The sequence below is a fragment of the Ranitomeya variabilis genome, chromosome 7 (genome assembly GCF_051348905.1).
Source record: "Ranitomeya variabilis isolate aRanVar5 chromosome 7, aRanVar5.hap1, whole genome shotgun sequence".
In the NCBI taxonomy this organism is placed as follows: domain Eukaryota; kingdom Metazoa; phylum Chordata; class Amphibia; order Anura; family Dendrobatidae; genus Ranitomeya; species Ranitomeya variabilis.
Genome location: NC_135238.1, coordinates 235,137,568 through 235,281,746, shown reverse-complemented (window position 1 = coordinate 235,281,746; position 144,179 = coordinate 235,137,568). Strand labels below are relative to the sequence as shown.

Genomic DNA, 144,179 nt, shown 5'->3' with positions numbered 1-144,179 from the left:
ATGTAACTTCTCTGTCCAAAAGTGATGGTCTGTGATGAGTCATCAAGATAAGACCGTGAGGACATCGGATACCATAGAATGACTCAGCAACACTCAATGTCAAGGAGCAGCTGCAAAAGCAATAGGATTTTAAAATAAGAAAGGGTATACTGGGTAAACTTCAGGATTTTACATAAAAATTTCACATAGTGATGAGAAAATCTGCTAATTGTCTCTTCAGAGAGGAAGAGGACTAGAACTCTAGCGCCACCTACAGGATGTAGCAATCCTAAAAGTCATTGTCGACCCTTTAACGAGCCTTGTCACATGACTTAGGATAAAAAACAAATGCAGAATCTCAGTTTGCAGACACTATGTTTCAGGGTACTGCCCTTCATCAGTGCAAAGTGTGAGGTCTGGTTTGGCTGGGTGAGAGGCGTCTGACCAGGATCCAAGAGGTAACGTGTGTCCTTGCTGAGAGTGACATGTCAAGCCTGCCATGCCAAGGTGAGGAGACTTTTAAACCCTAATGCTCCTCTCCTTCTCTGAAGAGACAATTTGCATATTTCCCACAGGAGCATTACAGCTTACCATTCTCCTCATCTCGGCATGCTTGACATGTTACTTTCTGCAAGGAGAAAAGTTACCCCTTGGATCCCGAGAAAATCTGCTAAAACTCAAGTTTGGCAGTGCCAGTAAATTTGTCCCAAAAATATGATTTACATTGTGCATATTAGATACAAATTGGATCTATATTATTCTGCTCTGAAGTTCAGCGTATAAAAAGTAGAAGCAAAAACATCACTGGCCCTCATTTGTCCTGAAGTGCAGCACCACTCCGGGCCGGTCGGCTTCTTCAGTCTGATCACCAGTCCAGTCTTAACTGGGCCACCTTTAGCATCTTCCAGCACCCATCATCTTCAGCATGTCCTCCACTGGCTACTTTGATATGCAAAAAATGTGGCACAGTCAGTGAAGATGGCCCAATGACGACCTCACCAGTTATTGGACATCCTCTTACCAGTCCATTTGAAACCAAGAAAACAGGGGCCACCATTTTGACCATAGACCATGTGGTCAAAGACAAATGCGAGGCTCATAGCAGAAGAGAATAGACCTTCCTTCCCGCCTACATTGCTCCATTCCAGCCTCTGGTCTCAATCTGGAGACCTTGTGGGCAACGCCATGAAGAAGCCTTAATAAGGGATCATCACACCAGTCCTACTCCTGGGATTATGGTGAGGGAAAATAATGTACAGTAACCAGACCCCTCTAGGCTTCATTCCAGGTTACTAACAGGTTGCTGTTACATTGATTTGGTGGTGCCACCAGTGGTGCGGCCATTAATTTTATACTTTTTCTAATGTTAACTAGGGTTAGGGTTAGGAATAGGGTTAATGGTAAGACACAGGTTAGGGTTAGGACTCGGGATGGGGTTAAGAGTAGGGTTAAGAATATGGTTAGGGCTAGGATTCAGGTTAGGGTTAGAGGGGTAGGGTTAGGGCTTAGGATAATGCTTGCATTAGGGAGCAGTTAGACTTAGGACTAGAGAAATAAAATAGTTACAAAAGGAAATACTAAAATGTTATTAAAAAAGTAAAAAAAATGATGAAATGCATAAAGTGTTATGTCAGTCAGTCCACGGCTTAAGGGGGGGACTAATACTTGCTTCGCTCAGGTGCTGTGAAACCAACCTGCGCCTCTGTCTCTACTGGACCAAACAGCAAAGACTTTTTTCGACAAGTTAGTAATGACGGCCATAAGAAGGTCATACGGGATATGTTCAAGGTAATTGTGTTCCTGCAATATGTCTGGAGGATCACAGATGCCAGAGGCTTATGAGTTTAATTGCTGCAAGTTCATTAACTTTTCCTAGAAATAATTATAAATCTAAGATCAGTCCAAGCATCTCGGGTCGGAGAACATTTTATTGGCGACTTGGAAGCCATTATGCATTTTGATTATTTCGTTGAAAAAAGAAAGGGATTCTAATATCAGGGCAGGTTGATGGGATCTTGAGATTCCTCAGAATGTGTCATCTGCAGGTCAATGGTCTCCGGCTGTAACTCCCAACATATTGGGTAGCAGATACTAAATGATTCCATGGGTCGACTTGAAGAACTCTTGTCCGGTGGTCACGTCAATAGTTTGTGACCACTCGAAGGTGATCGCGCGACACCTCCTACCCACCAGCATCCTCAGCAACTCTTCTGATTAGTATGCAGAAGTTATCCTGAACCTTTGACCTGCTGACATGGCTGCCCAACCAGGGTCCTGCATCTCTAGTTGCCCATGTTGTGCCCATATGGACTGTTGTCACCATGCTTCACATAGACACTTTGGGGCACACAAATCTGCATTATTGTGAATGCACAGATGTCCCACAAACCAAACTGTACCCTGTAGCCTAAGTGAAGCCTCCTGGTACATCTCCGTGTCCACACAAGGACTCATCAGACAAGGAATGTTGGATCAATAACTCAATCAGTTTCTACCCGTGTGATACATCGATTCCAAATGTTTCCAGAGTGGAGTTTTGCACGATGGAAAATATCACCATTCTGCCCGGAGGGTTAAATTAGACACAGACATGACTTCTTACGTTATTTTCTGCAAGCTATGGGCTCTCAACCCAAACGTCAACTCCAAATCAAAAGCAGCTAGTGATAAAAATAGAAGAGGCGGGAAACCTGCAGTTGTAGCGTCCGCCGAGCGCTCAGTTATAATCTGTCGTCTCCTTCACAGTCTGAGATTGGCAAGAAGAGCGACTCAAGAAAGTCCGAAAACTGCAACTGCTCCACACGTGTGGACGGAGGGAGAACGTCAGCGCTCAATGTCTGCAGCCTCCTATTAATGAGGCAGAATTCCTGCAATGTTCTCTAAGCTTCATAATCAGCAACATCAAGTGGAAAAGTAACTGCGGAATCAGATGTATCAACCCAGAAATAATCCATGGAGCATAGAAGAGCGGATGTAGCAGAGAACAATCATCATGCTACATCACTATCACTGGTCCATGTCACCATGTACAGAAAGATGTATAATTATAGCAGCTGCCCAGGTTATACCAGCTGTACATATATAATTATATACAGGAGATACCCAGGTTATACCAGATGTACATATATGATTATATACAGGAGATACCCAGGTTATACCAGATATACATATATGATTATATACAGGAGGTGCCCAGGTTATACCAGCTGTACATATATAATTATATACAGGAGATACCCAGGTTATACCAGATGTACATATATGATTATATACAGGAGATACCCAGGTTATACCAGATATACATATATGATTATATACAGGAGGTGCCCAGGTTATACCAGCTGTACATATATAATTATATACAGGAGATACCCAGGTTATACTAGCTGAACATATATAATTATATACAGGAGATGCCCAGGTTATACCAGCTGTACATATATAATTATATACAGGAGATGCCCAGGTTATACCAGCTGTACATATATAATTATATACAGGAGATACCCAGGTTATACCAGCTGTACATATATAATTATATACAGGAGATGCCCAGGTTATACCAGCTGTACATATATAATTATAAACAGGAGATGCCCAGGTTATACCGGCTGTACATATATAATTATATACAGGAGATGCCCAGGTTATACCGGCTGTACATATATAATTATATACAGGAGATACCCAGGTTATACCGGCTGTACATATATAATTATATACAGGAGATGCCCAGGTTATACCGGCTGTACATATATAATTATATACAGGAGATGCCCAGGTTATACCGGCTGTACATATATAATTACATACAGGAAATGCCCAGGTTATACCGGCTGCACATATATAATTATATACAGGAGATGCCCAGGTTATACCAGCTGTACATATATAATTATATACAGGAGATGTCCAGGTTATACCGGCTGTACATATATAATTATATACAGGAGATGCCCAGGTTATACCAGCTGTACATATATAATTATATCCAGGAGATGCCCAGGTTATACCAGCTGTACATATATAATTATATACAGGAGATGCCCAACGGTATACCAGCTGTACATATATAATTATATACAGGACATGCCCAGGTTATACCAGCTATACATATACAGGAGATGCCCAGGGTATACCGGCTGTACATATATAATTATATACAGGAGATACCCAGGTTATACCAGCTGTACATATATAATTATATACAGGAGATGCCCAGGTTATACCAGCTGTACATATATAATTATATACAGGAGATGCCCAGGGTATACCAGCTGTACATATATAATTATATACAGGAGATACCCAGGTTATACCAGCTGTACATATATAATTATATACAGGAGATGCCCAGGTTATACCAGCTGTACTTATATAATTATATACAGGAGATGCCCAGGTTATACCAGCTGTACATATATAATTATATACAGGAGATGCCCAGGTTATACCAGCTGTACATATATAATTATATACAGGAGACACCCAGGTTATACCAGCTGTACATGTATAATTACATATAGAATATACCCAGGTTATACCAGCTGTACATTTATAATTATATACAGGTATTTTCTAGGTGAGTAGATAATCATGGGACTGACACACATAATGAGCCGGGAGAGATCAGTTCAGGTCGTTGTGGCAGGTACTCAGGTGCAGTGGAAATACTCAAATAGTAAGACACAGGGAGAATGGAGAAGGCGACATGTGAGCCCTCGGGTGACTGCAGATTTGTGGTGGGGGTCTCCCTCCAGGACAGGGGTATTAATATTAAATGGAGAGAGGATGGAAGTGACTCTGTAGATGTGTATTCAGACGGTGAGTGTGTGACCAGACGTTTATGACTCCACAGTGACTAGCAAGGGATGTCTCTTCCTGCTGCAGCTACTGGATGAAGTCCAGCTCTGAGGCACAAACTTCTGCTGAATAGATGATATAAGTGTATACAGACATTTCTGTGCACTCGCAGGTTGTGATAATTGGACAGAGATGTTTGTAATCAGAATATTTTAATAGTAAAGAGAGTTGCGATCTCCAGCGATCAGCTGCGACCTGCGGGAAAACCTGACAGTAAGTGTTACATTTCCCTGCAGCACCTCCACAGGAGAAAGAAAGCATTACACAGTGCACAAAGAGATCAACCGATCCTGTGCGTCATGCAGGGCAGGACAGGTCCTCCAGGTACAGGGGCTTCTCAAAAAATTAGAATATTATTATTATTATACATTTTTAAAGCGCCATTTATTTCATGGCGGTTTACATGTGAAAAGGGGAAAATATAGACAAATACAATAAACATGAGCAATAAACAAGGGACACAGGTACAGAAGGAGGGAGGACCCTGCCCGCGAGGGCTCACAGTCTGCAGGGGATGGGTGAGGATACACTAGGAGGGGGTAGAGCTGGTCGTGCGGTGGTTCAGTAGGTTGAGGATCACTGCAGGCTGTAGGCTTTTCATCGATAAGTGAATTTATTTCAATTCTTCAATACAAAAAGTGAATCTCCTATATTCTATAGAGTCATGTTGTAGCGCCCCCACTGCCGCAGGGCCGAGGGGTACCCGGTACCGGGCCTCTGAGTCTCTGCTCTGGGGTTGTCACGGTGGCTAGACCTGGTCCGTGACCCTGCTGAGGGGCGTACAGTAATAGATGTGGATGGTGGTAGTGGTGCGGTGTAGTGCCGGTCGCAGTTAATAACGAGGACACCAGGTTGCAGTCTCTTTACCTCTTTACTGAAGGCTTCTGGGTCCTCAGTCCGGAATACGGTTAACCGGGCTGCGCAAGTCCGGCCGGTCCAATGGCACCTCCAGAGTTCCCGTTGCAGGTGGAAATCTGTGCCTACCTTCTAGCGCTTGTGTGTTGTGGTCCTCCCCTGCTGTGCTTACGGGATAGTCCCCACAACTGTTGTGTCTGTTCCTCGTGTTCCCTCACAACAACTCAATTCTGATGTTCTTCTTATTCTCGTCCCCCAGATCTTATGGTAGGACGCACCCGTATGACGGGAAGGCTCGGAGCTCTTCCGGGACCCTAGAGTCGCCCCTCTCCAAAGGTTGCCCCCTATGTCTGCGTAGGTGATGTACGTGAGACAGCCAGCCTATAGTGTTGTGAACTCTGTTTCCGGGCTCCCTCCTGTGGTCATGAGTGGTACTGTGTGAGTTCTCTCTTTGGGCTCCTCCTGGTGGCTCTTTTTGTTATTTTGCAGGTTTCTGGCAGGATCAGCTGTCTCGTCATCTGCTAGTTAGGTTTCCTATTTAATCGACCTGGTCCTTCATTCCTTGCCTGTTGCCGTTGTGTTCAGTGCTATTCTGATTGCTCCTGTCTACATCCGTTGTCAGTCTCTCCAAGAGAAGCTAAGTTCTGTTTGCTTATTTTTGCTCATCTGTGTTCAAGATGTTTCCTAGTATATGATGAGTTTTTTGTCCAGCTTGCTAATATGTGATTTCCCTGCTTGCTGGTGCTCTGGGGTGCTGAGTTGCTCCCCCCACATCGTTGGTTGGTGTGGGGGTTCTCGCATTCTCTGCGTGGATATTTTTGCATGGGGTTTTTTACTGACCGCACAGATCCCTTGCTATTTTCTGCTATCTAGCGTTAGCGGGCCTCATTTGCTTAACCTGTTTCATCTCTGCGTTTTTCTTTTCCTCTTAACTCACCGTTGTTATTTGTGGGGGGCTTCTATATCTCTGGGGGATTTCTCTGAGGCAAGTGAGGTCTTGCTTTCTCTTTAGGGGTGGTCAGTTTCTCAGGCCGTGAAGAGACGTCTAGGATTTCGGGAAACGTTCCACGGCTGCCTATAGTGTGTGCGGTTGGGATCAGGTTTGCGGTTGGTCCAGTTGCCACATCCCCAGAGCTCGTCCTATTATTTTCTACTTGGCTGGTTAGATTTGTGGTCCTAAGCCACTAGGATCATAACACTATAGCTCTCTGTCCTGCCGTTGGTTTGAAGTAATGCCTAGAGCTCTGTACTTCCTCGGCGTTCCGGCCACCGGTTATTTACGCCTCAGTAGGATGTTGCCTCGGTCTAACAGCACGACTCCTACTGGTATTTCTCCCTGTTGCGTTGATCTCGTTTCTCACTCAGCACAATAAATCTCGCTTCTTGTCCTTTCTTAGGGCACCGCCGCTATGAAGTGCAAGCGGTCCCGTAGCTTTCTCTCTGATTGCCAGGCCTCGGTCAGGATCCCACCCCTGACAGGGACCCTACCGAATCTTCCCCTACAACACCCTCTGCCACAAGGTGTTGCCTGGTTCCAACCCAGTCAGCGTTCTCTCTAACTTCCTGCCTAACCCCCAGTTTTACCAGACTGTGAGGAGTGGCCTAATGAATAGTACCCTTAGCTCCCCCTGGAGGCCAGACTGTGAAATGTATTGGTGTATGTGATACCTGGTCAGATGAACTCCTTCAGTGCCATCAGACGTACCATAGCCCCCCTTAGCGGCGGAGCCATAGTACTGCAACGACCAGGACTCTGGGGCGCTGCACTCCCCCCGGTTAAATCCAGTACTCCTGGACTGGGAAGAAAACAACAATACATGTCAGCAAAAAGACATACAATTTTGAAAATGCAAGTACAAGTAAACTTTTTAACAGAGCTTCCCTTTATGGGAGGTGAGGACACTTGAACGTTACAAACATGGTTAAATACTTTTGAATAACTTTTACTATAAATAACTTTTCTTACCCAACCGGGTATTCTACTAAGTGCAAAATTTTTGAACACTAATCCAACTTTGCCTTTAAGGACGTACCTGCTGAATCCACTAAAGACCTTCTTATAATCACATTATAAGGTTATTGAACATTTTTACATTCTCCTACTTTAAGTCTGCAGGACCGCCTGTCCTAACTGCTCCAGACCTACTGCCTCTCCTTTCTGTTACAGGACCGCCCCTTTCCGCCCGGGCCTACTGTCCTTCCACTACTATACACAGTATAGAACATATCATTTTTCTTTCAGTTTAAGATCACTGAGCCATCTCTGTATGGCTCCTAGGAGGACTCACTAACTTACCCCGTACAGGTTCACTTTCTGTCCTCATTCTCTAACACATTATCAAACGTTTCTTACAATCAACTAGTTGGCTACATATAACTTCTTCATACATATAACTTCTTCATATTAGCATCATTACTTTTTCTTTCAAGACATTATTGCCATCTAACTTTCTTAAGGCAACGCTGTACATAAGTGCAAGATGTGAACATCCCCTTTAAGAGGGGACCAAGTCTCTATGAGGTAGTGCAACTTCTCAAGCTGCAAGTCCGTATGCAGCGAGGACTCCAGTGCAAGTTCCAAGAACCGTATCTTCGCAAAGAGTCCGTCTTTTATATAAAACCAGTAGAGAGCACCTTTAAGAAGGTGCAAACTATATACAAGGAGTTTGTATCATGCATTGTTCATGATTCAGCAGTTCTTGATAACTTGTGTAAATGTAGAAAACAAACAAAAACAATAGGGATCCCGGGTCAACAAAGGGATCCCTTTAAGAGTAACCCTAGACGGGTTTTAGCAGCAAAATAGCAGAGAAAAACAATGAACTATGTACATTCATTAAAGCATCTTTGCTTACTCTGATGGTAGCTGTGCAGGGGGTGGTCTTCTTCCAGGCCTCACCCGGCCAACGGGTCGCCTTGGTGTAGCAAGGGCCGGTCCTGGTTCCAGCAGCGACAGGACCCCTCTGCGGGATGCCCTCCTTGCTTGTGGGCGAGCGCGACCCAGAGGCACGCGGTGGACCCGGACCTCCTGAGGTTCCGCGGGGACGGGCTCCGGCACCTTCCCTGCAGAAGTCTCGTCCTCCGGCATTCTGGCAGCAGCCTGGAGGGCGACGCACCGCTGGACGCCTCGAGCTATCCAGCCAGCTTCGCCAGCTTCCCTCCTCCACCCGGTGTAGGTCACTGCATTGCCAGGCTCCAGATCGGAATCGTACCTTCCCCCGCAGGGCTCCACTTCTTCCCGATCCACACGGACCTGCAGTGGCTCCCCGATCTCCTGGATAACTCCCCTTCCTTTCCGGGAGTTAAAGGATATTACTACACCCCAGTGTGACGGTGGAACCTCCTCAACGCTCCTCAGATCGACCTGGGCTGCCGGTTGGGGCCTGTTCCGCCACGCTGTCATCAGGCGCTGCAGGTGCTCCGCCTCCGGCAGGATCCTCAGGCTCTGTGCCTGCAGCTCACACTCCGCCGCGGCCGGGATAAAAGAAGCGGGGGACACCGGAGACAGGCGGACCTCCGTAGGTTGGCCCAGCCGAGCGATCACACGGGCATCGGCTTCCAGGCGCGGTAGGCTACCTGCCGGGCCTCGGCTGCAGCCACACACTCCTCGGACATAGGCCATGGGGGTCGGCCTATCGGTAGCTCCGCAAGGGTCAGTTCCCGCAACGATGGCGTGTCCGGGGCTGTGTCGGGTTGTGCAACCTCGTGCTGAGTTGGGTCATTCGCACGCGGTGCTTCCGGCGTCGCCATTTTTGCTTCCTCTCTGGTGTCCTCTTCCCGCGGTCTCTTTCGTGGGCGGCCCCGTCTCCATGGTCTCCATCCTCCAAAGAGAATGAGGAGGCGGACCTCGGCTGTTGACGGACACGTCCTCAGGACACAGAAATATTTAGACTGGGCGGCCATTGTCGTTCGCGCTCTCCAGCTTGTCTACGCCCACTCCACGCCCTTCTCCTTCTCCTGCGCTCTCCTCAGCGCTATAATGGCGGCAGATTTTGGCGGCAAGTGGCACAGCACAGTCTTTGCAATAAGTCACAGTCCAAGTATAATAAATCACAGTTCCAAGGCACACATGACCTGATTCTTCAGGCTTAAGTAGATCCTGTTCGTGACGCCAAGTTGTAGCGCTCCTACTGCCGCAGGGCCGAGGGGTACCCGGTACCGGGCCTCTGAGTCTCTGCTCTGGGGTTGTCACGGTGGCTAGACCCGGTCCGTGACCCTGCTGAGGGGTGTACAGTTATAGATGTGGATGGTGGTAGTGGTGCGGTGTAGTGCCGGTCGCAGTTAATAACGAAGACACAGGGGTGCAGTCTCTTTACCTCTTTACTGAAGGCTTCTGGGTCCTCAGTCCGGAATACGGTTAACCGGGCTGCGCAAGTCCGGCCGGTCCGATGGCACCTCCAGAGTTCCCGTTGCAGGTGGAAATCTGTGCCTTCCTTCTAGCGCTTGTGTGTTGTGGTCCTCCCCTGCTGTGCTTACGGGATAGTCCCCACAACTGTTGTGTCTGTTCCTCGTGTTCCCTCACAACAACTCAATTCTGATGTTCTTCTTATTCTCGTCCCCCAGATCTTATGGTAGGACGCACCCGTATGACGGGAAGGCTCGGAGCTCTTCCGGGACCCTAGAGTCGCCCCTCTCCAAAGGTTGCCCCCTATGTCTGCGTAGGTGAGACAGCCAGCCTATAGCTCTCTGTCCTGCCGTTGGTTTGAAGTAATGCCTAGAGCTCTGTACTTCCTCGGCGTTCCGGCCACCGGTTATTTACGCCTCAGTAGGATGTTGCCTCGGTCTAACAGCACGACTCCTACTGGTATTTCTCCCTGTTGCGTTGATCTCGTTTCTCACTCAGCACAATAAATCTCGCTTCTTGTCCTTTCTTAGGGCACCGCCGCTATGAAGTGCAGGCGTGGTCCCGTAGCTTTCTCTCTGATTGCCAGGCCTCTGTCAGGATCCCACCCCTGACAGGGACCCTACCGAATCTTCCCCTACAACACCCTCTGCCACAAGGTGTTGCCTGGTTCCAACCCAGTCAGCGTTCTCTCTAACTTCCTGCCTAACCCCCAGTTTTACCAGACTGTGAGGAGTGGCCTAATGAATAGTATCCTTATCTCCCCCTGGAGGCCAGACTGTGAAATGTATTGGTGTATGTGATACCTGGTCAGATGAACTCCTTCAGTGCCATCAGACGTACCATAGCCCCCCTTAGCGGCGGAGCCACAGTACTGCAATGACCAGGACTCTGGGGCGCTGCACTTACACACAGAGTGATCTATTTCAAGTGTTTATTTCTGTTAATGTTGATGATTATGGCTTACAGCCAATGAAAACCCAAAAGTCATTATCTCAGTAAATTATAATAATTAACAAAACACCTGTAAAGGCTCCTAAGTGTTTATAAAGGTCCCTTAGTCTGTTTCAGTAGCTCCACAATCATGGGGAAGACTGCTGACCTGACAGATGTCTAGAAGGCGTCACTGACACACTCCACAAGGAGGGGAAGCCACAGAAGGTCATTGCTAAAGAAGCCGCTGTTCACAGAGTGCTGTATCCAAGAATATTAATGGAAAGTGGAGTGGAAGGAAAAAGTGTGGTAGAAAAAGGTGCACAAGCAACCGGGATAACCGCAGCCTGGAAAGGATTGTTGAGAAAAGGCCATTCAATAATGTGGGGGAGATTCACAAGGAGTGGACTGCTGCTGGAGTCATTGCTTCACCACACACAGACGTATCCAGGACATGGGCTACAAGTGTCACATTCCTTGTGTCAGCCACTCATGACCAATAGACAACACCAGAAGCGTCTTACCTGGGCCAAGGAGAAAAGAACCGGACTGTGGTCAGTGGTCCAAGGTGTTGTGTTCAGAGGAAAGTAAATTTCGCATTTCATTTGGAAATCAAGGTCCCAGAGTCTGGAGGAAGAGTGGAGAGGCCACAATCCAAGCTGCTGGAGGTCTGCTGTGAAGTCTCCACAATCAGTGATGGTTTGGGAGCCATGTCATCTGCTGGTGTAGGTCCACTGTGTTTTATCAAGACCAAAGTCAGCGCAGCCGTCTACCAGGACATTGTAGAGCACTTCATGCTTCCCTCTGCCGACAAGCTTTTTGGAGATGGAAATGTCATTCTCCAGCAGGACTTGGCCCCTGTCCACACTGCCAAAAGTCCCAATACCTGGTATAAAAACAACAGTATCACTGGGCTTGATTGGCAGCAAACTCGCCTGACATTAAGGTTATGTTTCCACGTTCAGTATTTGCTGCGGATGGGACACTGCATACAGCCGCAGCATCCAATACACAGCATCCAGATGTTACAGCATAGTGGAGGGAATTTTAAGAAACCCCATCTTCACTATGTGTGCAGGGACGCCTCCGACTTCCCTGCATAACCGGACATGCGGCACGTCTTTATAGACCCCAGCATGTCAATTTATCTTGCGGAGACGCACAGTCTCCGCAAGATAAATATCACCGTCCTATGTATATGGTTCAATGAACACATGCAGAATCACCGAGCATACAAAAGCCGGCAGCGCTTTGGAAGGAGCTGCGTCCAAATCGCTGCCAATATGGACCGTGGAAACACACCCTAACCCCATAGAGAATCTATGGAGTATTGTCAAGAGGAAGATGAGAGACACCAGACCCAACAATGCAGACGAGCTGAAGGCTGCTATCAAAGCAACCTGGGCTTCCATAACCCCTCAGCAGTGCCACATGCTGATCTTGCGACAGAAAAAAGAATCCTCCTCCAAGATAGAGCTGCCGGCGCTTGCGTATTTGCATCTATCAGCGATTGCCGAAAGCGGCGCCATCTTGGAAGAGGAACATTTTTCCTCTAGCAAGATGGCAGTGCCGAGCCTGCACAGTAGCAGCTATCGCCAAGCACCGATTTTGTTCTTTCACACTTTTAAGCACATGCCATTATTCTGACCATGCCCGGGAACACTGGGAACATTTTTACTATTTTATTTTGTTTGCTGTCACCCTTTTCATGTGTGTTTGTCACTAGGACTTTTCAGGGTGCTGTTTCGGTATGAGTCCTCTCCTGACCGGTCCCAGGGGTGGAGTCTGGGATCATCTGCTCCCACCGGCAAACCCCAGTCTCTTCTCCTTCGGGAGCCACTTCATGCTGGACTTCTTGTTCCACAGGTTTGGTGGCCCAGGTGGACTATGGTGGACAAATGAAAGGTTCATTGGGGGTCCTCCTACTTTGGGAGTGGGCTGCGGTAGACCGCTTCGTAGTGTACATTTTTGTAACATCCTCACGTTGGGTAGAGAGTATGATCTCAGGCTTTCAGTAACAAGAAGAACAAGTGTTGGTACCAGAAATGAGTTTAGTTCCTTGTGGAAAAAGTCTAGGTCACTTTATCAGCCCTCACCCATGTATGACCCCAGTCTTCTCTTCTTCATGATCTCTAAGATTCAATGAAACCTTCAACAATTGGAAATGTTTCCTGTAAATGTAACTTACAGTTCATAGGTTATTGTCAAGTCCTGTCCCTCAGTGACCTGAAGACTGAAGGGTTCATTTCCCAACCTCAGTTCTGTCCCCGAAACCTTAACTCTTGTGCATCTGTCACGTTTCCTTGGAATAAAGCCTCCTGAAGACCTTCTCCAGCTGTGTTATGTGCAACCTGTCTGCTCGGTTAATTGAGGAGTCAGGAAAAAAATGAGAACATCTCTATCTCATCACTGATCTCGCAGACTTTGCCTTCAAAAGAATTCTGGAACTCTGGTAAAGCGCTGTCTTGTGTCTCATCTCTGGAGCCGGCAATGATTATTATATTTTTAATTACAGTGGAACCAATTCGTCCGTGCAGAATTATATAACTCGGAGAACAAGTTTGTTCTTGTGTAAGAGCATTCTAAGCCAGATTTTGCAAATTTACCCCCCTCTCCTCACACACCACCACCTTCCTTTCCGCCATTCGCTGGATTAGAGAAAGGAAAATGATCCTATATATGGAAAAATGTCATGGAAAACAAGAAAAGTGGCCTTTTTTATTCTTGTTTTTACAGTAGCATTTTTTTCCCTTCTGTGCAATAGATTTTGCCTTTTTATTTGATATATATATATGTATATACTGTATATGTATTTGATATTTCTATTTTAGTTTTAATATTTGCCATTAGATTTTTTTTTATAGTTTTATGTTTCCGATGCATAATTTATTTTTTTTTATCTTGGTACTCTTAGTTTTTGTTCTTTTTTTTCATTCAATACTTGTATTTATTCTTACTTTTTATTGTTTTTATTTTTATTGAATATTTATCTTCATTTTTTGAGCTTTTTCTATTTATATATATATATATATATATATATATATATATATATTGTATATATACAGTATATGTATATACTTTATTTTTAGGATTCCTCTGTATTTTTTGCTGCCATTTTCACTTTTTTGTATATATTACAAATATTAATTTTTAAGATTTTTTAAATTGGAATAGCCACTCCAGTTGGGTGGGTTGAATATTCCTTTATTACAACCATTCTTTTACATGCACTACGCTGACCTGCTAAACCTAAAGATATTCCTGCTTTGTAAAAACATTCTGCAGATTGGGAATGCATAGCATGCCTGCACTGTGCGGTATGTCAAAATTAAAGGGCAAACCTATGCAAGCCTGTATAACCATATTTATAACAATTACGGGACTATTTCTCACTCGCATGCTTCACACATTTCTGACTGTTTCAGGAATAATAGATGTTATTCACTCCCTGGTGACTGGTGCGGTGTTTCCCCCTCACATGGTTTCGATTTATTTGCCTGAAACCACCATCCTATAACTTTCCCTTTGATATTGAGGCCTACTTGAGGCTCGGTATATTTTAGAAGGTACCTCCCAGGTTGGAGACACTGGCAAATCTGAAGACCTAAATTGCTCACTTTTGACCTCACGACCATTTTAACCCAGAATTTGTTACACATTCTGTCCCTTAGCGGCGGTCATTTAACTTTACAAATACTTTGGTCATATGTTATGACTTACATTATGGGCTTCCTGCTTAAAGGGAATGTGTCAGCAGGATTTCACCTCCCAAACTATGTATATGTGCATGTAGCTCTTTCGTAGACAAGTACAGCGATATCTTTACATGACCGGCCCGTTCTTCCGTTACTGAGAAATCAGCGTTTCAATTGACATGCAAATGAAGCTGAAGAGCTATGGTAGATCTGATGCATCTGTCACTCCAGCTCTATTCTCCGCCCAGTGCCGCCTCCTCCTGCCTGCCTGACTGCCCCATTACCTGAAGTCACACCCTAAAGGGCTGTCAGTCAAGCAGGAAGAGGCAGCGCTGGGCAGAGGATAGAGCTGGAGTGACAGAGGCTTTAGATCTACCATAGCTCTTCATCCTCATTTACATATCAATTCAAACCCTGATTTCTTAGTAATGGAGGAACGGACCGGCTTACATGGCCATATTGCTGGTATTTTCCGTGAACATTTAGTTTGGGGAAGTAAAATTCTGCTGACACATTCCCTTTAATGAAGTTTTTCACCACTGAATATATGTTTTAATCTCTCTGCAGCCAATATTCAGTCTCGTGAACTCCCACAAATATGTTTTCCTCTATGTTGCAGCGTCACTGCCCCTTTCTCGTGGCAGCTCTGTGCTCCTTAATTTTGGAATAAGCCATTTGCTTTCCCAGCCGTCACTGACTACAATGGCTGCAATGCTTTGCCAACCTGCAGAATACATCTCCTAACAATGGATCCAAGCAGCCCACCCATGTAAGATATAAACGATGAGCGACGCGATTGTAACACACGATGAGCAAATGATGTCACCCAAATGTCTATACATAACAGGAACCCAGAATGAAATGGTTGAATAACGATCGCTACATTGTATCCTCGAAGATCGGGCACTGTTCACACAGACAGATAACCTGAAGTGTAGGTGCAACCAGCGATCAAATTCCCAAAGTATTTGTTCCGAATACACAAATTCCGACAGTTTAGTACAAACATTTCTGCCGATACAGCACAAAGAATATGTAATTGAATCAGTAAAAAATTTCCAAAAATCAACAGTAGTAAACCCCACAGCTCCTGCCTGGATCGTACTGCAAGTCCCAGCAAATACACCAGACCACTGTTCCCAACTCCAGCCCTCAAGAGCCACCATTAGATCATGTCTTCAGGATTTCCTTAGTATTGTCCAGGTGATAACTCCATCTTGCATTACTAAGGAAATCCTGAAAACTTCACCAGTCGGTGGCTCTTGACGACTGGAGTTGGGCAACACTGCACCAGACTATTGCTCTAGATCCATGGGGATTAAAGGGTAAAGTCCAGGCCAACTAAGAGCTGTCGGTCTGCCACGCACATCGCCCAGTGACAGACTGCAAGATTGATGGAGATGAGAAGTAGACGCTACCCTCACGTCAAACACACTCGGACTTCCACTATGTCCCAACCAGATTGAATTTTTGTGAATTTGCATCACACAAACATTGACATGGATTTGTAACTGTGTGATAACAACAGCAAACACCCAGGACCGGCCAGTATTGGAAATTCTGAAACCTGTTCATAAACCGGCCACCAATAGGCTACTGGCTTTTTTCTAAAGATCATCGGTTATCACAGAAGATCGTCTTTTTTGTCCATTAAAGGGATTTAGATGAAACATTGACCATCAATGTCACACATCAATGGTTGGGTCCTCCAGAACACGGGAGCCAATGGTTCTTAGGTGGTTTTTGCCATAGGTCCTGCGGCGCCCAACATTGAAATGCCTTGACCATTTTATCATTAAATCCATTTTCCACTCACTGCAGTAGAAACAATCCAACTTACCCACAAAGGAAACAATTCTAAACAATTCCATGCACTGGAACAATACCATCCACCTGCAAAGAAGAATTTTCCATCAAGTTAGAAACAAAAGTTTTTTGGCTCAAAAATAGTTTCTTATTCAGTCACCCATGGTTGTTAATACTTTACATGTTCATAGAGATGATATTATCATCGTACATTTCATATAATGAGAGTAGAATTATTACACTGTCCTCATGGGACTGAAGAATACAAGATCTTGGAAAGCTAAACGTTTAAACGCCATGACATGGCCAACCTGGAATTTGGGTTTCCTGCCCACATCTTGCATTGATAAATAGCCAGATTCAGAAAACCCAGCTCTGTTTGAACTCAGCCCTACTTTGCTTCGACAGTCAAGACGGCAATAAAATTGTTGGACTCTGGTTAAAAAGATTCATTTTAGCACTTTCTCAAAGAAAAACATTTTTACTTCCTCTATTATAAGGTACTAAATATCCCCATCATTTACCATCTTGTGGGCACCGGGAACATAGAAAGCCAAGCGGGTCTTATGCATGGCACAAAAACAGATGGTTTCAAGTTTCGGTTATCAGGATGTAGGGCCGAAAGTGCCAGAGGATATGTATCCTGAGCCCAGGAAAAAGAGTTTATTGAAAAATATTTTACCTTTTATTAAAGTTGAGCAGACAGGATATAGGAACTGTAAAGTCTCCAGCAAAACAGAACATTACTGGCACTCGATTCCGCGGCTAAATTATGGCTTTCTACTTTGGAGAGGTGACAGGTTCCAAGAAATGTCTTTTACAGGAGCGATGGGCATAACGAAAGAAAATAAAGTCAAGTTCTTGAAACCTCTGCAAAACAAAGTGAAATCCTGATCCCATCCACAGTTGCCGGATTTATGGAATCTATCGATTACGAGTGGTTCTGCACCTGCCTGACTATAGTAACACATTTCTACATGTCGGTAGATCCTTTCTCTTGGGTTTTTCCATCCAATAATTTACGGCCAAGATCCCGATAGAGTTTCTGTTGAGCGATTCTATGAAACAAGACTTGAATTATTGGCCGGAGAAACATCCCTTCTCACGTAATAAGATTATTCTGGAAGCAGCATCAAATCCTTCTCAAACTTTCTGTAGGATTCAGTGATTCTACACTTACATCAATTTTGTTTAAGTAGTGAAAAAAAATTGCCTTATTCCGACAACAGTAACGTCTTCATTTTCATCTTCTCCGAGATCTTACTTTTTGCACAGAGAGCCGGAGTTCTTATTGATACCACTTTGCAGTACGCACAAAGTTTTGATCACTTCTTATTGCATATTCTGGTAAATGGTTATGGTGAGTGACAGACTTCAGTTCTGGGGGTTCAAATGTTTAGGCTTAGATTTCAGTCGGCAATACCAAATAGTGAAATATGTTACTTTATTTTATCGGGGGGAAAAAAGGGGGGAATTCAAACTTTAATACTTTTTTCTTAAAGTTTTTAAAACTTTTTGACTTTATTTTTCAGTCCTTTTTGGTGTTTTAACCTGTAATATTCTGATCTCTTTTACTATATACTGCAATACATACAGTCTCCTATGAAGGAGCACCATCTTGGCATCGACAGCAGTCTTCAGCAGGTTCCTTTCTGGAATGGTCGGCCATCAGCACCTGCCATTGCAGGAGGGGGAAAAAGGCGGACAGATGGGCACATAGAATGGCACCCGTTTCCAGACCTCTCACTCGAAGTGCCCACTCTCAGAGACTGGGAGCAGCATTTACAGGGTTAACAGCTCCACTTACTGCTGGTAGAAGCAGATGCCGACTGTGTAACACAGATCCCGAACCTGCGTCATAAACAAGGACTTGACATAGGACTTTCCAGTGTATCCAACTTTGGGAAGGGATTAAGACTCAAAAAAATCTTACAAAAAATAGTCTGAACAGTGAGATAAACATCTTCACCACTAGAGATGAGCAAATAACTGTAATTGAATTTATGTTGAATTTTTGTTGAGATTCACCAGACCCAGTAATTTTGATTAATTCCCTATTTTACACATTGCAAAATATTGCATCAATCAGAGAATCCTCACATGACCTTGCATCGCAACTCATGGTATAGCACAGCCAATCTGGAGGAACTATCATAGCCTGTATAAAAGCCAAGGTAGGGAATGCAGCAGTTACTTTATCGTGAATCTGGATAGTAAAACAACATCACAGCTCAGCAACAGCAGTAGGGAGGAAAAGCCATAAATCTCTGACTAAATTGCACAAATAGGCTTCAGTTAAGTGTTTACGCTGAATTTTGGGTTGTGCCTCAATTGACTTTGCATTTAATTTTTTGGGAACAATTTGGTGAATCTGGCAACTTAAAATGTAAGAAATTGTAATCATCTGTACAGACCACAAAAATTGAAAAAAACTGCAATTTTTTTTTTTTTTAAGAAAAGACAAACCCTTCTACATTTTCTTCTGCACTATTTCAGATTAACTTATCAGTAAAGGTAATAAGCTGTGAATTCATTTCTATTTCTAAGAGGAAAGTGGAATCTGCAGTTGTCGGACGCCTTTGTCTTCTCAAACACCAGCAGTGAATTGGGATGACACCATGCTGATGATGCCATAGAAAATTTAGGGTACAAGGACTTCATAAAAAATGGTCTCCACTCATGACTTCCCTCTAGAAGCCAAATAGGAGAGCCGCTCTGTACAAGTGACTGGTTCTCATGGACACGAGATATTATTGCCTTTGAATTGCCATTCAGCCTAATGTCCACCATGAAATATCACACTATATTATTTCTGGAGAAGAGGAAATGCCTGGCCGGGTCATGGACGATCGGCTGATTGCTCCAGGTCACATTTTGGAAGGGGCTATCTCTGATGATCACTAAAATCAGAGATATCCTTGGTGGCACGCTCAATGGAAAATGCAAAAACATCTTTATTTCATGATCAGTAACAGCACACGATGTCATTTCTAGACTCTAAATGATTTCCATCAAACAGCTGCTGAAACCTCAGGAACAGGAATAAGACAAGCTCCAAGAACCCCATGTGTTGACATGTTTTTCTTTGAGATCTGAATTTCCTGGAAAGGATAAAAAAAAATAAAAAAAACAAGTTGGAGAAATGTTAAGCTTTACTTACTGACCCATATGGCAATCAAGCGTTGCCCCAGAAATGTCTAATTAAATTAGAAATTTGGCCGAAAAACCTAAAAACCCAACTCAGGAATGTCGATCACTCTCTGCAGGTGCCAACAAAAGCCTTAACTCTACAAGGTCCAGAACCTGGATTTCAGTGCACAATAAGTAACACCACACGTTCACAAGGAGACTGGAGAACTTTACTGCAACTTTGTAACATTTGCAATAGACGATGTTCTGAAAGAGCAGTTAGTACAAATACCAGTTGGATGGATGGCCAGGATGACTCGCGGGATTCATTTGTGTGGCTCTAAGCCCTCTTATGCCATGGACAAAAGTGTCCAGGAGTCAGTACAGTCCTAGATCTCCAGCTCTGTCCTGAAACATCACAAATCCATGGAAGAGGCGACACATAGAGGAAACCAGTAGTGGTGGCCACATCCAAGTAGAGGACAGTTGAGGAAGTGTCCGTGGTGCTGGGTGTCTGGAGGCATCTTCAAGTCTCTTTATTTCAATACAAGGGATGTTTCTGGTTTACAGATGAGTAAACCAGAATTTTGAGCAATTTGCTCAGCAGGTTAGAGATTTTCAGATCGAATTGCAGAACTCTGGGTCCATTGACTAGGTCAATAGTCTTGGCCACTGGACAGAAGGCTCGTGAACCTCTCACCTTCCGGGATCTAGATGAAGCTTTTGAATAGCCAGCTGGAACACATGACACATAGATGTTAAACCAATTCAACCATTCAAAAGCTGCTCCCGGGATCTCGAAAAGGTACGAGACTACCGACCAAGGTCATGTAAACCAATGCGCTCATCTCTGTTTTCCTTCCCAGCAGATTTGATTTCCACCCAATTTTTTCAATGCAAATCAAGTTTACCTTCTGAATAGAGCGAACCTGCACAAATCGAGTTCAAACGAGACCGTGATTTATGCAATTTGTAGAGGTGCTGTGGCATAGCTGCATTTCTCACAAGTGATCGGACAATCGCATGTGCAAGTCCTCTAAGGTGGCTAACAAGATCGGGAGAAAGTAAAAGAAAAGTTTAAAAAAATATAAAAAAAATAAAAAAAATAAAAGTTCGAATCACTCCCTTTTCCCGCCATTGAAATTAACAATATAAAAAAAAGCAAAAAATTCACAGATTTCGTGTCGGTGCGTTCAGAAAAGTCCGATCTATCAAAATATAAAAACAAATAACTCAGTTGGTAAAAACCGTAAACGTAAAAGATACAAGAACGACAAAATTACATTTTTTAGAAATACCCTAGTTTAGGGAAAGAGGGAAAAAAAGAGACAAGTGCGGCGCTTCCTCTGAGCGTAATACGTCTTTACTAGGGTTGAGCGAAACGGATTGGTCATTTTCATAAGTCGCCGACTTTTGGCAAAGTCGGCGTCTCATGAAACCCGACCCGATCCCTGTGTGGGGTCGGCCATGCGGTACGCAATCTTGGCGCCAAAGTCGCGTTTCGCCATTTTTTTCAGCCAATGAAGGAGTGTGGGCAGAGTGATGACATAGGAGTTAGGGGCTTGCACGGCTATCATCATTTTATCGCTTGTGCGCAGTAGGGATTCGCAATGTGTAACACGAGATTTTCTGTGCTGGGACGGAGGACGGAGGGGGGAGAGAGAGAGAGAGAGAGAGAGAAAAAAAAAATTCCCCATTGACGTGCATAGGGTTTCGTGTTCCGGCCGATCCTCAACTTTTCGCAGTAATCGGCCGATTTCACCCGATTCGACTTTTCAAAAAGTCGGGTTTCGCGAAACATGACTCGACCCTAAAAAAGTCAAAGGCTCAACCCTAGTCTTTACCAACAGTAAAAAAAAAAAATTACATTTTTACACTTTTGTAAGAAGGGATCAAAAAGTCATATATATCCCAAAATAGTACTAATAAAAACACACAGCTCCATCGGATAAGAAATAAAATGTTATGGGTCTAGGAAAATGGCAACACAACTCCCAAAAATGTTTTTAAAAAAACTTCTGATTTTTTTTTACCACAAAAAATTTTTTAAAAAAATAGACATGTTTGGTATCGCTGAAATCGTATTGATGAGGAGAATCATATTGCATGGTCATTTTCACCACAAAATGTACACCGGAAAAAGAATTCTCAAAAACAATGTCAGAATTGTGGGATTTTTCACAATTTCACCGCACTTGGAATTTGTTTCCCACTTTCAAGTTCCTTTATGTGGTTAAATTAATGGTGTCTTTCAAACGTACAACCTGTCCCGCAAAAAACAACCTCTAATATGTCTATGTGGAAAAATGTAAACTCAAAAATGGAAATTGGCTGCAGCGTGAAGGGGTTAAAAACTCAGTAAAAAGATGCAGTGTGCACATACTCTTAGGGTCTGTACAGAATTTTTGAAAAGTGTTTTGCAGTGGATCTGATCCTGAAAAAACACCTGAAAAAAATCCTAAAAAACGCTTGGAAGGCTCTTTTTATTTACTTGACTATAAAACCTCTTTGCTATTCAGATGTTCAGTCTTTTCCGTGTTTATTTTCACTTCAGATTTTGAAAAATACCTGGTGGCAAAAAAAAGAGAATGCATGTTATTTTTTGTGAAATGGCTCCTGATTAAAGATTATCCAAACCAGAAGACTACCCTAATCAGATGGCTACAGGAAAAAATCACTTACGTAAAAATAAACTACTAAAAATGTAAAAAAAAATGTTGAAAAACTGCAACTTCAAAACATGTAAAATTGCTCCAAAATTTTCCAATGAAGAAGCATTTCCTGGTGAAATTTATTTTAAAAAACCCGTCAGTTTTGAAACCTCAAAAGATCTCTGTGAGCACTAGCGTGAAGAGTTTGGGTCTAAATTCCTAAACATGGAAATTCTGACACAAATCTCAAGATACAATTCCATGGACCTGAATACACAAGAAGTGTCCAGAAAAGAAAAAACGTCCATAATTAGATTTTTATGTTTACTGCTTATCAAAAATAGGTATAATTTCTTGGAAATTATAAAGATGTAGCCAGGATGGACACTTGTCATCAGTTCTTCATCTGAGTCGTGATAATTGCTGGCAGAGATTTCCATTGTTGGCCGGTTCTGTTCAGGAGGAATCCATTGTTGGCCGGTTCTGTTCAGGAGGAATCCATTGTTGGCCGGTTCTGTTCAGGAGGAATCCATTGTTGGCCGGTTCTGTTCAGGAGGAATCCATTGTTGGCCGGTTCTGTTCAGGAGGAATCCATTGTTGGCCGGTTCTGTTCAGGAGGAATCCATTGTTGGCCGGTTCTGTTCAGGAGGAATCCATTGTTGGCCGGTTCTGTTCAGGAGGAATCCATTGTTGGCGGTTCTGTTCAGGAGGAATCCATTGTTGGCCGGTTCTGTTCAGGAGGAATCCATTGTTGGCCGGTTCTGTTCAGGAGGAATCCATTGTTGGCTGCTTCTGTTCAGGAGGAATCCATTGTTGGCCGGTTCTGTTCAGGAGGAATCCATTGTTGGCCGGTTCTGTTCAGAAGGAATCCAATGTTGGCCGCTTTTGTTCAGGAGGAATCCATTGTTGGCCGGTTCTGTTCAGGAGGAATCCATTGTTGGCTGCTTCTGTTCAGGAAGAATCCATTGTTGGCTGGTTCTGCTCAGGAGGAATCCATTGTTGGCCGGTTCTGTTCATGTGGAATCCATTGTTGGCTGCTTCTGTTCAGGATGAATCCATTGTTGGCCGGTTCTGTTCAGGAGGAATCCATTGTTGGCCGGTTCTGTTCAGGAAGAATCCATTGTTGGCCGCTTCTGTTCAGGAGGAATCCATTGTTGGCCGGTTCTATTCAGGAGGAATCCATTGTTGGCTGCTTCTGTTCAGGAGGAATCCATTTTTGGCTGGTTCTGTTCAGGAGGAATCCATTGTTGGCCGGTTCTGTTCAGGAGGAATCCATTGTTGGCTGGTTCTGTTCAGGAGGAATCCATTGTTGGCCGGTTCTGTTCAGAAGGAATCCATTGTTGGCCGGTTCTGTTCAGGAGGAATCCATTGTTGGCCGGTTCTGTTCAGGAGGAATCCATTGTTGGCCAGTTCTGTTCAGGAGGAATCCATTGTTAGCTGGTTCTGTTCAGGAGGAATCCATTGTTGGCCGGTTCTGTTCAGGAGGAATCCATTGTTGGCCGGTTCTGTTCAGGAGGAATCCATTGTTGGCCAGTTCTGTTCAAGAGGAATCCATTGTTGGCTTGTTCTGTTCAGGAGGAATCCATTGTTGGCCGGTTCTGTTCAGGAGGAATCCATTGTTGGCCGGTTCTGTTCAGGAGGAATCCATTGTTGGCCGGTTCTGTTCAAGAGGAATCCATTGTTGGCTTGTTCTGTTCAGGAGGAATCCATTGTTGGCCAGTTCTGTTCAAGAGGAATCCATTGTTGGCTTGTTCTGTTCAGGAGGAATCCATTGTTGGCCAGTTCTGTTCAAGAGGAATCCATTGTTGGCCGGTTCTGTTCAAGAGGAATCCATTGTTGGCTTGTTCTGTTCAGGAGGAATCCATTGTTGGCTTGTTCTGTTCAGGAGGAATCCATTGTTGGCCGGTTCTGTTCAAGAGGAATCCATTGTTGGCTTGTTCTGTTCAGGAGGAATCCATTGTTGGCCAGTTCTGTTCAAGAGGAATCCATTGTTGGCTTGTTCTGTTCAGGAGGAATCCATTGTTGGCTGGTTCTGTTCAGGAGGAATCCATTGTTGGCCGGTTCTGTTCAGGAGGAATCCATTGTTGGCCAGTTCTGTTCAGGAGGAATCCATTGTTGGCCAGTTCTGTTCAGGAGGAATCCATTGTTGGCTTGTTCTGTTCAGGAGGAATCCATTGTTGGCTGGTTCTGTTCAGGAGGAATCCATTGTTGGCCGGTTCTGTTCAGGAGGAATCCATTGTTGGCCAGTTCTGTTCAGAAGGAATCCATTGTTGACCAGTTCTGTTCAGGAGGAATCCATTGTTGGCCAGTTCTGTTCAGGAGGAATCCATTGTTGGCCGGTTCTGTTCAGGAGGAATCCATTGTTGGCCAGTTCTGTTCAGGAGGAATCCATTGTTGGCCGGTTCTGTTCAGGAGGAATCCATTGTTGGCTGGTTCTGTTCAGGAGGAATCCATTGTTGGCCGGTTCTGTTCAGGAGGAATCCATTGTTGGCCGGTTCTGTTCAGGAGGAATCCATTGTTGGCCAGTTCTGTTCAGAAGGAATCCATTGTTGACCAGTTCTGTTCAGGAGGAATCCATTGTTGGCCAGTTCTGTTCAGGAGGAATCCATTGTTGGCCAGTTCTGTTCAGGAGGAATCCATTGTTGGCCGGTTCTGTTCAGGAGGAATCCATTGTTGGCCGGTTCTGTTCAGGAGGAATCCATTGTTGGCCGGTTCTGTTCAGGAGGAATCCATTGTTGGCCAGTTCTGTTCAGAAGGAATCCATTGTTGACCAGTTCTGTTCAGGAGGAATCCATTGTTGGCCAGTTCTGTTCAGGAGGAATCCATTGTTGGCCAGTTCTGTTCAGGAGGAATCCATTGTTGGCCGGTTCTGTTCAGGAGGAATCCATTGTTGGCCAGTTCTGTTCAGGAGGAATCCATTGTTGGCCGGTTCTGTTCAGGAGGAATCCATTGTTGGCCGGTTCTGTTCAGGAGGAATCCATTGTTGGCTGCTTCTGTTCAGGAAGAATCCATTGTTGGCTGGTTCTGCTCAGGAGGAATCCATTGTTGGCCGGTTCTGTTCATGTGGAATCCATTGTTGGCTGCTTCTGTTCAGGATGAATCCATTGTTGGCCGGTTCTGTTCAGGAGGAATCCATTGTTGGCCGGTTCTGTTCAGGAAGAATCCATTGTTGGCCGCTTCTGTTCAGGAGGAATCCATTGTTGGCCGGTTCTATTCAGGAGGAATCCATTGTTGGCTGCTTCTGTTCAGGAGGAATCCATTTTTGGCTGGTTCTGTTCAGGAGGAATCCATTGTTGGCCGGTTCTGTTCAGGAGGAATCCATTGTTGGCTGGTTCTGTTCAGGAGGAATCCATTGTTGGCCGGTTCTGTTCAGAAGGAATCCATTGTTGGCCGGTTCTGTTCAGGAGGAATCCATTGTTGGCCGGTTCTGTTCAGGAGGAATCCATTGTTGGCCAGTTCTGTTCAGGAGGAATCCATTGTTAGCTGGTTCTGTTCAGGAGGAATCCATTGTTGGCCGGTTCTGTTCAGGAGGAATCCATTGTTGGCCGGTTCTGTTCAGGAGGAATCCATTGTTGGCCAGTTCTGTTCAAGAGGAATCCATTGTTGGCTTGTTCTGTTCAGGAGGAATCCATTGTTGGCCGGTTCTGTTCAGGAGGAATCCATTGTTGGCTGGTTCTGTTCAGGAGGAATCCATTGTTGGCCGGTTCTGTTCAAGAGGAATCCATTGTTGGCTTGTTCTGTTCAGGAGGAATCCATTGTTGGCCAGTTCTGTTCAAGAGGAATCCATTGTTGGCTTGTTCTGTTCAGGAGGAATCCATTGTTGGCCAGTTCTGTTCAAGAGGAATCCATTGTTGGCCGGTTCTGTTCAAGAGGAATCCATTGTTGGCTTGTTCTGTTCAGGAGGAATCCATTGTTGGCTTGTTCTGTTCAGGAGGAATCCATTGTTGGCCGGTTCTGTTCAAGAGGAATCCATTGTTGGCTTGTTCTGTTCAGGAGGAATCCATTGTTGGCCAGTTCTGTTCAAGAGGAATCCATTGTTGGCTTGTTCTGTTCAGGAGGAATCCATTGTTGGCTGGTTCTGTTCAGGAGGAATCCATTGTTGGCCGGTTCTGTTCAGGAGGAATCCATTGTTGGCCAGTTCTGTTCAGGAGGAATCCATTGTTGGCCAGTTCTGTTCAGGAGGAATCCATTGTTGGCTTGTTCTGTTCAGGAGGAATCCATTGTTGGCTGGTTCTGTTCAGGAGGAATCCATTGTTGGCCGGTTCTGTTCAGGAGGAATCCATTGTTGGCCAGTTCTGTTCAGAAGGAATCCATTGTTGACCAGTTCTGTTCAGGAGGAATCCATTGTTGGCCAGTTCTGTTCAGGAGGAATCCATTGTTGGCCGGTTCTGTTCAGGAGGAATACATTGTTGGCCAGTTCTGTTCAGGAGGAATCCATTGTTGGCCGGTTCTGTTCAGGAGGAATCCATTGTTGGCTGGTTCTGTTTAGGAGGAATCCATTGTTGGCCGGTTCTGTTCAGGAGGAATCCATTGTTGGCCGGTTCTGTTCAGGAGGAATCCATTGTTGGCCAGTTCTGTTCAGAAGGAATCCATTGTTGACCAGTTCTGTTCAGGAGGAATCCATTGTTGGCCAGTTCTGTTCAGGAGGAATCCATTGTTGGCCAGTTCTGTTCAGGAGGAATCCATTGTTGGCCGGTTCTGTTCAGGAGGAATCCATTGTTGGCCGGTTCTGTTCAGGAGGAATCCATTGTTGGCCGGTTCTGTTCAGGAGGAATCCATTGTTGGCCAGTTCTGTTCAGAAGGAATCCATTGTTGACCAGTTCTGTTCAGGAGGAATCCATTGTTGGCCAGTTCTGTTCAGGAGGAATCCATTGTTGGCCAGTTCTGTTCAGGAGGAATCCATTGTTGGCCGGTTCTGTTCAGGAGGAATCCATTGTTGGCCAGTTCTGTTCAGGAGGAATCCATTGTTGGCCGGTTCTGTTCAGGAGGAATCCATTGTTGGCCGGTTCTGCTCAGGAGGAATCCATTGTTGGCCTCTGTGTTACAGAATTATAAGTAATTACAATACAACAAATACACAAGCACCTTAGCGCTGCGAGTAACACCGGCAACTCTGGCGACAGGAGCGCAACAAGGGACTGTACTTTATTGTATCCGCAAGGTTAACATTGTGGATGTCTACAACCTAAATAACCATCTCAGCCAAGAAAAGATGAAGTCTAAATCACAGGATGTGAAACTATCAATCAAGTATAGAAAGAGGTAAAGAAATTATATATCATATTATAACATACAGGACATACCCAGGTTATACCAACTGTACAAAATTATATACAGGAGATGCCCAGGTTATACCATCTGTACATATATAATTATACAAAGGAGATACCCAGGTTATAGCAGCTGTACATATATAATTATATATAGGAGATACCCAGGTTATACCAGCTGTACATATATAATTATATACAGGAGATGCCCAGGTTATACCAGCTGTACATATATAGTTATATACAGGAGATGCCCAGGTTATACCAGCTGTACATATAAAATTATATACAGGAGATGCCCAGGTTATACCAGCTGTACATATATAATTATACAAAGCAGATACCCAGGTTATACCAGCTGTACATATATAATTATATAGATGAGATACCCAGGTTATACCAGCTGTACATATATAATTATATACAGGAGACGCCCAGGTTATACCAGCTGTACATATATAATTATACAAAGGAGATACCCAGGTTATACCAGCTGTACATATATAATTATATACAGGAGATACCCAGGTTATACCAGCTGTACATATATAATTATACACAGGACATGCCCAGGTTATACCGGCTGTACATGGATAATTATATACAGAAGACACCCAGGTTATACCATCTGTAAATATATAATTATTTACAGGAGATACCCAGGTTATACCAGCTGTACATATATAATTATATACAGGAGATGCCCAGGTTATACCAGCTGTACATATATGATTATATATACATGAGATACCCAGGTTATACCGACTGTACATATATAATTATATACAGGAGATACCCAGGTTATACCAGCTGTACATATATAATTATATATAGGAGATGCCCAGGTTATACCAGCTGTACATTTTTCCTTCATTGGTAGTTGCAGCACTTGTGAAGTCCATGTTGCCATCTTCCCGGGTTCATGCTTTGGTCGGCGACTGTAACATTGTATCACTGCGGCCGCACTGTCGCCCCATGTGTTTGCTGTTAGTTCTTCCGCCGTCAGTAGAAGAAGAGTTAATGGCGTTTGGCATTGTTGCCTCGGTTCTGTCATCTCTTGTTTATTTCAGAGCCGCTCGGGGTTTCGAGCCCAGATGTACAGATGTCAGGCTCCTCTTGATTTGGACTCGCGGAGATAAATCCGGTTTGTGGTAAAAACGAAGAGATTAAATTAATGCCTTGTTTACACTTTGCAGAAATGGGTTCAGGCTGAAGACGTCGTGTGGACTTTTTATAGCCTCTGAGTTTATAGAGGAATCTGCTCCTATTTAAATAAATAATGAGAAAATCTCGACTATTTCTAAGGAGATTTATCATTTCGTATCTCTGGAAGCGGAGAGCTGTAATCCGAGCATGAAAAGGGGATGGTTGAAAGGGATTCAGCTAAAATGTGCACAACTCAGCGATGGCCACAGTGGCCCCATAACACAGCCGAAATTCATCCATAAGGTTCACCACTACAACAATATGACAGACAGAACAACAGTGCAACAGTACAACAGTGTATCAATACAGTGCAACAGTGCAACAGTGTATCAATACAGTGCAACAGTGCAACAGTGTATCAATACAGTGCAACAGTACAGCAGTTCCAAAGCACAACAGTACATCAGTATAACAGTACAACAGTTATCAGTACAATACAATGGTGCAACAGTGCATCAGTACAACAATACGACAGTGTAACAGTACATCAGTACAACAGCACCTCTGTAACAGTATAACAGTAGAACAGTACCTCCGTAACAGTACAACAGTACCTCCGTAACAGTAGAACAGTACCTCTGTAACAGTACAACAGTGCCTCCGTAACAGTACAACAGTACATCAGTACCTCCGTAACAGTACAACAGTACCTCCGTAACAGTACATCAGTACCTCCGTAACGGTACAACAGTACCTCCGTAACAGTACAACAGTACAACAGTACCTCCGTAACAGTACAACAGTACCTCCGTAACAGTACAACAGTACCTCCGTAACAGTACAACAGTGCCTCCGTAACAGAACAACAGTGCCTCCATAACAGTACAACAGTACATCAGTACCTCCGTAACAGTACAACAGTACCTCCGTAACAGTACAACAGTACCTCCGTAACAGTACAACAGTACAACAGTACCTCCGTAACAGTAGAACAGCACCTCTGTAACAGTACAACAGTGCCTCCGTAACAGTACATCAGTACCTCCGTAACAGTACCTCTGTAACAGTACAACAGTACCTCCATAACAGTACAACAGTACCTCCGTAACAGTACAACAGTACAACAGTACCTCCATAACAGTACAACAGTACAACAGTACCTCCATAACAGTAGAACAGCACCTCTGTAACAGTATAACAGTACAACAGTACCTCCATAACAGTACAACAGTACCTCCGTAACAGTACCTCTGTAACAGTAGAACAGCACCTCCGTAACAGTATAACAGTACAACAGTGCCTCCGTAACAGTACAACAGTACATCAGTACCTCCGTAACAGTACAACAGTACCTCCGTAACAGTACATCAGTACCTCCATAACAGTACAACAGTACAACAGTACCTCCGTAACAGTACAACAGTACCTCCGTAACAGTACAACAGTACCTCCGTAACAGTACATCAGTACCTCCGTAACAGTACAACAGTACAACAGTACCTCCGTAACAGTACAACAGTACCTCCGTAACAGTACAACAGTGCCTCCGTAACAGTAGAACAGTACCTGCATAACAGTACAACAGTGCCTCCGTAACAGAACAACAGTGCCTCCGTAACAGTACAACAGTACATCAGTACCTCCGTAACAGTACAACAGTACCTCCGTAACAGTACAACAGTACCTCCGTAACAGTACAACAGTACCTCCGTAACAGTACAACAGTACAACAGTGCCTCCGTAACAGTACATCAGTACCTCCGTAACAGTACCTCTGTAACAGTACAACAGTACCTCCATAACAGTAGAACAGCACCTCTGTAACAGTATAACAGTACAACAGTACCTCCATAACAGTACAACAGTACCTCCGTAACAGTACAAGAGTACAACAGTACCTCCGTAACAGTACAACAGTGACTTGCAAAACTGAACCATGGAAAAGAAGTCTCAAGGGAGTTAGAACTGCTGGTGATGAATAGTCCATAAATCGACTCAGTGGTTAGCACTGTACTATATATAGGGCAGCACGGTGGCTCAGTGGTTAGCTGTTGCTTTTCCTCCCTGGGGCTCTGGCAGGGCCCGTGCAGGAGGGAGACCTGCTGACGCCAGCACCTAGTACATCTGGATGTGCGTCCAGTTGAAGTGTATTGCAGTGCAGGGTCCCTATGGCGACAATACATCCAATCAGAGGCCGGCAGCTGATGTCGGCATGGCAGTGACATCATCCAGTGTCGCTGCTGATACACTGAAGTCAGATGCCGGCTACTGAAGAAGACGCCGCGGGGCGGGAAAGTGGAGGGAGGTTAGAAGAGTCATTTATTTTTATTAATGCTTTGGAAAACAAAATGGGAATTATAACAGGAAGGGGCCCAGGATGGGAGTCATTATCCCAAAATGGGGTTTAGGATGGGGTCCAGAACGGAGTTTAGGGTGGGATGGAGGTCATTATACATAAAGAAGCCCAGGATGGATGATATTGTTATAGGGTGGAGGAGATTATACAAGGAAGGGGCCCAGGATGGGGGTAATTATAATAGGAAAATGTCAAGGATAGAGGAAATTGTTAAAGGATGCTGGACATTATATCACTAAGGGGCCCAGGATAGGGTATATTATACCAGAATGGGGTCAAGGGTGGAGGACATTATAACAGGATGGAGGACATTATTACAGTAAGGAGCCCACAATAGAGGACATTATTACAGTAAGGGGCCCACAATAGAGGACATTATTACAGTAAGGGGCCCACAATAGAGGACATTATTACAGTAAGGGGCCCACAATAGAGGATATTATTGCAGTAAGGGGCCCACAATAGAGGACATTATTACAGTAAGGGGCCCACAATAGAGGACATTATTACAGTAAGGGGCCCACAATAGAGGACATTATTACAGTAAGGGGCCCACAATAGAGGACATTATTTTCGCTGGAAAAAAACCATCATGTGCACAAAATTGCGGAATTCATTCTAAATGATGGGATGCATATTGTATGCTTTTTTTTGCGGTTTTATAGCGTTTTTATTGCAAAAAAAAACAACAGAAAAAAACGCGATAAATCAGCAACGTGTGCACACAGCCTTAGGAGAGTGGAATGTTGAGCCCTTCGGCAGAAGCGGCCATATTCATTGCTATACAGCCTTCCTGGCCATTTAGAGGCCAATGTTGCATACAGGGGTGCTCCCGATCAGCCCTTCCTTCCTGCAGCGAGGGTTAATGTGCAGAAGGCTCCTAGACCATCGGACACATTGGACAGGAATGCTTTTGATTTCATTTCCTAATGAGCGGATATCCCACATTAAAGTAAGAACACTGGTAAGTCTTAATGAAAAAAAGCGAGCATCTTGGACAACGTTTGCAGTTATATTAAGCATCTGCTCACAAATTGCAGTTGATGGATCTTGCCCATTAGCTTTTTGGATAGAGCCCAAGATAAATGCCTATCAACATGCGGGATTAGACAAGGTTAATTAATGACAAACTGTTTTATTTACATATTTCATCTCCAAACTGAAGTCCAAGAACTTTTTCATTACTTTATTTGATGTTTTCCATGCATCATCGACACATAAAATATTAGCGGCGGACAGGACATAAAAAGAAAATGCACAAAATGGAAACCGCTACTTAAAGGGGCCTGGGGTCATATACTTGCCAACCGTTCAGGAGGGTCCACTAGAAGGGCGCTCCCTGTGGTGGTGAAGGGGATTACAGGAATGGAGAGAAGCTTGCACATTGGTCAGGAGTCTTTATATAAGGAGTAGTCTGGTTTGATTTCTATATTGAGATGGATCTGGTCTAGGATCTGAATTAAGAGTCTCTTGGGACCCCCTTAATCATCATTCTCCCTGAGAAGAGGATGCTCGTTACAGCCCTATCCAATAATGTAACACCGTAGTCCTGGTGATCAGTGGGGGTTTCTGTGGTGGGGGGTATGAGAAACCCTTTAAGGGTCTGGGATTTGTATTTGTACAGATGATGTGGGGTCTGCATTTTTCTAGAAGGCTCGGAGATCTGTATTTGTTAGGTGGTCCAGTTTGAGGTTTGCATTTATTTCAGGGGTCTGAATCAAATTTAGGGGTATGTGGACTTTATTTATTTATGGCCTGGGTGCATATGCAATTTAGGATGTAATTGGAGGGGCTGAGCTTACTCTCTATGTTTCCAATGCTGGACTGTAGGGACCATGTCTCTTTGAGTCTATACTTTACTGTATCATTACTATGTCATTTACTTTGACCCAGATACATATTTGGATAGACCCGGGTACATATTTGGATTGACCCGGATACATATTTGGATTGACCCGGATACATATTTGGATAGACCTGGATACATATTTGGATTGACCCGGATACATATTTGGATAGACCCAGATACATATTTAGATTGACCCGGATACATATTTGTATTGACCCAGATACATATTGCATAGACCCGGATACATATTTGGATAGACCCGGATACATATTTGGATTGACCCGGATACATATTTGGATTGACCCGGATACATATTTGGATAGACCTGGATACATATTTGGATTGACCCGGATACATATTTGGATAGACCCGGATACATATTTGGATAGACCCGGATACATATTTGGATAGACCCGGATACATATTTGGATAGACCGGGATACATATTTGGATAGACCCGGATACATATTTGGATTGACCCAGATACATATTTGGATTGACCCGGATACATATTTGTATTGACCCGGATACATATTTGGATAGACCCGGATACATATTTGGATAGACCCGGATACATATTTTGATAGACCCAGATACATATTTGGATAGACCCGGATACATATTTGGATTGACCCGGATACATATTTGGATTGACCCGGATACATATTTGGATAGACCCGGATACATATTTGGATTGACCCGGATACATATTTGGATAGACCCGGGTACATATTTGGATTGACCCGGATACATATTTGGATTGACCCGGATACATATTTGGATAGACCCGGATACATATTTGGATAGACCTGGATACATATTTGTATTGACTCGGATACATATTTGGATAGACCCGGATACATATTTGGATAGACTCGGATACATATTTGTATTGACCCGGATACATATTTGGATAGACCCGGATACATATTTGGATAGACCCGGATACATATTTGGATAGACCCGGATACATATTTGGATTGACCCAGATACATATTTGGATAGACCCGGATACATATTTGGATAGACCCGGATACATATTTGGATAGACCCGGATACATATTTGGATAGACCCGGATACATATTTGGATAGACCTGGATACATATTTGTATTGACTCGGATACATATTTGGATAGACCCGGATACATATTTGGATAGACTCGGATACATATTTGTATTGACCCGGATACATATTTGGATAGACCCGGATACATATTTGGATAGACCCGGATACATATTTGGATTGACCCGGATACATATTTGGATTGACCCGGATACATATTTGGATAGACCTGGATACATATTTGGATTGACCCGGATACATATTTGGATAGACCCAGATACATATTTAGATTGACCCGGATACATATTTGTATTGACCCAGATACATATTGCATAGACCCGGATACATATTTGGATAGACCCGGATACATATTTGGATTGACCCGGATACATATTTGGATTGACCCGGATACATATTTGGATAGACCTGGATACATATTTGGATTGACCCGGATACATATTTGGATAGACCCGGATACATATTTGGATAGACCCGGATACATATTTGGATAGACCCGGATACATATTTGGATAGACCGGGATACATATTTGGATAGACCCGGATACATATTTGGATTGACCCAGATACATATTTGGATTGACCCGGATACATATTTGTATTGACCCGGATACATATTTGGATAGACCCGGATACATATTTGGATAGACCCGGATACATATTTTGATAGACCCAGATACATATTTGGATAGACCCGGATACATATTTGGATTGACCCGGATACATATTTGGATTGACCCGGATACATATTTGGATAGACCCGGATACATATTTGGATTGACCCGGATACATATTTGGATAGACCCGGGTACATATTTGGATTGACCCGGATACATATTTGGATTGACCCGGATACATATTTGGATAGACCCGGATACATATTTGGATAGACCTGGATACATATTTGTATTGACTCGGATACATATTTGGATAGACCCGGATACATATTTGGATAGACTCGGATACATATTTGTATTGACCCGGATACATATTTGGATAGACCCGGATACATATTTGGATAGACCCGGATACATATTTGGATAGACCCGGATACATATTTGGATAGACCCGGATACATATTTGGATTGACCCAGATACATATTTGGATAGACCCGGATACATATTTGGATAGACCCGGATACATATTTGGATAGACCCGGATACATATTTGGATAGACCCGGATACATATTTGGATAGACCTGGATACATATTTGTATTGACTCGGATACATATTTGGATAGACCCGGATACATATTTGGATAGACTCGGATACATATTTGTATTGACCCGGATACATATTTGGATAGACCCGGATACATATTTGGATAGACCCGGATACATATTTGGATTGACCCGGATACATATTTGGATTGACCCGGATACATATTTGGATAGACCTGGATACATATTTGGATAGACCCAGATACATATTTAGATTGACCCGGATACATATTTGGATTGACCCGGATACATATTTGGATAGACCCAGATACATATTTAGATTGACCCGGATACATATTTGTATTGACCCAGATACATATTGCATAGACCCGGATACATATTTGGATAGACCCGGATACATATTTGGATTGACCCGGATACATATTTGGATTGACCCGGATACATATTTGGATAGACCTGGATACATATTTGGATTGACCCGGATACATATTTGGATAGACCCGGATACATATTTGGATAGACCCGGATACATATTTGGATAGACCCGGATACATATTTGGATAGACCGGGATACATATTTGGATAGACCCGGATACATATTTGGATTGACCCAGATACATATTTGGATTGACCCGGATACATATTTGGATAGACCCGGATACATATTTGGATAGACCCGGATACATATTTTGATAGACCCAGATACATATTTGGATAGACCCGGATACATATTTGGATTGACCCGGATACATATTTGGATTGACCCGGATACATATTTGGATAGACCCGGATACATATTTGGATTGACCCGGATACATATTTGGATAGACCCGGGTACATATTTGGATTGACCCGGATACATATTTGGATTGACCCGGATACATATTTGGATAGACCCGGATACATATTTGGATAGACCCGGATACATATTTGGATAGACCTGGATACATATTTGGATAGACCCGGATACATATTTTGATAGACCCAGATACATATTTGGATAGACCCGGATACATATTTGGATTGACCCGGATACATATTTGGATTGACCCGGATACATATTTGGATAGACCCGGATACATATTTGGATTGACCCGGATACATATTTGGATAGACCCGGGTACATATTTGGATTGACCCGGATACATATTTGGATTGACCCGGATACATATTTGGATAGACCCGGATACATATTTGGATAGACCCGGATACATATTTGGATAGACCTGGATACATATTTGGATTGACCCGGATACATATTTGTATTGACTCGGATACATATTTGGATAGACCCGGATACATATTTGGATAGACTCGGATACATATTTGTATTGACCCGGATACATATTTGGATAGACCCGGATACATATTTGGATAGACCCGGATACATATTTGGATAGACCCGGATACATATTTGGATAGACCCGGATACATATTTGGATTGACCCAGATACATATTTGGATAGACCCGGATACATATTTGGATAGACCCGGATACATATTTGGATAGACCCGGATACATATTTGGATAGACCCGGATACATATTTGGATAGACCTGGATACATATTTGTATTGACTCGGATACATATTTGGATAGACCCGGATACATATTTGGATAGACTCGGATACATATTTGTATTGACCCGGATACATATTTGGATAGACCCGGATACATATTTGGATAGACCCGGATACATATTTGGATAGACCCGGATACATATTGCATAGACCCGGATACATATTTGGATAGACCCGGATACATATTGCATAGACCCGGATACATATTTGGATAGACCCGGATACATATTTGGATTGACCCAGATACATATTTGGATAGACCCGGATACATATTTGGATAGACCCGGATACATATTTGGATAGACCCGGATACATATTTGGATAGACCCGGATACATATTTGGATAGACCTGGATACATATTTGTATTGACTCGGATACATATTTGGATAGACCCGGATACATATTTGGATAGACTCGGATACATATTTGTATTGACCCGGATACATATTGCATAGACCCGGATACATATTTGGATAGACCCGGATACATATTTGGATAGACCCGGATACATATTTGGATTGACCCGGATACATATTGCATAGACCCGGATACATATTTGGATAGACCCGGATACATATTTGGATTGACCCAGATACATATTTGGATAGACCCGGATACATATTTGGATAGACCCGGATACATATTTGGATAGACCCGGATACATATTTGGATAGACCCGGATACATATTTGGATAGACCTGGATACATATTTGTATTGACTCGGATACATATTTGGATAGACCCGGATACATATTTGGATAGACTCGGATACATATTTGTATTGACCCGGATACATATTGCATAGACCCGGATACATATTTGGATAGACCCGGATACATATTTGGATTGACCCGGATACATATTTGGATAGACCCGGATACATATTTGGATAGACCCGGATACATATTTGGATAGACCCGGATACATATTGGATAGACCGGGATACATATTTGGATTGACCCGGATACATATTGGATAGACCCGGATACATATTTGGATTGACCCGGATACATATTTGCATTGACCCGGATACATATTTGGATAGACCCGGATACATATTGCATAGACCCGGATACATATTTGGATTGACCCGGATACATATTTGGATAGACCCGGATACATATTGCATAGACCCGGATACATATTTGGATAGACCCGGATACATATTGGATAGACCCGGATACATATTTGGATTGACCCGAATACATATTTGGATTGACCCGGATACATATTTGCATTGACCCGGATACATATTTGGATTGACCCGGATACATATTTGCATTGACCCGGATACATATTTGGATAGACCCGGATACATATTGGATAGACCCGGATACATATTTGGATTGACCCGGATACATATTTGCATTGACCCGGATACATATTTGGATAGACCCGGATACATATTGGATAGACCCGGATACATATTTGGATTGACCCGGATACATATTTGCATTGACCCGGATACATATTTGGATAGACCCGGATACATATTTGCATTGACCCGGATACATATTTGGATTGACCCGGATACATATTTGGATTGACCCGGATACATATTTGCATTGACCCGGATACATATTTGGATAGACCCGGATACATATTGGATAGACCCGGATACATATTTGGATAGACCCGGATACATATTTGGATTGACCCGGATACATATTTGCATTGACCCGGATACATATTTGGATAGACCCGGATACATATTTGCATTGACCCGGATACATATTTGGATAGACCCGGATACATATTTGGATAGACCCGGATACATATTTGCATTGACCCGGATACATATTTGGATTGACCCGGATACATATTTGCATTGACCCGGATACATATTTGGATAGACCCGGATACATATTGCATAGACCCGGATACATATTTGGATAGACCCGGATACATATTTGGATAGACCCGGATACATATTTGCATTGACCCGGATACATATTTGGATTGACCCGGATACATATTTGCATTGACCCGGATACATATTTGGATAGACCCGGATACATATTGCATAGACCCGGATACATATTTGGATAGACCCGGATACATATTTGGATTGACCCGGATACATATTTGGATTGACCCGGATACATATTTGGATTGACCCGGATACATATTGCATAGACCCGGATACATATTTGGATTGACCCGGATACATATTTGGATTGACCCGGATACATATTTGGATAGACCCGGATACATATTTGGATTGACCCGGATACATATTGCATAGACCCGGATACATATTTGGATTGACCCGGATACATATTGCATAGACCCGGATACATATTTGCATTGACCCGGATACATATTTGGATTGACCCGGATACATATTTGGATAGACCCGGATACATATTTGGATAGACCCGGATACATATTTGGATTGACCAGGATACATATTTGGATAGACCCGGATACATATTTGGATTGACCCGAATACATATTGCATAGACCCGGATACATATTTGCATTGACCCGGATACATATTTGGATAGACCCGGATACATATTTGCATTGACCCGGATACATATTTGGATAGACCCGGATACATATTTGGATAGACCCGGATACATATTTGGATAGACCCGGATACATATTTGCATTGACCCGGATACATATTTGGATTGACCCGGATACATATTTGCATTGACCCGGATACATATTTGGATAGACCCGGATACATATTGCATAGACCCGGATACATATTTGGATAGACCCGGATACATATTTGGATTGACCCGGATACATATTTGGATTGACCCGGATACATATTGCATAGACCCGGATACATATTTGGATAGACCCGGATACATATTTGGATAGACCCGGATACATATTTGGATTGACCCGGATACATATTTGGATTGACCCGGATACATATTTGGATTGACCCGGATACATATTGCATAGACCCGGATACATATTTGGATTGACCCGGATACATATTTGGATTGACCCGGATACATATTTGGATAGACCCGGATACATATTTGGATTGACCCGGATACATATTGCATAGACCCGGATACATATTTGGATTGACCCGGATACATATTGCATAGACCCGGATACATATTTGCATTGACCCGGATACATATTTGGATTGACCCGGATACATATTTGGATAGACCCGGATACATATTTGGATAGACCCGGATACATATTTGGATTGACCCGGATACATATTTGGATTGACCCGGATACATATTGCATAGACCCGGATACATATTTGGATTGACCCGGATACATATTTGGATGGACCCGGATACATATTTGGATTGACCCGGATACATATTTGGATTGACCCGGATACATATTTGGATTGACCCGGATACATATTGCATAGACCCGGATACATATTTGGATTGACCCGGATACATATTTGGATTGACCCGGATACATATTGCATAGACCCGGATACATATTTGGATTGACCCGGATACATATTTGGATTGACCCGGATACATATTTGGATAGACCCGGATACATATTTGGATAGACCCGGATACATATTTGGATAGACCCGGATACATATTGCATAGACCCGGATACATATTGCATAGACCCGGATACATATTTGGATAGACCCGGATACATATTTGGATAGACCCGGATACATATTGCATAGACCCGGATACATATTGCATAGACCCGGATACATATTTGGATAGACCCGGATACATATTTGGATAGACCCGGATACATATTGCATAGACCCGGATACATATTTGGATAGACCCGGATACATATTTGGATTGACCCGGATACATATTTGGATTGACCCGGATACATATTGCATAGACCCGGATACATATTGCATAGACCCGGATACATATTTGGATAGACCCGGATACATATTTGGATGGACCCGGATACATATTTGGATTGACCCGGATACATATTTGGATTGACCCGGATACATATTTGGATAGACCCGGATACATATTGCATAGACCCGGATACATATTTGGATAGACCCGGATACATATTTGGATGGACCCGGATACATATTTGGATTGACCCGGATACATATTGCATAGACCCGGATACATATTTGGATTGACCCGGATACATATTTGGATTGACCCGGATACATATTGCATAGACCCGGATACATATTTGGATTGACCCGGATACATATTTGGATAGACCCGGATACATATTTGGATAGACCCGGATACATATTGCATAGACCCAGATACATATTTGCATAGACCCGGATACATATTGCATAGACCCGGATACATATTTGGATAGACCCGGATACATATTTGGATTGACCCGGATACATATTTGGATAGACCCGGATACATATTTGGATTGACCCGGATACATATTTGGATAGACCCGGATACATATTGCATAGACCCGGATACATATTTGGATAGACCCGGATACATATTTGGATAGACCCGGATACATATTTGGATAGACCCGGATACATATTGCATAGACCCGGATACATATTTGGATTGACCCGGATACATATTGCATAGACCCAGATACATATTTGGATAGACCCGGATGCATATTTGGATAGACCCAGATACATATTTGGATAGACCCGGATACAAATTTGGATAGACCCGGATACATATTTGGATAGACCCGGATACATATTTGGATAGACCCGGATACATATTTGGATTGACCCGGATACATATTTGGATTGACCCGGATACATATTGCATAGACCCGGATACATATTTGGATAGACCCGGATACATATTTGGATTGACCCGGATACATATTTGGATTGACCCGGATACATATTGCATAGACCCGGATACATATTTGGATAGACCCGGATACATATTTGGATTGACCCGGATACATATTTGGATTGACCCGGATACATATTGCATAGACCCGGATACATATTTGGATGGACCCGGATACATATTTGGATTGACCCGGATACATATTTGGATTGACCCGGATACATATTTGGATTGACCCGGATACATATTGCATAGACCCGGATACATATTTGGATTGACCCGGATACATATTTGGATTGACCCGGATACATATTGCATAGACCCGGATACATATTTGGATTGACCCGGATACATATTTGGATTGACCCGGATACATATTTGGATAGACCCGGATACATATTTGGATAGACCCGGATACATATTGCATAGCCCCGGATACATATTTGGATAGACCCGGATACATATTTGGATAGACCCGGATACATATTGCATAGACCCGGATACATATTTGGATAGACCCGGATACATATTTGGATAGACCCGGATACATATTTGCATTGACCCGGATACATATTTGGATTGACCCGGATACATATTTGCATTGACCCGGATACATATTTGGATAGACCCGGATACATATTGCATAGACCCGGATACATATTTGGATAGACCCGGATACATATTTGGATTGACCCGGATACATATTTGGATTGACCCGGATACATATTTGGATTGACCCGGATACATATTGCATAGACCCGGATACATATTTGGATTGACCCGGATACATATTTGGATTGACCCGGATACATATTTGGATAGACCCGGATACATATTTGGATTGACCCGGATACATATTGCATAGACCCGGATACATATTTGGATTGACCCGGATACATATTGCATAGACCCGGATACATATTTGCATTGACCCGGATACATATTTGGATTGACCCGGATACATATTTGGATAGACCCGGATACATATTTGGATAGACCCGGATACATATTTGGATTGACCAGGATACATATTTGGATAGACCCGGATACATATTTGGATTGACCCGAATACATATTGCATAGACCCGGATACATATTTGCATTGACCCGGATACATATTTGGATAGACCCGGATACATATTTGCATTGACCCGGATACATATTTGGATAGACCCGGATACATATTTGGATAGACCCGGATACATATTTGGATAGACCCGGATACATATTTGCATTGACCCGGATACATATTTGGATTGACCCGGATACATATTTGCATTGACCCGGATACATATTTGGATAGACCCGGATACATATTGCATAGACCCGGATACATATTTGGATAGACCCGGATACATATTTGGATTGACCCGGATACATATTTGGATTGACCCGGATACATATTGCATAGACCCGGATACATATTTGGATAGACCCGGATACATATTTGGATAGACCCGGATACATATTTGGATTGACCCGGATACATATTTGGATTGACCCGGATACATATTTGGATTGACCCGGATACATATTGCATAGACCCGGATACATATTTGGATTGACCCGGATACATATTTGGATTGACCCGGATACATATTTGGATAGACCCGGATACATATTTGGATTGACCCGGATACATATTGCATAGACCCGGATACATATTTGGATTGACCCGGATACATATTGCATAGACCCGGATACATATTTGCATTGACCCGGATACATATTTGGATTGACCCGGATACATATTTGGATAGACCCGGATACATATTTGGATAGACCCGGATACATATTTGGATTGACCCGGATACATATTTGGATTGACCCGGATACATATTGCATAGACCCGGATACATATTTGGATTGACCCGGATACATATTTGGATGGACCCGGATACATATTTGGATTGACCCGGATACATATTTGGATTGACCCGGATACATATTTGGATTGACCCGGATACATATTGCATAGACCCGGATACATATTTGGATTGACCCGGATACATATTTGGATTGACCCGGATACATATTGCATAGACCCGGATACATATTTGGATTGACCCGGATACATATTTGGATTGACCCGGATACATATTTGGATTGACCCGGATACATATTGCATAGACCCAGATACATATTTGGATTGACCCGGATACATATTTGGATTGACCCGGATACATATTTGGATAGACCCGGATACATATTTGGATAGACCCGGATACATATTTGGATAGACCCGGATACATATTGCATAGACCCGGATACATATTGCATAGACCCGGATACATATTTGGATAGACCCGGATACATATTTGGATAGACCCGGATACATATTGCATAGACCCGGATACATATTGCATAGACCCGGATACATATTTGGATAGACCCGGATACATATTTGGATAGACCCGGATACATATTGCATAGACCCGGATACATATTTGGATAGACCCGGATACATATTTGGATTGACCCGGATACATATTTGGATTGACCCGGATACATATTGCATAGACCCGGATACATATTGCATAGACCCGGATACATATTTGGATAGACCCGGATACATATTTGGATGGACCCGGATACATATTTGGATTGACCCGGATACATATTTGGATTGACCCGGATACATATTTGGATAGACCCGGATACATATTGCATAGACCCGGATACATATTTGGATAGACCCGGATACATATTTGGATGGACCCGGATACATATTTGGATTGACCCGGATACATATTGCATAGACCCGGATACATATTTGGATTGACCCGGATACATATTTGGATTGACCCGGATACATATTGCATAGACCCGGATACATATTTGGATTGACCCGGATACATATTTGGATAGACCCGGATACATATTTGGATAGACCCGGATACATATTGCATAGACCCAGATACATATTTGCATAGACCCGGATACATATTGCATAGACCCGGATACATATTTGGATAGACCCGGATACATATTTGGATTGACCCGGATACATATTTGGATAGACCCGGATACATATTTGGATTGACCCGGATACATATTTGGATAGACCCGGATACATATTGCATAGACCCGGATACATATTTGGATAGACCCGGATACATATTTGGATAGACCCGGATACATATTTGGATAGACCCGGATACATATTGCATAGACCCGGATACATATTTGGATTGACCCGGATACATATTGCATAGACCCAGATACATATTTGGATAGACCCGGATGCATATTTGGATAGACCCAGATACATATTTGGATAGACCCGGATACAAATTTGGATAGACCCGGATACATATTTGGATAGACCCGGATACATATTTGGATTGACCCGGATACATATTTGGATTGACCCGGATACATATTGCATAGACCCGGATACATATTTGGATAGACCCGGATACATATTTGGATTGACCCGGATACATATTTGGATTGACCCGGATACATATTGCATAGACCCGGATACATATTTGGATAGACCCGGATACATATTTGGATTGACCCGGATACATATTTGGATTGACCCGGATACATATTGCATAGACCCGGATACATATTTGGATGGACCCGGATACATATTTGGATTGACCCGGATACATATTTGGATTGACCCGGATACATATTTGGATTGACCCGGATACATATTGCATAGACCCGGATACATATTTGGATTGACCCGGATACATATTTGGATTGACCCGGATACATATTGCATAGACCCGGATACATATTTGGATTGACCCGGATACATATTTGGATTGACCCGGATACATATTTGGATAGACCCGGATACATATTTGGATAGACCCGGATACATATTGCATAGCCCCGGATACATATTTGGATAGACCCGGATACATATTTGGATAGACCCGGATACATATTGCATAGACCCGGATACATATTTGGATAGACCCGGATACATATTTGGATTGACCCGGATACATATTTGGATAGACCCGGATACATATTTGGATTGACCCGGATACATATTTGGATAGACCCGGATACATATTTGGATAGACCCGGATACATATTGCATAGACCCGGATACATATTTGGATAGACCCGGATACATATTTGGATAGATCCGGATACATATTTGGATAGACCCGGATACATATTGCATAGACCCGGATACATATTTGGATTGACCCGGATACATATTTGGATAGACCCAGATACATATTTGGATAGACCCGGATACATATTTGGATAGACCCGGATGCATATTTGGATAGACCCAGATACATATTTGGATAGACCCGGATACATATTTGGATAGACCCGGATGCATATTTGGATAGACCCAGATACATATTTGGATAGACCCGGATACATATTTGGATAGACCCGGATACATATTTGGATAGACCCGGATACATATTTGGATAGACCCGGATACATATTTGGATAGACCCGGATACATATTTGGATAGACCCGGATACATATTTGGATAGACCCGGATACATATTTAGATAGACCCGGATACATATTTGGATAGACCCGGATACATATTTGGATAGATCCGGATACATATTTGGATAGATCCGGATACATATTTGGATAGACCCGGATACATATTTGGATAGACCCGGATACATATTTGGATAGATCCGGATACATATTTGGATAGACCCGGATACATATTTGGATTGACCCAGATACATATTGCATAGACCCGGATACATATTTGGATAGATCCGGATACATATTTGGATAGACCCCCTCTTCCTTCTCTATGCCTAGAATTTTGGACATCTTACACATATATATATATCCTCTTGTCTTAGTGATTGAGACCCTTGCTGTCCCCCTGGGATCCCAAGTACCTGAGTTCGGGATATGGCCCCCTTTTTGGGCCCCTTTGTCCACTAGATCCTTGTATGTATTTTACCAATAAAATATTTGACATTGTCCTTACCTTCTTTCTTTATTGTTTCTATCATTTGGGTTAAATGTATACATCACATCCCTTTTGTGGTCCACACGGAGTCCTGGTTCCATCCCGTTCTTCTTTTTCACAATTTTTTTTTCATATCTTCTCAGTAATAACTTTGCATTATCTTCACGAACCTGTCTCCACAATATTGTCGCTGGACATCGGCCATGGGAGTTTTTCGCATACTTGGCGGGTAGACCATACATACCTGGAAATTGCCCATTTTTGCTTTCCTTGGTGGCAAGCATAAGTTATTGATTCATGATAATTACACTATGATCTGTAGACATATTATCTTTATGATCATCATGCATCCACAATATGCTCCATTTCTCGCATAACATCTGACCTTGCACGGTATATGTACACACGTTTCGCCATCTAGTTCATCACAGATACTGGGGTGTTGTTACATTTCAGGTGGTTTTAAATGTTTTTATCATGTTTGTATGTGTTTTGGAGTTAATACATTTGTGTTTTCGACTTTACCGTATATTAGGTGTCCACATTTTATATGCAATGATCTTTCCTCTCCCCTCCTTTTCGATATACCTTACTGATTCACTGCCCTAATATATTTCTTAGAAACATTAAAACTTTTGGTGAGTAAACGTGTGCAGAGGTAGCAGTGGCCCCCGAAGCCTGAGACTCCCCAAATCTTCATCCTTTTCACTGATTTGGACTGAAGTCTGAATACAACATTCTCTAAATCTCCGAAACCTTTTATTATGGAGACGATGTCATCGCTCTGAGGAAATCGAATTGGCCTCAAATTTCACTAAAATTTCAGAAAGGTGAAATCCAATTATTTTTTGCTATTCGATTTGTGTGAATCCAGCAAGATGACCGGCTGTTATTGTTCTGGATTCCAAATTTTGGGAAGGGGATACAAAGGAAACCTGAGTTCTTTTTGGAATCCTGGGGAAATCTTACTAGGGGCGACCATCAATTATAATTCTTCACAGTAGAAGGGAGGTAACGGTTTACAGGCACACAGCTATGACACAGTTCTGAGCTAAAGTTGATCACAGGAGTTTTATTCATCAACATATATGAAAGTCTCTTTACAGATAACTTCTCTTCACACACAGTCTCTTAATCTAAGCAGAACTTTACCTTTCTCATGCAGTGAGGTGGGGGATGAGTCCGGTGCTGTAGCTCTCTCACATCTATCTAAAGGTAATAAACATGCTCCTGGCTGTCCTGATCGCTGCTATGATTACAACAATCACTTCTCATGAAGAACTGGTCTATATAGCTTTCCTGATTTCTCTAACACACACCATACTCTTGGATGCCCAGGACACAATAACAACTTTCCCAGTATCCCCTGGGGCAGAGCTAACCTCTCCCTGTCTGCTATAACTATTTTAGCCCCTATGGCTAATGGATCATTCTAAATCAACAGTGCAGCTTCTATCTGTCAGAAAAAGAACCGGGAAGGGGGTATAAAAGGAAAGGTAATACTAAAATGGCAGTCACCTGTCTTTGTCGATCCAGTCAATGATGCCCTCTTCTCTTGGATGTATATCGGCTCATCCAGGGAAGCTTTGACAATAAAAGATGACTTTGCGAGCCTATGTCGGACTTATTTCTGCTATATGCGTCTGGCCGCCCAGCAGTTGTGCTGCGGATTGCAGGCTGTTGTGGGTTTTTTTAGCATCTCATGACAATTTATTTCATTTACAATGTAATACATTGAAATTCTCAGACAGTGATGGGTGGTCACATCTCTACAAGGCGTTCGGACACACTAAGGGCCCCAGTGTCAGACCCCTAAAGCCCCCGTCCTGCGCTGCATATACAGATTATCTCATCTCTGTGTAAAAGGAGAGGATCTAAGTGTAAAGAGTAAAAGCCGCCACATGTGATTCGCGTTTGTATCATGGACTGTGCGTGTTGTGACAATATGGCTAATCCGGACGCGGGATGTAAACATTTTCTTCCTCTTTTTGTTGTTTCATCTATCAAAATACTTTGACGCTTTAAATAACATTTAATGTATGTTTGTTACAATCTTTCACCGCCGTGAGTACAGCAAATAAGCAAAGTTGTTACAGTATGTTCTGAAGTCGTGCCTCTTGTGCGGAGCGGGCACGTCAGCGCGAATGCGTTACGTAATGCTAAATCTTATGGAGAAGGCTCCGCAGTTAACCCTATCTTCCCCATAAAGTGATAGGCGACTTGTGAGCTACTGGGAGGTATTAGGGGCTCTAACATAAGTCAGACCTCAAGTTTTGTCTTGTATCTCTAAAACAATAACTGAAAAAAGAAAGATCCCTGTGAGTCTTACAGCAATACTACAGCAGTCGTCCAGCATGAAAGTGTCCATTAGACCCTTAAAGTCACTTATCGGTGCTACAAATTCCAGCAATTCCTTCATCCGGCAAGTGAATTCAGACCTTATTAGAAGGATCCCTTCATAATTTGCTCATCATGAAGTGCCTCCCTGCTGGGACACACAATGATTCACTTCTAAAAGTAAAGAAACCTGGCTGTAAGTTTTCAACTTTACCACAGCACCCCCACAGGAAAAGTGAAGTATTACACAGTGGCCATCCAAATCCAATGGGTTGACTGTGAAATTTAGAACAGAGAGAGAGGCACAGTCTAACCCCTCTCCACTCTGGCAAAAAAGTTGGTGATCTATTCACCTAGAGATGAATACATGGAAATACCCTTTACAATGGCCAAGGAAGTTAAAAAAATGTATGTGAGATCATTGATGATTGGCTAGTCAGTATAATTCCCATTGTATTGGATTTTTATTTGCAGAGGATGTGGGGAGTATTTCTGTTCACAGTCCGACATCTTCTTCTATGATTTTCTTTTTCCTCCTGCTATAATTATGGCAGAAACATAAAAATGTGTCATACAGAAGACTGACGAAAGTGCTGCTTGGTTCTCTCACTGCAGCAATGAACCTTTTTCCTTCTCTCTACAAATCACAATGTGACGTGATTCTTATGGTCTCATCCCAGAGCCAAAATAGCTGGTCTGTGACATCACAGTGTGAAAGGTCCTGGATGGGCAGTAGTGAAGCTTCTCTTATTTCAGAAAATGTATAAATGGAGGAATCAAAGGATCTCAGGTACATTAACTAGATAGAAATAAGAGATTGCAAGAAGAATTTAGCAACATAAATGTCAAGCAGCGATGAACAAATCTGCTGAACTTCAAATTCAGAATTTCAACCAAATTTGGCCAGGAAATTAAATGTATTAAATATGAATAGATTGTGTCTTATTATAATTGACCGCAGAGCTGAAAGCAAAGAAACCACCAGGCCACCAGTTCTAAAGAGTCAGCTCAGTCAATGAACCAAGATACAATGTTTATCCAGGGATTTACAAGCACCCAAAAATATCTGCGTCCGGGACCCGATTATAAAGTTATCCAACCGTTTAAAGAACCTCGGCCAGAAGAAAACAGCGAATTCTTTCCACATTGGCTGTTTAGAGGCCATTATGCTCATCAATAACACATTTCACGGATGTGTTATTCATGAATTGTTTGCCACAATTTGTAAGTTTAGATCCACAGAATCGAAAATACATAATGGAAAATAGTTTTAATTGTCCGCCTCTTACAGCCTAGAAAGCGGAGCCAAAAATATGCTTGTGTATATGTCTCCACGTATAAATATAAATATACAACACATATCTCCAAAGTTCAAAGAGCTGAAAATAAAGTGGCCAGGGGCGATGAACGCCAATTTGACTTTAAACAGGGAAACTCTTACTCCTTGTAAAAGCAATCAGATGTGAACTCGGTTTCTAAACAAATTGGGAACATTTAAAGATGGTCAGTAAATTTCCGCGACGCTGTAAACTGAAGCCAGGTGGACTGAACGGTCATTGTGAGCTACGACATGCAAAGATGATGGAGCCGAGAAGGAAGACATGAAGGGGTGGAATGGGGGTTGGGTAGACGATAGAATGTGGGACAGAACGAGCACGAGACTCGATACTATGTTGCAACTGAGGCGCGTTCTGCCTTGTTCCATCTTACCAAAACTTTAATGTCTAAAACAGATCCCCGGGACTGATCAGGAACGCCCCAATAGATGCCACCAAACTCCCACTGTTGGGTTTGCTTAGACCTTTTTGTAGATTAGATTGCAGGATTGTCCCAGTAATATCAAGGTTATGGATGAGGATGATGTCCTCCGTCATCACACAGGACGAATCTGCCAAAATTCCACCCAGGTAGATTCGCTCAGTTCAGAGAAGAACAGTCGATGTGCACTGGATAAATTCACTGCAAATCCAATCTACTAACGATGGGTTAATACAATAATAAACTCTTGTAATCACCCTTCCTGCTCCTGAACCCCATTGAGCATCTCTGGAGAGACCTGAAAATGGCGTCCACCAACGTTCATCATCCAACCTGACAGAACTGGAGAGGATCTGCAAGGAAGAACGGCCGAGGATCCCAAAATCCAGGGGTGAAAAGCTTGTTCCATCATTCCCAAGAAGACTCATGGCTGTACGAGCTCAAAAGGGGCTTCTCCCCAATACTGAGCAAAGTGGCTGAAGACTTATGACCACGTGAGATTTCAGTTTTTCTTTTTTAATAAATTTGCAAAAATTTCTACATTTGTTTTTTTTTCAGTCAAGATGGGGTGCACAGTGTACATTAATGAGAAAAAAATGAACTTTTTTGGATTTACCAAATGGCTGCAATGAAACAAAGAGTGAAAAATGTAAAGGGGTCTGAATACTTTCCGTACCCACTGTACATCTGTGTCTTGGTATCTTAAGAGACTACAAGCTTCTCTACCACATAAGAAGACATAAGGAGGGTGTTGTTCCTAATTTTGCATTGATCGCCCTAATTTCGGTGATGCCCAATTTAAAATTGTCTTCAGTGTTGGCCGCTTTCTTTTCCACGACCAGTGACTCCAGTTTAGCTTTTTTGTGTTTAGACGTGGACTGTTGTCTTTTTCTTCCCATTATCTACACCTCTAAAATAAACATCTCATTAATGCACACAAAAAAGAATTGCAGGATAGACGGACATGATGGGGATATATGTGACCCTGAGCTAGTCCTGTACTAGTTCTGCTCCATAAGACCTGAGTAATACCCGACTGCAAGACCCATGGACCCTCTGGGTCTACAAAATTGACTTTGGGCCAAACCATGAGATGAAATCAAAGAGGACACATAGATATATTCTTCTACACATCCAATCATCAGGTCGTTAATACTCATAGTGCCAGGATTGAAGGTGGAAAATCTCTAGATTTGCCCCCTTCTCAATGCAGCCGCCTTAGGTACTTGCCAACAAGGATGATTAAGGCCTGTAGGAAGAACCAAGGCAATAATGGGAAGAGCATTATGTGAGCTTCCTGAGCTTCCAGGCCAATGTCCTTATCCCGAGAACCAAAGACTGAGAGAAAATGTCAGATTTCCCATGGCTGCAGACATCAATGAGGTCAGTATTAACTGCTCATCTACCACCAATTTTGGAAATATTTCATCCCAATGCTTTGCACGGTCATGTACTCGAAATGTTCCCCATAAGGACAAGTCGATGTCATTTTTATTTGGACCTTATAAGCACGCTGTGGGCCCTTCCACTTTGCTCCCATAGAGATATTGTTTCAGCTTTCTTGGCAATTTGCAATGGAAAAGTTTTTTCACAAAGTTTAAATTTATTCATCATATCTGCAATTTTATACTTGAGAGACTCGTTTCCCCCCCGAGCTCTTCACTGAATGATTTGAAGACCTTTCCCCAAGTGCATTTACCACTATAAAAACCGCTCTAATGGAACAACTGACAAAATAAACTTAGAAGTGAGGATCTGGGGGATCGCAAGTGTGTTTGGTTAGTATAATAATCTCACATCAAATGCTCTATGATCTCTATCGTACTCCGCGGGATGAATATTCTCAGGTTACTGAGCTGAGCCGCTCCGAGTACGAACCTCATTCATTCTGGTCTGTGCCAGATCATTCTGGGGAAAAGATCCACTGTTACATAAATTTAAAGACATCGGACACAAGAAAATATATTTTCTGTATTTCAGGGATTAAAGAGTAACTAAAGTTCTCTTTTATTTTTAATAATTTTGTCCAACATAAAAAGTTCTGAAACTTTTACATATCATTGCCTTTGTTCTTCAGGACATAATCTAAGACCCTTTTTGGCCAGTACCTAAGGCGGCAGTATTAGGAGGGGGGAGTGACAATACTGAAAATGTATCTAGATAATGAGTCTAAAAATGGATAACACTATTGGAAGGCCTAATGACTGCCATGATGGTTCCCGCTTTTCTCATAAGGCAATCATACAAAGAAGTGAAAGAAGACTGAAGATTTGCATAAAATGGGTTTTCCTAGGCGGTTAAAAGATTTTGTAGACAAAAAATGGTGGAGATTATATTTCACTATATGGGATTGAAGCGTTGGTGGATTTTCCAAAGTGTAAAGTTCCAGTTGTTGCCCAGTTACAAAGTCTCAGGGCATGCTGGTAGTTGTAGTTTTCCAACAGCTGAAGGGTCGATAGTTGGATATTACTGGAGTAGATCACTGGTGTATGACTGTGCAATTCTACGTGGACTTTGTCCAATTTAATTGCTGATATTAAGATTATGTTTTTTTCTCTTCCTTCTCGTAATGTGAAATTTTGATCTTTCCAATGTTTACATTATTTTACTTCTGGATGATGTCAACTGTGATTATGTAGACAAATGTAGGAGCAAAAGATGCAAAGTCATCGGATTTCCACCCTCGTGCAGCAATGTGCTTGTATTATCATGATTAATGGGATCACCAGTCACATGGAAATTCTGTTCCAAATGTTGAGTTCAGAGGTTTCAGCCTTTTTTTGGGAGTTTGTAAATATCCTTAGAGAAATGTTATCTTTTGGATGAGAAAATAAAAACTAGTTTTGGAGTCTGAAGAATCGAAAAGAAATCATAAAAAAACCCTCCTACTTTGAAGTTTATAATAGAACATGAGATTAGGGACCCGAGTTTCACACTGAAGATATTGTGTAAAAAGGCACAATCCTCAATAATCGAATCTTAAAGTGCAACAGTACACAAATCATTAATACATCATCTACCGAAGAAGCGAATTACAAAAAAAGAAAATGATGCAGTAAAGTCTAAACTTATTTAAAAGGATAAGGTAAAAAATAACTGCAATAATACTGCCCCTATGTACAAGAATATAACTACTATAATACTGCTCCTATGTACAAGAATATAACTACTATAACACTGCTCCTATGTACAAGAATATAACTACTATAATACTGCCCCTATGTGCAAGAATATAACTACTATAATACTACTCCTATGTACAAGAATATAACTACTATAATACTGCCCCTATGTGCAAGAATATAACTACTATAATACTGCTCCTATGTACAAGAATATAACTACTATGATACTGCCCCTATGTACAAGAATATAACTACTATAATACTGCCCTCAATATACAAGAATATGACTACTATAATACTGCCCCCTATGTACAAGAATATAACTACTATAATACTGCCCCCATGTCAAAGAATATAACTACTATAATACTGCCCCTATGTACAAGAATATAACTACTATAATACTGCCCCTATGTACAAGAATATAACTACTATAATACTGCCCCTATGTACAAGAATATAACTACTATAATACTGCTCCTATGTACAAGAATATAACTACTATAACACTGCCCCTATGTACAAGAATATAACTACTATAAAACTGCCCCTATGTGCAAGAATATAACTACTATAATACTGCTCCTATGTACAAGAATATAACTACTATGATACTGCCCCTATGTACAAGAATATAACTACTATAATACTGCCCTCAATATACAAGAATATGACTACCATAATACTGCCCCCTATGTACAAGAATATAACTACTATAATACTGCCCCCATGTCAAAGAATATAACTACTATAATACTGCCCTCTATGTACAAGAATATAACTACTATAATACTGCCCCTATGTACAAGAATATAACTACTATAATACTGCCCCTATGTACAAGAATATAACTACTATAATACTGCCCCCTATGTACAAGAATATAACTACTATAATACTGCCCCTATGTACAAGAATATAACTACTATAATACATAATACTGCCCTCAATATACAAGAATATAACTACTATAATACTGCCCCTATGTACAAGAATATAACTACTATAATACTGCCCCTATTTACAAGAATATATCTACTATAATACTGCCCCATGTACAAGAATATAACTACTATAATACTGCCCCTATGTACAAGAATATAACTACTATAATACTGCCCCTATGTACAAGAATATAACTACTATAATACTGCCTCTATGTACAAGAATATAACTACTATAATACTGCCCCTATGTACAAGGATATAACTACTATAATAATGCTCCTATGTGCAAGAATATAACTGCTATAATACTGCTCCCTATGTACAAGTGTATAACTGCTATAATACTGCTCCTATGTACAAGAATATAACTACTATAATACTGCCCCATGTACAAGAATATAACTACTATAATACTGCCCCTATGTACAAGAATATAACGACTATAATACTGCCCCTATGTACAAGAATATAACGACTATAATACTGTCCCTATTTACAAGAATATAACTACTATAATACTGCCCCTATGTACAAGAATATAACGACTATAATACTGCCCCTATGTACAAGAATATAACTACTATAATACTGTCCCTATTTACAAGAATATAACTGCTATAATACTGCTCCTATGTACAAGAATATAACTACTATAATACTGCCCCTATGTACAGGAATATAACTACTATAATACTGTCCCTATTTACAAGAATATAACTACTATAATACTGCCCCCTATGTACAGGAATATAACTACTATAATACTGCTCTTATGTACAGGAAATATAACTACTATAATACTGCCCCTATGTACAAGGATATAACTACTATAATACTGCTCCTATGTGCAAGAATATAACTATTATAATACTGTCCCTATGTACAAGAATATAACTACTATAATACTGCCCCTATGTACAAGGATATAACTACTATAATACTGCTCCTATGTGCAAGAATATAACTACTATAATACTGTCCCTATGTGCAAGAATATAACTACTATAATACTGTCCCTATGTGCAAGAATATAACTACTATAATACTGCCCCTATGTACAAGAATATAACTACTATAATACATAATACTGCCCTCTATGTACAAGAATATAACTACTATAATACTGCCCCTATGTACAAGAATATAACTACTGTAATACTGCCCCTATGTACAAAAATATAACTACTATAATACTGCCCTCAATATACAAGAATATAACTACTATAATACTGCCCCTATGTACAAGAATATAACTACTATAATACTGCCCCTATTTACAAGAATATATCTACTATAATACTGCCCCATGTACAAGAATATAACTACTATAATACTGCCCCTATGTACAAGAATATAACTACTATAATACTGCCCCTATGTACAAGAATATAACTACTATAATACTGCCTCTATGTACAAGAATATAACTACTATAATACTGCCCCTATGTACAAGGATATAACTACTATAATAATGCTCCTATGTGCAAGAATATAACTGCTATAATACTGCTCCCTATGTACAAGTGTATAACTGCTATAATACTGCTCCTATGTACAAGAATATAACTACTATAATACTGCCCCCATGTACAAGAATATAACTACTATAATACTGCCCCTATGTACAAGAATATAACGACTATAATACTGCCCCTATGTACAAGAATATAACGACTATAATACTGTCCCTATTTACAAGAATATAACTACTATAATACTGCCCCTATGTACAAGAATATAACGACTATAATACTGCCCCTATGTACAAGAATATAACTACTATAATACTGTCCCTATTTACAAGAATATAACTGCTATAATACTGCTCCTATGTACAAGAATATAACTACTATAATACTGCCCCTATGTACAGGAATATAACTACTATAATACTGTCCCTATTTACAAGAATATAACTACTATAATACTGCCCCCTATGTACAGGAATATAACTACTATAATACTGCTCTTATGTACAGGAAATATAACTACTATAATACTGCCCCTTTGTACAAGGATATAACTACTATAATACTGCTCCTATGTGCAAGAATATAACTACTATAATACTGTCCCTATGTACAAGAATATAACTACTATAATACTGCCCCTATGTACAAGAATATAACTACTATAATACTGCTCCTATGTACAAGGATATAACTACTATAATACTGCTCCTATGTACAAGGATATAACTACTATAATACTGCCCCTATGTACAAGAATATAACTACTATAATACTGCTCCTATGTACAAGAATATAACTACTATAATACTGTCCCTATTTACAAGAATATAACTGCTATAATACTGCTCCTATGTACAAGAATATAACTACTATAATACTGCCCCTATGTACAGGAATATAACTACTATAATACTGTCCCTATTTACAAGAATATAACTACTATAATACTGCCCCCTATGTACAGGAATATAACTACTATAATACTGCTCTTATGTACAGGAAATATAACTACTATAATACTGCCCCTTTGTACAAGGATATAACTACTATAATACTGCTCCTATGTGCAAGAATATAACTACTATAATACTGCCCCTATGTACAAGAATATAACTACTATAATACTGCCCCTATGTACAAGGATATAACTACTATAATACTGCTCCTATGTGCAAGAATATAACTACTATAATACTGTCCCTATGTGCAAGAATATAACTACTATAATACTGCCCCTATGTACAAGGATATAACTACTATAATACTGCTCCTATGTGCAAGAATATAACTACTATAATACTGTCCCTATGTACAAGAATATAACTACTATAATACTGCTCTTATGTACAGGAATATAACTACTATAATACTGCTCCTATGTACAAGAATATAACTACTATAATACTGCTCCTATGTACAAGAATATAACTACTATAATACTGCCCCTATGTACAAGGATATAACTACTATAATTCTGCCCCTATGTACAAGAATATAACTCTATAATACTGCCCCTATGTACAAGAATATAACTCTATAATACTGCTCCTATGTACAAGAATATAACTACTATAATACTGCCTCTATATACAAGAATATAACTACTATAATTCTGCTCCCTATTTACAAGAATATAACTACTATAATACTGCCTCTATGTACAAGAATATAACTGCTATAATACTGCCTCTATGTACAAGAATATAACTACTATAATACTGCCTCTATGTACAAGAATATAACTACTATAATACTGCTCCCTATTTACAAGAATATGACTACTATAATACTGGCTGCATAGATCGTGGACATTATTACTGCTGCAGAAAGCTATGAGGCATTTTTTTCACCAGTGATCTGATCATTGTTGCTTCCTGTGCTTGTACCCCAATGCTCCTCTGTAATCTGAGGGGGAGTCCAGGAGTAACTGCTCATTTTACGTGATACATTATATTGGATAGATATGACTGGGATTCCTGTGCTCTGTAGTTCATGGACTCACTGGGTCTTTTCTTCTGCAGATAGTAGACTTGTGCCTTATTAGAAGACTCCACTTTTGTGTCAGAATTTCTTAATTGGGCATTAAGACGTTACATGTCACGATCTATGTTATACCTGTCCTGACCCTCTGTTTTGCTGCTGGGGTCATTTTGGGCTAATTGGTTCCTCGTCTTGGAAGAATGATGACTTCTATTCTTCAGTTAATTGAGATCTTGTGCCAGGATGTTTTCTTGGGCCAGTACAATGACGCTCACACTGCAAAGGAATTTTTTTTGTTTCTCCTTTGTATTGCGGCTTTGCCTTAATGACTTCTTTTGAGTTCCAGTTGATAACATAATTTTTATTTCCATTGGTCCTTGGAAAAATAAACAGAAGATAATAAGATGTGTAAAACTGAAGGAATCATCAACAGCACATTTCCCGAGGTCAGAGAACAAGTGATGTCTGATTCTGCACTTGCACAATGTAGCCTGTATAGCAGCTGATGCTGTTTCTCGGATACAAAGTAACAAATCCCTTATACAGTTACAAGATAAAAAGAGTATTTTCCTACAGTCGCCACTAGGGGGCGCTAGCCAAGTATGCAATCAGCTGCTAGGCTCCCCCTGTTGGCGGCTGCAGGAATCCTGGATTTTATTATTAAACTATGGAGGTGCTTGCTACTTGAAAAACTCAAATACATTGTTTGATAAATATGTTTGATATATTCTTTAAAAAAAAAAATTCTGCCTAGAGATTATTCTTACATATTTTTCACCACCCCATATTAGAATGACACATATGATTATTATTATTTTTTTTTTTTGCAACTTTTCAAAAACTTGCAATTCATAAATTTATCAGATTGTGATTTTTATCTGGACCACTTTATAAATAATAATATTTATAATTGTATTATATAGTAAAATTGCAAAAATGCATGGAATGTTCTGCTGCAAAATGTATGAATTTTTACATCATAAAACTGGCATACAAGGTGCGATGAATTGCCCCTATATTTATTTAGGAAAAAGAGAACTTTTATTAGTTAAATCAAGCTCCAGCCATTATAAAGATACATGAAGACGTTCATCCTAGACATTAAAATAGCACATTAATAAAAAGTACGTAACACTTAGTTCTTTACTGTAAACGCTCCATCACGAGGTATAAAAGCATAACAACATACAAATAATAGTAATGTAAAATATTATACAATGTATTATTAACAATATATCCAACCATCAAAGTGCTATGCTGTAATGTTATTCTTGACAAGTTTAGTGATCAACAAGGACAAGTTAAGAGTTACATTTATAATGTCAACTTTTTGGACCATCTAATATATAAAGCTGAATGTGTGTATATATGTATGTGTGTATGTCCGGGATTGGCATCTCAACCGTCGCAGCTACAGCCACAAAATTTTGCACAGTCACACGTCTGGACCCTGAGAGCGTCAAAGCTATGTTGTGAGGTGAAATTTTAACCCCGCGCTTTCCAATTCACCAAACAATTTTGCCCCTATCTACATAATGGGGAAAAAATGAAAGGAAAAGTGTTGGAGGCAAATTAACAGCTGCAAGATGTGAACAAGGGGGACTTAAAGAATGAGAGCGATGGCGCCAAAGAGTATATACTGTACAGTTGCTAAGGTGGCGCCCCGACATGGGATAATCACCACACCACCATGGGGATATGAACACACACACAAAATGCGCCACACACTACCACGTGCTCGAACACATATATCACCCTCAGCGCACATTTCACCACACATACACCAACCTCGCCACATAAAAGTTGAAACACAAAAGTCGCCGCTCAAAACTCGCCACGCGCAAAACTCTCCACATGCAAAACTCGCCACACGTGCAAAACTCACCTCATGGAAAACTCACCACACGCAAAACTTGCACACGCAGAAAAATTGCCACATGCACAAAAGTTGCAACACATGCAAAAGTTGCCTCACACAAAACTTGCACATACTCAAAAGGCACCACACGCCACGCGCAAAACTCGCCATGCGCAAAACTTGCTGCACACAACTTGCTACACTAACCTGTCACATGCAACTCGACACACAAAAAGTTGCTACACACATGTCGCCACACAAAACTCATCTCACAAAAGTCGCTACATGCATGTCGCCACACGCAACTCAACACACACAACTTGACACACGAAACTCGCCCTAAAACACACACAAGTCTGGTATTGTCCTTCAAAAATAAAAATCTGATTAATAAGCAGACAAACTACAAGAGCAACAAATGTACCATATAGGAATCCGGCAGCTGTCAGTCACATGACCAGTCTATTATGTGTATGTGTGAGCTAATATATACTGCCAGGGGGGAGGGCTTACTGTTGGCTGGGGATTTATCAGGCTGCCAATTTAGCTTACAAATACTGAGGTAAAAATACTGACCAAATAACGTGTGAACGAGGTCTAATACAGGAGGAGATGACATACAGATATATACTATATACAGGAGGAGATGACACACAGGTATATACTATTTACAGGGGCTATGACACACAGGTATATACTATATGCAGGAGGAGATGACACACAGATATATACTATATACAGGAGAGATGACACACAGGTATATACTATATAGAGGAGGAGATGACATACAGGTACATACTACATACAGCAGGAGATGACATACAGGTATATACTAGATACAGAAGGAGATGACACACAGGTGTATACTATATACAGGAGCAGATTACCTACAGGTATATAGTATATACAGGAGGAGATGACATACAGGTATATGCTATGTATAGGAGGAGATGACATACAGGTATATACTATATACAGGAGGAGATTACATACAGGTATATACTATATATAGGAGGAGATGACATACAGGTATATACTATATACAGGGGAGATGACACACAGCAGGTATATACTATATACAGGGGAGATGACATACAGGTATATACTATATACAGGAGATGACATACAGGTGTATACTATGTATAAGGGAGATGACAAACATGTATATACTGAGGTGAAAATGAGAGGTGTGAGGTGAAAATGAAAAGGTGTGAGTGCAAAATGAGAGGAGTGAGGGAAAATAGTGGAGTGATCGGAAAATGACAGATGTGAGGTCGAAATGACAAGTGTTAGGGGGGAATGAGAGGTGTGAGGGAGAAAATGAGAGATGTGAGGGGGAAAATGAAAGATGTGATGGGGAAAATGAGAGGCGTGATGGGAAAATAAGAGAAGTGAGGTGCTATAACTAACCACAGATATTTACTATGCCCAGGCAACGCCGGGCTCTTCAGCTAGCTTAGATTTACAATCTCCATGCTTTTCTCATGGTCAACTTTATGTGGCCTGTTCAAGAGTTGGAACAGCCAAAAATCTGTTTGTCTTTGCACCTGAAGGAAAAACTAAGAATGTTGCTTATCAAAAGGCTCTCGAATAAGTAGTAGAAGATTACTTCACATTACTTGGCCAATTTAGTTAAATCTGTGTGGAATATCTCTGGTGTTGAAATATATGTTGTAAAATGCTTCTATTAGCTTAGTTTTTGCCTTTTAATAATTACATTTCTATCTATTTGTTTTGTGTTTTTTTTGTGCAGAATAAATTTTTGTTAACACATTCTATTTTGCTAACAGCAGTTATTACCCCGGGCGAAGCCGGGTAGTACAGCTAGTATTAATATATTTGTAATAAATTTGGTTTTCAATATGTCCCAATGGGAAATCATTGCTTTAAAAACGAAGCTCAGAAGCTGTGGAAGGACGGATACGTGACCATCTGGCTACTGTCTAACGCTCAAACACTTGCACTCCAGGGAGTCATTTTTACACTTACTGTATGAGACATTCTTACTTTGTGAACTTTGCATCCATTCATTTTTGTACTCTTTGCTGTGTGCACTTTTAACATTCTGTCATATTTTTTTGTGTGCTTTAAAGGGGTCCTGTCATGTCGCATATTCAGCTCTTTCTGTTAGCAGCATTTATAGCATTTATGTTTCAGAATATCTTGCATTCCATTTATTTAAATTCCTGCTTTTCCATTTTTAGGAGTAGAGTGGGTGATTGACATCTCTCTCTGACCATTCACTTGGCTTCTCCTCACAAGTGACCTCCTCCTGGACTCCTCCTTACATGTTACCTGCTCAGTAGACTCCTTAACTGCAACCTCTGAACTCCGCCTTACATGTAGCCTGCTCATTGGAATGATCTTTAAAAGTAACCTCCTCCCTGGACTCCTCATTACTTCTGTGGGTAATGATTCAGAATATTTAGAATTTTATTTACAGTGGTGTGAAAAGGTGTTTGCTCCCTTCCTGATTTCCTATTTTTTTGCATGTTTGTCACACTTAAATGTTTGATGATTGACAGCTCTCTGACCATTCACTGGACTATTCCTTACATGTGACCTCCTCACTGGACTCTTCCTTACATGTGACCTCCTCACTGGACTCCTCCTTACATGTGACCCCCTCACTGGACTCCTCCTTACATGTGACCTCCTCCATGGACCCTAATTACTTATAACCTCTTCACTGGACTCTGCCTTACATGTGACCCCCTCACTGGACTCCTCCTTACATGTGACCTCCTCACTGGACTCCTTCTTACATGTGACCTCCTCACTGGACTCCTCCTTACATGTGACCTTCTCCCTGGACTCCTCCTTACATGTGACCTCCTCACTGGACTCCTCCTTACATGTGACCTCACTGGACTCCTCCTTACATGTGACCTCCTTCCTGGACTTCTCCATACATGTGACCCCCTCACTGGACTCCTCCTTACATGTGACCTCCTCCATGGACCCTAATTACTTATAACCTCTTCACTGGACTCTGCCTTACATGTGACCCCCTCACTGGACTCCTCCTTACATGTGACCTCCTCACTGGACTCCTCCTTACATGTGACCTCCTCACTGGACTGCTCCTTACATGTGACCTTCTCCCTGGACTCCTCCTTACATGTGACCTCCTCACTGGACTCCTCCTTACATGTGACCTCCTCACTGGACTCCTCCTTACATGTGACCTCCTTCCTGGACTCCTCCTTACATGTGACCCCCTCACTGGACTCCTCCTTACATGTGACCTCCTCACTGGACTCCTCCTTACATGTGACCTCCTCACTGGACTCCTCCTTACATGTGACCTCCTCACTGGACTCCTCCTTACATGTGACCTTCTCCCTTGACTCCTCCTTACATGTGACCCCCTCACTGGACTCCTCCTTACATGTGACCTCCTCACTGGACTCCTCCTTACATGTGACCTCCTTCCTGGACTCCTCCTTATATGTGACCTCCTCACTGGACTCCTCCTTACATGTGACCTTCTCACTGGACTCCTCCTTACATGTGACCTCCTCACTGGACTCCTCCTTACATGTAACCTCTTCACTGGACTCCTCCTTACATGTGACCCCCTCACTGGACTCCTCCTTACATGTGACCTCCTACCTGGACTCCTCCTTACATGTGACCTCCTCACTGGACTCCTCCTTACATGTGACCTCCTCTGTTGTGAACTCTGTTTCCGGGCTCCCTCCTGTGGTCGTGAGTGGTACTGTGTGAGTTCTCTCTTTGGGCTCCTCCTGGTGGCTCTTTTTGTTAGTTTGCAGGTTTCTGGCTGGGATCAGCTGTCTCGTCATCTGCTAGTCAGGTTTCCTATTTAATCCACCTGGTCCTTCATTCCTTGCCTGTTGTTGTTGTATTCAGTGCTATTCTGATTGCTCCTGTCTACATCCGTTATCAGTCTCTCAAGAGAAGTTAAGTTTTGTTTGCTTATTTTTGCTCATCTGTGTTCAAGATGTCTCCTAGTATATGATGAGTTTTGTCCAGCTTGCTAATATGTGATTTCCTTGCTTGCTGGTGCTCTGGGGTGCTGAGTTGCTCCCCCCACATCGTTAGTTGGTGTGGGGGTTCTCGCATTCTCTGCGTGGATATTTTTGCATAGGGTTTTTTACTGACCGCACAGATCCCTTGCTATTTTCTGCTATCTAGTATTAGCGGGCCTCATTTGCTCAACCTGTTTCATCTCTGCGTTTGTCTTTTCCTCTTAACTCACCGTTATTATTTGTGGGGGGGCTTCTATATCTCTGGGGTTATTTCTCTGAGGCAAGTGAGGTCTTTACTTTCTCTTTAGGGGTAGTCAGTTTCTCAGGCCGTGAAAAGACGTCTAGGATTTCAGGAAACGTTCCACGGCTGCCTATAGTGTTTGCGGTTAGGATCAGGTTTGCGGTCAGTCCAGTTACCACATCCCCAGAGCTCGTCCTATTATCTTCTACTTAGCTGGTTAGATTTGTGATCCTAAGCCACTAGGATCATAACAGTACAACAGGCCAGAAAGTGTTTAATGCATCGCAGAAGTGGGATAAGAGAAGTCCTGAGTACAATTTTTTTTTTTTTCCTCTCCCTTTGCTGCAGTCTGTCCAGCTTCTCTCATCCCCTTAATCTCTGGGTGGCTTTGAGTTCAGCTGCAGACATGGATATTCAGAGTCTGACTTCTAGTGTGGATCATCTTGCTGAAAGGGTGCAAAGCATTCAGGATTTTATTGTTCACAGTCCTATGTCTGAGCCAAATGTACCTATTCCTGAGTTGTTTTCTGGAGATAGATCTAGGTTTCTGAATTTTAAGAATAATTGTAAATTATTTCTTTCTTTGAGACCTCGTTCCTCTGGTGATTCCGCTCAGCAAGTTAGAATTGTTATCTCCCTGTTACGTGGCGACCCTCAAGATTGGGCTTTCTCCCTGGCGCCAGGAGATCCTGCATTGCTGAATGTGGATGCGTTTTTTCTGGTGCTTGGATTGCTTTATGAGGAACCTAATCTTGAGAACCAGGCAGAAAAGGCCTTGCTGGCTCTCTCTCAGGGTCAGGAGGAAGCTGAGGTGTATTGTCAAAAATTTCGGAAATGATCGGTGCTTACTCAATGGAATGAGTGTGCCCTGGCTGCAAATTTCAGAGAAGGTCTTTCCGAAGCCATTAAGAATGTTATGGTGGGGTTCCCCACGCCTGCGAGTCTGAATGAGTCAATGGCTTTGGCCATTCAGATTGATCGGCGTTTGCGGGAGCGCAAATCTGCGCACCATCTGGCGGTGTTTTCTGAACAGAAACCTGAGTCTATGCAATGTGATAGGACTCTGACCAGAATTGAGCGGCAAAATCATAGACGTCAGAATGGGTTGTGCTTTTACTGTGGTGATTCAGCTCATGTTATCTCAGCATGCTCTAAGCGTACAAAAAACTTCACTAAATCTGTCACCATTGGTACTGTACAGCCTAAATTCATTTTGTCTGTTACTTTGATTTGCTCTCTGTCATCCTACTCAGTTATGGCTTTTGTAGATTCAGGTGCCGCGCTGAATGTGATGGATTTGTCATTTGCCAAGCGCTGTGGTTTTATTCTTGAGCCATTACAGTTCCCTATTCCATTGAAGGGAATTGATGCTACACCATTGGCCAAGAATAAACCTCAATACTGGACTCAGGTGACCATGTATATGACTCCTGCACATCAGGAGGATAATTCCTGGGTTGTCGCCTCTGATGTTCATGCGGCCGATTTGGTTCGTGCCTTCCATGTGGCTCACCCTGATCGCCCTGGGGGTTCTGGTGAGGGTTCGGTGACCCCTCCTCAAGGGGGGGGTACTGTTGTGAACTCTGTTTCCGGGCTCCCTCCTGTGGTCGTGAGTGGTACTGTGTGAGTTCTCTCTTTGGGCTCCTCCTGGTGGCTCTTTTTGTTAGTTTGCAGGTTTCTGGCTGGGATCAGCTGTCTCGTCATCTGCTAGTCAGGTTTCCTATTTAATCCACCTGGTCCTTCATTCCTTGCCTGTTGTTGTTGTATTCAGTGCTATTCTGATTGCTCCTGTCTACATCCGTTATCAGTCTCTCAAGAGAAGCTAAGTTTTGTTTGCTTATTTTTGCTCATCTGTGTTCAAGATGTCTCCTAGTATATGATGAGTTTTGTCCAGCTTGCTAATATGTGATTTCCTTGCTTGCTGGTGCTCTGGGGTGCTGAGTTGCTCCCCCCACATCGTTAGTTGGTGTGGGGGTTCTCGCATTCTCTGCGTGGATATTTTTGCATAGGGTTTTTTACTGACCGCACAGATCCCTTGCTATTTTCTGCTATCTAGTATTAGCGGGCCTCATTTGCTCAACCTGTTTCATCTCTGCGTTTGTCTTTTCCTCTTAACTCACCGTTATTATTTGTGGGGGGGCTTCTATATCTCTGGGGTTATTTCTCTGAGGCAAGTGAGGTCTTTACTTTCTCTTTAGGGGTAGTCAGTTTCTCAGGCCGTGAAAAGACGTCTAGGATTTCAGGAAACGTTCCACGGCTGCCTATAGTGTTTGCGGTTAGGATCAGGTTTGCGGTCAGTCCAGTTACCACATCCCCAGAGCTCGTCCTATTATCTTCTACTTAGCTGGTTAGATTTGTGATCCTAAGCCACTAGGATCATAACAGTACAACAGGCCAGAAAGTGTTTAATGCATCGCAGAAGTGGGATAAGAGAAGTCCTGAGTACAATTTTTTTTTTTTTTTCCTCTCCCTTTGCTGCAGTCTGTCCAGCTTCTCTCATCCCCTTAATCTCTGGGTGGCTTTGAGTTCAGCTGCAGACATGGATATTCAGAGTCTGACTTCTAGTGTGGATCATCTTGCTGAAAGGGTGCAAAGCATTCAGGATTTTATTGTTCACAGTCCTATGTCTGAGCCAAATGTACCTATTCCTGAGTTGTTTTCTGGAGATAGATCTAGGTTTCTGAATTTTAAGAATAATTGTAAATTATTTCTTTCTTTGAGACCTCGTTCCTCTGGTGATTCCACTCAGCAAGTTAGAATTGTTATCTCCCTGTTACGTGGCGACCCTCAAGATTGGGCTTTCTCCCTGGCGCCAGGAGATCCTGCATTGCTGAATGTGGATGCGTTTTTTCTGGTGCTTGGATTGCTTTATGAGGAACCTAATCTTGAGAACCAGGCAGAAAAGGCCTTGCTGGCTCTCTCTCTCAGGGTCAGGAGGAAGCTGAGGTGTATTGTCAAAAATTTCGGAAATGATCGGTGCTTACTCAATGGAATGAGTGTGCCCTGGCTGCAAATTTCAGAGAAGGTCTTTCCGAAGCCATTAAGAATGTTATGGTGGGGTTCCCCACGCCTGCGAGTCTGAATGAGTCAATGGCTTTGGCCATTCAGATTGATCGGCGTTTGCGGGAGCGCAAATCTGCGCACCATCTGGCGGTGTTTTCTGAACAGAAACCTGAGTCTATGCAATGTGATAGGACTCTGACCAGAATTGAGCGGCAAAATCATAGACGTCAGAATGGGTTGTGCTTTTACTGTGGTGATTCAGCTCATGTTATCTCAGCATGCTCTAAGCGTACAAAAAACTTCGCTAAATCTGTCACCATTGGTACTGTACAGCCTAAATTCATTTTGTCTGTTACTTTGATTTGCTCTCTGTCATCCTACTCAGTTATGGCTTTTGTAGATTCAGGTGCCGCGCTGAATGTGATGGATTTGTCATTTGCCAAGCGCTGTGGTTTTATTCTTGAGCCATTACAGTTCCCTATTCCATTGAAGGGAATTGATGCTACACCATTGGCCAAGAATAAACCTCAATACTGGACTCAGGTGACCATGTATATGACTCCTGCACATCAGGAGGATAATTCCTGGGTTGTCGCCTCTGATGTTCATGCGGCCGATTTGGTTCGTGCCTTCCATGTGGCTCACCCTGATCGCCCTGGGGGTTCTGGTGAGGGTTCGGTGACCCCTCCTCAAGGGGGGGGTACTGTTGTGAACTCTGTTTCCGGGCTCCCTCCTGTGGTCGTGAGTGGTACTGTGTGAGTTCTCTCTTTGGGCTCCTCCTGGTGGCTCTTTTTGTTAGTTTGCAGGTTTCTGGCTGGGATCAGCTGTCTCGTCATCTGCTAGTCAGGTTTCCTATTTAATCCACCTGGTCCTTCATTCCTTGCCTGTTGTCGTTGTATTCAGTGCTATTCTGATTGCTCCTGTCTACATCCGTTATCAGTCTCTCAAGAGAAGCTAAGTTTTGTTTGGTTATTTTTGCTCATCTGTGTTCAAGATGTCTCCTAGTATATGATGAGTTTTGTCCAGCTTGCTAATATGTTATTTCCTTGCTTGCTGGTGCTCTGGGGTGCTGAGTTGCTCCCCCCACATCGTTAGTTGGTGTGGGGGTTCTCGCCTTCTCTGCGTGGATATTTTTGCATAGGGTTTTTTACTGACCGCACAGATCCCTTGCTATTTTCTGCTATCTAGCGTTAGCGGGCCTCATTTGCTCAACCTGTTTCATCTCTGCGTTTGTCTTTTCCTCTTAACTCACCGTTATTATTTGTGGGGGGCTTCTATATCTCTGGGGTTATTTCTCTGAGGCAAGTGAGGTCTTTACTTTCTCTTTAGGGGTAGTCAGTTTCTCAGGCCATGAAGAGACGTCTAGGATTTCAGGAAACGTTCCATGGCTGCCTATAGTGTTTGCGGTTAGGATCAGGTTTGCGGTCAGTCCAGTTACCACATCCTCAGAGCTCGTCCTATTATCTTCTACTTAGCTGGTTAGATTTGTGATCCTAAGCCACTAGGATCATAACACTCCTCACTGGACTCCTCCTTACATGTGACCTCCTCACTGGACTCCTCCTTACATGTGACCTTCTCCCTGGACTCCTTACATGTGACCTCCTCACTCGACTCCTCCTTACATGTGAACTTCTCCCTTGACTCCTCCTTACATGTGACCCCCTCACTGGACTCCTCCTTACATGTGACCTCCTTCCTGGACTCCTCCTTACATGTGACCTCCTTCCTGGACTCCTCCTTACATGTGACCTCCTCCATGGACCCTAATTACTTGTAACCTCTTCACTGGACTCCTCCTTACATGTGACCTCCTCACTGGACTCCTCCTTACATGTGACCTCCTCACTGGACTCCTCCTTACAGGTGACCCCCTCACTGGACTCCTCCTTACATGTGACCCCCTCACTGGACTCCTCCTTACATGTGACCTCCTTCCTGGACTCCTCCTTACATGTGAACTCTTTCCTGGACTCCTCCTTACATGTGACCTCCTCCATGGACCCTAATTACATGTGACCTCCTCACTGGACTCCTCCTTACATGTGACCTCCTCACTGGACTCCTCCTTACATGTGACCTCCTTCCTGGACTCCTCCTTACATGTGACCTCCTCACTGGACTCCTCCTTACATGTGACCTTCTCACTGGACTCCTCCTTACATGTGACCTCCTCACTGGACTCCTCCTTACATGTAACCTCTTCACTGGACTCCTCCTTACATGTGACCCCCTCACTGGACTCCTCCTTACATGTGACCTCCTTCCTGGACTCCTCCTTACATGTGACCTCCTCACTGGACTCCTCCTTACATGTGACCTCCTTCCTGGACTCCTCCTTACATGTGACCTCCTCACTGGACTCCTCCTTACATGTGACCTCCTCACTGGACTCCTCCTTACATGTGACCTTCTCCCTGGACTCCTCCTTACATGTGACCTCCTCACTCGACTCCTCCTTACATGTGACCTTCTCCCTTGACTCCTCCTTACATGTGACCCCCTCACTGGACTCCTCCTTACATTTGACCTTCCTGGACTCCTCCTTACATGTGACCTCCTTCCTGGACTCCTCCTTACATGTGACCTCCTCCATGGACCCTAATTACTTGTAACCTCTTCACTGGACTCCTCCTTACATGTGACCTCCTCACTGGACTCCTCCTTACATGTGACCTCCTCACTGGACTCCTCCTTACAGGTGACCCCTCACTGGACTCCTCCTTACATGTGACCCCCTCACTGGACTCCTCCTTACATGTGACCTCCTTCCTGGACTCCTCCTTACATGTGAACTCCTTCCTGGACTCCTCCTTACATGTGACCTCCTCCATGGACCCTAATTACATGTGACCTCCTCACTGGACTCCTCCTTACATGTGACCTCCTCACTGGACTCCTCCTTACATGTGACCTCCTTCCTGGACTCCTCCTTACATGTGACCTCCTCACTGGACTCCTCCTTACATGTGACCTCCTCACTGGACTCCTCCTTACAGGTGACCCCTCACTGGACTCCTCCTTACATGTGACCCCCTCACTGGACTCCTCCTTACATGTGACCTCCTTCCTGGACTCCTCCTTACATGTGAACTCCTTCCTGGACTCCTCCTTACATGTGACCTCCTCCATGGACCCTAATTACATGTGACCTCCTCACTGGACTCCTCCTTACATGTGACCTCCTCACTGGACTCCTCCTTACATGTGACCTCCTTCCTGGACTCCTCCTTACATGTGACCTCCTCACTGGACTCCTCCTTACATGTGACCTTCTCACTGGACTCCTCCTTACATGTGAATCCCTCACTGGACTCCTCCTTACATGTGACCTCCTTCCTGGACTCCTCCTTACATGTGACCTCCTCACTGGACTCCTCCTTACATGTGACCTCCTTCCTGGACTCCTCCTTACATGTGACCTCCTCACTGGACTCCTCCTTACATGTGACCTCCTCACTGGACTCCTCATTACATGTGACCTTCTCCCTGGACTCCTCCTTACATGTGACCTCCTCACTCGACTCCTCCTTACATGTGACCTTCTCCCTTGACTCCTCCTTACATGTGACCCCCTCACTGGACTCCTCCTTACATGTGACCTCCTCACTCGACTCCTCCTTACATGTGACCTTCTCCCTTGACTCCTCCTTACATGTGACCTCCTTCCTGGACTCCTCCTTACATGTGACCTCCTCACTGGACTCCTCCTTACATGTGACCTTCTCACTGGACTCCTCCTTACATGTGAATCCCTCACTGGACTCCTCCTTACATGTGACCTCCTTCCTGGACTCCTCCTTACATGTGACCTCCTCACTGGACTCCTCCTTACATGTGACCTCCTTCCTGGACTCCTCCTTACATGTGACCTCCTCACTGGACTCCTCCTTACATGTGACCTCCTCACTGGACTCCTCCTTACATGTGACCTCCTCACTCGACTCCTCCTTACATGTGACCTTCTCCCTTGACTCCTCCTTACATGTGACCCCCTCACTGGACTCCTCCTTACATGTGACCTCCTCACTCGACTCCTCCTTACATGTGACCTTCTCCCTTGACTCCTCCTTACATGTGACCCCCTCACTGGACTCGTCCTTACATGTGACCTCCTTCCTGGACTCCTCCTTACATGTGACCTCCTTCCTGGACTCCTCCTTACATGTGACCTTCTCCATGGACCCTAATTACTTGTAACCTCTTCACTGGACTCCTCCTTACATGTGACCTCCTCACTGGACTCCTCCTTACATGTGACCTCCTCACTGGACTCCTCCTTACAGGTGACCCCCTCACTGGACTCCTCCTTACATGTGACCCCCTCACTGGACTCCTCCTTACATGTGACCTCCTTCCTGGACTCCTCCATACATGTGAACTCCTTCCTGGACTCCTCCTTACATGTGACCTCCTCCATGGACCTTAATTACATGTGACCTCCTCACTGGACTCCTCCTTACATGTGACCTCCTCACTGGACTCCTCCTTACATGTGACCTCCTCACTGGACTCCTCCTTACATGTGACCTCCTCACTAGACTCCTCCTTACATGTGACCTCCTCACTGGACTCCTCCTTACATGTGACCTCCTCACTGGACTCCTCCTTACATGTGACCTCCTCACTAGACTCCTCCTTACATGTGACCTCCTCACTGGACTCCTCCTTACATGTGACCTCCTCACTGGACTCCTCCTTACATGTGACCTCCTCATTAGACTCCTCCTTACGTGTTACTTTCTAGGATGATTGACAGCCATCTTAGTCTGCTCACTGGACTTCTAATCTGGACCGCGACCAGAGCAGTCTAAATTGGCTGACCCATTATGTTTTCTCTGTCTTATATCAGCTTTGTTGTATATATATTGTGACAGAATTAACAGTCGTGTCATTTTTTTAAATTCCCGTCTCTCCCTGGTCTCTGGGGGAGGGTTTGTACTTAGCAATACGTTCTCTCTACACCGTCTATACAGTCGATACAAGGAAAAAGTGAGTGTGTCCAATATGACTGCCGTAAAAAAAAAAAAAGTTTTTATAAATTGTTAAAAAAAAAAAGAAAACTATGTAACACATTATTTTTCTCTAACAGACTGAAATCCAATGAATTAACCCGAAATAAAATTAATTCCCTTTAAGGAGCGTCCCATACCCCCTCCCCCACCCTGTAGGACACCATGGGCCGTCTGGAAGCTTTCCAGCATTGCCGTCTTTTTCCTGTCCGGTTTACAGTCATAAGCATTCTTCTTCTCATTCTCCAGGTTGCTACGAACGATTTAATCTTCATCTGAGAAAACGTTTAATCACTTCCAGTTGTTTATAACTGCGATAAAAGTTGTTTAGAAGGATAATAATTGTCTGGAATCAGTGGGAGACTCGCGGTGGCAAACAGAGAGAACAGTTATATAGATAGAACTTGGAATTCTCATCATTCAAAGGAAACCGTGTTCTTAGCACTTGACCAGAGGGAACGTAAATGAAAGTGTGGGGTCCATGAACTCGGAAGGTTTTCTTGTCCCCTTACTCAGCAGCCATCCTAATGAAGCTGGGTGTCCTCACATGAACCTCTCCGGAGAGGACCACATCTCCTTAGAGGATCGTCAGCCTCCTTATTAGAAGTGACTAAGCTAATTCTTTTCAGATCCTTGCACTGATTCCTTGCCAGGTAACTAACCAGAATGCCTACGGGCAAAAACATAAAAAATGGTAACTCCTGCCACAAAAAAAAAGTTATTTTAGGTGATGTCGGATGAGAGTGCCAAAAAATCATATATTGCTTACCCTCTCAAACTGCGTCCTATCATCTCACATATTTCATGTAAAATGCAAAAGCTTAAAGACGCCATCTGGATAGACCCTCGCTCCGAAGTATTGGGACGCCAAACCAGAAAGATCACTGGTGGTGCTTAAAAGTGGCGTAGGGCTGTGAAAAAAAACAACATTATTTGTAGTGGTTTTTATACAGGTACCCAACATGGTGGGTCTCATTTTTGTCTATAATTGTGTGTTTTGGGGTTGGGGTCCCCAAAATGTACAGTATAAATGTGCAGAGGCCCCTAGTACAGCTCCATAGCATAGTTTATGAATCCAGATTTAGCGAAGGCCAGAAGCGGACACAGGCAGGGGGGCCCCTGTGCAGAATAATATATGGGCCCTTTGCAGTCCAATAGCTCCTCATAATGCACAATTCTATCTCTGGAGGTGATAGTGGCCCCGTACTTCTTGGGTCCCTTTGTGGCTGCAGTAATGGTATGTCAGCCCCTGGGGGGAGGCTGAGATCTCCTGAACCCCGATTTTCATGATCAGTAGAGACTAAGGCACCCAAACCTCTGTTGACAGGACACTATGGCATGTCGAATGTTTTTATGATGTACACTCACACTATAAAACCTGCTCCATCATGTTATAAGGTTGCAAAAAAACTCCAAAAAGTGAAGTATGGGACTGGGTTACCTAGGGGCCATCAGAGCAAAGTGACGGCTTGCACTCCAGCCACGCTGAACGTGTGCACATTTACTCTATCTCACAGGAGGATGAGAAGCCGGTCTACAAAAACCCCTATTAATTAACGTAAGACCTGGAGTTTCCAAATTCTCAACAATATTGATATTTAATTCACTTATGAAACCTCATGGCTGCCGTAGGCGAATTATAGCTCTCAAATTCACCCTTTGCTGGAATGGAGCTACAGAAGAAGAGGGGAGCGGTGTGGGGGTCCGGTAAGCTCCAGCATAAAATGTAGAATGATAGACGAGAACGGGTGGGGAAAAAAATTTTTTCAACAATGTAATTTTGACTTGGACAGAATTTATTTGGACTGAAATTAATTTTAGGAGATGGGGTCCGTGCTCGTTGGGGGCTTTTCTCTTTTTGGAGATGGTCTGTGATGGGACACACGCCCGTGCACATTTCTGTAATACTTGTGTGACAGGACCCTATTCTGGGGCTTTCCATACAGGACATCTCCCTATTATCTGGTCGCCCACCGGAGGCACGGGGCTCAGCGGGATCCAGCCCCTCACTAGTTGCCAGTACTTGGACTCCTCTGCGATTCCCATACATTCCAGATGACAGTTTGCGTTTCCTGTGAATTTTCCTGGAAGAGTAAATCATGAGAGATATTCTTCTGAGTCTTTGCTGATATGTGGTTAGTGCTGACTAATGCGGAGTCCTCATTCTCCCGGTTATTACACATCGAGAGAGTTCCGGAATTATAAACAAGTTTTATTTTATTTCTAAATCCTTATAAATATCTTATAACCGGTTAGGGTGATGTTAGCTGTGGCCAAGAAGGAGCTCCATGTGTTTAGGGCTACCATGTATCCTGGGAGTCATATGCCGCTGCTTTACTGCTGGTGGTAGGATAAGGTCTGGGACCCGCTGGAATAAGGGCAGGAGACCCTTCAGCTATTTCCTTGGGTAGAGGATCCTCTGAACAGCGACTGTGCAAGGATCTCAGCACCGCTCCATCCTGAAGATTGGTGGCAGTCTCCGCAGTTTAGGACCACAACCAGTCTAGAAGTGAAGAACTCTTTAAACCACACAGTCAAAAAACTTCAGATACAATAGAAAAGTTCTAGACCTCACTGAAAACAATGTTTCCAATGTATCAATATTGTGCCCTCTTCGGGGACAAGTTATCATTGGTTTTGTTTTGTTTTTTTTTTACTTTTTGGTTACATATTATTGCTTTGCATCTTTTTTTGTTTGCTTCTTTTCCACAAAATATTGGTTATCTAAAATGAGAGTTTTTATATTGTAAGTTTTTTCTGTACTTTATCAAATGAGACATGGCCCCTATCCGATTGACTCCTCTTACTCTCCTTCCCCCCGGGATCTTCCGACAGGTGCCACCACTGCTGGCTATGCCCCATGGCCTAGGACGATCCAGAGGGAAAACAAGGTTGAGAAGCTGAATGAGGAATAGACAAGGAGTGGTAAGATATAGGAAGGGCTGAGGAGAGGCGAGTGTAACAGTTTAATAATTTTAACTATTTCTATAGATTCGATTCGAACAAAATTTAATTGACGTCAAACCATTTTTTTCCCTGAATTAAGCAAATTTGCCCAAATTGATTTTTGAAAATTTTACTTTACCCTAAGTTTTAAATACTAATATTTAGTATTTGTCCCCCAAAATGATACATGTACAAACTAAAACATGAAAGTACACAGGACCCCGTACTGCTGCACGGATAGAAAACTGAAAATAAAAGTTCCTTAATGACACTACGAAAAGTTACAACTAGTCATGATCGAGCACTAAAATGCTGGCGTGCTCGGTACTCAAATCGAGCAGGGCGGATGGGCTTGACATGAGCAACGAGTAAAATGAAAGTCAATGGGAAACTTGAGCATTTTTCCAGAAGACCTTAACAGGAGGGCTGGGGGCAGGAAAATCACTGAAATGGATGGAAACCGCTCTAAAATGGAATGGGAACAGCATGAGGAAGACAACAATAAGCAAATAAGTAATTACAAAAACGACGTGGGGTCCCCCCTATATTGACAACCAGTCAAGGTTAAGCCGACAAATGCAGGTTTATATTATCAGGCTGGTTATTGGACCCTTCCCAGCCTAACAATGCAAACTTGCAGCCACCCCTGAATTGGCACATCACATTTTATGAACCAATTCTGGCGCTTCACCCGGCTCTAACCGATTGCCCTGGTGCGGTGGCAATCAGGTAATATTTTGGGGGGTTGATGTCAGCTGTGTAATGTCAGCTAGCATGAAGCACAGAGGTTAGTAATGGAGAGGCGTCTATCAGACACCCTCATTACTAACCCAGGAATAAAAAAAACGCACACAGAAAAAAATACTTTATTAGAATAAAGACTCCCCCACAATATCCCTCGTTCACCAACTTAATCCACGTTCCTCAGAGTCACAACATTTTGTGTTTGATCATTAATAGCAGAAAGGAATAAACCTAAGGAAACAAAGCTAAATTAGCAGAGAAAAATGTGGAAACTTTTCCTTTTTGGAAAGAGTCTAAATAAATTTTCCTTTCTTTAGTTTTTTTGCCTTTGTTCTAGTAGCCCCAGTGTTTGTTTCATCAGAAATTACAATGTAAGGAACGTTCTGAGACGCAACACATAACCCAGATCTGGATGAATGTAGACCCGCAAATGTGACGCCCCAGGGTCCTGGTCATCACAGTGGCATTGTTTTCCTCCCGGGGAGAGTGATGTCACGTTTGGAAGCGATGAAGGATATCTTTCACCAGGTAATCACATACACACAACACATTCATACTCCAGGCCAGAAGGGGGAGCTCTAAACCTGGTTTAGGGTGAACTCCCCTATAAATACATTCTGGTCTGGAGGGAAGAGTCAGTGAGTGCCAGACAGCAGTCTGAAGCAGACAGTGGAGGAGGAAGCATTCTGTCGGAGGACAGAGATGAAGGCAGAGTGTCAGAAGGTCTGAAGGGGACATGTAGTCAGAGGTACTACAGCTCCTGGAGAGAGGAGAATTAAGAAGGAAAGAGCAACTTGTGGAAAGTGTGCAGGAGAGAAAAGGCACAGGAGAGTGACACCAGGGCAGCAGAGCAGTGATTTGGCTACCTCCCTGGTTAGTGCAGATTCCGGTAGCCGTGTCGGACTCTAAGGGACATAGCTGAAACCGACGGGACAGCTGAACTTTAAGTTACCTGTCCGCCTTTACACCCAGGAGGCACAGTGACATATAGGGCCCGGGTCATGATGGAGACCTTATAAAAAGGTTTGAGACACCTGTCATACAGGTTTGTGTCCTAACCTATATGGGGGACAGAGGAACTGTGAGGACCTTATCAGAAGCCATAGGCAGTAAGGGACTACAACACCACCGCGCTTTGAGGAAGGCTTTCATCTCCACCTGGAGAAGGGGACTCTGGATTCGCTTCCAAGCCGGCCGGACCCTGCCTGTCCTGTGATCTGGTGCCCTGGACAGTGGTTTCCTGAAGCTTCAGTAAACCAGGTAAAAGACCGCAAACCTGTGTCCTCGTTCTTCACTGCATCATTCACCATTTCCACATCTCTACTTCACCTGTGTAAAGTTATACCATCTAGCTGCCATACCATCACCCCAGGGGACCCCTTTAAGCAGCGTCGGTCCCGACTGACCGAATACCACAGGTGGCGTCACGAACAAACTTTATTCTCAAAACCCCTCTAAAGACATTCCCCTTTATTTGTGCACCCAGGGCCATGGACTGGGTCGCAGCCACCGTGACATCCCCTTTAAGCACCGGACTCGGTACCGAGTACCCACGGCCCTGGCGGGCGACTCACAAACATCACAACCTTCCCCTGCCCGATCGAGGATGGTGAAAAACAGAGAAGAAGAACAAGGCATAGAAGGAATTTCAACTGTTCGGAAACTCTGCAGACTGTTCCCAAAAGTGGACTTGGACTGCAATGCTCCGGGATAGAATATCGTGAATGCATACCTTCCAGCTGAAATATGGTTTGCATGAGATGAACTTGTGTTGATATACAGTACATGGCATTTCATTTTCCAGCAGATTCCTCAAGCTCTCGAGTGTCCAGTCTAAAAATAAAAAAATGAAAAAATTATCCAGGAACAGAGGCGGCATTATTCAGCGCTGACAGGTGGGTTGTGAAGACTCCAGATTTTCATGTACAAGGATTTGCCCAAGATGACACAGATTCGGAGTAAGTGGCTAAGGCCGGGATCAAACCCAGAGTTATTTATTCAAGATCAACACGTTGACCACAATGGCCACCTTCTTGTGCTTCTCCACATATCTCCACCAGCCCGCATGAAATCCTGGCCCCACGCCTGCTCCCCGGCACACGGATATACAGTGGAAAGATTTATTCTGCAGACCGATGTGTTCCTCCATATTTAGGTCCAGTAACAAACTGAGCACTCACTGTTAGTCCGAAATACCTGGTGGAGCGCCATATTTATCACCACACTGTACTACGGGCATAACTAATGCTAATAAATAACACGGCTCTTGTCAACACGGCCATATGCGCGGGAAGCAAAAAATTCACCGAAGCCCCCCCCCCCCCACCGTGGCCCTGTTCTATTCCAAGTCGTCCCGAAGTAAATTACTAATGGAAGCCATGACACCGGTCATGTGGGAGGTCACTCGGCTATCTGCAGATACTACATTATGGGGTATAACTCTGCATTATCAGACCTGAATCGTACATTCTTACCACTCGCCCCTCGTGTCGCACTGGCCATGTGTCAGGTTACACCAGTGAACTTCACATAGACTATGTCAAAGGGGAAAAAAGTCAACTTAAAGAGGTTTTACAGTGCCCCCCACTTCCACATTGGCAGGAAGGAGTCCTGTAAATGTGACATCTGACAGGTATTGTGCACCTGTTCTATTAATTAGTATAGGATGCATGCAAAAAATCTGTCCTAGTACCGGCACACGACAATGTCACGGGTTTAACGTGACAGAGAGGGGCCAGAAGACCTCAGTGTCTAATTTTTCCTACTCCTGCACTGGTTGGAAGCACTTCACATTCATATTAAATGGTGTAAGTTTACTTTGGCAGTGCAGGGGTTAATCTGCTCAGTTGAGAGCTCCTGGAGAGTTTAGGCTCTCAGCTGTTCACTGTTAGCCACTCCCATCTCCTATATAATTTGGGCCCTGGCTAGCACTCATTGTCAGAGTAGCTTATGCTGCATGTCTGGAGGTTGTTGGTTGCTCTTGGAGAAGGTGTTTGGTGGATTTATCTGTGACTGTTGTGAGGTTTTGAATGTGTGATAATTCTCCTACTTTAGTGTTACCCCATCCACCACTCCCCGGTGCATTCCTCTGTTATATGTGTGAGTATATTGGTATTTTTCGATACTCCTGTTCGTATTACCTTTTTGGTCTGGTTGGTGTATTGTGGTACACTACTACTTCCCTCTTCCCTCGGTGGGGGAAGGGTACAGACTGAGGGTGGATTCAAGAGCTAAGGCAAGACACGTGGTCCCGGCATCTTCACCATCAGAAGTAATCCAGGGAACAGAGAGAGCTAGGGCACTCCCTAGCGTTAGGGACAGGGAAGGAGCCCTTGGTCCCGGGACACCCGACAACAGAGTCGTGACATTACCTCTGACAGAAACCATTTTTTGATCCATTATGGATCCTATCACTGCTCTGACAGGGCAACTACAGCAGCTCAGCCTGGAGGTGGCAGATCTACTTACTGTGGTTTTTCAGCACCCTAACACATCAGGTTTGGGGACCATGACTCCAAGGCAACCCTTAGTGGAGCCCAAGATCACTTTGCCTGACAGGTTCTCTGGGGGGCTTGACAAGATGGTTGTCTTCAGGAAGGCCTATAAACTATACTTTAGATTATGTCCTTGTTCTACCGGCAGCTTCCGTTCCTGGCGGTCACGTGACCGCTCACGCGACCAATCACAGGCCGCGACGTCATCTAAGGTCTTTCAAGCGCTCATTCTTAGGAACGGAAGCTGCCGGTTACATCAGTAAGGTCCAGGCTGCGTCGGAGAGGTGAGTATATCAATATTTTTTTTTTTATTCTTTATTTTACACATTAATATCGATCCCGATACCGATTCCCGATATCACAAAAGTATCGGATCTCGGTATCGGAATTCCGATACAGCAAATATCGGCCGATACCCGATACATGCGGTATCGGAATGCTCAACACTAGCTATCAGTAAGGGTGAAGAATGCCTTAGCCCTATTTGAAACTCCAGTTTCCCTTGAGGCTGCCATGTCTCTGGCTATCTGGGTTAATCGCCATCTTCGCCAGAGACATAAAGAGACACCCCAATGTGCAGGAGGTCCGGGGTCAAGGCAGACCTAGTCAGACATCTGAGGAATCCATGCAGTTTGGTGGGGTAACTCATTCTGTAAAGCAGGGGCAGTATATTTTACTGTGGTAGAAAGGGCCATTTCGTGGGGATGTGTCCTTCCCTATCTCATGGCAAACAGCTGAAAACTAAGGAGCTCAGGTTGTGGGGCGTGGGTAGGTAACAATATTTTCTGCCTGCTAAAATGCATCTGGGCAAAAATAACGTGGTTATTTCTGGACAGTGGGGCTGGGGTTAACTTGATCGATGCTAGGCTCGTCCAGGTCCAGGACCTCAAACCACATTCACTGTCCAGACCTATACCCATAATCGCCATCGACTCCACACCCTTGAGACAGGGGTATTTTACTCAAGCCATCCGAGTGTTATATCTACAAGTAGGGGCCATGCACTTAGAAGGTATTCACTGTTACGTGCTAGAAGGTCTATGCTAGAAGGTCTACCCTCTCCTATGGTTCTTGGACTTCCTTGGCTCACTCTGCACAACCCTGTGGTAGATTGGCAGACTCAGGAAGTGGTAAAGTGAAGTGAGTATTGTCAAGGACACTGCTTGGGCACCTGGTTGCAAGGGTGGATAACAAGTCTGTGCCTAAATACCAGTCTGACTTTGGGGATGCAATCTTGGAGCAGAGGTGCCAAGAATTTCCTCCCCATCATCCTTATGACTGTCCATTAAGCTTGTCTATGGGGACAAGCTGCCTAAAAGCAGACTAGGTAATATCTCTGATCCCGAGGCAGGCCATGAAGGACTATATCACAGAAAGTTTGGCAAAGGGTCATATCAGACCATCCTCATCCGCCATTGCTGAGGGGTTTTTCTTTGTAAAGCAGAAAGATGGGGGGTTACGCCCTTGCCTAGGTTTCCGCAAACTCATTCAGATCACAGTCTGGGATCCGTATCCGCTCCCTCTCACCCTAGACCTCTTTAATCAGATTGTAGAACCAAAATGGTTTTCTAAACTGAATCTCAAGGGGGGCGAATAATTTAATTTGTATTGAAAAGGGGATGAGTGGAAAACAGCTTTCAATATGCCTGAGGCAGCTTTCAATATGCCTGAGGGACACTATGAGAACCTGGTGATGTCATTGGGTTGATGAATGCTCCATCCATCTTTTAGCATTTTGTAAATGACATCTTTAGTCACCTGTTAGGTAGATTTGTGGTAATCCATCTTGATGACATAGTAATTTATTCACCTGGCCTTGAGTCACATCAGGTACATGTCAGACAGGTCTTACAGATACTCTGAGACAATTCATTATTTGTCAAACCAGAGAAATGTATGTTCTTGGTTGAGGAGATCCCTGTTCTAGGATATGTGTTATCGTCCACCGGTTTTCGCATGGATTCGGTGAAAGTCCGGAAGGTAGTGGATTGGGATCGTCCTGAGGATTTGAAGGTGTTGCAAAGGTTTTTAGGTTTCGTCAACTACTACCATAAGTTCATCAAAAACTTTTTGGTAGTGGCCAACTTTCTGACGGGTATGACCAGGAAATGGACAGACTTTTCCAAGTGGTCCGGGTTGGCCAGGCATTCGATACCTTGAAGAAGTGTATTGCATCTGTGCTGATTCTCATACAGCCTGACATCATGATTCGGTCTTAGCCGGTCATCCCAGTAATAAAGCCACCATAGATCTTCTTATTCAGTCTTTTTGGTGGTCAGGAGTAGATCAGGATGTCCAGGAGTATGTAGCTGCCTGCAGTGTCAGTGCGTGTTCTAAAACCTCTCATACTTGTCGGGGCCTCTCCAACCATTGGCGAGTCCCAGTAGACCTTGGATTCACTTTTCCATCAATTTTATCACTGATCTACCCATGTCGGCAAGTAATACTGTAATACATGTAAACTGTCACATCTTATGGTGCTACCCGCTTTACCTAACACCGAGATCTTGGCGCAGATTTTCATCAGAGAAATTGTAAAATTACATGGGATCCCTACCGATATTGTTTCTGACCGGGGGGGGGGTGCAGTTTATTTCCAAATTTTGGAGGGCATTTTGCACCCATTTGGGCATCCATCTGTCGTTCTCTTCAGCATTTCACCCGCAGTCTAATGGCCAGACTGAACGGGTTATCCAGAGTCTTGAGACTTATCTTAAGTGTTTTGTGTCTGAGAATCAGGAGGATTGGGTTACCTTTTTACCTAGCTGAATTTGCGGTAAATATTCGTTGTCATGAGTCTACTGGTAAGTCCCCATTTTTCTGGGCGTATGGGATCCATCCTCAGTTCAGCTCAGTTAATATTAATCGTTCTTCTGGATTACCTGAAGAGGAACGGTTTTCATCATCTATTAAGCCCGTGTGATATGGGGTTATTGATAAGTTGAGGAAGATGGGATCCAAATATAAGAGTTTGGCTGATTGGAGATGTGTGGTGGGTCCGGACCTGTGTGTTGGTGACTTGGTGTGGCTGTCCTTGAGGAACATTAAGTTGAAGGTTCCATCTTGGAAACTGGGTCCCAGGCTTTTCAGTCCTTATAAGATCATAGCCATCGTCAATCCCGTAGCATTTTGCCTTGCTTTACTGCAAACAAATTGTTTTTTTTATAGGTAAAGAGCGATAATTTGTGCATTTATCATCCCAAAGAGACACCAATTTCCCAATCTCAGCGCCAGGCACATGATGCCGGCAGTCGGTGAGGTGCTATGTTGTTCTTTCTTGTGACTTCCCCTTACCACGTATGGAGCTTCAGAAATGGCGCCACTCATATGGGAACCCAGATGCACCCGGAGCTGATGATGGGGGTCTACGACACACACGCACTGACATTATTTGGGGGTAATGAGATGCCGCAGGGAGGTGCCATGAGAAGCATTGGGACCCTGGAGCTTTATATTAAAGCCAATGAGGCAGCAGGTTGTTGCTTTTTAATCTGAGAGCAGCACAATATACGGGCGGTCACCAAATATTGTGGGGTCACAAAATCTCTTAGGGCTGTGATTGAGTTTAGATTTAGAGATATGGTTTGATATAGATATGGGGCTCGGTCTAGAGTAATAAAAAGTTACATACAAAAACACAAAAAATGTTATAAAAACGAAACAAAATGAAAATGTATAACTTTTTTTCTGCATTATTTTTTGATTGTATTAAAAATCTGGAAAAAAAATAGAAGGTCCAAGTATAATTACATCAGAATAACCTTACAATACATGAGTTCTGGGATAAGGGGTCTAACACTGGACTGGGGGACTCAGGGAGTGATATCTCCTACATTCAGGGGCGCAGGATGGCCGCGCTGTGCCGCTGATGACGCCTTCCGTGTTTGGACCTGCGATTTACTATAATGGGGTTGTCGGATGCCCTGCGGCCCATCCCCCCCATTTCATGGTGATAAGGTCCCTTTAATATCTGCAGGTCCCATGTACGGTGTAGCTGAGCGTAATCTGAAGCGGCGAGGGTCGGGCCGCACGTTACGTCTGTGCGGAATGCAGTGCGGTAATAATTAGCTTACATAATTGTGGAAAATGGACGGAGAGGAAGCAGTTGTCAGAGGCGTACATCTTCCACCGCACACGGGTACAGCTATATATAGACGTATAATGGAGACCACATGGCTCGCAGTTATGTTTACATGACATATATTAGAGTGCAGAATATGGTACAAATGTCAGCAATGTGCACGGCGTCTGACGGCTCCACGTGGCATGACGTGTTCTATTACTAATGTATACTGCTCCCTGTCATTCTCCATCCCGTATACTGCTCCATCACAGCCATTACATACTCATCGTGTGACCACTCTATACTGACCCGACATCCACACATAGTAATAACCCGGCAGCCGGACTCGTGCCCTGTAACTGATCGCTGCGGCAGCTCGCGGATTTAAGGCACCGCCTTGGCTTAGCAACCCCTTTAATGGCAGTAGTTTCCTAATATACTTTATGTTTCACCATCCCACCAGTATAAGACCTCTGCTTGCTTGAGTCCAGAACGGGACTGATACTTAGTAACAGAACCTCAGCAGGCGCAGGACTATGCAGGTGCCCATCTATTATTATTCTGCAAATTAGAACGTGAAGCTGCAGAGCCTCTGAGAAAGGTGCAGGTGCTCAGCCACATCCAGACAGTGCGCGTCCAGCACTTCAATCTAACAGGACAGTTCTTGGGATTGTTTGAGAGCCTGACATCTGGACCTCTAGTGTTCAGCAACTTATCGCCCATCTTGCTGCTCTGCTGCTATTGATGCTTTATCCTAAATCCTGGAGAACCCTTCATCTTTCCTTTAATAATATTGAAATGACTCTGCTCATTACGCTCCAGTCTATACAGTAAAGCTGACATTTAAGCTGTAGAAAGCAACAAAGTATCAGCTTAGTGTTTCTACTTTAGCGGCTAGGATATGCAAAGATTATTTTTTAATGCGGACAGTAACATAAAATCTACACACTTTTTTTTAACTAACTTGAATGAAGTTTTCTCTTAAAGGGAACCTGTCACCACGTTTTTGGAAGATGGGATAAAAATAGCGTTAAATAGGGGCAGAGGTGGGCGTTACATTAGTGTGTGTGTTATGCGTTTATTACCCACCTAAGTTGCCGAAATAACTTTGCAAAGTCTCCGTTTTCGCCTGTCAATCAGGCTGGTCAGGTCGCATGGGCGTTGTCTTCCCCCAGATTTGGCGTAGTTTTCCGTTGGTGGCGTAGTGGTGTGCGCATGCCCAAAGTCCGGAATCCTCTTCCAGGGGATTTAAAATAGCGCGGTGTTCGTTATTGCATTGGTGATCGGTGGGCGCGGCCATCTTCCTTTGGCCGCGCGTGCGCAGAAGCGGCGCTCTGCTGGCCGCGGCTTCAGGAAAATGGCCGCCGCGATATCCATCTGCGCACGCGCGGCATCCCGCGGCCATTTTCCTGAAGCCGCGGCCAGCAGAGCGCCGCTTCTGCGCACGCGCGGCCAAAGGAAGATGGCCGCGCCCACCGATCACCAATGCAATAACGAACACCGCGCTATTTTAAATCCCCTGGAAGAGGATTCCGGACTTTGGGCATGCGCACACCACTACGCCACCAACGGAAAACTACGCCAAATCTGGGTGAAGACACCACGCCCATGTGACCTGACCAGCCTGATTGACAGGCGAAAACGGAGACTTTGCAAAGTTATTTCGGCAACTTAGGTGGGTAATAAACGCATAACACACACACTAATGTAATGCCAACCTCTGCCCCTATTTAACGCTATTTTTATCCCATCTTCCAAAAACGTGGTGACAGGTTCCCTTTAAGTCCTTTACAAGTCTCCTTGTTCCTTTTCTTTCTTGGCATTTCTTGGCATTGCTCATCGTTCCCCGCGCATCGTGCAGGAGATTTCTGACACTTTTGTTCCATAGCGGCAGCGGAGGAGTGGCGCCGGCGTGCCATGCATCGATGTGGCATCGTGTTGACCCTCGGTGCTGATGGGGGGTTCTGTTCCAACCTTTCTATTCTCGTCATCTCACCCTGAGCTCCGCGCGGCGCTCTGACATCTGACATGAGGCTTTGCACACAATCAGCCAAACATTCGCTTCTCATCGGTTTATTGTCATTTTAAGAATTTCATGACGAGCCGTGTGTAAAATGGAAAGAATTCTGCTGATCCTTCTGCTTTCAGACGCACACAACCTTCTTCCTCCGCTTTCTCCTCTCCCTCAGGAGCCAAATATGTTGCTGTTTATTTTTTTTCACTAAACTAACACAAAAGGTTTAAGAAATTTGTTTCGTTATTTTCATTTTTCTCCCGATATCATGCGGATTAGGATCTGTACGTTGTGCAATCTCCGAAAAAAATTGGCTGCAGCCTTAAAGGCAACATGTCAACAAGTCCTTGAGACTTATTAAGTCGGTAGGTGCATTTTTGGAGAAAACATTAAAAGTATAAAAAGTATATTTAGAGACAGAACAAGTCCCTACTTTGGGACCCTTGAAAAGGGGAAGCCCAATTGTGGTGGTCTCCATCCACTATGGTACTGACTGAGTAGCAAGAACTTGTGAAGAACTTATCTCCCAAAGGAGCCAAAAGGGTGGAGTGTTAAGGAAAGACCAGAATCTTTTTTTTCTGTCTGGATATATTCAGCCTAAAGCGATTCATCAATGTCACTCTCTTAAAGGGATATTCCCATATCTGTTATTTACAGCATAAATGCAGAAAATGTCATAAATGCCTGATAAACCTGTGTCCTTCTTTGAGAAATGGGATCTGCAATAGTTCCCTAACTCTTGTAGACTTCATTGCTTGCAAGCATGGCTACCACTCCATGTATCACAAAGGGCAAAGAAGTCTCCAATGGCTGCAATGCAATGGATGCACCATAAATGCCCCAAAAAGGCTAAAACTAATCTAAGGAATCGGGGTTTGGAACCTTAATTTTCTGACCTCCATATCAACATGTCGAAGTGCAGTCTGCTTCCAGAATTTGCAGTTACAGTAAAGTATTAACATTGTAGCATGTTTTTGGGTCAGACTCTTCTTGTTTTGCTTTTCCCCCACTTTTCTATTAAGAGAAGGCTACAATGTGGTAGCCTACTCTGGGAAAAATCTCAATCATCTCCTGGAAGATGTAGCAATACGTTTTGGATCAGTTTCCATTTTGGTGGATGTTAATTTCCAAGAGGAGAGAAGTAAAAATTTAAGACGGCAGCAATAGATGTGACCCCACATGTATCAGATGCAGAAGCCAAAGTCATGGGGAGATTGCCCCTTATATGTCCAATAAAGGAGATGATGATCTTATAGGACTTGTACCTGTGGAGGATAAAGATTCTGATGCAAACTATTGTTTGACAAGTGAACTTGAAGCTATGTGGAATCTTGAGTTTACGCCAAGAACAAACTGTTCCTAGAAGGTCAACTCGTGTGGCCCCGTCTGCCTTTCCCCAATCTCCTGCCTCACAGAGCTACAATACATTACCTGTTCCAGCAGAACGGAAAAAGGGACGAGTTGTTATATGGGACAGTACAAGATCACGCAGGACAAGTCATCTAAACCAAACGTCATATCATTTACTTTTCTTACTCTGTAATTCTTTTCTATTTTTTTTTCTAAATAATTCCTCATATACAGAGAGTGTAATAAGTATTGAACACGGCACCAATTTTCAAAGTAGATCTATTTCTGATAGTGCTATTGACATGAAATTCTCCCCAGATGTTGGTAACAACTAGTGATGAGCGAATATACTCGTTACTCGAGATTTCCTGAGCACGCTCGGGTGTCCTCCGAGTATTTTTTAGCGCTCGGAGATTTAGTTTTTCTTGCCGCAGCTGAATGATTTACATCTGTTAGCCAGCATAAGTACATGTGGGGGTTGCCTGGTTGCTAGGGAATCCCCACATGTAATCAAGCTGGCTAATAGCTGTAAATCATTCAGCTGCGGCAATAAAAACTAAATCTCCGAGCTCTAAAAAATACTCGGAGGACACCCGAGCGTGCTCGAGAAATCTCGAGTAACGAGTATATCTGCTCATCACTAGTAACAACATATCCAATCCACGCAGGCAAATAAATCACCATAGATGTCCATAAATTATGTGTAATAATGAGAATGACACTGGGGAAAAGTATTAAACACGTTACTGAAATGTATTTAATATTTCGTAGCTTTGTTGGTGATTAAACTTCTGTATGGAGAAACTAGTCGCAGGCATTGCTCGGGTGTGATTTTGGCCCATTCTTCCACACAAACACTAATCACATCCTGAAGCTTCTGTGGCTCCTTCTATGAACTCTGAGCTTTAGTTCCTTCCGTACATTTTCTCTTGGATTCATGTGCAGTGATCCGCTCGGCCATTCTAGCAGATTTCTTTTCTTTCTCTGAAACCAATAGAGAGTTTCCTTAGCCATGTGTTTGGGATCATTGTCTTGGCGAAATGTCCACCCTTGTTTCATCATCATCATCCTGGTAGATGGCAGCAGATTTTTATCCAGAATGTCTTGGTACATTTGCCCATTCATCCTGCGACAATGACGCAAACTGAAAAACAGCCCCACTCCATGATGTTCCCACCTCCAAACTTCACTGTTGGTATGGTGTTTTGGGGGTGATATGCAGTGCCTTTTGGCCAACAAACATGGTATTATGGCTTCCAGAGAGTTCAATTTTTGTCCCATCTGACCAGATTATCTTCTCCCAGTATTTCACAGACTTGTCTAAATGTTGTGGATCAAACGTTAAATGCTCTTGAACATGCTTTTTGTTCAGGAATGGAGTCTTAGGTTGTGAACGTGCATACAGGCCATGGAAGTTGATTACTTACAGTTTTCTGTGAAACAATTGTACCTGCTGATTTCAGGTCTTTCTGTAGCTCTTCACAGGCATTTTTTCTGAAATTTTCAGGCCCACAGAATTTAAAAAATTTGCCACTTGATTCACAAGGATCAAAAAAAATTGATGAAGACTGACAAGAATGAGTGTAATTACACTGATGAGCAAAAGGGTAACAGTGTTTTGAACTTTTGACCTTGAGGCTCCATATCTCACCCTCCATTACAGTTTTGAACCTGAGACTGCCTTCATTTTATAGACAAGCATCTCGGCTTTCTCATTCAAAAATTTGACTTGCAGCTATTTAGCATATGATTAGTTATGCAGATTCTTGTCATGTCACTGCACTGTTACTGTTTTCCTCCTAAAAAATATTTTTATTTTTAATATTTTGTTATTATTTTGAAAATCCACCATTGGCTTTCCCCAGTGCCTGAATCCTTTTGGGCATGCTGTTGACCAGATTCAAACATGTCTCAACCGAAACCTGATTCCAGGTCTCTTCTACACGTTCCCCATGTTAGTGCACACTGGTCGCCTCACTTGGGTCTGTATACAGTTTCTTCATCAACTCTACCCACAAGTGTTGGATTGGATTGAGGTCTGGGGACTGTAGGGGACAATCAGCACCTCTACTTCATTATCATTGAACCATTCGTTCTCCAATCTTGATGTATGCTTCTGGCCATTGTCCTGCTGGAACACTATGTCGTCCTTTTCATACCCAGAGCACTTGAATATATGAAGTAACTCGTCTTGCAGGACACTCACATATAGCTCAGCATTGAGACCACCATCGAATCTGGTCAAGTATCCAACCCCTTTGGCTGTGAAACAACCTCATATCACCAGGCTTCCTCCACCGGACTTGACATTTCCTTCCATTTCTCCATCTGTTAGACCCTTTTTCCCCTTATTTCTTCCAAACCCATTTGCACCCATTAGACTCTGGTCTACTGACCTTTGTCTCATCGCTCCAAATCAGCCCTTTCCAATCTTCTACTGTTCACTTCTCATTCTTTTTTGCGAACATGAGCTGACGCTTCTTATGATGATATTGAAGTTGAGGCTTCTTCACCTTTCTTCACGCCACCATTCCAGACTTGTGTAATGTGCGTCACACGGTGCTTACATGGACATCTGTGATCTTACTATTATGAAGCTTACGAGCCTCCTCGACTACCATGTTTGTCGCTCCAGAACTGATAGACCTTGTGATGAGTTGAGTTGGTGACTCCAATATTTTGCCTGGACGTCACCTCTTGGCTTCTGAACGTATGGACGGTCTTCATTTCCTATTCTTCATACTGTCATGGCGCTCACATGACGCAGTTTGGCAATTCCATTGGCCAAGAGATGACTATCGATGAGCTGGATGATACTGTTTCTCTATTCTTGGGAAATCTTCATGGCGGCTCCTCGATACGAACCATTGACCTTTTTCGCTTGGGAATCAATGTAATAACACACTGAGCTATTAGGGAATGTGAGGACAGGTTGTATTTTGTAGTATTCGGGGAGAAAAAGATTTTTCCACCACCAGGGAAAAACTGGTGAAAAATGCAGGATAATGTTTATGTAATGACCAGTAATCTTGCGATTTCTCATGCACAAAAGACAGCCTGCTCTGAAGTCACCTGAAGCAGCAGGTAAGCTGTTGGCCTATGGAAGCTGAAGTAGATGGAATAATTGCACCCACAAAAAGTCCCACTGAACTGATGATTCCATTGGGGGTTGAGGGGGGTGATCCTTGCCTAGAAACAGAACTTTTCCTAGTTCAATAGTCAGCTGAGAGGGGAGAGAGTCATGTGACTTGCCCTTATTAAAAGAAACCTGTGTTAGGGTTGGCGGAACGCACCGAATATATATATTTATTAGAAGAAGTTGGTGCGTTCGCAACCCGGGATCCACCGTGCAGGAAAGCACCTGCAGCTAGATATGGCGGTACAATTTAGTAATATAAACAGACTCTGTTACTTCACAGAGTCTGTTAGCAAGGATAACGCTGTGCCCTGTTTGGCTCACAGAGGAACACAGCTACTTAGTAGAGCAGATGGTGGTCATGCAGTCAAATGCAAACACCCAGCTCCTCACCGGAGGTGCCAGCATTCTAGGGGCTTATTTCAGCCGGGTCCCTGAATACACACACAAACATGACCACACTGGCGCTGAGCTCGTACATAAATTGACACTAGCTCATGGCCGTGCGGTCATGCGCACCTCTTATAGCTGCAGCAAGTACAGGACCTTCCTAGAAGGACCAATGAGAGACTGCCACAGACGTTGAACACCTTCAGGACCTTCCTAGAGGACCATTAGGATTTGCTGCAGTACCTGAGCATGTGACCCTTGATTTCCAATGAGAGATCTTACCCTGGGCATGCTCAGAAGAGGAAAAGTAGGACTTAGTCCCAAAGCCGTCTGCTCGCTGCTGACCAGTACTGGCCACAATGGCAGAAGCTGGAAGGACAGCAGTAACCCTTCGCACAGTGTCAGACTGAGCATGACGCTGGGACCGACGCCTCCGCTGAGCAGACTCCACTGCGGCAGGAGAAGAATGGGAGACCGCAGCGGAGATGGATCGAGATTCCCCCTGTGCAGAGGCAGGAGCTCGACCCCTAACAGCCTGTCTCTTTAATAGATAATGAACTGGCGTCTAGTTTTCTATTCTGCAACAGAAGTGGTCGTCATTTTCCGATGGCACCATAATTCCACTTTAATTCTGTTTGCATGAACCTATTTTAGGTGAACATTCTCGTCTCTATATAATTGCACGGCTGAGTATACCTCCAGCCTCTTCTTTAATGGCTTTTGCATTAGGAACTTAATTAAGACGATGATTCAGGTTTTTTGTGTGTTACATTATACTTCAGCTCAGTATTATTTGCCTTTTTAATGTGCTAATTTACAAAGCATCTAATTAAGCCCAGTGGAATGGAAAATTGCAACAAGGGAATGGTTCAAAGAAAATTCCAGAGAAGTTTTCAAAACTCTGATACTTTATAAAAAGGACACTTTTTAATTCTTATTATTTTTGTAACTTCTTACTTAATTTATTCTTCTAAAGGAAATACAACATTATTTTACTTTCAAAAATTATATTGAGGCTGCAAAAATGTGTTTGTTCTTTTTTTATGTTGTAGCTAATTATTTTCTACTTTTAAAAAAGCTGCCTGGGGCCGACATATTGGAAGCACACATTGTTTGTATAGTCAGCACAGCAAGATGTGTGAGCTTGATGGCAGCTGCAAGGAATGGGAAGTAATGGTCAGAAATGTGTCGTTTGTCAAAATCCCATCCTCAAGGCCAACAGCTTGACAGGAGAGCTGCATACTGTTGTTATTCGCCAACAGTACAATATATAACCTGTCATTACAGTCCCGCCCTATAATGATAATGAACTGACTGCTGACCCCGCTGTCGAATCATAAGATGACTGCTGACCCCGCCCTCTAATCATAATATGACTGCTGACCCCACCCTCCAATCGTAAGAGGACTGCTGACCCTACCCTCTAATCATAAGATGACTGCTGACCCTGCCCTTCAATCATAAGATGACTGCTGACCCCATCCTCCAATCATAAGATGACTGCTGACCCCACCCTTCAATCATAAGATGACTGCTGACCCTGCCCTTCAATCATAAGATGACTGCTGACCCCGTCCTCCAATCATAAGATGACAGCTGACCTGTCCCTATAATCATAATGAGGTTTCTTTATTGACCCTACTCTCTAATGATAATATAATGACTTCTGACCTTGGCCCTTAATAATACAGAGATTACACTACTAACCATACTCTCTAATGATCAATTTACCCTACTGACTCCGCCTTCTAATTATAACAAGATGACTACTGACTCCACCAACTAATGATAATGAGATAACTGCTAACTCTGCCCTTTAATGATAATGAGATCACCCTTCTGATAAAGAGATGCCTCTGCTGACCCGGCCTTCTATGATAATGAGATGTCTCTACTGACCCCACCTTATATGATAATGAGATGACTCTGCTGACCCCGCCTTCTATGATAATAAGATGACTCTGCTGACCACGCCTTTTTTGGCAATGAGATGACTCTGCTGACCACACCTTTTTTGGCAATGAGATGACTCTGCTGACCCTGCCTTCTATGATAATAAGATGAGTCTGCTGACCACGCCTTCTATGATAAAGAGATGTCTTTGCTGACCCGCCTTCTATGATGATGAGATGACTCTGCTGCCCCCGCCTTCTATGATAATAAGATGACTCTGCTGCCCCCACCTTCTATGATAATAAGATGACTCTGCTGACCCCGTCTTCTATGATAATGAGATGACTTTGCTGCTCCGCCTTCTATGGTAATGAGATGACTCTGCTAACCCCGCCTTCTATGATAATGAGATTACTCTGCTAACCCCGCCTTCTATGATAATGAAATGCGTCTGCTAACCCCGCCTTCTATGACAAAGAGATGACTCATTAACAGTTTACGTTTGGAATATTTCAGGATTTCTTTGTAAGATCCAGGTGGATCAGAGTCACGTACAAAATGTAAACAATGTATGTTAGTAATTAAAACCCTGATGTATGTAATCTATCACTTTCCCTGGTTACACCTCCCCTTTAATTGACTGCCTGTTGATTTAAGCTGGAGAATGTCATTTATCAATACCCGAGCAGCACCTATTGATCTTGGCCTGGAGGGCAGGTTTATCACCCGTCAGAGCCTTGCCTGGTTAATTGCTGGAGGTTAGTCAAGGATAAGAGACAGATATTGTGAAACGTTGAAACATTTACTGTTCTAACATATACAATAAGCCTGAGGTTGGATCACTCCATCCAGCTATGGAAACAGAGCATTAAACTTCCACTGAGCTGACTTCATTGCTGATGTCTCTTCCAGAGAATGTACTGAGCGGGCGGCCATACATTTTCTATGCGTTCCGACTTTCCTATAGCATTAAATATTTTCTCCATGTGATGGCTGAGCTCCCCAGAGCTTGTCAATCAGACGGCTGTAACCGCTACAACATTACTTTCCAGAGCATTCCAGCAATATTAACACATTTCTACCAGTGCGTCTTGGAGGATTATTATCTGATAATATCAGATTTTGTAGCACTGAGTCATTTTTATCAATATAAGGTAAAGCAACTCCAAAGCCTTGGCCATACATCAATCAATTAAAGGGGTTCTCTGTTCTAGAAAACCCATTTTAAATACTTTTTTAGGGTATTGGGAGTTACTAAAGGTAATCTCTTTTGCAGCCTTTCTGAACTGGAGGATCCAGCGCTTACGGAGATAGGATATTGCTATCAGTGGGTAGTTCTTAATTTCTGTAGCTGTAAATTCAGATCTCGAGTTTGAAAAAATGTTGCTAGAAATCATTAGCACGGGGAATATTAAAAACAAATAATGAACAGTGTAGCTGTGAATTCAGCTCAGAAGGTGAACTAAAACATTAGAAAGCAGTAGCACATGGAAATTATACAGCAGTACTAAGCAGTGTAACTATGAATCCAGCTCTTACATGAGATAATATTCTTAGCAGAAAGAAGCAGGGTTCAGTTTGCTGATACTTCCTCCTTACTTTTCCATAAGTTTTGACAAAACAACACTGAATAATGCAGGAGTAAAATGTTATATAATAAAAAGAAAATACTCCTGTAAATTCAAACATTACTGATAAGAAAATATACAACCTGAGGGATTGTCATTCTGCAATCCTGCCTGATAAAAAATAATGCAGAAGGTGTGAAAGTCTCCACTTATGTCACAATGTTATATCATTTTACTCAATAAAACATCAATATTTTCCTATTAGAATTTACTGTTTCTATTACGTTTTGTATAATTATTACCTTTGTTTTCTAATATCCCAAATAACTATTATTTCATGTTGCATGTTATAAACTTCAGGGCTGGTTCGGTGATCGATATGGAAAGTGTGAAGCAGCGCGCTGGAGTATAAATTACTATAATGCTTCATTGTCTCACAGATTTATGATACTCAGAAGAATATCCCTTATAAGGGGCAAGTGAGGAGCGAAGATCGTTCAGTAAAGGAAACGAACCAGAAACAGAATGTATCATTCATCAATGCTGGAGTATCTGATAGAAGCTTCCAACAGGTCTGTATATAAGAAAAATAGGAAAAACGACTCGTCTGTAACCAACTACATCACAAATGAATGACGCGGCACAGCGCAAATCTACACAGAACAGTGCAAGAAGGTGTTATAAATGGTGGACGAAGGAGAGACCAAGACAAGCAAATAATTCATGTAAAGACAGTGACAGAACAGTGAGTGCAGCTCTGGAGCTGAATTATTAGTGAACCTGCAAAGAAACCTATAGGACTCTGGCTACAGTATATTATCCCACCTGACATCATAATCCTTATGTGATGTTTCCTTTTTTATAGGCCTTTTCTAGGCAATGCCCACATGGTTATCAGGGGGATATTATAGCTGGAATGGAGGTCTGTCCTCAGTGATGAGTCCGGTGTCATGAACGCAATGATATTAGGATAGGGAAATTTCACCAGACACGCCAAAGTGTTCAAAATTAACATAAAGTGCAAGTTATAGAAGCGTCCTAACGTTTCTGCCCGATCCCGGGTCTTCTCACATAGTCGCTCTTGATATGAGTTGTTAGGAGCCCCTGGTGGGATAAAGTATAGCAGTTTCTCCTTGGCTTTATGTCCCTGCGTTCGCTCCTGCACCTCCGGTGTGCCGCCATGTGGGTCACTTCTATAAGTTGTACGTTATGTCCATTTTGAACTTGTCATCTACCTGCACATAATTAAGAAACATTAAAACGACTTGTATCTACTGTATATTTATAGTGTGCATTGAAATTTCTCTGGTATAACGTCCCAGGAGTTCGTCACTCCCTTCCACCTGCACCTCGCCTGCTGTGTGCACCCCAAATCTCCTGTAATGAACGCAATGATGGGCAGAGATCCTTCTAGAGACAACGTGGCCAACGCCATGAAGAGGCCTTCAAGATGGAGTGTCATGAGTGATTCTGAATGAATCATGATGTTTTCAGAACGTTGCTTCCATTTTCAGCAGATCAGTCTCCATCCTGCGATTTCCATAACTCCGTGACTTTTCCTTCTCAGTGCTGCAATTTCAATGTGAAGCTTGGGATTTTATCACCTTATCTGGTCCCATGTAACGCTCTCGTTCTGTGTCGTACATTGCTTACATTCCGCTTTATTTGCATCCTGAAGGCGATTGTCCTCAGAGAAACATGAGAAACCAAACCAATGTCTGGCCCACACCCTGGAGCAGAACATAGGTATACAAGGGGAAAAATTAAGATGTAAGCGGAGTCATTTGGCCTTGAGTTTTGGCACACAGAAGGCTCGTATCTTTTTACACCAAAAGAAATTTCTGCAGAAGTTTCCAACTGTCCCTGAGAGATAGAACTTATGGCCAGAAATCTTCTAGGGACCAGTCACTCAACATCTCAAAAGGTCAGAAGTGATGTTTGGTCCTGAGATGGGGTGAAGTCATTCATTGCTCAGAGTTGCCCAACTGCTCCACACAAGGGGCCTCCAAACTATGTATTTACACTAAAAGAAGATTATAAAACTATTTCTGATAACTAATAACAAAGTACTTGATGTATAGCCCAGAAACGTGTCACCAAAGAGAAGCGGATGTAGCACTAGATGATGTCTGTCGGGTTATCAGGAGGAAGACACAAAGTAGATCTAAGATGGAGAGAAATGTGGATATCTGAGATACAAAACGTTGGAAAGTGAATTAATTGTAATGCAATAGAAGGGAAATCGGAAGATTCCTCAAAGAATGAAAGTCGATTAATGCTAATGAGATCATCAATTAACTACTAAAAGCAAGACTATACCCGATATATTACTGCCCCCTACAAGAATACGACTACTGTAATACCGCAAAGAGCGAGGAGTCCAGCTCCACGGAAACACAAAACTCTTCTTTCTCCATGTGAATAGAAACACTTCAGTGGTGAATTTAGTATGCCACGGTAATGAATAAAACAACTGGCTTCAGGTAGTTAACCCTTAATCATATTACCGTACAATGGGAAGAGTTGGAAGGAACATGTCTAGGGCAGAATCCTGTTTGACATTTGAGGTTTAATTGACAATGACTAATCAGATTAACCGCATGCACAGAAAACAAAACGCATAATACTGACAAGAACAAGTGACATATCATATAACGTACAATATACACAGTATGTATGAAGCACCTTCCTAAGGGTACCGTTACACTAAACGATTTACCAACGATCACGACCAGCGATACGACCTGGCCGTGATCGTTGGTAAGTGGTTGTGTGGTCGCTGGGGAGCTGTCACACAGACAGCTCTCCAGCGACCAACGATGCCGAAGTCCCCGGGTAACCAGGGTAAACATCGGGCTACTAAGCGTAGGGCCGCGCTTAGTAACCTGATGTTTACCCTGGTTACCATCGTAAATGTAAAAAAAAAAAAAATACTACATACTCACATTCCAGTGTCCGTCAGGTCCCTCGCCGTCTGCTTCCCGCACTGACTGTGAGTGCCGGCCGTAAAGTAAAAGCAGAGCCCAGCGGTGACGTCACCGCTGTGCCCTGCTTTCCGGCCGGCACTCACAGTCAGTGCGGGAAGCAGACGGCGAGGGACCTGACGGACACCGGAATGTGAGTATGTACTGTTTGGTTTTTTTTACATTTATGATGGTAACCAGGGTAAACATCGGGTTACTAAGCGCGGCCCTGCGCTTAGTAACCCGATGTTTACCCTGGTTACAAGCGAACGCATCGCTGGATCGGTGTCACACACACCAATCCAACGATGACAGCGGGAGATCCAGCGACGAAAGAAAGTTCCAAACGATCTGCTACGACGTACGATTCTCAGCAGGGTCCCTGATCGCCGCTGCGTGTCAGACACAGCGATATCGTATGGAAATCGCTGGAACGTCACGGATTGTGCCGTCGTAGCAACAAAAGTGCCACTGTGTGACGGTACCCTAAGGAAGATGTATTACTATCGGTAAAAGACATAACCTTTCATAAACACTTCACTTGGGTGGGAGTGATGTCACGACACTATACACCTCGATCCCCCATTCAGTGGCTATTCATGCACCTAATTACATCCTTGCTAAATACAGCAATTATTCATCCGTATTTCAGGATACTCTGAGCTTTTTGATGAAAAACAATTTCTTTAATTTTCTTTATATACAAGCCATAGGTGTTTCAATGAGTGCTAAATATTCACTTTTCCATGTGTTGGTAGGAGAAGTGCTACATCTATAACGTCACAAATTCTTTTCTGGACTGTATATTGTGCTATGGCAGGTTCATCGATGATTACCTCCTCATCTGAGCATCCGATGAATCATTACCATCATTCTTTTAATATATGAAACTTAATCGATTCAATCTAAAATCCACTTTCAATGTACAGAAAACCAACATTGATTTTTTTGGATTTAAAACTAACAGGTATCGATGGTCAAACTATCAATATAAAAACTTTCAGGAAAGAGACAGCGGGCAACACCATCCCGCATGCCAGCAGTCACCACCCCGTGCATAATATTAAATCGATCCCAACAGGTGAGCTCATTAGAGCCAAAAGAAATTGTAGTTCAGCTGTATCATATGAAAATGAATCAATAAAAATTAACAGGAGGCTCAGTGACAGGGGCTATAAACAGTGAATGCTCATTAAACATCGCTGATAAAAAACCTAAGTATAAATCCTCAAGTAACAAAGAAAGCACATATAGACATCTTACCCCCATTATTTTATCTTTGGAATTCAGTAATCAATTCTCTGCCATTAACAAACTGCTTATCAAAAATCTCTGCATGAGGTTACAATGTTGTCCCAAGGAAAGCACCTTCCCTGGGACAAATTCTTGCACCGAGTAAAGTAAAAAACTCTAAGCTAGACAGGATAAAAAATGGTTGTCAATTACTGGATTTTTAAAATGTGGCATCAAATCTTGTAACATGAGTAGCGATGCTTGGTGCAGCAGCTAAGGTGCTGAGCCGATTAATTTATGATAGTTCTGGGCGAGGTTTTATTGGAGTGATGAGGAGGATTTGATGGTGGGACTCATCACTCCCACTCCCTCTCTAGTATGCGTTATGCTGAGGATTAGCAAGCTCACCTGAGAGAGGTTGTCTCATTACTGACAAGGAAAAGCGTCAGTGTCTCACAGCCTCTGGACTGACATGATCTGCCCCTGAGGAGGAAAGGCACAGCTGAGAGACTGGAAAGCCAAGCAACCATACATCCCTGTCAGCGGTATGGTGTGTTAGTTAGCTCATAGCCGGGCAAGTTTTCTTTATTTGGTTTCTTTACTGTTTGTTACTGACTGAAAATAAAGCCTTATGTTTTTTATATGGACTTTGTCTGCCTATGTCACTACCACGATGACCTACAAAGCCGTAGTGTGTCACAATAAGAATATAACTACTATAATACTGCTCCTATGTACAAGAATATAACTACTATAATACTGCTCCTATGTACAAGAATATAACTACTATAATACTGCTCCTATGTACAAGAATATAACTACTATAATACTGCTCCTATGTACAAGAATATAACTACTATAATACTGCTCCTATGTACAAGAATATAACTACTATAATACTGCACCCTATGTACAGGAATATAACTAATATAATACTGCCCCTATGTACAAGAATATAACTACTATAATACTGCTCCTATGTACAAGAATATAACTACTATAATACTGCTCCTATGTACAAGAATATAACTACTATAATACTGCCCCTATGTACAAGAATATAACTACTATAATACTGCTCCTATGTACAAGAATATAACTACTATAATACTGCTCCTATGTATAAGAATATAACTACTATAATACTACCCCTATGTACAAGAATATAACTACTATAATACTGTTCCTATGTACAAGAATATAACTACTATAATACTGCTCCTATGTACAAGAATATAACTACTATAATACTGCCCCTATGTACAGGAATATAACTACTATAATACTGCCCCTATGTACAAGAATGTAACTACTATAATACTGCCCCTATGTACAAGAATATAACTAATATAATACTGCCCCTATATACAAGAATGTAACTACTATAATACTGCCCCTATGTACAAGAATATAACTACTATAATACTGCTCCTATGTACAAGAATATAACTACTATAATACTGCCCCTATATACAAGAATGTAACTACTATAATACTGCCCCTATGTACAAGAATATAACTACTAAAATATTGCACCATGTACAAGAATATAACTACTATAATACTGCCCCTATGTGCAAGAATATAACTACTATAATACTGCCCCTATATACAAGAATATAACTACTATAATACTGCCCCTATGTGCAAGAATATAACTACTATAATACTGCTCCTATGTACAAGAATATAACTTCTATAATACTGCTCCTATGTACAAGAATATAACTACTATAATACTGGCCCTATGTACAAGAATATAACTACTATAATACTGCCCCTATGTCCAAGAATATAACTACTATAATACTGCCCCTATGTACAAGAATATAACTACTATAATACTGCCCCTATGTACAAGAATATAACTAGTATAATACTGCCCCTATGTGCAAGAATATAACTACTATAATACTGCACCTATGTACAAGAATATAACTACTATAATACTGCCCCTATCTGCAAGAATATAACTACTATAATACTGCCCCTTTGTGCTAGAATATAACAGCTATGACTCCTTTCATTTGGATTATGTAGTAGTATTGACTAGGGTTGAGCGAAACGGATCGGACATTTTCAAAAGTCGCCGACTTTCAGCAAAGTCGGGTTTCATGAAACCCGACCCGATCCCACTGTGGGATCGGCCATGCGGTCGGCGATCTTCGCACCAAAGTCGCGTTTCATATGACGCTTTCCCCGCCATTTTTTCAGCCAATGAATGAGTGTGTGCAGCGTGATGACATAGGTTCCGGCTTACTTTGTGCGGTGTCACAGGGGGTAAAACTGCCATCTTAACGTTTGGGATATAGCGATTTGCACAGTGAAACACAAACTTTGCAGGGACGGAGGGGAGAGAGAGAGAGAGAGAGAGAGAGAGAGAATTAAATAAATACCCATTGACCTGCATTGGGTTTCGTGTTTCGGTTGGCCCCCGACTTTTCACAATAATCGGCCGATTTCACACGATCTGACTTTCGAGACAGTCGGGTTTCACGAGACCCGACTCGATCCTAAAACAGCAAAAGTCGCTCAACCCTAGTATTGACTACTTGTTGTTACAATGTATTCATTAACATGTTGTTATTATTATTATTTATATAGCACCATTGATTCCATGGTGCTGTACATGAGAAGGGGTTACACACAGATTACAGATATCACTTACAGTAGACAGACTAACAATGACAGACTGGTACAGAGGGGCGAGGACCCTGCCCTTGTGGGCTTACATTCTACAGGGTTATGGGGAAGGAGACAGTAGGTTGGGGGTTGCAGGAGCTCCGGTGTTGGTGAGGAGGCAGCGGGGTCAGTGCAGGCTGTAGGCTTTCCTGAAGAGATGAGTTTTCAGGTTCCGTCTGAAGGATCCGACTGTGGTTGATAGTCGGACGTGTTGAGGCAAAGAATTCCAGAGGATGGGGGATATTCGGGAGAAGTCTTGGTGGTGGTTGGGTGAGGAGTGGATAAGTGTGGAGGAGAGAAGGAGGTCTCGGGAGGACCGGAGATTACGTGAGGGAAGATATCGGGAGATTAGGTCAGAGATATATGGAGGAGACAGGTTATGGATGGCTTTGTAGGTCAGTATTAGTAATTTGAACTGGATACGCTGAGGGAATAGGAGCCAGTGAAGAGATTTGCAGGGGGGGGGGAAGTGGAGGAGTAGCGAGGAGAGAGATGGATTAGTCGGGCAGCAGAGTTAAGGATGGACTGGAGAGGTGCAAGGGTGTTAGCAGGGAGGCCGCAGAAAAGGATGTTGCAGTAGTCAAGGCGGGAGATGATGAGGGCATGCACAAGCATTTTAGTAGATTGAGGGTTGAGGAAAGGACGGATTCTGGAGATATTTTTGAGCTGGAGGCGACAGGAGGTGGAAAGAGCTTGGATGTGCGGTGTGAAGGACAGGGCAGAGTCGAAGGTTACTCTGAGGCAGCGGACTTCGGGTACGGGGGAAAGCATGATGTCGTTGATTGCGATAGATAGGTCAGGTAAGGAAGATCTGTGGGATGGAGGAAAGATGATGAGTTCAGATTTGTCCACATTCAGTTTGAGGAAACGAGAGGAGAAGGAGGAGGATATGGCTGATAGACACTCCGGGATTCTGGAGAGCAGAGCGGTGACATCTGGGCCAGAGGGGTAGATCTGAGTGTCATCAGCATAGAGGTGGTACTGGAATCCATGGGACTTTATGAGTTGTCCCAGGCCAAGTGTATAGATTGTAACATGTAAGAGATATATTAGAACTGTGTAAGGAGCCTGAGAAGACAGCATTTCCATTAGATGTGTAATTTGCAGTATACAGTATATCTGCTTCATCCAGGGTTTGGGGTCTTCACATTCCTTGTCCTGGATTTCTGTGCAGCTTATTTAGATGAGGTAACATGAGACTTTGTGATCGGTGCATTCGATGTCATCACTCTCATAAGCAGGAAACACCCAGCACTTTACATTTATATTCGGCTGAGTCAGTGGCAGGAGGATCGGGATGATGTGACTCACGAGAATTAAGCATTTTTCATATGTAAAGACATAGCACATTATTCTTGCTGATTATGCTTTGATTTTGCCACTTAGTGTTATGCCGGGAATATAATCTGCAACATTCCAAAAATATCAAAAGTTTCTAAAAGAATTCAGCCAAATGCTTCCCTTCTGTTCTGCACTGTGGACCATCAGTTCCCATACTAATGCTTGTGTGCATGCTATGACTTTGTGCATGTTCTTGCTGTGTGCGTGCTGTTGCTGTGTGTATGCTGTTGCTGTGTGCATGCTGTCAATGTGTTCATGCTCTGGCTTTGTGCATGCTGTTGCTGTGTGCATGCTGTTGTGCGACAATGTGCAGCATGTTGTTATGACAAGTCAGGTAACAGCCAGCCGGCAGGCTAGTGCTTATGTCAACGTGTCCAAGAGGCCTATGGTCACTTTTATGAACCTCATGAATGGTCATTTGGAGCTAATGGAGATTTTAAGAGGTCATGCAGTGTAGATAGGCTGCCATTTTTTTTACAGAATGGGTGATATCTTTTAGGTGGGTGGTGGTCTGACCGCCAGAATCTGTACCGATCAGTATCACCGTTAGCATGGAGCGGCCGTGCACATGCCTGAGACATGCTCCATTCATTCTATAGGGCGCTGTCAAAATAATCCATGGCTTGAAAGTCACATAAAGAAATCTTTGATGGAGGTCAGGCGTGCACTCTGCCGCTCTATTGTAAGGGGAAATTTAAAAAAGTCCCCTATTCTGCAGATTGGTACGGATGACAGTGGTCGATTTCCCACCAAACAATAAGGTTGTACATATCCCATAGACAGGTTATAACATATCTCCTTTACCATCCCTTTTTTAATGTGAGTAAACTGAAACTTTTGTATCCGCTTTATGCATTTTCTATCTCTACCGATATGTATCTTTGTACCCCTATATCTCAGTCACTGCACAATATACAGAACACAAAGCACAAAAATAGGGGGTTCACATACAAAGATCGGTCACATCAAAGACCGCACCTTACTGACCACTGAGCACATCTGGTGACCACACATCACCTCGACACCTTTCTCCGTCCACACGGTTCATCAGGAGGCACAATACGGAACCAGCTAATCCATAGATGGGAGGTGTCACAATGAAAAGACAGATGGAGAAACGCGTCGAGGCTGGAAGCTAAGTTTGGGATAACCCCCAGCTTTGTTGTCTCATTTTTTCACCAATGTTTACTAATTGTGTATCTATGTGAACTATAGTGGACAATTAATGTTTCTTGTTTGAACCATGCTGTTAATCCCTTCATTTCTTTTTATTGCTTATTGTTTTCCCACCTATAGCATATTAGGATTTATCAGGGCTAGTCTGGGACAGCCGCCGCGGAGTGGGGGCGCCAAATAACCGTGTCTAATAGGGTGCCAACCTCCACTGCTAGGAAGGGATAGCAGGCGAACATAGGGCTTTGACAGGTTATCGCCATAGATTTATGTTATGCTATATTTGATACAATTATTTGCACTGTGAAGGTATTTTTAACAATTTTTTCATTAAAGTTTTAGTTTTTAAGGGATTATATGACCACCCATCACCTCCATCATAAGTATCTGGTGACCACCCATCGCCTCCATCATCAGTACCTGGTGATCACCCATCACCTCCATCATCAGTATTTGGTGACTGCCCATCTCCTCCATCATCAGTATCTGGTGACCACCCATCGCCTCCATCATCAGTATCTGGTGACCGCCCATCGCCTCCATCATCAGTATCTGGTGACTGCCCATCACCTCCATCATCAGTATCTGGTGACTGCCCATCACCTCCATCATCAGTATTTGGTGACCGCCCGTCACCTCCATCATCAGTATCTGGTGACCGCCCGTCACCTCCATCATCATTATCTGGTGACCGCCCATCGCCTCCATCATCAGTATCTGGTGACCGCCTGTCTCCTCCATCATCAGTATTTGGTGACCGCCCGTCACCTCCATCATCAGTATCTGGTGACCGCCCGTCACCTCCATCATCATTATCTGGTGACCGCCCATCGCCTCCATCATCAGTATCTGGTGACCGCCTGTCTCCTCCATCATCAGTATTTGGTGACCTCCCGTCACCTCCATCATCAGTATCTGGTGACCGCCCGTCACCTCCATCATCATTATCTGGTGACCGCCCATCGCCTCCATCATCAGTATCTGGTGACCGCCTGTCTCCTCCATCATCAGTATTTGGTGACCGCCCGTCACCTCCATCATCAGTATCTGGTGACCGCCCGTCACCTCCATCATCATTATCTGGTGACCACCCATCGCCTCCATCATCAGTATCTGGTGACCGCCTGTCTCCTCCATCATCAGTATTTGGCGACCGCCCGTCACCTCCATCATCAGTATCTGGTGACCACCCATCACGTCCATCATCAGTATCTGGTGACCGCCCGTCGCCTCCATCATCAGTATCTGGTGACCGCCCGTCACCTCCATCATCAGTATCTGGTGACCGCTCGTCTCCTCCATCATCAGTATCTGGTGACCGCCCGTCGCCTTCATCATCAGTATCTGGTGATCGCCCTTTGCCTCCATCATCAGTATCTGGTGACCGCCCGTCACCTCCATCATCAGTATCTGGTGACCGCCCGTCTCCTCCATCATCAGTATCTGGTGACCGCCCGTCTCCTCCATCATCAGTATCTGGTGACCGCCCGTCGCCTCCATCATCAGTATCTGGTGATTGCCCTTTGCCTCCATCATCAGTATCTGGTGATCGCCCTTCACCTCCATCATCAGTATCTGGTGATCGCCCAACGCCTCCATCATCAGTATCTGGTGATCGCCCATCACCTCCATCATCAGTATCTGGTGATCGCCCTTTGCCTCCATCATCAGTATCTGGTGATCGCCCTTCACCTCCATCATCAGTATCTGGTGATCGCCCAACGCCTCCATCATCAGTATCTGGTGACCGCCCGTCACCTCCATCATCAGTATCTGGTGATCGCCCTTCACCTCCATCATCAGTATCTGGTGACCGCCCGTCACCTCCATCATCAGTATCTGGTGATCGCCCTTCACCTCCATCATCAGTATCTGGTGATCGCCCAACGCCTCCATCATCAGTATCCGGTGATCGCCCATCACCTCCATCATCAGTATCTGGTGACCGCCCGTCACCTCCATCATCAGTATCTGGTGATCGCCCTTCACCTCCATCATCAGTATCTGGTGATTGCCCAACGCCTCCATCATCAGTATCTGGTGATCGCCCATCACCTCCATCATCAGTATGTGGTGACCGCCCATCACCTCCATCAGTATCTGGTGACCACTAGAGTTGAGTGAATTTGTTCGGGTTCCCTCTTATTCGGCAAGCTATAGCACTTCCCGCATAAGCTGCAGAGGGAGCCCGGCTTCCTGGATCGCTCCGGCTGATCGTTGCATGTGTCGCGGATGTGTGACAGTGAGAGCCTGTGTGTTGGGTTCTCCACGCATGTGCTGTGACGGTGACACTGCCACGACACAGTCCAGCGCAATAACTAAATCATTCCATGGGATAATGTTATAGGCAGGGAGGCGGAGGAGGTGAGCTGTGACATACCTACAGTGAACGGTGAATCCTGTGTTATATATATAGGGGTTATCAATCATTGTAATTCTACCTGTGATGATAAAGATGACAAGAGAAAGGAGCTTTATGCACTGGAAGTTATGATTTGTGGTTACAGTATAAAATGTAAGATTTCAAGATCATTTCATAAAGCTGACAAGGAAAAATAATAAAGTATCAAAAAAAGTTATTGAATATGGTCAATACAAAATTGTGATTCCCACAGTAGGTTATTTTCAGATGGCAAATTCCCTAAAAGCAAGAAAAGAGAAATTACAATAGCCAGTGACGATCCTGAATCTGCTAACTCCTAGAATTAAAGGAGAGGTTCACATTTGTGTCACTGTCCCTTTAAAGAGAATCTAGTACTTTACCATACGACCATAAGTTGATTTTAGATGTGGGAAAATAACATTTTCACTTGCATCATAGAGATGTTTTCCTTTTAAAATGGAAAATAATGCTAATTCATCAGAACATTTTTCCGTCTTTGCTCGTACATCAAAAGGTGATCTGAATCAAGTTGCCAGTATTAAAGCTGAATGTTTGATGTGGGTTACAGATACAACAAAAGGCATTCTATTAAAGTAATCCGAGCGTTTCGGAAAGCAAGGCAATTCTTAAAAATCAGCCGGGGCCCCAGCGTTCCTATCTCCGGAGAGAACACAGGGCTGCAATTATCATTATAGTCCTGTCATTGAAATGATGACTGCGGCAGAAATCCTCCCAGCTCAATAAGCGTCTCCATCGCTGAATATTTTATCTTTCGTGTTAAAATGACAGAAAATGGCTTTTCTCCGCTGTCAGAGTTCAGTTCTCCGACATTCCTGAAGCATATGAATAATGTTACATTTCAAAGAGGAACCTGCAGATGTTTCCAATATTCGGTTACTGTTTCCGTGTGTGCCGCAGAACTGAGAGGGACCGAGGTGATTAACCCTCAGAGCCAAACACAATGTTGCAATTTGCTTTCGGTGTCACGCTGAGTCTTCTGGTCACTGACAAAATAAGACATACTAGTCGTTGTGGGACTACAACTCCCAGCATACACTTATGGCATGTTGGGAGCTTTCGCCGTGACTTTAGATGTTAACTTTCCCTACTCTTATCGTACTCACTTCAATTCATCCATTTCTACACAGATTAAGTCCACTGGGCCCGTGTGAGTCTGTGGGTCCTTGGCCCCTCTAAAGGAACATATTCTGAGGGTCCACCCTATGATAGTTGTCACCAAGCCTAGGGGTAAGTCATTGTCATGATGTGCGGGCTGCGCACATGGAAAGGATCAAATCCGGAGAGAATAAGCAAGGTGTCTTATTCAACCAATGCGTATCGCTAAAAAAATCACCATTTTTGTACCTTGAGAAAGGCGCTGGTCCGGCACCAAAACACATCGGTTGTATAAAAAAATGTTGCTTATACTCTCCGGATCTCATGCTTTCCGTGAGCGCAGCAGGCACGTCGTGATAATCTCCACTTTGCTGTTATCTGGACGATACTCCATTCCAGCTGCAGCTACAGCACATGAGGCTTCTACAGGTGTCATGTCCTTACACAACCCTTACAGGTGAGCGCTACCATCCCTCATCTTGCTCCTTACCATGCTGCCCTATCTGTGCACATTTGCCCCATCCGGGTCTTCCCTAGGGGTAAGTAATTGGCTCCAAAGTCAGCACCTAAGGTTACTGTCTTCTGCTAGATCCAAAGGTTCCCTCTTACTAGAAGAACATTTTCCTGGATGACCTCCGTGCACTCTTCTGGCACAGGAGCCATCTAAGAACCAACAAGACCATACTGGTAACAGTGAAGAACAACAATCTACTTCCAAAAACTCAATCTCCAGTGGAAGACCCAAGAATTTGTTTCCTTCACTGATTGGTCTTCTTTGGCTATATAAACAATGGAGGGTTCATCTATTTATCCTTTTTCCCACCGGGCATCTGGTCCATAAGTCTCCCTATTTTAGCTTGGTGCTCTCAACAATGAGACATTTTACCCCCTGGATCTTCTTCAAATTTGTCTCATGCACCAAGTTTCCTGCTCTGTGCTGATGAGCGGCAAGAACCATTATTCAGCTTTCTGCAGATAGACCTAGACGTCGGCTGGGAGCAAGATGTCCTCTCCTTAAACTTTGGCGAGAGGAGATTGACTATTCCCAAGTGTTGCTGTGACGGAGGAAACACATAATCGAGCTGCAGGAAAAATCTGTCTTCTGTCTTTTCCTTTTGGAGAAGACTCTGGTGTGGATGAATATCCTCAGTCATGTAGCAAGCCTTGTTTTAAAGGGTAGTATGTAGAGTTGTGCAAAAAGAATGCCCGACCAAAGCAAATGCTCCTCGTACCTGCTGGAATCACATACTGTACATCCAATTCTGATTAGTAGGTCATCAAGAAATCCATGACATCGGACCTAGCCTATTAATTAGAAGGGGCACCGAAAATGTCGCGGGGTATGATTGCAGGACTTTGGACCAGTGGCCACAGACTACCGGAGTACAAATCAATAGGCGGCACTGGAGAGCCAGCTCTAGTCTGAACCTTTAACACGAGCCTATAATTGGCGAATATGCGCTTGTATCAGCAGCCGTTCAGCCAGATCTCTGCCGATATAAACTGATGGGTAAATGAGCGCCAAACAACTAGAATTTATTAAAGACTATCTCCGCTCATTAATGGCCTGAAATCGGCCAGAGTAAATTTGCACAATAATATATTTATAACAAAGATTTTATTAAATACAGTGGGTAACATGGCCACCGACCCGACGAGCCTTCAACAAGCAAAGGCAAAAAAAATATGTGCCGTTAAGTTGGGAGTTAAATAGCAGATGATAGATTCGTCTCCTGCGGGATCCATTACTGGAGGGGGTTTGAGAGTTTTTAACTATTTGTCATTGAACCTGAAAGATTTTTTTGGCAATTTACAAGTAGCAGAAGCAACAATATGTCTTATTTCAAGCGTTCCAAATATGTTACATGTTATAGCGCTGATCTCCCTTCCATGAATGTCACACTTATTATTATACTGTTACATTGTGGCTCATGAATCTGTGTTTTCCGGCTGGGAACTTGTAGATCTGAGACATATTTGCTCCCAAATGAAACGAATTAGGAGATCTCAATCCAATTTCCTCTAACAGGTGTCCTCATTAAATTGTGGTTGGCAGTCAATGCTACTGAAATTAAGGATGAGATTCATTTAATGGGGCGAGGGGGGGATGGACTGTCTCAGGGGACTGGTACTAACAACATTGGAGGGTTCAAGTCTAGGTCATTCGGTCAAGTCGTTTTTTTTTATCAAGAAAGGTGATTACCATGTGAATGCTGTTTAGTCATCCATATCAAATGTAATAGATGGGCGAGATCCCAGAATATATGCGTTCACACAGTTCAACGCTGTGTCGCAACATAGTTTTAATATGTTTGATTTTGTTTAATTTTTAATTCGTTTAATTTTGTTTGATTTTGTTTACAAATCTGTGATATGAGCTGAGTGAAAAATGTTACACAGAAGAAATAGTGGTGTCTAGCGCAAGGTCAGGTCTACATTGGCCCCAGGACAGCGTAGTATGGATCCTCTAATCTCCTGCCCTACAGGTTACATGTCCACATGGTGTCTACATCGGCCCCAGAACAGTGTAGTATGGGTCCTCCAATCTTCTACCCTACAGGTTACATGTCCACATGGTGTCTACATCGGCCCCAGGACTGTGTAGTATGGATCCTCCAATCTCCTGCCCTACAGGTTACATGTCCACATGGTGTCTACATCGGCCCCAGGACAGCATAGTATGGATCCTCCAATCTCCTACCCTACTGGTTACATGTCCACATGGTGTCTACATCGGCCCCAGTGCGGCATAGTATGGATCCTCCAATCTCCTACCTTACTTGTTACATGTCCACATGGTGTCTATATTGGCCCCAGGACAACGTATTCTTTGCCCTTTTCCAATCTCTTCCAGTATTTGCTACATAACTACATGATCTCTTCATGTGCCTTTAAGCACCTGTCAATCTCTTGCCATGGGCAACGTAGTATGGCCTCTCCTCTTAGGCTCAGTTTGCTAAAAGTCCAGATGTAGCCTTCATGGGCCCCTGGCAGCACAGTATGGGCCTTCCTCCCACTTTGGGTGTTTTCTCAGCACATCTTCTCTCGTGCCTGTCATTCTGTGTCTGGTCCCCAATAGTCAGAAACCATCTTCTTTTATGCTTCATGAGACACTAATAAGGTCCTATGTAAGAGCTGCTGGGCACGTCCCATGCTGGCCGATGACTGAGCGGACACAGAGAGACACGGCTCCTGTACATGGACAGTATACCGGCCCTTCGTCCAGTGAGGTGTCTGTCACAGAAGCCATTTGTTGCTTTGTCGTTGGAAGTGGCCCCCTGACTTCTTGGGTCCATGCACAGGTTGTACTCCAGCATGAGGCAGGCAGACGTCTTCTCTGCCGACCCTAGGTATGATGCCCTTCAATCACGATTCTCCATGAGGCCCAGGTTCATCAGACACAAATCTGTCACATCGCAAAGACTTGGTTAAGTCAGTCACACATTCACATAGTAATTCTGTAGAACACCGAAAACCAGGAAAGTAATGCCAGATAGTGACTTTGATGGCGCTGCCCAGGACACAGCATGGCAGAACATTATATGACATAGTAATATCACGCCATAAACACAGCGAAGACAAAACTATCTGATGGCTACAGATGTGACACTTCTTATTTTTCTTGGCTTACTAGAGATTTCTTCGATGAGCTAAGAAAAACATGATTTTGTGATACTCTGTAACGAGAGGTTTATGCTGCCTGTGTCTATATGTGGCCACCCAGTGGTTATAATGGGAACTGCAGCAGCCCCCGCTGCAGCAGCAAACATGGCGGAGGAGTTGATTTTCTCCTGTCAGATAACTGCTCCTTCACCCCAATCCCACTTCCACCCTCTGTTACCCTCCCTTCCTTTGAGGTGCACTCTGTGCGCATCTACTCCCCCTCCAACCTCCAACTGGCTGTCATTTACCGCCCCCCAGGGCCAGCCACCACCTTCTTTGACCACTTCACCACCTGGCTACTTCATTTCCTTTCCACGGACATCCCCACTATCATCATGGGCGACTTCAACATCCCCATTGACACTTCCCTCTCAGCTGCCACTAAACTTCTATCTCTCACTTCCTCCTTCGGCCTCACTCAATGGTCTTCTACAGCCACCCACAAAGATGGTCACACACTGGACCTCATCTTCACCCACCTCTGCTCCCTATCTAACCTCTCTAACTCACCTCTTCCTCTCTCTGACCACAACCTTCTCACATTCTCTTCCCTCTCCACTCCATGTCTACAATCCCCACCCCACAAACTTTCACACCCTCGCAGAAATCTTAAACATCTTGACCTACATTCATTCTCTGAATCCCTCCTCCCTCTCACAGATATAAGTTCCTTACACAATGCGGATGATGCTGCCGCTCTATATAACACCACAATAGCTGTAGCTCTGGAATCTGCTGCCCCACTTACACATACCAAAGCTCGCAAAATCAACAGACAACCCTGGCACACCAGCCTGACCAAAGAACTGAGGCGAGCTTCCAGGGCTGCTGAGTGCAGATGGAAAAGATCCCACTCCAAAGAGCAATTCATCGCATTCAAACAGTCCCTCACTACTTTCAAGACCACACTCGCCACAGCTAAACAAACCTACTTCTCATCTCTCATATCCTCCCTGTCTCACAACCCTAAACAGTTATTCAACACTTTCAATTCTCTCCTCCGTCCCCCAGCACCTCCTCCCTCCCCACTTATCTCAGCTGAAGACTTTGCCTCATTTTTTAAGCAGAAGATTGATAACATCAGAGACAGTTTTGGTCAACAACCCCCAGAGCTCTTCCTCCCAACTACCCAGCCCTCCACCTCCAAAACCAACTTCTCCACCATTACAGAAGATCAACTCTCCACTCTACTCTCAAGATCGCATCTCACCACCTGTGCGCTTGACCCGCTCCCATCCCACCTCATCCCAAACCTCACCACAGTCTTCATCCCAACCCTAACCCACCTCTTCAACCTATCACTAACAACTGGTGTTTTCCCCTCAAGCTTTAAACATGCCTCCATCACACCTATCCTCAAAAAGCCTTCTCTTGACCCATCCTCTGTATCTAGCTATCGCCCTATATCACTTCTCCCTTATGCCTCAAAACTACTGGAACAACACGTCTACCTTGAACTGTCCTCCCATCTCTCTTCTTGCTCCCTCTTTGACCGCTTACAATCTGGCTTCCGGTCACACCACTCCACTGAAACTGCCCTAACTAAGGTCACCTCTTAACCGCCAAGAGCAAGCGACACTACTCTGTCCTCCTCCTCCTCGACCTGTCGGCTGCCTTTGACACAGTGGACCATTCCCTATTATTACAGACCCTCTCATCCCTTGGCATCACAGACTTGGCCCTATCCTGGATCTCATCATACCTAACAGACCGGACATTCAGCGTCTCCCACTCACACACCACCTCCTCACCTCGCCCCCTATCTGTCGGAGTCCCGCAAGGTTCAGTCCTAGGGCCCCTGCTCTTCTCCATTTACACCTTTGGCCTGGGACAGCTCATAGAATCTCATTGCTTTCAGTATCACCTCTATGCTGATGACACACAGATCTACATCTCTGGACCAGATATCACCTCCCTGCTACCCAGAATCCCTCAATGTCTGTCCACTATTTCATCCTTCTTCTCCGCTAGATTTCTGAAACTTAACATGGACAAAACAGAATTCATCATCTTTCCCCCATCTCACGCGACCCCCCCAACGAACCTATCCGTTACAGTGCATGGCTGCCCACTCTCCCCAGTCCCACGAGCTCGCTGCCTCGGGGTAATCCTTGACGCTGATCTCTCCTTCAAACCACATATCCAAGCCCTTTCCACTTCCTGCCAACTTCAACTCAAAAATATTTCACGAATCCGTACATTCCTCAACCAAGAATCTGCAAAAACCCTAGTCCATGCCCTCATCATCTCTCGCCTTGACTACTGCAACCTCCTGCTCTGTGGCCTCCCCTCTAACACTCTTGCACCCCTCCAATCTATTCTAAACTCAGCTGCCCGACTAATCCACCTGTCCCCCCGCTATTCCCCGGCCTCTCCCCTCTGTCAATCCCTTCACTGGCTCCCCATTGCCCAGAGACTCCAGTACAAAAGCCTAACCGTGACGTACAAAGCCATCCACAACCTGTCTCCTCCACACATCTGTGACCTCGTCTCCCGGTACTTACCTACACGCAACCTCTGATCCTCACAAGATCTCCTTCTCTACTCCCCTCTTATCTCCTCTTCCCACAATCGTATACAAGATTTCTCTCGCGCATCACCCCTACTCTGGAACCCTCTACCACAACACATCAGACTCTCGCCTACCATCGAAACCTTCAAAAAGAACCTGAAGACCCACCTCTTCCGACAAGCCTACAACCTGCAGTAACCACCGATCAACCAAACCGCTGCACGACCAGCTCTATCCTCACTTACTGTATCCTCACCCATCCCTTGTAGATTGTGAGCCCTCGCGGGCAGGGTCCTCTCTCCTCCTGTACCAGTTGTGACTAGTGTTGAGCATTCCGATACTGCAAGTATCGGGTATCGGCCGATACTTGCTGTATCGGAATTCCGATACCGAGATCCGATATTTTTGTGATATCGGGTATCGGTATCGAAACAACATTAATGTAAAAATGTGTAAAAGAGAGAATTAAAATAAAAAATATTGCTATACTCACCTCTCCGACGCAGCCTGCACCTTACCGAGGGAAGCGGCAGCGTTCTTTGTTTAAAATTCGCGCTTTTCTTTCCTTTACGTGAGTCCCGGCTTGTGATTGGTTGCGTGCCGCCCATGTGACCGGCACGCAACCAATCACAGCAAGCCGTGACGTAATTTCAGGTCCTTCAGGATTTTAAAATTACGTTCCGGCGTTGTGATTGGTTGCGTCGCAGTCACATGGGAGACGCAACCAATCACAGCAAGCCGTGACGTAATTTCAGGTCCTTAAGGATTTTAAAATTACGTCCCGGCTTTGTGATTGGTTGCGTCGCAGTCACATGAGAGACGCAACCAATCACAAGCCGTGACGTCATGGGAGGCTGGACACGCGCGCATTTTAAAATGGGCGCGTGTCCAGCCTCCCGGCTTGTGATTGGTTGACCGCGGCGCAACCAATCACAAGCCGGGACGTCACGGGAGGCTGGACACGCGCCCATTTTAAAAAGCGCGCGTGTCCAGCCTCCCGTGACGTCACGGCTTGTGATTGGTTAATGGCGGCCATGTTGCCGGGACGCGGACCAATCACAGCAAGCCGTGACGTAATTTCGTCACGGCTTGCTGTGATTGGTCCGCGTCCCGGCAACATGGCCGCCCTGACCAATCACAAGCCGGGACTTCACGTAACCAAGTAAAAGCGCGAATTTTAAACAAACAACGCTGCCGGTTCCCTCGCTGAGGTCCAGGCTGCGTCGGAGGGTGAGTATAGCAATATTTTTTATTTTAATTCTTTCTTTTACACATTTATATGGATCCCAGGGCCTGAAGGAGAGTTTCCTCTCCTTCAGACCCTGGGAACCATCAGGAATACCGTCCGATACTTGAGTCCCATTGACTTGTATTGGTATCGGGTATCGGTATCGGATTGGATCCGATACTTTGCCGGTATCGGCCGATACTTTCCGATACCGATACTTTCAAGTATCGGACGGTATCGCTCAACACTAGTTGTGACTAGTATTGTTCAAGATTATTGTACTTGTTTTTATTATGTACACCCCTCCTCACATGTAAAGCGCCAAGGAATAAATGGCGCTATAACAATAAATAATAATAATAATAATAACTGCAGGCCATCAAGGATTTCCTTCTCTTGTAATAATTTTGTTTTCAACATGAATTGTAGGAAATTTAGAGTTTATAAAAGAATTTTTAGAAAGGTAAATGTGGCTTATCTGTAAGTCTAGAATTGTAAGCGCTTCCTTATATCTGGATTTTTTAAAGGCATCCCTGTAGGAAATGGACTGAATCCTAAGGATTAGTTATCAATATCATAGTAGAGAAAAATCCTTAAACATTCATTTTTCAGTGTGGACTGTATGGGTGCGTCTATTAAATCGTTTCCATCTTTTCATTGTGAAATGACACAAATTGTGTATAGATAACAAGCTGCAATAAAACACATTATTGTCTCTAATTATTTACAAAATAGCCATGAATGATAGATACCTTCATAATGTACAGGTCCTGCTCCTGGAATCACTGCCTCTTTTATGTAAGAAGTGGATTCTGAAAGTTCACGGTTACTTTTCCAATATAATTTTACTTTCTTAAGTTCTAAAAAAAAAAAATAATAATAATAATAATATACTGTATTTTGCAATCTTGGACGGACTGCGCCCTTAATTCCATCCATCATAATAGACAGTTTGAAAGGAAACGGATAAGACAAACCCCAAGAAAATGGAAAGAATGTAAAACGAGGGCTATTCTGCAGCTATTAATGCCTCTGCGGTTGCTTCATTGTGACAATTACAGTCTGTTCTCATGCTTGCCTGCAGGCCACCGAAAATCAAATGCAGCTCTTGTTCCTGGTTAACCAGTCCTCGAAACCAGAGTCATGGTTTAATCTACAGCTGAGAGGAGCCAAAAATAGAAGCAGGGACCTGATGTCTCGCAGAAGTAGAATAATAGACCGGAGAATGGTTTCTGTTTCCCAAATTCACTTCTATTTTTGCAAGTCTCAAAAAATGAAATCTCCCCGTCATCGGCACGAAAGCGCAAGAATGTGAGAAGAGGTTTTCCATGTACTTCTGAGCAGAATTATGCAATGTATTCCTGAACCATCTGCTCACATCTTCTGCATCATATGTGAATTATCCCCTATATGAATCACCGGTAATGGCGGCTCCAGGGTGCCAGCATTGCTTAAACAACATTTTTTGCAACATTGTATCTTTTTGCTTATTGCTTGTGCAAACTTTAAAAGGGCTGTCTGGTAAAAGAAAATTGCCAATAAGTTATAGACGGGTGGAGGTCTGACTTCTTAGTCTATGTTCACATGTCCAGTAATGATCCTTGACAAATAGACTACAAGGGATCCGTTACTCATTGTCTCCAACATTAAAGAAACGGATCCGGCAGAGATCAGTTAGTAAATAAAGCACTAGAACGTTCTGTCTGCACAACTTTTTTCCTAACGGATTTCTGCTGGATTCATTGTAACGGATCATTCCCGGACATGTGAACGTCGCCTTAGTCTACACACAGGATGTCATTACATAGGGAGCCATTTGCAGGGCTCTTGGCCAGAATCGGGGTCCTGAGAACTTTTTTGGTCATCTCTACACAACTTACTTTATAACTTTTTCATTCTTGATGGAGGCCTGGATACATGTAGATTTCTAAGACTATAATTCTTCTCCCTCGACCGAGCTTCCAATATGAACAATCAGAGCTGTAGTGTAAAGCAAGGAGGGTGTCTGAGCCTCAGAATAGGGCTCTGAACGACATAGGTGGCTTTCCGTATACTTCAGACTTCCATAGACAACGCGGTTATGCTTTAGTCACTCCACATAGGCGTGGGTTAATGTAGCAGTGCTGCAGTATAAATCATGAGGGTGAGGATCTGCAGTCGCCTGAACCCTTAGGGTATGTGCCCACGTTGTGGATTCTGCTGCAGATTTTTCCGCAGCGGATTTGGAAAATCTGCAGTGCAAAACCACTGCGGTTTTCACTGCGGATTTTCCTGCGGTTTCTTCTGCGGATTCCTCAGCGGGTTTTCAACTGCACTTTCCTATTGGTGCTGGTTGAAATCCGCTGCGGAATCCGCAGAAAGAAGTGACATGCTGCGGAAAATAATCCGCTGCGTTTCCGCGCGGAATTTTCCGAAGCATGTGCACAGCGGTTTTTTTTTCCCATAGGTTTACATGGTACTGTAAACTTTGGGAAAACTGCTGCGGATCCGCAGGGTCGGATCCGCAGCGTGTGCACATACCCTGATAGGGATTTGGTTCGGATTTTCTGCGACCTCAGACTCTAACAGACGATGCAGCTCGGCTGGAGTCAATGATTATATCAGCGCCCTAATGGAACAGAGCCGCCATAATGACGGGGGTCTGAGCTGTTGGTAAAGTCTCTGATAAGACAGGAGATGGATTGGAGCTGTGCTGCGATGTAAAGCATGGGAGAAGGGACAGGCAGCAGTGCAAGTATCTTATGAAATAGGAGATGGATTTCTGACAGCCGCTGACTCCAGCAGACAATGTGGCTGAGATCAGGTCACCGAATGACTAAAATGAGGATTTCAGCCTACTGCAGACTCCAATAGACAAAGTAGCTGAGCTGGAGTCATTAACAGCTGCGCCCTGATACCGGCAGAGACAAAACCTTAGAAAAGTCCATTTTCAACAACGTCACACTCTAACAGACAATGCAGCTGAAGTCATTGAACATCGGTGTGTCTTAGAGCAGAACTGCAGTGTAAAGCATGGGTGATGGGAAAAATGAGCAGCTTGAGTCTCTGATGAAATATGAGGTGAATTTCAGACTCCCTCAGACTCCAGCAGACACTGCAGATGAGCTGGAGCCACGGATCATCACTGGAACAATCAAGCACAGTTATAGATTTACCAAGACATTAGAAACAGCAGAAAGGCATCGCCTAGAGAGACTAGTGATATGGCCACCGCGGATACCATTGCCCTATGACATTGTAGTCCAGCTCTACCTGAAAAACAACAAACCCTTTTCTCTATTCATGGACAACCCCTTGAAATGAATTGTTGCACTCCTGCATTAATGGCACTTCTTCCTGGAGGGCACACACCGATGTGACGTCACTCGGAGCCCCTGAAGATGGCGGATCGCAGCGTATCGATCAGTTTATTGCTGCAGAGGTGACCTGGGGTAAATTCTCCGAGAGTCTGATGTCTTCATGGCCGCGTCTCCTCTTCTTCATGGGGCACTTAGCCTCAGTCATCTCCGTGTAGTAGCCCGTGTAATAATCTGTGCGGCTCCAGTGGGACAGTATCTAATCCTTCTATTCCAGTGGGACAGTATCTAATCCTGGTAGTCCAGTGGGACAGTATCTAATCCTTCTATTCCAGCAGGACAGTATCTAATCCTGGTAGTCCAATGGGACAGTATCTAATCTTGGTAGTCCAATGGGACAGTATCTACGGTAATCCTTCTATTCCAGTGGGACAGTATCTAATCCTGGTAGTCCAGTGGGACAGTATCTAATCCTGGCAGTCCAGTGGGACAGTATCTAATCCTTCTATTCCAGTGGGACAGTATCTAATCCTGGTAGTCCAATGGGACAGTATCTAATCCTGGTAGTCTAGTAGCATAGTATCTACGGTAATCCTTCTATTCCAGTGGGACAGTATCTAATCCCTGTAGTCCAGTGGGATAGTATCTAATCCTGGAGGTCCAGTATTACAGTATCTAATCCTTCTATTCCAGTGGGATAGTGTTTGATCCTGGTAGTCAAATAGGACATTATCTAATGCTTGTAGTCCAGGTATTATGGATCTTATCTTTCTTGATGAAAACTTTTTTACCCTGATGACCTAATACAATTATGTGAATTGCTGATGATCCAAAGAAATTGCTTATGATCATGGATTTACTATCTAAGTAACATTGTTACATTCAATTGATAATAAATCTAATTCCATTGCTCTGAAAATTGCCACCTATAGGTGTTGGCCATGTCTTTCCCTGACTTCGTAGCATGCATTGCTCCTGCCATTGTTCAGTAAGTTGCCTACCTTGACTTGAAAGCCTACTTCTCTATTCTGATTTTCACAGTCTGGTGAAAAAGCAGCGACCCATCCTCTCCCTGACGTCCTGTAATCTACTTCAATGTCTCCGCTGCTGGAAATGGATCACACTTTGCAACAGGCAGTGGACAGCAAGTTGTACCAAAAGGAAGCTTGGAAAGCACTAAAAACAACATAATCTGAACATAAAGTTATTTGAAAATGTTCTGTGTATCACATGATGGATTAAATGAGATCAGGATGAAAGCACAGAGACCTTTTCAGCTCTCGCTTTTATACAGCAATATGGTCTATGCTGGTATAACGTGGGTACCTGAAGTTTTAGAAGCACGTGCCATTGTATTGGTGGCTTGAGTGCATTGTGCTGTTGCTGCTTTAGACTTGATGACCCTAGAAATGGTTTTCATGGGAACAATCCTGACAACTAATAATCCTGACAACTACAAATCCTGACAAATTTTAATCCTGAAACTGAGTCCTCATAATTAATAATCCTGACATCTAACAGCTCTGTCAACTAATAGCCCTGAACATTCCCAGTACTGAAAACTAAGAATCTTGACATTAAACAGTCCTGACAACTACTAGCCCTGACAACTATTAGCTCTAGCAACTAATAATTATGACTGTTAAAATTCCTAACAACTATCAATCCTAACAACTAATACTCCCCACATCTAACAGTCCTCCTGACTAGGGATGGGCGAACCTGAACGGTAAAGGTCAGGGTCCATACTGAACAGCTACTGTCCGTGCATGGACCCCGAACACAGACGTCTCCAGGACATCCCTGCTACTGTTCAGGTTGGGTAGCCTGAACAAGGTTTTTTTAAAGACTTCAGTGTAGCCAATCAACAAGCTTTCGTGTGTGAGCACTTCTGATTCAATCACAGCCATTACAAGTATTGGCATGGTTACCAACCATGGGGCGCACGAGGAGGAAGGGACCTGCGTTATCACACTATCTGGGTCGGTATACACTTAATATCTTGATATGCCTTACAAACTAATGGGTGTTTATAGCATTAGGTAAATGTATGAAATATGTGGACGGGATAATCATCCTAATTATGAGGAGAATTATGTTTCCCTGTATCTCCACAATATACCTTCCATTATGATGTATTATAGCAACCCATTTAGTCTCCTTGTCTAGCATATTAGACTGTTATATCAGTACCATGATCAGTACCATCAGTTATATTTGTTATTTGGGATAGTGTGCGGGTCTCTTTATCCCTCAGGACACTCTGTTATTATATCAGGTCTTATTATCATTTTGTTGTTGTGTAAATTAATCTAATAAAGATATCTTGTTTTTATATTATGGTTCTCTTCGTGCGGTTAATGGTATCTAAATCCGCGTTTTGTGTAGACAAGTATTGGCATGGCTATGATTGGCTGGAAAACACTGTGTAAAATAAATCTAAAATGATGGGCGGTCTGCTCTATTTGTGCTAAGCAGCGCAAGTAAAGCTGACAGCTGTGGGCTGAAGCCCTCAGCTGTCAGCTTTATATTGACTGGTTATCAAACATAGAGGTGTCCCACACCATTTTTTAAAATTATTTAAACAAATTTAAAATAATGGCGTGGGGTACACCCTATTTTTGACAACCAGCCAAGCTAAAGCATACAACTGAGGGCTGATATTCTCAGACTGGGAAGGAGCCATGATATTGGTCCTCCCCGGCCTAAAAATAGCAGCCCACAGCTGCCTAGAAAAGGCGCACCTATTAGATGACCAGATTCTGGCGCTTTTCTTGGCCCTTCCCACTTGGCCTGGTGAGGTGGCAAGTGGGGTAATATTTGTTGGGCTGATGTCAGCTTTGTAATGTCAGCTGACTTCATGCCAAGGGGTTAGTAATGGAGAGGCGTCTATAAGACATCCCCATTACTAACCCCATAGTCAAATGTACTAAAAACATACACAGAGTAAAGTCCAGAGTAAAACACTGACACCTTTATTTGAAATAAACACTCCCCACCCTTAAAAACAATAAAACACCATATTCCTCACCTGTCTGACGATAATCCATATGTCCCACAATGTGCTCCAGCTCTGCTACATCTGGATTGTATGGCTGAGCGGTGGAATGATGCGACAACTCAGCCAGCAATCCAGGAGACACGGAGCTGAGCCTGAGAACTCAGCTTCAGAGCCGAGCACTCACACCAAAAGTGACCGGAGTTCCTAGCCGATGAACTCCGGTCACCTTTTGACGTCAGCGCTCAGCATTGAAGCTGAGTTCTCAGCATCTCCTGGATTCCTGGCTCAGCAGTCGCATCATGCCACCACTCAGCCATGAAAACCAGGTGTAGCAGATGGTGTCTTCGCTGGAAAAATGGATTGTGGTGAGACAGGTAAGGAATGTCTTTTTTTATTTTTAGCTTTACAGTAATAAATGCGTAAAAGAGGGAGGGGAGTGTTTATATCAAATATAGGAGGCTGTATTTTTATTTCAATTAAATGACTTTACTCAGTGTATGTTTTTATTACAAGTTGACTATGGGGATAGTGTAGCGCCCCCACTGCCGCAGGGCCGAGGGGTGCCCAGTACCGGGCCTCTGAGTCTCTGTTCTGGGGTTGTCACGGTGGCTAGGCCCGGTCCGTGACCCTGCTGAGGGGCGCCCAATGAAAGGGTGTGGATGGTGATGATGTTGTGGTGGTGCGGTGCAGGTCGCAGTAAATAACGAGGACACCAGGTTGCAGTCTCTTTACCTCTTTACTGAAGGCTTTAGGATCCTCAGTCCGGAATATGGTTAACCGGGCTGCGCAAGTCCGGCCGGTCCGATGGCACCTCCAGGGTTCCCTTTGCAGGTGGAAATCTGTGCCTACCTTCTAGCGCTTGTGTGTTGTGGTCCTCCCCTGCTGTGCTTACGGGATAGTCCCCACAACTGTTGTGTCTGTTTCTGAAGTTCCCTCACAACTCGATTATGATGTTCTGCTTCGTCCCCCAGATGATATGGCTAGGACGCACCCGTATGACGGGTAGGCTCGGAGATCTTCCTGGACCCTAGAGTCGCCCCTCTCCAAATGTTGCCCCCTATGTCTTCTTAGGTGATTTGGGTGAGACAGCCCGCCTATAACTGACTGTCCTGCCGTAGGTTTGAAGTAAGGCCTGGAGCTTTATACTTCCTCGGCGTTCCGGCCACCGGCTACGCGCCTCAGTAGGATGTTGCCTCGTCTTACAGCACGACTCCTACTGGTGTTTCTCCTTGTTGCGTTGATCTCGTTTCTCACTCAGCACAATAAACCTCGCTTCTTGTCCTTTCTTAGGGCACCGCCGCGATGAAGTGCAGGCGCGGTCCCGTAACGTTCTCTCTGTTCGCTAGGCCTCTGTCAGGATCCCACCCCTGACAGGGACCCCCCTGAATCTTCCCTTGCAACACCCTCTGCCACAGGATGTTGCCTGGTTCCAACCCAGTCAGCTTCTGACTAACTTCCTACCTAACCCCCAGTTTTACCAGTATGTGAGGAGTGGCCTAGTGAATAGAACCCTTAGCTCCCCCTGGAGGCCAGACTGTGAAGTGTATTGGTGTCTGTGATACCTGGTCAGGTGAACTCCTTCAGTGCCATCAGACGTACCATAGCTCCCCTTAGCGGCGGAGCGTCAGTACTGCAACGACCAGGACTCTGGGGCGCTGCAGTTAGTAATGGGGGCATCTTATAGAGATCTCTCTATGGCTAACCTGCGGGCCGGATGTCAGCTGACATCGTAAATCTGACATCAGCCCCACAAATATTACCCCACCTGCCACATCACCCGGGCAAAAGCGCCAGAATTGGCACAACTAATATATCTATATCGGTGGGCTACTATTTTTAGGCTGGGGAGGGCCAATATCCTAGGCCCCTTAACAGCCTGAGAATATCAGCCTCCAGCTGTCTGCTTTAGCTTGGCTTGTTTTCAAAAGTGGGGCAGACCCCACACTGTTTTTTTTTTTTAAATCTTTATTTAAATAACTAAAAATACAACGTGGGAACCCCTCTATTTTTGATAACCAGCCAATATAAAGCTGGCAGCTTAGGGTTGCAACCCACAGCTGTCAGATTTACATGAGCTGGTTAGCAAATATAGAGGGACCCCAGGCCTTTTTTTCTTTTATTTATTGCACAGGCGCCGGCTGATGAATACTCTCCTTACCATATACCTGATCTCACTGCTATCAGCGAGAGCAGGTGAAGAATGATGAGAATAGTAGTCTACGCCTGTGAAGGACGGTAACCTTGTTACCGCTGGTCAGAACTGCTGGCTCGCAAGCTGTCATCTGTTTGACAGCGTGGGAGCTGCATCACTCTAACCGGCGGTAATGAACTTACTGCTGATCAGAGCTGGTGTTTCTTGTGGTGTGACACAGATGAGAACATGGGAAATGCCAGATGTTCGGGCCTCCCATTCATTTGAATGGGATCCGGGTTTGAGTCTGAGTTCGGATACAAATCTGGTACCCGAACCGAACTTTTTTAAAATGTTCAGCCGAACTTGATGGACCCGAACAGCCACGAGTCCGTCCGTCACTAGTCCTAAAAACAGTCCAGCTTTCTCATTCAGAGCTCTTTGGCCACATCCCATCCGAGCAGGAAAGCTTTGAGGGAGATTAATTCTGCTCCACATTCCCAGGATTTTATAACTTTATTTTAATATTACCACCAGGACAAACCTCGCTTGAGAAACCTGTAGAATAGATTCTCTGTTAGCCAATGAAATCAAACACAAATCAGTAAGAATCAAGTTTTAGTCTGAGAATGTGCAAATGATATGTAACAGAGAGCCGGGGCCTTTTTGTAAGTCCGGGGATATTTTAGGATTTTTCACTGGTTTGCTTTCTCAAAAAATATCTGCTGACTTTAAGCACTAGTATATTCCTTATTCCTGTTTGGGCAGGTTTGTTATTAGTGTCTGCCATCCAGAGAAAATAAATGTAGCCGCTATTTCAGATACGTATCTGGGGAATCACAGTGACCTTGTTCTGCAACTTATTAAAAGCGAAGTTGATCAGACAAAAAGCAAAAGTTGAGTAAATCACATTCCAGTGAGAGCGGCGGTACCGAGAACCCGTGTTTAATCAGCCGCAATGTTGGGGAACTGGCTTCATGTCGAATTAGGTGAGAAAATAAATTCACAACTGAACAGTTTTGGTTGGAGTTGTTGCAGAGGCGTACATAGAAATCATGGGGCCCCATAGCAGAAGTTCTAATTGCCCCCTCCAAAAAGAAACAACATAATAATAATATTTGGCGGGGTCACAGAGGAGCATATCTCACAACTTTGCAGCTTTTACAAATTAATTTTCCTCCTATTGAAGCCCGAGATTTTCCTCCCATTGCCCCCATAAAGTATGATGTCAACAAAAGTGACCCCCAAACACTATATGATACCCCCACAGTGAGTTCCTCCATAGTACCCTCCACACACAGTATGATGACCCTACTGCATCTCACCTCAACTCCCACAGCAAAGTATGGTGACCCCAAAACATTGTAATCCCCAAACTGTGACCCCCCACAGCCCTCCTTGCAGTCCCACACCTCACCACACTGTATAATGGCCCCCACTAGCCCTCCAAACAGTATAAAGGCTCCCACACAGCCCTCCACACATTATAATGGACCCCACACAAACCTTCACACTGTGTAATTGCTTGCATACAGTATAATGGTCCCCACATATCCCTACATAAAGTATACAGACTCTCATTTAGCCCTCCAAATATTATAATGGCCCCATATAGCAATACAAATATTATAATGGCCCCACATAGCGCTACAAGCATTATAATGGCCCCATATAGCCCTCCAAATATTATAATGGAGGCCACATAGCCAAATATAGTCCCCCATATAGCATAATGCACTGCCCATAGTCCTCCATATAGCATAATGCACTCCCCCTAGTCCTCCATATAGCATAATGCACTCCCCACAGTCCTTCATATAGCATAATGCACTCCCCACAGTCCTTCATATAGCATAATGCACTCCCCACAGTCCTTCATATAGCATAATGCACTCCCCATCGTCCTCCATATAGCATAATGCACTCCCCTTAGTCCTCCATATAGCATAATGCACTCCCCTTAGTCCTCCATATAGCATAATGCACTCCCCACAGTCCTCCATATAGCATAATGCACTCCCCTTAGTCCTCCATATAGCATAATGCACTCCCCACAGTCCTTCATATAGCATAATGCACTCCCCATAGTCCTCCATATAGTATAATACTCTCTCCATAGTCTTCCATTCAGTATATGCACTCCACATAGTAGTGTTAACCATGTGTGTCTAATTGTGACTGCAGGGAGAAAATGATGTGTGTTCTCTCTGCTCGCTTGCAGTCATTGGGGCGGTACAGGGGGCGGTGATCAGTCCCTGTATAATGTGTGCGCTGTGATCACTGCTCCTGCAGGCTGGCTCACAGCCGGCTCTGCACACGTGGAGCTGGTAGTAGGTAAAAGAGCAATTACTGCCCTGAGCCATCAGCAGGTTTGTACATGTGGACGTAGTGGTTCGGCTGTATAGGCGCTTTTCTACTAATAAAAAATGCAGCTCTCCTTTAAATTAAAGGGGGTTGTCTACTTTTAGGTAGGGGGACCTAAAACTATCTAAAATACCGAAAATAACAAAGAAAGGTGCACACCCTCCCCAGGTCCAACACAGGATCCCAACCACTGGTCTGGTGTTTGGCTGCAGCGGTAACAACACGTCGACAGTGTGCTTCTCTGCTGTGGCCAACCATGAAGCAGCGGAGGTCGGGGATGGACCAGGGGAGGGTGAGGATCTGTTCTTTTTGCTATTTCAGGTGTTTGGCGACAACTGTCCTGAAAGTGAACAACCCCTTTAAGTATTATGGCTATGAAGTTTCTTTCCTAGTATTTCCCCTTTAAGTGTCTGGGTAGATATTACCGCCATGGCGTTACATAACGGAGCTCATATACAGTAGTTGTGTAATTGCTGATCCATTATGCATAGCTCTTACATGAAGTGTCCACCTACGTTTGTTTTTCCTCATTTATATTCCGCAGAAGATTTGCAAATGATTGTTTTCCTTTCTGTCGGGTGGGAGTTCAGCTTCTAACTCATCATCCGCTTTACTGTAACTGGGGTTAACCCTTTCCTGGCACTCTCCCCCCCAATGTCTGGCTTGTGACTACTCTTCGGAGCGACGTGACCGATCCGGCGCCACGGATCCCCATGACTCTCCCTCAGTGACTCCGCCATGACTGTGATGGACGCGTTTCGCTTGTGAATCATTCATTAGCATTTCTGAGAAGTGGCAGAATAATTCAGAGACGGCTCCGAGGCACAAACTCTCTGATACTTTGTATCACATGTTACTAATGAGGAAAATATGCAGGTGATGTTACTCTCTGCCATGGATTCAGCCGCAGACGTGACTCGCTTCATTTTCTCCCATCAGGAGTTTTGGCAAAAAAATCGGAAACGAAAAAAAAAATGAAAAACTTAAAGGACTGAACATATAGAAAGCAAAGTGATCTTACATTAGAAACAAATAGGAAGTGACTTTTTTTCTAGATGTTTTTTTTCGGAGCCGACCCCTCAAAAAAGCCGAACTAAAACCTCTATGTGCACAAAGGCTAACGAGCGGCGGTGTGCGATGCGCGGACACCGCAGTCACTAGCAGGGAAATCTCTCATTATGTAACCAGCGGCCCCGGCCTGGATCGTCTTTATGTAATATTTCCACATGGACACGGAAACGTTTTCTTCCAGCAGTAAAATATTGGAAATCTGTTCTTTGTTTCCTGCAACATGTGGGAAGTTCATCTGCATCGTGAGTCTCAGGCCGGCGTCACACTAGGCGTATGAAAATACGGTCCATTTTTTACGGCCGTAATACGCAGTAATTGTCCCAAAACACTGTTCCGTATTCAATGCGAGGATGCGATTTTTACGCACAAATTTATCTGTATGTCGTCCGTATGGCTTCCGTACGGCGATTTTTTCTCGCAGGCTTGCAAAATGGACATATCATGGATCCATCAGCTCAAATATTCTTAAAAACATTTATACAGTCTATATATATATATATATATATATATATATATATATATATATATATACATTTATATATGTCAGTGAGACACATATATATATATATATATATATATATATGTATTTATATATATATATAGATATGAACGAAAATTTTGAGAATGAGACAAATAGTAATTTTTCCAAAGTCTACTGCTTCATTTTTTCTAATGGCAATTTGCATATACTCCTGAATGTCAGTGATCGGCTTAACAGCAATTACTGTACTTGCAAAGTCAATATTTGCCCAGAAAATGAACTTTAACCCCCAAAACACATTTCAACATCATTGCAGTCCTGCCTTAAAAGGAGCAGCTAACATCGTTTTAGTGATTGATCCAGTAACACAGGTGTGGGTGTTGATGAGGACAGGGCTGGCGATCAATCAGTCATGATTAAGTAAGAATGACATCACTGGACACTTTACAAGGAGGCTGGTTCTTGGTATCATTGTTTCTCTTCAGTTAACCATGGTTATCTCTAAAGAAACACGTGCAGTCATCATTGCACTGCACAAAAATGGCCGAACAGGGAAGAGTATCGCAGCTACAAAGATGGCACCTCAGTCAACAATCTATCGCATCATCAAGAACTTCAAGGAGCTTCCATTGTTGTCAAAAAGGCTCCAGGGCGCCCAAGAAAGACCAGCAAGCGCCAGGACCGTATCTTACAACTATTTCAGCTGCGGGATCGGACTCCCAGCAGTGCCGAGCTTGCTCAGGAATGGCAGCAGGCTGGTGTGAGTGCTTCTGCACGCACTGTGAGGCGGAGAGTCTTTGAGCAAGGCCTGGTTTCAAGGAGGGCAGCAAAGAAGCCACTTCTCTCCAGAAAAAATATCAGGGACCGACTGATATTCTGCAAAAGGTACAGGGAGTGGACTGCTGAGGACTGGGGCAAAGTCATTTTCTCTGATGAATCCCCTTTTCGATTGTTTGGGACATTCGGAGAAGAAGAGGTGAGCGCTACCACCAGTCTTGTCTCATGCCAACTGTAAAGCATCCTGAAACCATTCATGTGTGGGGTTGCTTCTCAGCCAAGGGAATCGGCTCACTCACAGTCTTGTCTAAAAACACAGCCATGAATAAAGAATGGGACCAGAATGTCCTCCAAGAGCAACTTCTCCCAACCGTCCAAGAGCAGTTTGGCGCCCAACAATGCCTTTTCCAGCATGATGGAGCACCTTGCCATAAAGCAAAGGTGATAACTAAATGGCTCATGGAACAAAACATAGAGATTTTGAGTCCATGGCCTGGAAACTCCCCAGATCTTAATCCCATTGAGAACTTGTCAATCATCAAGAGACGGGTGGACAAACAAAAACCAACAAATTCTGGCAAAATGCAAGCATTGATTAGGCAAGAATGGACGGCTATCAGTCAGGATTTGGTCCAGAAGCTGATTGAGAGCATGCCAGGGAGAATTGCAGAGGTCTTGAAGAAGAAGGGTCAACACTGCAAATATTGACTTGCTGCATTAACTCATTCTAACTGTCAATATAACCTATTGGTACTCATAGTATGATTGCAATTATATTTCTGTATGTGATATAAATATCAGACAAACACTAATAAAAACCAGAGGGCAGCAGATCATGGGAAAATATAATTTTGGTGTCATTCTCAAAACTTTTAGCCATGACTGTACAGTATATCTATATTTATATTTAATTCAGCGCTAGATAGCAGAAAAGCTGGTAATTCAATTGTCGACTTTTGCTCTCTCCTTCACAAACCCGACATGATATGAGACATGGTTACATACAATAAAACATCTCATATCTAGTGTTGAGCATTCCGATGCTGCAAGTATCGGGTATCGGCCGATACTTGCTGTATCGGAATTCCGATACCGGGATTCCGATACTCTTGTGGTATCGGGTATCGGGTATCGGAACAACATTTTATTTTAATTCTCTCTTTTACACATTTTAACATTGTTAAAATGTGTAAAAGAGAGAATTAAAATAAAAAATATCGCTATACTCACCTGTCCGACGCAGCCGGGACCTCAGCGCAGGAACCGGCAGCGTTGTTTGTTTAAAATTCCCGCTTTTACATGGTTACGCGAACTCCCGGCTTGTGATTGGTCAGGGCGCCCATGTTGCCGGGCCGCGGACCAATCACAGCAAGCCGTGACGAAAATACGTCACGGCTTGCTGTGATTGGTCCGCGTCCCGGCAACATGGCCGCCATTAACCAATCACAAGCCGTGACGTCACGGGAGGCTGGACTTGCGCGCTTTTGAAAAAGCGCGCGTGTCCAGCCTCCAGTGACGTCCCGGCTTATGATTGGTTGCGCCGCGATCAACCAATCACAAGCCGGGAGGCTGGACACGCGCGCAATTTTAAAATGCGCGCTTGTCCTGCCTCCCGTGACGTCACGGCTTGTGATTGGTTAATGGCGGCCATGTTGCCGGGCCGCGGACCAATCACAGCAAGCCGTGACGTATTTTCGTCACGGCTTGCTGTGATTGGTCCGCGTCCCGGCAACATGGCGCCGTGACCAATCACAAGCCGGGAGTTCGCGTAACCATGTAAAAGCGGGAATTTTAAACAAACAACGCTGCCGGTTCCTGCGCTGAGGTCCCGGCTGCGTCGGAGAGGTAAAGTATAGCGATATTTTTTATTTTAATTCTTTCTTTTACACATTTATATGGTTCCCAGGGCCTGAAGGAGAGTTTCCTCTCCTTCAGACCCTGGGAACCATCAGGAATACCGTCCGATACTTGAGTCCCATTGACTTGTATTGGTATCGGGTATCGGTATCGGATTGGATCCGATACTTTGCCGGTATCGGCCGATACTTTCCGATACCGATACTTTCAAGTATCGGACGGTATCGCTCAACACTACTCATATCCCTTCTTTTATTACATATTCCTCTGTACTAATGTAAGAAGTGTCTCTGTGTAAAATTTGGGGTCTCTAGCTATTAAATTAAAGGGTTAAATCCCAGAGAAAAATGGCTAAATAGCTAGAGCCCCCAAATTTTACACAGAGACACTTCTTACATTAGTAAAGAGGAATATGTAATAAAATAAGGGATATGAGATTGTTTACTGTATGTAACCATGTCTCATATCCTGTCGGGTTTGTGAAGGAGAGAGGAAAAGCCGGCAATTGAATTACCGGCTTTCCTGCTATCTAGTGCTGAATTAAATAAATATATATGTGTGTCTCACTGACATATATATATATATATATAAATATATATACAGTATATATATATATATATATACCTATTCTATGTGTACACATTTATTCTACCTATTCTATTCTGTCAGTGTGATTTTACTGTACACCGCACTGAATTACCGGCTTTTCTAGAGAACACCGCTGCGTATTTCTCGCAAGTCACACTGCTGGTCCGTGTATAATCCGTAATTTTCTCACCCCCATAGACTTTTATTGGCGGATTTTTTGGGCAATACGCTGAAAAACGCAGCATGCTGTGATTTTCTATGCCTGTAACATGCCGTATATTACGGATGCATAATATACGGCAGATAGGAGCTGGGCCATAGAGAATCATTGGGCCGTGTGCAATGCGTATTTTCTGGAAGTATTTTCTGCGCTCATACGTCCGTAAAACTCGCTAGTGTGACGCCGGCCTCACAGTCATCATTACTCGCCATATTCAGCCATCAGCAAAATACACTGAAAAGACCATCAGTGTCAGCTGCACAGCATGCGGGGAAGGGGAGAGCAGCGGCGCCTCGCCACGCCGTGCAGGTATATGAATATTATCATCTCTGGTAAAGAGGTCAGAAAGCTCCTGGATAGACCCTGTTCACTGTTACAAGACCCCTCCTTGGGCCCAGGGACTAGGAATATTCATGGTTAAACGCAAAGGCTAAAAACCTACAGAGGGTTAATGCTTCTTCCATCTGAAAGCACATTAGCGCACATCAGTATACAGCTCTCATCCTTTGTTACAGTGTATCAGTGAAGGCAGCTGTGTAGCTACAGTCCAATGGACCCCAATGCAACATTCATACCTGGGCCCCCACCTGCATATTAGTCAGATGTATGGGCCCTTGTAGTCCTTAATTCATTATGTAGTGATGTCCCCCATCCTAGGCCCCTTCCCAGCATATGTGCCAGTCCAGCCTAGTATATATGTCGCCATCCTGATATATAACGTTTGTCCCGTTCTTGATATACCTGTATATGTCCCTCATCCTGGTATATATCCCCCATCCTTGTGTATATGTCCCCTATCTTGGTATATATGTCCCTTATCCTGGTATATATGTCCCCTATCTTGGTATATATGTGGAGCGCCCCCACACCGCCGCAGGGCCGAGGGGTACCCGGAGCCGGGCCTCTGGGATCTCAGTCCTGGGGTTGTCACGGTGGCTAGACCCGGTCCGTGGCCCTGTCTGTCAGTGGGGGACGTCCGTTGCAAATAGGTACTGTTAACGGTGGTATGGCGGTGCAGTTGTGGGGTGCAGGTCGCGGTAAATAACGAGGACACCAGGTTGCAGTCTCTTTACCTCTTTACTGAAGATGTGGGAGACCTCAGTCCAGAGCGCTGTTAACTGGGTTTTCAGAGACCGGCCGGTCCAACGACACATCAGGAGCTCTCTTTACAGGTGGGAATCAGTATCTACCTTCTAGCGCTGTGTGTTGTAGTTCTTCCCTGCTGAGCTCCCGGGATAGTCCTCACAACTGTTTCTTTCTGTCTCTATTGTTCCTTCTCCGTCCTCCAGTTGATATGGTAGGACGCACCCGTATGACGGGGTAGGCCTGGAGTTCTTCCGGGACCCTAGAGTCGCCCCTCTCCCACAGCTGCCTCCGTTGTCTGCTTAGGTGTTAAGTGAGACAGCCAACCTGTAGTTAGCTGCCCTGCCGTGGTTTGCAATGTACTTAAAGTCTCTTACTTGCTCGGCGTTCCGGCCACCGACTGTTTGCGCCTCAGAAGGATGTTGCCTCGGTCTAACAGCAAGACCCCTTCTGGTATTTCTCCTTTTCTGTATTCCCGTTGTTTACTGGTTAGTTCTGCTCTGAGGAGTCTGCCAGGATCCCATCCCTGACAGGTCCTCTCACTAGCTCTTCCCAGCTACTTCTCCCTGTCTTCCTGTCCAACCCCCAGTTTTACCAGAGTTGTGAGGAGTGGCCTACTAGATAGGACCACCCCCCCTGGTGGCCGGAGTGTGAAGTGTGGTGTGAGTGTACCTGATCAGAGAAACTCCCTAGTGCAATCAGACGCACCATAGCTCCCCGTAGTGGCGGAGCCACAGCACTGCAACAACCAGGACTCTGGGGTGCTGCACTCCCCCCCGGTTAAATCCAGTACTCCGGGACTGGGAAAACAAGAACAATAATACATATTAACAGAAAACACACAAATTTTTGAAATAGCATAACAATTGAACATAACAATGCTTCCCTTTACAGGAGGTGAGGATTCTTGAACGTTGCAAAAGTTAGGTCATGCACAGTTTATGACTCTCAGTTCAGTGGTTGAAACAGCGGGGACCCCGGGTAAACAAAGGGGCCCCCCTTGTGGAAGTTTTTGAGCAATTCACCGTCCATTTAAAAACCTGTAACAAAAGGATATACATACAAACATTTTCAATTACATAGCAGCCCTATCAATACCTCCAAGTTTTGTAGCGGAGGGGAGTTTGATTTTGAGTGCTGCGTGTGGACCTTCGCAGCGCAGGGGTTGCTATTGGTCTAACAGGGCCCGCTATGCTTGCTACCGCTGGTGTAGTGCACTGTCTTCTAGCTACACTTCTAGTGAGTCGGGGTAGCACTGGCAGGTTAGGGCTCTCAGAGCTGCTGCTATCAACAGTGGGTACAGCAGATTCACCGACAGCAGAGGGAGGATTTGCCGGTTCAACGGTTGGCATGGCTTCATCAGGTAAGGCTTGTTGAGGTAGTGGGGCCGGATGATCTGGTACCTCCATCGTTTCTGGCGGGTCCGGCTGTGGAAACGTTAGGACAGGTACCACGAGGGCTTGGTTTATCTGAGTCCAGGACTGGGGAAAGTCACCAAGGACAGTATGGAACACCTTCTCCTTTTCTACCGGCGGGGAGATTTCTGGGGCCGTGCCCCTCTCTTTCAACTTATCGGGGCAGACCTTAAGGTGATCCCTGGATACCGCTGCCGAGGTCTCCCCTCTGTCCTTGCTGATGAGACAGACCTTAGTGTTGTCGAAGTCGGATGGCAAGATGGTATACGGTTCCGCTTCCCATTGGTCATCGAGCTTGTGTAACCTCCTCTTTCGTTTAAGCACTTGCTCACCAGGTGACAGGGGAGTCGCAGGAGCGTGTTGATTGTAGTCCCTTTCTTGTTTCTGCCTGGCCTGGGCGAGACTTCTCTCTACACACTCCTGTATTTCGCGGTACCTTCGCTGCCTTTCTGCATCCCAATCTGCATCCGGCGAGGTATCTTCGGGTACTAGGACCCCCATGTCCAAATCAACGGGTAACCGACTAGATCTTCCTCGCATCAGGTACGCTGGAGTACAGTTGGTGGAACTTACGGGGATGTGATTGTACATATCCACTAAGTCAGGCAACTTTGTCGGCCACAGGTTCCGTTCCTCCACCGGTAAGGTCTTCAATAAATCAATTACCACCTGGTTCATCTTCTCGCACATCCCGTTGGTTTGAGGGTGGTACGGTGTAGTTCTGATCTTCTTACACCCGTACAACTGACAGAATTCTTGGAACACTTCCGCTTCGAATGCAGGCCCCTGATCGGTCAGTACTTTCTCTGGGTAGCCATGGGGCCTACAAAAGTGCTGCTGGAAGGCCCTGGCGGCAGTCCTAGCTGTTAGATCCTTGACAGGCACAACCACCAAAAACCTGGAGTAGTGGTCCACGATGGTAAGGGCGTAGATATAGCCCGACCGGCTAGGTGTCAGCTTCACATGATCCAGCGCGACCAGTTCGAGCGGCCGTTTGGTGATGATAGGCCGCAGGGGAGCCCGTTGACTGTCACGGTCCTTCCTGCGCAGACTACATGGACCACACTCCCGACACCACTTCTCAATGGTTCTCTTCATGCCAACCCAATAGAACCTCCCTCGGAGCAGCTTCTCTAGCTTCTTCCATCCGAAGTGTCCGGCTCCATCATGGTAGGCTCCCAGAACCATGGGCGCATCTCGCCTTGGCACCACTATCTGCCACACCAATTCATGAGTACGTGGGTCGATGCTCCTCCTGCACAACTTGCCATCATGGATAAACAGTTTGCTTCTCCCCTTCCACAGCTGTTGGGTCTCTTGTGGATCATCTGGGCCAGGGTGCACGCCAGCCTGCGTCAAGAGTTCCTTCACCTGACGGACCGCGGGGTCACTATCCTGGGTTTCTGCCCATCCGTGGTGGGGCAGGGGATTCAGCGTGGCATCCGGTTGGTTCTTGTGCCTGTTCTTCACATGGTGAGAGTTCTGAGTGGCTTTGGAGCGATGGAAGGCAGGCAGCTCCACCTCTTCAAGTGCCTCCGGGTCTTCTCCCACTTCTGGTAAATTGGGCATTCGGGACAGAGCATCGGCATTGGCATTCTGGTGCCCTGCCCGATATTTGATGGTGAAATCATAGTTGGACAGCCGGGCCATCCACCGCTGTTCCAAAGCCCCGAGTTTGGCAGTATCCAGATGCGTTAGCGGATTGTTGTCCGTGAAAACGGTGAATTTCGCAGAGGCCAGGTAGTGCTTAAACCTCTCTGTCACTGCCCAGACGAGGGCCAGGAATTCCAGCTTAAAGGAACTATAGTTGTCAGGGTTCCTTTCCGTGGGACGGAGTTTCCTGCTGGCGTAAGCGATCACCCTTTCTTTGCCGTTCTGAACCTGGGATAGCACGGCTCCTAATCCCACATTACTGGCATCTGTGTACAGCACAAACGGTTGATCGTATTCGGGGTAAGCCAGTATCTCTTCTCCCGTCAGTGCCGACTTCAAACAGGTGAAGGATTCCTCCAGCTCTTCGTTCCAATCAAAGGGGGTTTTCCTCCCCTTGGTCTTCTTTGGTTGGCCCACCAGCAGATTTTGCAAGGGTGCGGCCTTCTTGGTGAAATCCTTAATGAATCTCCGATAGTAACCTACCAACCCGAGGAACTGCCGGACTTCGTGGAGGTCACTAGGCTTTGGCCAGTCCTTGATCACTGTGACCTTGTCGGGGTCTGGGGCCACTCCTTCAGCGCTCACCACATGGCCCAGGTACTGCACTTTAGGTTTCAGCAGATGACACTTGGACGGTTTCACTTTCAGGCCGAAGTTGGACAAGGCTTCAAACACCTCGGCCAGGTGCTTCAGATGGTCTTCGTAGGTTTTAGAGAAGACTATAACGTCATCCAGATATAGCAGCACGGTTTCAAAGTTCAGGTGTCCCAGGCAGCTCTCCATCATCCTCTGGAACGTTCCGGGAGCATTGCACAATCCGAAGGGCATGTAGTTGAACTCACAGAGGCCCATTGGCGTCGTGAAGGCCGTCTTCTCTTTGTCCGCCTCCGCTACAGGAACCTGCCAGTACCCACTGGTGAGATCTAAGGTAGAGAAGTAGTTAGCAGATTTTAAGGCAGCCAGAGACTCCTCTATCCTGGGCAGTGGGTATGCGTCCTTATGTGTAATGCGATTCAACTGCCTATAATCAACACACATCCTCATTGTACCATCTTTCTTTTTAACAAGGACCAACGGAGCTGCCCAGGGGCTACAGCTGTCTCTCACCACCCCAGCCTCCTTCATTTCCCGTAACATGTCCTTGGCACACTGGTAATGAGCTGGGGGTACAGGGCGATATCTCTCTTTTATGGGTCGGTGATCTCCCGTGGGGATGTGATGTTTGATCCCTTTCACCTGCCCAAAATCTGAGGGGTGTTTGCTGAATACCTGCTCGTACTCGTGTACCACCCTGTAAGCCCCCTGTATTTGATGAGATGGGGTAGAGTCAGTGCCCACATGCAATTCCCGACACCAGTCTTTCGAGTGCCCTGCAGAACCTTTGTCCTCCGCCACGTTTGACGGGACTAAGGGTTCAGGTGTCTGTATTACACTATTATTGACAGTGAACAGTTTGGCGAGCGTGGTATACTTGGCTAGGTGGACCTCTTCCTCCCCACAATTAAGGACACGTACGGGCACTCTCCCCTGTCGAACGTCGACCACCCCCCGGGCTGTCAGAACAGTAGGCCTATTGTCTGAATATACGGGTTCTACCAAGGCCTGGTAGTCCTTACCCCTGAGGCCTATGGCTGCTCGACACCATATTAACATTTCACTCTTGGGGGGTATCGCGATGGGGTTCGAATCACTCACAGTGACACGACCAATCTCACCACCAGTCAGCTCTACCTGCTGTCTCTGCATCAGAGCTCTGATTTCCTTCTGCAGGGCACGTTGCTCACTGTGGCCAGCAGTTTCTGCCACCTGTTGTAACAAAACAATCACTTCTGCAAGACAATTTTCTATAACATTAGTACCAAGAGTCATCATGGGATTACTTTCTCGACGATCAATATCTACAATCACAATCCCTTGGGCTTTCAATTCCACCCGCCCCACTTTGATGGTGACCTCCTTATACCCCACTTGTGGCAACGGCTGACCATTACTGGCGATTATGGTGAAATCATCGTCAGGGCCACGAGTAATATCAGCGTCCTCCCAATACCGTTTGTAGAGCACGTAAGGTATAGTCGTCACCTGAGAACCGGTGTCCAGCAAAGCATTCAAGGGGATTCCATCAATCACTACAGGGAGAACTGGTCGTCCTCCAATATACTTGGTTCTCCAATGCTGCGGGCCTGACCGTCCTACTCCTGGGGGTTGGCCCTTTGCCCCAGGGGTTGCTCGTTTAAAGGACAGTACCTTGCAAGATGGCCCACCTGATGACAGCGGCGGCAGATGGGTCGTCCATCCTGGTGGAAGCGATCGTCGGGCCGGCTCCTGGTCGGCGGAGTCTTCCTCCGTCGCATCCAAGGGACATCCTCTGGGCTGGAAGCCAACTGGATCTTCTCTTTGGGGGCCTCCTGTAGGGACTGCACCGTCCGGGCCAGGGCAGCAACGCTCTTGGTTAGCTCTTGCATCTGGAGACGGAGTCCTGCAGGGGAGTCGTCCTCGAAGCTCTGGGCGTCGGCCTCCGCGGCAACTGGGGTATCCGATGCCACCTCCTGGTGGTAGGTGAGAGCGGGGCGCCTGGGTGGTACTGCGCGGCTGGGCTGTCGCTCCTGCAATGCCTGGATAGCTTTATCTTTAAACTGCGCAAAAGTCAAGTCTGGATTTTGCATGGCCAGGAAGTGCAATTGGCCCCGCTGGTGACTGCACAGGAGCCCCTCGATGAACCGCTCCTTCAGGGTTTTATCCTCATCCTGCATGCTGCCGGGGTCACTCTGCTTAATGGCCCGCATCGCTTCCTGGAGATTAAGGGCATAGTCCCGTAAGCTATCCTGCGACCTCTGTTTGCATCCATAGAAAGTCAGTTTAATCTCTGTGGCAGTGCGAGTATCAAAGGTGGCTTTAAGCTTGGCAAAAATCTGTTGTGCAGTTCCTTTATCCTCAGCGGGCCAGGATTTCACTTCTCTCAGAGCCGCCCCAAAGAGTTGACCGGTTATCATATGGACCTTCTGAGGCTCGGTTAGGGGATAGAACTCGAGCAGGCTGCAGAGCCCTTCTTTAAAGTCAGTGAACGTATGCGCCTCCCCAGAGTATCGTGGGAGCCAGGCCGCTCCGGGCAGGTAGGGCATGGAGAAGGGCATTATGGCTTTCGCATTAGCGGCAGTGTCCGACTGGCTGATGGGGCAGCGGGTTCTGCGGCAGCCAGTGGTGGTATTAGGGCCGCGGCTTCGCCCGCTGCGGGGACCGGAGCTGCCCCTGCGTCCGCGGCTGCGACCGCCACCTCCTCTCCTCCCGACTCGGACATGGCCGTCCCTTCCTCACACTAACCTGCTGGAGGTCGGAGTTCCTCTTCCGGGATTGGCGTCTCACCGCGCTTTCCGTTCCGCGCTTCTTTTGGCCGATCCCGCCCACGTAGCTAAGGCTCCTCCCTCCGCGCGCGGCAATGGCGAATTTTGGCGGTAACTTTCCGCAGCAAACAGTAGCACACAGTTCTCTCAATAAAGTACAGTTCCAGCACAACAAATCACAGTCTCCAGGCACACATGACCTGATTCTTCAGGCTGAAGTAGATCCTGTTCGTGACGCCAAGATTTGGAGCGCCCCCACACCGCCGCAGGGCCGAGGGGTACCCGGAGCCGGGCCTCTGGGATCTCAGTCCTGGGGTTGTCACGGTGGCTAGACCCGGTCCGTGGCCCTGTCTGTCAGTGGGGGACGTCCGTTGCAAATAGGTACTGTTAACGGTGGTATGGCGGTGCAGTTGTGGGGTGCAGGTCGCGGTAAATAACGAGGACACCAGGTTGCAGTCTCTTTACCTCTTTACTGAAGATGTTGGAGACCTCAGTCCAGAGCGCTGTTAACTGGGTTTTCAGAGACCGGCCGGTCCAACGACACATCAGGAGCTCTCTTTACAGGTGGGAATCAGTATCTACCTTCTAGCGCTGTGTGTTGTAGTTCTTCCCTGCTGAGCTCCCGGGATAGTCCTCACAACTGTTTCTTTCTGTCTCTATTGTTCCTTCTCCGTCCTCCAGTTGATATGGTAGGACGCACCCGTATGACGGGGTAGGCCTGGAGTTCTTCCGGGACCCTAGAGTCGCCCCTCTCCCACAGCTGCCTCCGTTGTCTGCTTAGGTGTTAAGTGAGACAGCCAACCTGTAGTTAGCTGCCCTGCCGTGGTTTGCAATGTACTTAAAGTCTCTTACTTGCTCGGCGTTCCGGCCACCGACTGTTTGCGCCTCAGAAGGATGTTGCCTCGGTCTAACAGCAAGACCCCTTCTGGTATTTCTCCTTTTCTGTATTCCCGTTGTTTACTGGTTAGTTCTGCTCTGAGGAGTCTGCCAGGATCCCATCCCTGACAGGTCCTCTCACTAGCTCTTCCCAGCTACTTCTCCCTGTCTTCCTGTCCAACCCCCAGTTTTACCAGAGTTGTGAGGAGTGGCCTACTAGATAGGACCACCCCCCCTGGTGGCCGGAGTGTGAAGTGTGGTGTGAGTGTACCTGATCAGAGAAACTCCCTAGTGCAATCAGACGCACCATAGCTCCCCGTAGTGGCGGAGCCACAGCACTGCAACAACCAGGACTCTGGGGTGCTGCATATGTCCCTTATCCTGGTATATATGTCCCCTATCCTGGTATATATGTCCCCTATCTTGGTATATATGTCCCCTATCCTGGTATATATCCCCCGTCCTTGTATATATGTCCCCTATCCTGGTATATATGTCCCCTATCCTGGTATATATCCCCCATCCTTGTACATACGCCCCCTATCCGGGTATATATGTCCCCCGTCCTTGTATATATGTCCCCTATCCGGGTATATATGTACCAAACCAAGCAAACACCCTTCTCATCTTCCTCGGCTCCCGCGACATGCGGTGTCCTCTTCTATAGCCGGCGCAGAGGCCGGCAGCTGACATCGGCGTGCCCACCATGGTGATGCAGGACATCACTGCCATGTGACACCAATGTCTGGCACGCCGACATCAGCTTCCGGCCTCTCCTTGGCCACCGGCGTGTATGGCAGCGTAGTGACCCTGAGGGTCCTTGCACTGCAAACACTTCAGCTGAATGTGCGTCCGCGGGACCATATGTAACTGACGTAGGCAGTCTGCCATCGTAAGTGCAAGTAAAATGTATCAGTCTGGTGTCTGGTCACTTTATGCCAGGATTCAAATATGTTCTATACTGGATACAAATGTAACAAAGCTTCATTTGTGAAATGTATTCGATCATGCAGAAAACAATGTGTCCATTACTAACAGCAAGCAGAGATATAAATATAGGGAGAAAAGTAAACACATCGGTCCTGATTTATTAATGCAATTGTACTTATTTTCTGTTTTTCCCATTTTAAGACTCATTATTTGCCAATTCATTACCTGAGACTTTCTAGAAAGGGGAATAATAATTCTGCTTCATTCTGCGACATCGGGACTGGAGGGATTTCTGGAGCATCGGGCTGACCATCCTTGTGGACGCTGTGATAGCAGCCATATTGGATGTATATAATAAAGATACATCTGAATGTGAGGATGATGGGGGCAGGGATCATGCCGGCCTAGCACTACTGTATGTAATCGCATGCACGCTCATTAATATTCCCCCCGTAATATATACAGTGGGTGCAGCGTCTGTAAACCCTTCAGTTTATGAGTGATCTGGTTTATCTGGCGATGTGCACACTCCACACTGGACTGTTGTACACTATTGGGCTTCCAGTTACTTGTGCATCCCCCTAATAGATGGGGAGGGGTCCATTACTTTACACGGGGGTTCATTTATGCCAACCCTGAGTCCTGAAATGTCAGATGCCCCAGATTGTTCTTACACCGATCCTTAGCCCAGCTGTCGAGGTCGCCCGACAGCACTATGACTTGGGTGTACAGTATGGCACCAGTATTGGACTGGGATGCCCAGGACTAACCAGACACACTGACTTAGGGGCCACTGTTCAGCTACATGTAGCCATTACGTGACTCTCACTGACAATTTTACCTCTGCTTTTATCTATATAATCCCACATTGAGAAGTCTGTGGATGAGATTCCGCTTTTTTGCATAGAGGTTTATTGTGCCAACTACTGCTCATATGGAGGGTGTGATCTGACTGCTGCACAGGGGCCTACCAGGGGATTTACCGGCTCACCCGAGGGCCAGTCCAAGCTTGCATGGCATTACTAAATGCTGGGCACTATAAATAGGGGGCGCACTGCTGGAATGGGGCCCACCAATGCCAGAGCCATCTTTAGCTTAATGTATCGTGGACCTTAGCGTCACTGACTCCCTGCACTGCAATCTCTCTACACGCCGCTGGACTATCCCAGACCGACAGCTGACGTTGGCTTCCCTGTCGGAGGCGGTGCATGACATCACTGCCATGGGCTGCCTCTACTTATAGCACTGGCTATGACAGGAGAAGGCCGTACCTCATGGAAATAGGGACCAGTAAGAAGAATTGGTGTTTTTTTATGATTTTTTTAAGATGTTTGAAAAGAGCTCCAAAACATGGTCATTATCACAGGAAGGGGCCAGAATGGAGGACATTATTTAAGCTTCAGGATGGGGACATTATTACAAGATGGGGGACATAATTGAGGGGCAGACAGTGTAGTTTACAACTGCATTGTTGCCTATAGAGAGGGGACATTGTTGTTTTAAATACAAAGACAGATATTACTACTGCATGTCTGCTCTTCTCTGCCTATCTGCAGATGTCATGCTGATTGACAGCCGTCTCCCCACTGCCTAACTGCGGGGAGCCAGAAGTCAATCAGCATGACGTTGGCAATGATGCCCCACTGACAGAGCAGAATAGAAGAGAAGAAGCTGCACTGTTGAGATGAGGTCTAATGAAGGAGAGTCAGCGCCTGAGCCGGGAGAGATCGTTCCTATGCAGAAAAGGCAGGTAGTTAGGAAGGACACCCCAAAGTCCCAGATAACCCCTATAATGAATTGATCCCCTTCTACACATTATCACCTGTCACACATTAAAACTTCATTTCCACTTGTTGAGAAATAGACTCACAGTAGTCATGCTACAAAAAATGCCAGGGTCCTAGGGTTTAAAGCAGCAGAAGTGGAAATAATGGCATAGACGGGGATACAGCAGCGGAAGTAACGTGGTGCAGTTAGCGCCATATCTGTGGCTGCGGTGAAGAATTGTGTGATACTTTATATGTCCTGTACAGAGGCCATGTAGGGGTAGATACTAGCTCGGCAGAACATTTCTTCTCCGCCTGGGCCAGACCACTATGATGACTTCTCACGGAGACTGCACGGCTTACTGCTCAAACGACTTTCTTTACTGGACTCTTTATCAACCGAGTGAAATTAATTGAGATCTTGTAGAAGACCCTCAGACCACAGACAAGGCGTTTGAGCTCATTCAGACTGCAGACGAGACCACCAAGTTAATTCAGACCCCAGGCCAGACCCATAAGGTAACTCAGGCTCCAAATCAGACCCCCTAAACTAAAACTAAATAATTCATAGCCAAAACCAGACAAATTCAGATGTGACACAAGACCCCATAATGAATTACAGACCCCGGACTAAGAACAGACAACTAATCCCTGAATAATCCCCAACTTTCCTGAACAACTTTGTCACCAGGAGGAAGAAACGCAGCGCAGGGAGAACCTACAAGAATGCAGAGATGGGGGTGAGCACTGTGGAGACATGGGATACAGAGGGGTAATGGCTCCCTGTATATAGCACGGGGTCAGAGATCAGGGGAGGGGGCTTCGTGCAAGGTATACGTACGCGGGGAAGGATCTCAGGGTGTGGGACATTAAAGGGTGGCGAGAAAAAGGGGGATCACTAGTGCAGGAGGTCCAGTTGTGGGATTTTAGCTCACATGGGCCCTGATGCCAGGAGATATCGGCCGCGGCTGCAGAGGGGGTCTTCATAGAGAGCGCTGACCGTGATCCGGACAAGCAGAAAAGTGACTGGCTGCAGCGCTGCTCCCTCCAGGCATCATGTCACCTACAAGAGCTCGATGATAGAAGCTAAGTCCAGAATTATTTCTGCCCGCAATCTATCATTTCTCTACTATTAGTGCTGCGGAGCACATGGGTCATAAAAACCTGTCTCATTTTCTTCTCTCGTTAACAGATATTTAAAAATCAATCATATCTGTTTTTTGTTACATTTAAAGACTATGCGACCAGTATGAAAACCACAATTTTTTTAACCACAGGCCTTGGCAAACCTCAGTCTGGGAACTCCCTGAATTGTTCACGTTTCCTGCAAAAACAAGTTACAAACAAGGGTCAAATTTTCCAAATATTAAGTATTACCAGGTGATAGGACGAGATGAAATTCAGCCCTGCCCCGATCTCATCAGCGCACGTTGTGGTAAAGGCCGAAAAGCCCAATCCTCAAGATTCAGCTCAGACATTAAAAGAAATCCACAATCATTCCATCATCTAAGATACAGACAGCGAACGGAGATCATATAGCATTAATCAATACTTCATCCAAAGAAATCAATAATTCCTCCTCATCTAAAGAACACTGAATTCTGCAAACGTCACTTCATTGCCAGCAACAATTACATGAAAGCTGTATTATACCAAATCTATTCTTATACATATGGTGCGGTATTATAGTAGTTATATTCTTGTACATAGGAGCAGTATTATAGTAGTTATATTCTTGTACATAGGGGCAGTATTATAGTAGTTATATTCTTGTACATAGGAGCAGTATTATAGTAGTTATATTCTTGTACATAGGGGCAGTATTATAGTAGTTATATTCTTGTACATAGTGGCAGTATTATAGTAGTTATATTCTTGTACATAGGGGCAGTATTATAGTAGTTATATTCTTGTACATAGGGGCAGTATTATAGTAGTTATATTCTTGTACATAGGGGCAGTATTATAATAGTTATATTCTTGTACATAGGAGTATTATAGTAGTTATATTCTTGTACATAGGGGCAGTATTATAGTAGTTATATTCTTGTACATAGGAGCAGTATTATAGTAGTTATATTCTTGTACATAGGAGCAGTATTATAGTAGTTATATTCTTGTACATAGGAGCAGTATTATAGTAGTTATATTCTTGTACATAGGGGCAGTATTATAGTAGTTATATTCTTGTACATAGGGGCAGTATTATAGTAGTTATATGCTTGTATATAGGGGCAGTATTATAGTAGTTATATTCTTGTACATAGGGGCAGTATTATAGTAGCGATATTCTTGTACATAGGAGCAGTATTATAGTAATGTTCTTGTACATAGGAGCAGTATTATGGTAGTTATGTTCTCGTACATAGGAGCAGTATTATAGTAGTTATACTCTTGTACATAGGATAAGTATTATGGTAGTTATGTTCTTGTACATAGGGGCAGTATTATAGTAGCTATATTCCAGTACATAGGAGCAGTATTATAGTAGTTATATGCTTGTATATAGGGGCAGTATTATAGTAGTTATATTCTTGTACATAGGGGCAGTATTATAGTAGTTATATTCTTGTACATAGGAGCAGTATTATAGTAGTTATATTCTTGTACATAGGGGCAGTATTATAGTAGTTATATTCTTGTACATAGGAGCAGTATTATAGTAGTTATATCCTTGTACATAGGAGCAGTATTATAGTAGTTATATTCTTGTACATAGGGGGCAGTATTATAGTAGTTATATTCTTGTACATAGTGGCAGTATTATAGTAGTTATATTCTTGTACATAGGAGCAGTATTATAGTAGTTATATTCTTGTACATAGGGGCAGTATTATATGTTGTGAATTTGGATTCTGGGCTCCCCCGGTGGCCGCTTGTGGAATTGGACTTGTCATCCTCTTTCCTGTTTCACCTGATTCCATCAGTAGTGGGTGTCGCTATTTAAGCTCATTTCTCTGGTGGTTTCTTGCCGGTCAACAATGTTATCTGATGCCTCTCAGTGCTTGTTCCTGCTTCTAGACTACTACTAGATAAGTTGGACTTTTGTCCATGTTTTGTTTTGCCTATTTGTTCCAGTTCACAGCTGAAGTTTTGTTACTGTGTCTGGAAAGCTCTCGTTGATCAGGGATTGCTACTCTGGCGTTATGAGTTAATGCCAGAGTTTAAGGTAATCTCTGGATGGTGTTTTGTTAGTGTTTTTCTGCTGACCATGAAAGTATACTATCTGTCTTCTGCTATCTAGTAAGCGGACCTCAAATTTGCTAAGACTATTTTCCTGCTGCGTTTGTTGTTTCATCTGAACTCACCGTCATTATATGTGGGGGGCTA

At 44.0% G+C, this 144,179-nt stretch overlaps 2 long non-coding RNA genes across 2 annotated transcripts; one reads left to right on the top strand and one right to left on the bottom strand.

The window, feature by feature from the left end:
• Positions 1-58,320: 58,320 nt before the first annotated feature.
• LOC143786041 (uncharacterized) lies at positions 58,321-115,011 on the bottom strand. Its single transcript, XR_013218219.1, has 3 exons — positions 114,752-115,011; positions 77,530-77,630; positions 58,321-58,377 (listed from the first exon to the last, which is right to left on the bottom strand). It is a non-coding gene; the product is annotated as an uncharacterized LOC143786041 (long non-coding RNA).
• LOC143786042 (uncharacterized) lies at positions 62,079-94,700 on the top strand. Its single transcript, XR_013218220.1, has 3 exons — positions 62,079-62,263; positions 74,943-75,032; positions 94,146-94,700. It is a non-coding gene; the product is annotated as an uncharacterized LOC143786042 (long non-coding RNA).
• Positions 115,012-144,179: the final 29,168 nt, after the last annotated feature.